Genomic DNA, 144,179 nt, shown 5'->3' with positions numbered 1-144,179 from the left:
TTGAAAACAACATGTTTACTTGTGCACTTTTCATTGATGTCGCCAAAGCTTTTGACACCGTAAATCACGACGTTCTTTTAAGCAAGTTACAAAGAATCGGCTTCCAAGGGCCATTTTATTCTTTGATTAAGAGCTTCTTATCAAATCGTACCCAGGTTGTTTGTGTTGACAACATTCGTAGTGCTCTGGCATGCTTAACATCTGGTGTTCCACAGGGGTCTATCCTGTCGCCTTTATTGTTCAACTTATACGTAAATGACACCTCATCTGTTGTTACCACTTGCTTCATACATCAGTATGCAGACGACACCGTCTTATTCTCTCGGCACCTAGATTACTAGCGGGCAATGGAAATGCTTCAGGGCCCGTTTGCTCGAAGCGCTAACCGCGGCTAAAGTTAGCCGCAGTACCTAAAAGGGGGATTTTAAGATCACATGACTGGCTTGGTAGGGATGCGGGGAAACATGGCGGTGCCCCAGTGAGTGAGCGCCGCTCGCTTTGGAACTAATATGCCGTTGTAACTGCGATATCGGGCGCGTTAGTCAGCAATGAATTGGTGCAGGAGGCTTTCGCTTTGCCTTACCCCACTTAAACCGCAAAGCATGAGCAATGGCATCGCCGCATTTTTTAGATAGTCTTTGGATCCTGGCCATTCCTAAGCCTAAATGAACGCGATAATTGTCGGCATGGCAACGTCTTTGGAAAGCGGATTGTTGATAGCACACAAAAGCAGACAGCGTCCCGACAGACTTTTTTCTAAATTATCCAAGCATCGCGAGGAGAACGCTGGAAGTGTTATTCTACGGTCCACGCGCGCTGGCCTTCCTCTTATAAAAGATTTGAAGTAAAAAATCATAATAAGGCTTTAACGAACGCGCGTGCGAGGCAAAATTTGTTTTATACTTTTTGCTTTAGAACGGTTACTACTGCAGACGCCAGCACGTGCGACGCGTGCAACTACAGTCGTAGCATGCACCTCGGTGCTTGGATAATTTAGAAAAAAAGGTCTGTTGGGACGCCGTCTGCTTTTGTGTGCTATCAACAATCCGCTTTCCAAAGACTTTGATTTGATTTGATTTGATTTATTTTGCACAGATCAGGCACGTACACGGCAGCGTGCAAGGCGAAGCAGAGAGGTTAAAACCCTTACGCCTGTGCGCCTGCTTGCCTGCCGCCGTGTACATAAGAGTCACAAAATGACGTCCACAAAACTAAGATAAGATGCGACAAGGAAATAAAATAATGACAATGAAGCTAAATACAGGGTGAGAAAGCTGAAAGTTTGCGCCAGTTTAGATTAGAGCACAGTTCACACCCGCAACCGAGTAGGACGGAGAGAGGCAAGACCGGCCCCCAAGCCCCCCGCGACGCCCTAAGACCAGCTCCGCAGCAGTGCGTCCGGTCCCAAGACGTCGCAAGAGGCCCAAAAGGCCCAGTCCCACCCCTCCTCCGTCCCACTCCACCGCAAGTGCGCGAGCGGCGCCTAACCCTGACTCGAAGACATTTGTCCTGCGAAGACTCTACAGAGAGCCTGGGACTCCTCAGGCTCCCTGGGCAAAGGACTACGGGCAGCCAATGGCATGGACAAAAAGTCCCTGATAGCCGCAGGCAACAGTGATTCACTGTGTCGCAGAGTCCTGCCACGGAGTGGTTGAGGCTGCCCGGTCCTTTTGCTGACACGTACGAGGGCGGACAGTCTGTTGCCAGGAAGTGACCCGTCGAGCAGATGGCACAACACTCGGACCCGCGAAATTCTTCGCCTCTGGTCGAGAGGACGCCAGCCAAGGACCTTCAACCTCGCGGGGTACGATATATCAGCATGGCCTGAGATCCGAGCACAGATGATGCGTGATGCACGACGCTGTACACTTTCTAGGCGGTCGAGGAGGTGTTGTTGAGGAGGCGACCACACTGCGCAGCAGTATTCTAACGAGGGTAGGACCAGGGCAGTATAAAGTGTGCGCAGTGCCACCGGTCCACTCGGCCTTGTCACTCGAGAAACAAAACCCAAAGTCCTCCGGGCAGTTGCAACAACAGTTGCAATGTGTGCGGAAAAGTCCAAGTTCCGCGAGAAGGTGACACCCAATATAGTCAGGTGGTCCGAAATATTAAGAGGAGCACCTCCGGCAGTGTAAGAGGGTTTGTCGCGTTTTTTACTGTTCGTGAAACGCATCACACCACTCTTGGAGGTACTGAGACGAAGGTGTTGCGCTGTGGTCCAGTCCTCAACCTCAACCAAGACGTTGCTATGCCGACAATAATCGCGTTAATTTAGGCCTAGGAGTGCCCAGAATCGAAACACTATCTAAAAATTGCGGCGATGTCATTGCCCATGCTTTGTGGTTTAAGCGAGGTAAGGCAAAGCGAAAGCCTCCTGCACCATTCGTTGCTGACTAACGCGCCCGATATTGCAACCACAACGACATATTAGTTCCAAAGCGAGCGGCGCTCACTCACTGGGGCACCGCCATGTTTCCCCGCATCCCTCCCGAGCCAGTCACGTGATCTTAAAATCCCTCTCCTAGGTACTGCGGCTAACTTTAGCCGCGGTTAGTGCTTCGAGCAAACGGGCCCAGGTGGACGCTGTTAACCTTATGGACTGGTTCTCTACAAACAAGCTTCGAGTTAATACTGCAAAAACGAAACTGATATGTTTTCGTAATCCATTAAAAAATGTGAATTTGACTTTCCCCTTATATCTTCATACATCTAACTGCACATGTACCGATTGTACTCCAATACAATATGTTGACTCTATGAAATACTTAGGTGTTCACTTTGATTGTGATTTAGCGTGGGGTACTCATATGTCTCATTTATGTCAACGTCTTCGAACAGTCTGTTGTTTCATGTACAACATTAAAGGGATTTTACCGTTATCCATTAAAAAAAAACATAATACACGCCTTAGCGTACAGCGTACTGAGGTACGGCATCACCGTATTTTTTAATTGCTCCCTCCAATGGCATTCAAGAATCGATCGGATTTTAAAGGGTATTCTCAAAAGCGTTGCCTATCACACGCAATACTCTAGTACTGATAATCTTTTTGAGTCTCTTCAGTTGCCATCCTTTTACTCGCTCTCTGTTCAAACAGTTATCAGGCGGCACTTTTGGGAAAGCGAGTTCGAAATTCCATCCAATCCATGTCGTGAACTCCGATGTTTTGTTCCTTATCAAATTCCTTCGGTACGGACTCGATATGGTGAGAGTCTGCGCAAACATTACGTACCTAGCCTTTTTAATGACTTCTCGCACTCGCTCAGTTCCATCACCTCTAACAAGCGATTGAAAAGGAAGCTGCAAAATGTATTTTCTGACATTACGAGACAGTAACCTGGGCAATGGTTTTTTTAGGTATGTGATTGTGCCTTTGAGCGAATGCTCCTGCTTTCTACATTAGCGACCTGCATCTTCTGCTTATGCTACCCGCCCTACCTTTCGGTGTCCTCCCTGCAGTATCAAGTGTTCAATTATGCTTAAATTTGTCTTTTTTTTTTTTTTTTTTTTACATATACGATCATACCGAATTCAGTCGCCCAAGATGCCGCATGTGTGCTCGTCTGCGTTTGCTTTGTTTCCTTTTTCTCTTCCACCTCATTCTACGACTTATCGTGCCACGTGACCTCGCACTGCTCTCCAAGGCCCTCCGTGGTTCTACCAACTGAGTGATTGTTGGCGTGTGCTCGTCGTTGTTGTGCCTGTGCGACTCGAAGGATCTACAATGTTGATCCAACTGAGTGTATGTTGTGTTCTCGTCCTCGTCGTGCCTGTGTGACTCCTGGGCCCTGTGAGGCTTAGCCTATTGTCTGTGTGTTGGTTGTGTGTTCGTCGTCGCCGTGCCTGTGATACTTTTGTCAATTAAACTGCTGGGTCTGATCCTACAAGCCCCTGATGGCTTTGATCGGGCCTGAAACTGAACTTGGTACTGGGCAATTTGAGAATAAAGATTTATTATTATTATTATTATTATTATTATTATTATTATTATTATTATTATTTATACATTATATTATTATTATATTATATATTATATATTTATATTATTTATACAAACTTGTCCACGCCATCACTGATTGCACGGTATTGACGTCAAGAGTACTCTTAAAAATTCCTCTAAAAACAACAAGGCAAAATGCGTCCTTCTGCAACAGGCGTCTACTCAACCTCCACGATCCTGTGTCCAGACTTGGGCATACTTATAATTCTTCTTTTTCTGAAACACTCGACATATTTAACAATAACACGCTGCAGTTTGTAAAAACGTTAAAGGCCATCACTTAAATTAGAACTGTATGCACTAACTTGCGGCGTTCACGCCGAAATTCCCCACTTTGAATGCATTTTTTTTTCTTTCTTTCTAGCAATTGGTGTTGGCGGTAGTACCCTTAAGCTTATCGTATGTTGTGACTTTGTGTTTACTTTTTATAATTTTTAAGTGTATTTTTCTAGGGCTTGTCCGTTGTTTGTGTTGTCCGTACTATTGCTTTATACCCTGTTCTGCCTTACATGTTAACACAGTGCACCTGTACCAAGACCGCAAGGTTGTTCCCGGGCACGAATAAAAACATTGATTGATTGATTGATTGATTGATTATTATTATTAGTTATAATAATAATAATAATACATTTATTGCAGGTGCTTAAACGCTTAAACTTAAAAATTAAACTAATAATAATAATAATAATATTAATAATAATAATAATAATAATAATAATTTCACACAAATTGAAATTCAATTGTACTAGATACGGGCATATCAAAGCCTGCAGAGGGCTTGTATGATGACGCCCATAAAAAAATTCAAAAGACAGTTATCATGATTCCACAATGCAAAAGATAGAACTATAAAACACAACAAAAAATAATAATAATATCGCGTGTACCCACAAGTGTGTGCACACAAAAGTACGTACGCACGAAAAGTGTGTACACACTTTTGCGTTAAAAAAGTTGGTATGTCTGTAGGTTTATACAGCCTAGAACTGCCTCAACGGGCGGCTTGTCTCCAGCTGTAGACGAGAAATTTAGCCAGTGCATCACAAGCCGCTAGCTTGGGGTCTTTAACGTGCACCACGCAGTAGTGATACATAACCACACACCGGTACGATGATCATCCAGATCGAAACGGGCAAGGGTGGGGATTGAACCAATAGACCCTTTCCGAAATTCAGTCTGGCCACTTTGATCACTATCATCATCTGTGGAACGGCATCTGTGCCATACGAATGGCGGCCTTCTAGTGACTGATAAAGGAAGACGTTGAAGATGCTCCTAAGCGGATCTTGCGAGGCCTGTACGTTCGGGGGTCAGTACGAAGCGAAGTAGGGCTGGAACACAAGAGCTACGTAAGCGTTTATTTCTAATTGCTCAGATTCAGTCAATCCGTCGTGGCACACAATCGGCTTTAAAGCACTTTGGTGTATAGAATTTTCTCGAGGCATCTCAGTGGGTTGGAGCTTTGTTCTGAGTGCACGTTCTTGGTCACCATCGACCTGAAAGTGATCGAGAAAGAACTCACACTGAACAATTCCTCGCGTGCCGTCGACTTGCGAAAGTGACGGTGCCGATACAAGTTCATTTCCGCCATTGATAGGGCAAAACCTAAACTGCTTTACGAACCACCAGATGGCACTGAATTTCTGAAAGGGTCTAATAGACCCTTTCAGAAATTCAGTGCCATCTGGTGGTTCGTGATCCCTGGGTTTCTGCACCCATGAACCCATGATCCCTGGGTTTCTGCAGAGCGAGCTTTCGCTCCACGTGCTCCGAGCTGGTGTGCGCTAAAGCCCCTTGATGTGTTTGCGCTTGTCTTGCAAGTAGCGTCAAATGCGCGAGTGCACGAGGCCCATGTCTCGAGCGGCCCTTGGAAGCAAATGGCGGCGCAGCACTGAAATGAGCGGGCCTTGGAAGCGAATGGCGGCGGAGCACCCGCTCATGGCACGTGTCTCGCGCGCTTCCACAACAATGGTTGGCGGTACTTGTAAAAAAACGCTTTTATCAAGGGGCTTTAGTGTGCGCTAGCCCCTTTTTTTTCTTTATTGTGTGCGCTAGCCCACTCGGCTACCGATCTCCCTCACTTTTGCATAATATAACATGCGCTACGGTAGCTTTGTCTGCAGAATTCCAGGGATAGTTTTCGGTCGCCGTAAGATATATACCGGGATGGCTGGTGTGCTCGCATCTTTCGCTGCCTTGTCAGCTTACAGGTGAACCGAGTGCAACTACATTTTTTCTCTCAAATACAATATTTTATTTTTACAAGGACTTCCATAATGCGGGCGTATGAGAAATGGAAAGTAGTGTTGCAGAACATTTTTGAAAACATCAAAATGTTTTCTTGATAACCGTACGAGAAAAGTAATGTAAAAGTAATTTGTAACGGAACGAGTAAAGTCATCCGTTACTCGTCAACGAAAGTAATTTGTAACGGTAATCGTTAAAAATTACTTGTAACGATTACCGTTAATTTGGTAATCGTTGAGGCTCGGTAATTTGTAATTGTAATCCATTACATTTTTTAAGTTACGGGCACAAGTCTGCGTTCAGCTACGTGTCGTCGTCTATCTTGACGACGAACCGAGCGTGGCGGCAGAATGTAGACGCCCGCCGCAACATGATGGACTTGAGAGTCACGTTACTGTAGGCATCGATGAAGGACCCCTAGATGATGTCCGAGTCTACTGAGGACTCGCTCCGGATGATGGACCGAAGTCTTGAGCCGTTGGTGGCACCCAGGAGAAACACTACCCTGGTGGCCGGATGTCCTTGCCCGTGCAGGAACTCTTGACGTCACTGGCGCGATATGCATGGCTCTTCTCACCGGCCGACTTTGAAGCGAGAGCTGGAGGGTTCGGGGTCACGTCATTTCGTTTCTGTATCCCTTTAAAAGACTGAGCTCAAGAATGAACCAAATTGGCTTTCTCACAATTCACCTTTTTAGAAAATCGCCGGTTTAAGATGTGTGGGCAGAAAACGCCTGTGCTCATCACGGACGGTGGCACGAACCTCTCGCTTGAACGCCTCTCACTGTAGCTTGTGAATCTATAGAACGTGAACATGCGTTTTTACATCAAAAACGCTGGTACTATGATTTCAGAAAAGATGGATTATTTTGTGCCAGTTACGTAGCGCTGTTCAAGAAGCTTAGTAGGGGAATGGAGAAGATAATTAGAGGTTGAACGAGCAAGCTGAAAACAGATGTACCCAAAATATTATCGAGGGCGTGCGAATACCGGCTCGAATTGAATAAAGGCTCGTTCACACACTCGCAACCGAGTAGGACCGACTGAGACGAGACAGGTTTTTAAGCCTCTTGCGACGGATTAGGACCTGCCCCGCAGCAGCGCATCTGGTCCTGCGCCGTCGTAAGAGGCTTAAAGACCGATCTTGTCTCACCCGGTCGTACTCGGTTGCAAGTGCGTCCTTCACAACCTTCTCAGTAGAAAGGAAAGCCACGACAAGTGCTTTTCTTAGCAGTGTTAAAGCTAGGGATGACACTGCGCTATTCAAATCGAGCTATTATTCGCACACACCTAACTATCGATCACCAAAACTACAATTTATAGAAGCGCGCTCACATGCCCCTGTTTCCAGAAGACCGCATTGACCGCACAGCCCCTGACAGACTTCTTCAAGCATGCCTAAGTGAGTGAGAAGATGTTTACTAACCCTTCAAATTAAGAAAAAAAAAACTGGAGTCAATTTAAATAATACCCCTGTCAGACGGGAAAGTAAATGTCATTTTGATCGAATGTCATTCACCGCTCGGCGAATCAGCTCGTGATCCTGGTTCTGCACGTGGCGCATGCACGCGCAGCGTAGCGTATGAAACACGCGGATTTGCCGAGCTGTAATGTCATTTTGCCTAAATGTCATTTAACGTGCCCGTATGACAGGGGTATAAAAATACTTCGTCAACGTCCATGGCTTTATCTAAAAGAAAAAGACGACGCAGTTTACACTTTTTCACGCCGGCACAGATACAGCACACGGCCAGAGCCATATAGTAGGGTTCGCCGTGACGGCACCACATTGTAAATCAATGAGATCAACAACAAAAAAACAAAAACAAAAAAACAAACAACAAGAGATAACTATTAAGAAAGTCTGGGTCATAGTCTTAGACAAGGGTATTTCATTTTCAATCCAGGTTTCACGTGACTTGGCTCTCTTTCGCGCGCATTCTGGCAACGTCCAATCATCTGCAACTTCTGATGAATTTTTGTTCGAACTGCGATAGTGCTGCCAAGCTGACTACTCTTTCGTTTTGTGACTTCGCAACGCTTCACCGGCTTGGCCATATCACGTGCTTTCGAACACGATCGCTATAACCCAGCAGGCACTCTTGGCCTGCAGTGTTCGCCCATTCTCTTTCAGCAGGTCGCCACGTCAGTGGAGCATTCAAAGATGCCACTACAAAAGGTAACTTTTGTTGGTATAAAAACACGGAGTTCCTTCAATAGCGACCTGCATTTTTGTTTCTCATTTACGGAATTTCTAGGTGACCCAAAGGAAAGGTCGGGCGGTTTTGAACACGAAAAAGGCAGTGTTCAACAAGAGTCACGGCAGTTCTTATCTCTCGCAGTCATTTATTCTGAGTAAGTACCTATTTTGTCGAATTCTTAAAGAATGGCGTGTTAATTAACGTTACATGGGAAGCGTCTCGCCAAATGCGCGTTTCTTGAGCGGTAACATCAGCTCAGGATGCTTTTTTTGCTTAGTATCTGTCGAAATAGGACCCCCTTTCCAGATAGAACATGAACACTTTATTTTATATTATGGGTCGAGACGTCTGTAGAGGGTATTCCCTGGACGCCATATTCGAGGGCGAAATGTAGACCACATGCTCAGAACGAGGCTGCTAAGACCGGCAGTCTTGATGGTGCGGGATGCACGTAGCAAAAGAACTGTGGGAGCCCGCCGTCAGCACGCGCTCAGCAGCCGAGCTCACAGCTATGGTCGCAAGCTAATACTCGCCATATTGTTGGGCGTTGTTCACAGTGCATGCTCAGAACTAGCTCCTATTTATCGTCTTTCAAAAACAACGATCATGATTGTGTGGAATAGACGTTCAACATGCATCCAGGGGTGCTATGTTGCGCTTTTTGGACTCCCAGGAGACTAGGGAGAGGGAAGTGACGTCAACGACACAGCAAGCGCAGATTGGGTGTTGATTTCGTTTTCTTCTGTCAACATCCAATATGCGTTTGCCCTAGTCGTTGACGTCACTTCCCTTTTCCAAGTCTCCTGGGAGTTCAAAAAGCGCAACATAGCACCCCTGGTGCTTTCCTTGCAGGCAGCGAAGTCAAAGCTGTGGGTATACCCGTGCGCACGTAGACCTTGAGCACCGATCAACGCTGTGATCGCGCGGTGTTCGCTTTTTTTTGTTATGCCAGAAAAAGTTGTTCTCGAGCATCGTTCTGAGCATGCGCTGCGAACAACTCCCAACAAAATGACGTCGCGCGAATACCCCCTATAGGCCGTTCCACCTACCGATGGACAGCAGCGGTTCAGCGTTAGGTTTGAGGCAGTGTGCGCGTGTGACCTTGCGCTTTAGTATCTGTGCCCTTGTTTGTATGTCTTCTATTCGCGCTATTATTTATGCTGAAACGAAGTACTAGAAAGTGCTTTTCGCGCATCCTAAGATTCGTAACTGCAATGCCACTTTTTTTTTTCTTTCTTCTGTGACGACTGGCTTGACAGTGGATGTTTGCAAATTAAAATTTTGCGTAGCAGCAGTATAAACTGGAAGAGAGCGTGCTCTTTACACAAAATGTGCTCCCCTAGCTTAAATGTTGGTTGCCGTTATCTATGAAAGCGTGGACACACCGTCGCGACTAAAGGCCCATACGCACATTCGCGTTTGAGCGCGGTGCGTTCCGTAGCGGCAAGCGGACGCGTTGCGTTGCGAAGACCGCTTGCGCTAAACTTGTACGCACAGGTGCATTGACACGCAGTCAACCGCAGTCAAGGGCCAGTAAGAACGCGCTATCGTCGCTAGTGGCTCATCAATAGTAAGCGAAATCCAAGGCAACATGGCGGCGCACGGCGACAGCGTCGAAGTGTTCGATCTTGGGACAATCTGGCCGGCTTCCCCGACGTTTTGTCAAGCTTGAACCATCGCAGCCTTGGAAAATTCAGTCCCCACCGCTCCCCAAAACAAAAAAAGCAAGCACTGCGACCGGCGAACTGGATACGTCTCGTCGGGTCGGCAGGGTGGGGCGAGCGAACACGTCACCCCCTCTCCTCTTTCGGCTCCTGATTGGTCGAACGCACCCGAACGCACCACAACGCTTCGGAAAGTTGAGCGAGTCTCTACTCGCTTGCGTCGCGATACCGAGCGTTGCGGGAAGGCGCGCGTCGCTCCGCAAGCGACCGCGCCTGGCCGCAAGGACTCCGCAACGCACTCAAACGCGTTCAAACGCGAATGTGCGTATGGACCTTTACGCAAGGCTGCGAACTCATCACTCCATGTGGCAGTTTCTTTACTCAAGCAACTTTTTTTTTTTTTACTAACTCGCATTTCGTCGGCTGTACTACATGCAGGGGCCACCTTCACTTCGTAAAAAGTGTTGAAACTTCTTTAAAGGGGTCATAAAGAGATATCGGGTTAGAATGTTCATGACTTTGCAGAGGCGTACTGTTTCTAGTCTGGCCCGACTAGACTTATACAGACCACCACTGATTCAGAAGCTTCTTTGTCGCGGTGAAATTGTGATGATGAAAAGGGACTATTTCCCTCAGTAATTGTTAGATCGACATTACCCGCCTGACGACAGTCGAGCGCCAGCTCATAGATTGAACACGAGAACGGCGTGAGCACTCGACTTCAGCTCGTAACAATCAATGCCCCGGCGGGCACTCGGGCAGGGGCTCGTGTTCAACCACTGCGGTGATGGAAATAGCCGAACTCCAATAACAATGCCTGGAGCTCAGCACGCGTTTTTTGCCAACCCCAGCGCGTGGGCATGATTAATGCCCCTCTTCCCGAGAATTCCTTTTGTGTGTCCCAGAAGTCGCTATTGCCGCTCTTTACGATTATAGGAGATTAACCAGTCAGTCAAAATTTGTACAAAAGCAGCCGCTTCGGTGGCTGGAACGACTAGGCCATCCTCTCGACGTCAGCCTCGCCTTAGCTTTGCTCGTCCCGAGACAAACTACGCGTCACTATTGCATTGGATGTCACGTGCTCTCCGCTGGGCCTTCTCCGAGCGCTTGCTAGAGTGGGCCGTTTATAACGAAAAATACAGCCACCAGGCTCAAAATACAGACGTGCGATTGTAATTTACGGATTTGTGGATCATATTCAACCTATTTTTGAACACGACGGGTATATTTCAAATTTCGTTGAGGTATCCCTTTAAGAGGGCCAAGTCAGCGAAGCCCAAGTCGTCCAAGCCCAAAAAATCCAAAGGCAGAGAAGGCCGCCGCACTCAAGAGCCCCCAAAAGGCCCAAGACGGCGAAAAGGTTTCTGCTAAGAAGACATGCTGCAAATAAGGCTTCTTCCAAGAAGTAGATGTTCTCTCGAATATCCACTACAGAAAAAAAGTGCTTGTTTGTGTTTTTGTTTGTTGTGTGTTTGTTCTTGTTGTTGCTGACGTTACCAATGCGCTCGTTAAGTATTTATGCTTGTTCTGGTTTTTTTATCCTGCAACAGACTATAGACCGACACGCTGTTTACAAACAAGCCCGCGTTTGCCCACACCAGGTGTGGGCACTGCGCATGCACAGAAACCGAATTCGAGTGAACTGAAGCGTCTGCGCATGCGCAGTGCCGTCGACAGCGCCACCGCTGCTGCGTGACGTCAGGGACGCGTGTTAATCTATAAATGCATACATCCTTCGTTTTTTTTTTCTTGCTTGTCAAAAAAAATTTTTTTTGTGTGTGTGTGGTTTTTATGTTTTTTTTTGTCTTTTTTTTTACGTCTCCCCAGCCAAGCTGAAGAAGCGGTTGCGAACTGTGATCGAGCAGAACAAGGTGCTGGCCTTTGTCCTCGCTGAAGCCAAAAACCAGAATAGCAGGCTCAAGACTGCAGCAGTACGCCAAGGAAAGATCGAGCGTCTCTTACTTCCACAGGTATACTCAGTTTATTTTCACTCTGCGTTCTTTGAAAACGCACCATTCTGATGTCCACAAAGTGTAATGAAACCCTGCATACTATATTATTTTTTCTCGAGCCCCTAGTTATGTTGTGCCTTTCACGGCGTCAGTCAGAAATGAGAGCGAATCTTCGACACACTTGTTTCATGGCGATGTGATAAAGCGAGGGATGTTTTAACCTAAGCAGTGTGATCGTTAACATTGAGCTTTAACTTTAATTAAATGCACACCGTTACGATGCCAGTGTGTTGCATCCATTAGGATGACGTATAATCGTAGCATTTACGATGGGGTACAAATGTTAGCGTCAGGGACAGAAGATACAAACTTGGGACAATGTATCTGGCATATGCGTTGTTTGCCGAGAAATGTTATATCGGGCGTACGTTCGGTATTTCACCCGAGAATAATTTTGCTTTTAATCTGGCTTAAAAAAATAAAAGACGTGTACAAATCTCTGTAATGCGAAATAAAAGCGCAGCTCTAGCGGAGGAAGAGGGAGGAGGTACACGGAGGGGAGGATATGCCGCTGCGTACCCTCCCCTCTTGCTTCTTAATCCGCTAAACTTAGCGGGTAATATTTCTCTGCAAAATATAAAGCGGGAAAATTTTCCCGCTATGTTTAGAGGGAAAATTTCTTCGCTAAATTTAGCGGGAAAATTACCCCTGCTAAATTTAGCAACAAATTTCCCGGCTAAATTTAGCGGGTTAAGTTTCTCCGCTAACTTTAGCGGGGAAATTGACGTCACGTGTCCTCAACATCAATTCAGATTCTCCGCTAAATTTAGCGGGGAAAATGACGTCACATGACTTTGTGTCACGTTACCCATAAACACATTCAGTTTCTCCGTTAGATTTACCGGGAAAATTGACGTCACGTGACCTCAACAATTCAATTTCCCGCTAAATTTAGCGGGGCGGTTACGCCGACGGCGACGCCGCGAAATGCGGAAACGGGCGCCTAAGAGCCGCGCTCTAAAAAAGGAGACGTTTTCAAATCTCCCTAATGCGAAATTAGAGCGCAGCTCTTGAGGAGGGGAGGGTACGGAGGGGAGAGTATGCCCCTCCTACTTCTCCGTACCCTCCTGTCCTCCATTCTCTCCTCTCCCTCTTCCTCCAATTCAGTCTCCCTGCTAAATTTAGCGGGGAAAATGACGTCGTGTAACCTCAATACCAGTTCGATTCCCCGCTAACTTTAGCGGGGAATTAAATTGGTGTGGACGTCACGTGACGTCAATATTCCCGCTAAATCTAGCGGAGAAACAAATTTTTCCGTTAAATTTAGCGGGGAATTGAAGTAGTGTGAGGTCACGTGACGTCAATTTTGCCGCTAAATTTAGCGCAGTTACGACGACGCCGCAAAACACGGAAACGGGTGCCTAAAAGCTGCGCTCCTAAAAAAAAACTATGGTGTGTGCGTGTGCGTGTGTGTGTGTGTTCCCCGCTGTTGCTTTTTTGCCGTCATGTGGGTGAGCGCAGTGTCTGTGGGGCCGTGTAACATCTCTGCTCCTTAGAGAATGGGAAATCGTAAAATCGTAAAAAATTAAATAAATTCGTTTCGAGCTTTTCTATGTTAGATGAACTGGCCCTTCATATTTCAATTCACATTAAGGTTGACGACTTATTGACTTCCACTCCAAATATTCACTGGGCGATGGGGCGTTTTCCGATTTTAACCGATTCTTTGGTTTATGGGTGCCTTTGGGTTGTAACCATCAATCCTACAGCCACCAGTTGTCGAGCGTCGTTGTGCGTGTGCCTGTTTCAGCTGAAAGTATGGCTGGAGGACAGCTTGAGTCACATGCAAGAGATCACCCGAGTCCACGGGCGAGCGATTCTGTCTATCCATAACATCCTCATGTACGGCCATGACGTCAGCCTGGCCCCTGATTGCGGAGATGTCTTCCAGGAGGCGCCGCCACCGAGGTAAGTTCAGGGTAAGATGCGAAATAAGCGGCCTGAGAAACGGTGCTTGAATCTGTATAGGAAACATATGGCAGCGGGTGCTTTACTTTCTAAAAAGAAATGATGCAGAAGGCAGAGTTCCGGGCCCCTTTCTGCTGATCTAGTTTTGCGAACGGTAGATACTCTTAGGCGCAAACGAAAAGAATACAAACTGTCAAGTAGATGAATGGATAGATCAACAGTAGAGATATATCCATTCATTGCACCGCATTGGCTCAATTTTGCCATTGCAGGACAAGGAAAAGATTCAAGATGATCGTTTGAAAAATGACGAACGATGCCATTTTGTTATCTTCCTTCGCAATAATAAAATCTACACAAAGATCGTAGCCGCTAGTATGAAGCAATAAAAAGTTTCTTAAAGGTCGTGGCGGCAACGTTTCGCTAAGAGATTTGCGAAACGTCGGCCGCCACTCTCAGGTCATCAGCAGACTTTCGTACCGGGCGGCATATTGCACAACCTAGTTTCGACCTCTGTCTCGGTTGCACCAGATGAGCCCCTTCTGGCTTTTCTGAACATTCTAAACAGTCATTGGCTTTGTGGCCTTTTTGAGCCTTTGGCCCCTTTGAAGAACTGCGCAACTCTCACGGTATAAACGGTGCACAACACCGAATCCGAGGTGCTTTATTGTAAGCTGTATTGCGATTATCTCGACATCAAGAACATCTTACTCTCAGTACTGATTTAGACAGCATGCGCTGCATCACAGGGAATGAAATGTCGTTCAACAAACAGAACATATACCCCCAGGCAAAGAGTTAATACTCCACATCGAATGTGACCTTTTCTTGTTTCAGGGCTTTACCTCAACTCGTGAAAGTTGCAGAGCCTGAGCCATTGTTTTCAACGAGAGGCACATGAACGAGACATTGAATAGACCTAGTGCTTAAAGGTGCCCTCAGGAGGTTTTTGAGATCGCCTAAATATCGCGATAGTTCACTCTGCGGGCTCTAAGCTAAGCATCCTTGAAATCCACAAATCATAACGATGCTTGGCCGATTTCCATTTTAAACAAACAATCAAAGATCGAAATCATCTCCTGCGTTGGGAGGAACGACGTTCCGGCAGCCAGGACGGCATGTGACCGATGAAAACGCAACATTTCGTTGAGATTGCAAACACTCTTATTACAAAATGTGTATACTTTTGTAGATTATAAAAGCAAAGAGTGGTCGAAAAATGTTAATTTTTCGCGGAGAGGGAACATAATACAGCAATAATAGTCATAAAAATGGGAAACTATTTTTTTTTTTGTCTTTCGCGGGAGCGCAGTCCGGTCGTCAGCGCGCGAGAGCGCGACCGCTGGGTTCATTCCATTTAGCGCTCTCTGGGCGGCACCATTTTGTTCGACAGCAGCGCCCTCTCCATACATCCGGGAAATTCAGCGGGTTCGGCGGGGTAAAACGAGAGAGAGGGCACGCGCCCGACTCCGCTAGCAGACGACAAACCGGGAGGTTGCCATTCTCCATCTTTGGGCTGTATCGGCGGGCTGTACGGAACATCGAACTCTCGCTCGTGGCTGCCGTTGTAAAGTGGTTCGCGTTCTTAGAATAGTTATGGCTACTCCAAAATCAGCCTATAGCTCTCTGTTGTTCTATTTCGGTAAATGATCAACTAACATATCTTCTTTCCCTTACTTAAATAGCAGTTGAGTCGGCCGGCAGTACCCCCAACTACTGCGTGTATTGCGGCAGGAGAGCACGTTTTTAGTTATTATTTCAGATTTCCACTCATGGTCGCTAAAGGCCTACACCAGTACGAACTTTGTATAGTAAAAAATATAGAGCAACCGGATTTATTTTTCGCCGGAGAGATCGGCCAATCTGACAGTTTTTCCTTTTTTTTTTTTTATTTGCACGCAGGTAACAGCGCAATTGGACCCTGTTAGTCTTTTTATCTAGCATAGTATTACACGATAACTGGCATACCAAAATATGCGCATCTGCGCTTGAAATTTCCAAAATGACGCGATTTTAAACAGAGTTTGTACGCCAGCCGAATGCTAGCTACAGCCCACTCGGCGGAGCAGACGAGATGCGGGTGAGAGGGGGAGGGCATTTTTTTTTTCTCTTTTTACCCTCTCTTCTATGACCCTAATGGAACGGTCTATACTTGCCAGTGACAGGGACAGCCACATAATAGGCGTATCCGGTATGGGCGACGAAAAAATAATAAAACGCTTTAACCTGTAACTAGTAAACAAATAGAGAGGATACAAAACGAGAATGAGTGACGGTTACGCTTATCTCCTAAATGTCTTCAATTGGCGTAACTACGGCAAAACAATGTTTTCGCTCATACTGGAAGTGACAATTCAAGATGGCGGCGCGCTTGTGGAAAGTGTCTATACTCAAAGCCTGGCAGTTCGACGGCGGAGCCATGTGCCCGGTCGCAGATTTGGAACGCGAGAGTCTGGTAGCACAGAACACTTCTCGGGGAACCTGGACGTGAGCGCACAGCTTTTTGCAGCGGCGAGGACCTGAAACATGGTTTTGAAACCCGACGAGAAAAGGAACGGGAGCGCGAGGAGCACGAGCGGACATTCCATCGCTCGGGAGAAGTGTGTTTCAGCGTCTCGCCGCAGCGGGGCGCCCGTCACGTGGCTTTCCTCTCATCCGTTGTCTGCCGCTCTACCTTTTAAATTTCGGTGGCCGCTTCTCATGGCGATCTGCCAGGCTTTGGAAGTATAGAGGAGGCTATGGTTGAGTCGTAGTCCGGGCTGTATGGGCAACGAGATATCACTCCTCGGTTCCACCGGTCAGAGGCGCGAAGATCCTTCCGTTGCTATTTACTGACAGTGGTCCTGGTTTCGGAACATGTTCCACCCATCGCCGGAGATGAAGTCGGTGTTTGGCGATCTTTTATTTCTTTTTAATGTTAAAATCGGCCGCGTATCGTCACGATATAGGCATTTCTAGGATGCTAAGAACCAGCAAGGTGAGTTATCACCTTTTTAGGTGATCTCAGAAACCTGCTCAAGGCACCTTTAAGGGCCAGCATAGTTTTAAAATGAGTCAAAAAAGGAGATGAGACACTCTAAGGGCGCCGCCTCGGTGGCTCCGAGGCGAGAGCGCCAGCCTACGGATCCCCATGTGGCGGGTTCGAATCCCGGCCGAGGTGCCCGCAATCTGACGGAGGCTTATTGCGGAGAAGGCGCCGTGTAACCAACCGAGCCAACATGTCTTTTTCTAGGTCTCCTTATCCGGAAAGCTAAAAATAAACAACGTCCCCGTAAAAAAAAAAAAAAAAGGCAACTTGTGGAGACAAATTACACGCGCGATGCGTGCTTGTCCTGCAGACGGAAGTCCTTGCACCCCCCTGGCAGTCGCCTCACTGCAGATCTGACTGTGATTGAGGAAGACCACACCGGAGAGCAGGAGTCCTTCTCTCCCGGCCAACAGAACCTACCGGCACAGAACGAGGACAAGCTGCTGCTGCCCGAGATCCTGGGTGTGTAGAGACCGAGGTCATTCCACATTCCCGAACTAATCCCGAACTACTTCACTCTCGGTTGCTCAGGGCGGTGCTTGGGCAGGGTTGCGCTGGTTGCACTGCGCGTGCTCCCTCGCTTGAGTTCAGTCGCCCCCACGAGCGTCGCAAGGAATGTGAATTCCAAGGTCTAGAAGGCTGAAAGCTGAATCTAAACAGTATTTTTCTTTATTTGACTTGATGCTTAAAGGCCGACGACCAGACTCGAGATTCTGCAAGGCAGAAGATCCTCTTCACCATGGGGGAGGAGGAAACAGGCAGCGGTGGACAGGGTAGAAGGGGAAGAGGAGGAAGCGAGGGAAAAGTGGAAAGCGCGAACTGGTCGTCGGTCTTTAAGGTATACCGGGTGTTCCATTTTAATTCGAAAAGATCGTAGATAGCATCGGCTGCGTCTGAATTTCAGCTGAAACGAAGTATAGAAAAGTGACGAATTCCAGGCTACCGCTTAGAAATTTGACTACCTTCAACATTGTTGCACCAAAAAAACAAAAAAAAAACAAAAAAAAAACACGCAAATTGTTTCAAGTATGAACTGTGAAAACGGAAACTCCTAGAACTTTAAGCAATTTGCATTCAACACCACGTCGGAACTCATCGTGGTTCGATTAGTACTTTGATTTAGGCCCAGAAAACCCGCCGGACTTAAATCCAAAGTGCGTAAGAACTTTGGCGCATTCAGACGGGGCGGAAGAATAATGAGAACGGTAGACCTGATGATGACAATGATACAAGACTCGAAGCACGATATACAAGATTGCGCAAATAAATTTGAACAAAGTTACACAGCCGTGAAACGGGACTATGAATAGTAAAGTTGGTTTACGATGAACAATAAATACTATCACGAGAGAACCCGCCTTTCAACGCACTTTTCACTAGTTTTTTATGGTGTCTTCGTTCGCGTCAGTGTTGTACGGGACGGCGTTTCAAAGAACCACGTTCCAGGAAGGCGCTCTTTTTAAGGGGAGGAACGCAGTCGTTTCATTCTGCCTAAGTGGAACGGGAACTCGTTACATTTTTACTAAAACAAAAAAAGAAAAACTGCGTTCCTTCTTTTTCTTTGTCCAGTGGGTAATTGTTTTTTATTCCTAAGGAGGAATCTTTAGAAAATAGAAAAATATCTTCACGAAGAGCAGGATCTCGATAACTTTTTTGTTACTTATTCTAGTATTTATTTTGTGGGGTCCTCACTCTGTAACATTGGGGTGCAGGCGAGCTGGTGGATATTGATCCTGTTTTTAATGCCCAAAACAGCGGTACAAATAAAAAACTTAGTCGAAGGAAAATACACAGAAAGAGGGACGTCTCGAACTCGGTACTTTCTTTACTGCCGCGAATCCTCATACGCACAGAAATCTAAAGTCGAAGATGGTTCCATATGTGACCAGGCGTCTAACTACCTCAAGACGGAGCTAGCTTCGGCGACCTCCACAGCCAGGGCAGATATTGCCGTCTCCTCAACACCAGACAACTTCTCAATCGGACAACGAACCCTTCAGTCCGAAGCACAGGACGAACTGTCTCGGAACCTGCTGGTGCCAGTCGACCACCCGCTGTCGCAGATGAACAGCTTCGAGGGATTGCACAGCCTTTTCCTGGAGTACAACACGGCAGTGACTTCGAGTGCTTTGGTGGAAAGTTTGTTTTTTACCCTTACCAACGAAGTGCTGACGAAAAGAAACGGGCTCGTCTTGCGGAGAGCAACATCGAGAAGCGACTGTTGTTCGAACAAGGAACTGTGTTAGATTGAAACATGTGAGGTTGTTGTAAAGCTCCCGTAGAATGTGCCGCGCTTTTCCTTCCCGGCTCATAGTACATTTGGCTCGTCTGAATCGCCCTCCACAAACATCGATGTGGTCAAACGCTGGGAAGGAAAAGCCGATTTTTAAGTTCTGCAGGCCGTTTTAGAGTTATCAACATTAACATTGTTGGGTCGTACGCATTACAGAAACTCCGAGCAACGACGACTGCCAGTCGTTCCTACACGTTCCGAGTCCAGGGCGGTCCGACGAGCAGGCTTCGCTGGCTCCAGGCCAGGGGGACATGCGCCTGAGCACGTCGCCGTGCACCGAGGGATCGAGCTTTCTGCTTTACGAACGTCTGGGTGAGAACAGCGCTGTACAGTTGCCCCTCCCCGTTCTGCCTACCTTAGGAGTTGCACGTAAATCAAACAAATGCTGAGCGCAAGTTCGACTGCTTTTTGCACAGAGGTTGCGATGGTGTCAGAACGTCGAGCTCCTATTGGCTGATTGAAAAACATAGTGGGTAAACCTAAAGGCATCGAGCATTGAGGTCGACCCACTATTTTTTCAACCAAAGCCAATCGGTGCTCGGCATCATTCTGGCATCAGTGCAACATCTGCGCAAAAGGCAGACGACTTGGTCTCTGCATACCACGTGGAAGACCAGGCCTTTTCTCCCAAATGTCATGACTAGTGGATACAAGTAGCGCCGCCTAACCCCCGTCAACGTCGCCGCCAGCGTGTCTTGCAACGTCTTACGAGCGCGACGCTAGCACGCGACGCCGCCAATATAGACGCGTCTGCCGCTTTGCGTGGCGTGCTCTCGCCCAGCTTAAGCGTGTTCGCCGCTTGAGGCGGGTTGGAGAACTGCTAACGATGGGACGTAATGCCTTGTCTTCTCGGTGCTATTGCACCAACAGATGGACCCACTCGAATAAGCACTACTCATCACGAACCTTTCAGAGCGAATTCCCAGGCTGAAGAAAACCTCCTCATACTAATCCTTCTTATCGCTATCGTCCTCGTGTATCGCTGAAGTTTACAGAGCCTTGAAAAGACTGAATTCTTTCTCGCCTAAGACGAGTTCGGGGGAAATGTTGAGAGCGTGTCGACTTTCAGGCGCACCTGATCAAGTGTTCAGGCTTTGCACAGCCTAACGACTATATTTTAAATGTACACTGACTGCTTTCAACAAGTTAAAGATGAATGTCGGTGGGGGGTAAGGGTGTGATTCAACATTCAGTTTGAACAAACAAATAGCTTTATTATTTCTTTTAATCTCATTTGTTTTCCAAGAATGATGGGACAAAATGCAGGATATGTGATAGAGGGGGCAATTATGGCGGACTTGTCTTGGCAGTGCAGCGTTATGGTGGACATGGGAGCCAAAATCATCTGGCCAGAAGCACTTCTCTAAAGCGGAAAAAAAAACACACATTAAGAATCAGATTATTATCAACTCTATGAACGGCTGTTAAAAACTGTAGGGGTAGTCAGGCCCTGAAAAGGCATGTACCATACCGTAAAGGTCTGTCCAAACGGGACATTTCAGGGGTGCCTGAAAGGCTGTTCAAACAGGACACGTCAAGAACGCGTGAAGCGACACCCTCCGTCACATAAAGCGAAACACACCGCTTCCGTCCGCTTTTTTTTTTTTTTGGAGGGGGGGGGGGGGGGGGGGGGGGGGCTGGGAGCAGCTTCCTTCCGCCAAGGTTAAGAGTGTAGTGGAAGCTCCTGCCACCTCCCTCCCTTTAGGCAGAGCGAACGCAGGAGAGGAGGTCGCCTCCTCTCCAGTGAAGTGAAGAGAGGTGGTAGGAGTTTCCACTTCACTCTTAACCTGTCACCGACTACAGGGAATACTCATCACGTGGGTGGACATTACACGCCCTGCTGACTGTCAGTCAATCGTCCAAGACCCCCCGCTGCTCTTCAGGTCCCGAAAACAGGAAAGGGAAGGATACGAAAGTATGTGTGAGTTGGCGATGTAGTCGGAAAAGGAAGCAAAGCAATCGTCGTTGTGGGCTTTGTCACTGCCCCTAAAATACAAGGTCGTGGCAGAACACATGGACACGAAACAGGCACGCCATTGGCAGGTAGCGTGTGATGTCCGGTCTGACGAGCACCGACGTCAAGAAAAGCAAAGGAGGCGAGGAGGAAAGCAAAAGCCGTGATGTTTGGCTGGCGCATGTCCACACAGAAGATGGACAGCCGAACTTCCACTTTCACTTCATATGGCGGAGAAGTATCGCCCCAAGGGGTGCCTAAACAGGACACTTCGGAACGCGTGAAGCGACACTTCTCCACCAAATGAAGTTAAAAGTTGAGGTCCGGCCGTCCGTCTTCTGTTTGGACGTTCACCCGGCAAACATAATCGCTCTCTTCTTCATCTCCTCTGCTTTTCTGTGATGTCGGTGCCTGTTCATCTGTTTCTACCGCGCCCTCGTATTCTTCCCTTTCCCGTTTTAGGGATTAGACTTGAATAACAGCGGAGGCCTTCAGCGTTTGACTGACAGCCAGCAGAGCGTGTGAGTGGCTGTCCGGATCCACGTGATAAGCATGCTCTAGGCCTTCGTGAGCAATACAAGCGAACTTTAACGAACCCCCCCCCCCCCCCTTCCCCCCCCCCCCCCCCCCCCCACCCAAAAAAAAAAAAAAACGGACGGAAGCGGAAAGTTGCACTTTATATGGCGAAGTGTGATTTCACGCGTTCTTGAAGTGTTTTGTTTCGACAGCCCTTCCCGCGTTCTGAAGTGTCCTGTTTGGACACCCCTCACGCGTTCTGAAGTATCCTGTTTGGACACCGATTAAGAGTGGATGTTGTAGAGAAGACTCCTTCACTGCCACGGCAACCTGCGTCGTCAGTGGGACTCAAAAGTGTCCGTCCCTATCGCGCGTTTCAGAGAGACATCGGAGGTTATCCGAAACTCTTAGTGCGAGCCTTCCGGCGTCTCCATCCTCTGCTGCCGGTTCTGATGTCCACTTCGCCTTCAGCCCTCAGACATCGCAGCTGCCAGGTAAGGACCATCAAGCAGCATGTAACAAAACCATCTGCCGAAGAACTGCAAACATCACAGGGCCTCTTATAATCTAAAATTATATGCTGAGTCATGAATCAACCTCCCGCAACTCGGCGCAAAAAACTGTGATCCGGACTCGGCGAAAAGGGGCAGGATAAGCGTGTTTGCGATGTGAAACACAAGCGTAAGCACGTTTCAGCCGTAATGGGTATTGGCTACCAAACCGTGTTGACCATTGGCAAAGTGCAAATTGACCAAACTGGGCGGTAATCAATAAAATAACATCAGATTATGTTTTTTTAGATCAACACGCCCGGGAGGGGGGGGGGGGGGCCTTTGAATTCTGGGATTGTTATAGTCGTCGTGACGACGAAAACATAATATAGCTGGGTCATTATAAGAATAAAGGTAAAACTTTTAAGATAATTTCCATACTTAATTCAGTGATGGAAGCGGCATTTGACCTTTTGTAGCAGGTTCAGTAGCAGGCAGAATATTGGTTTTGAGCAGCCACTAACATCTGTTAGCACATCATTTGGGAATAAAAAAGTGATTGCATCTGTAAACGAGTTCATTTATAATAGTGATCACGGGTTAGTATTTGATACTTGAGCATATTACTTATTACCGTTTCTGATAAGAATATATCGGGCTTAGACGAACCGTCTTCTTAAATAGAGATCTAATCAGAACATGTTTTATTTACAATGGGTATTTAAAAAAATGGTTGGAAAGTGAATCATAGCGCAACATTCATTGGGATGAATTATTTTTCTCCACCCCATTTTACACTCGGTAGTTCGTTTAACCTGTAAACATAATTTCTGCTAAATTCCAGCAAGAACCAGCATATCCGCTAACGCGTCTGTCAATAAAAATGCGCCCCGTAAGTTTAATTAATGCACCTACCAAACTTATGATTCTAATATCATAAACTAACAAAAACACCGAAAAATATTATAAAAGCCTACACTTGCGCTTTAAAGGTGACGCGGCTCTTTAAGGGCGTAGGAACCAGAATTACGTCAAAGTTCGCTACTCTTTCGATCGACAATTGCACGGGAACTACCGTGACTATATCGCGGTAAGCCAGGCGCTCTCCCAGGTAAGCCGCTGCTCCTAACACTCCGGTGCCAAGCGGTTGGATGGATGGATGGATGAATACGGCTGAGCCCTTTGGATCGGGCGGTAGCTTACGCCACCTAGCCATTTTGTTTTACCATTTAAGCTTAGAATATTTAAATGTGAAGCGCGACGCGCGCGCGCTGGTGAGAGGCGGCGAAGGTTGGCGGGAGCGGCGCAAGTGCCACGGTACGCCGCAGTCCCGGAACAAAGCCATGTGGCAGACATGGTAATCGAGTGATCTGATCAGGAGTTCAAACCCCTGGTTCTGTTTTATCATAATAGCCGCTATCGGCAATCCTACTATTTTGCAAAGCTTTCTTTAGACATCGTCTTTAGACAATGTCTGCGATAAACCAGCCAGCGCATGAACCGGCCAGAGCGGTTGATGCCCAGCATCAAAGCGTGACATCATGGCCTTCATCTCTTTGTACGTGTTCTTCCATCCGCTAAACCAATCAAGTGCAGCGAATGTCCCGTGGCTTGCGCTATTAGTATGTGTGTTTGTGGTTCTATGTGTTCGTGTCTTCGACTGTGCTTTGACCTAAAACGAAATAAACTATACGGTGAGTAGAGATGCTGTGAAATTCAAATTTATACCATTTTTCTTTCCATCTATTTCTCTGAATATTAGGGTTGACCAATATTTTCTTTTTCTTGGCGCAGGTGTAGCGCAAGCCTTAGCAAAAATTGTAATTTTACGCCAGATGTAGCAGTGTTTCGTTCATGGCACAATGGCTCAGCAGTTCCACCGCTGTTAACTTGAACTTAAGCAAGAGCTTCGTGGTACTATACAAGCCGTTGAGTTCAAGCAAGCAGCACTAACAACGCAACGTCACGGCGCTCGTCGGTTTTCAGAGTGCACTTTTCATGTGCACCGGCTAAATCAATCAAGCGCAGGGCATGCACCTTGACCTTGTGAGTTTTAGCCTGCGGTTCCGTTTGTGTCTTCTGTCCTTCGACTCTGCAGTGACTTACGGTGGAACGCAGTATAGAATGTTATGAAATTAGCGGGCAGAAATAACTCTTTCAATCATACCTGTACTGATATGCATGAGGCAGTTCATTGATAAGTAGGGAATCATGAGGTATGCGTGGAATCGGGGTGATTGGTGGCCGAGTGGGCTGAGGCGTCTCAGCTCGGGGCGTGGAACGAAAACTTGCGCTGTTGAACCTCCCGGGTTCTATCCCCACCCCCTGCCCTTTTCAATCTGGATGAGTTTCGCACCGGTACGCGTTCGGGTAATCACTGCTGAGTGGTGCAAGTTAGACTCCAAATTAGCGGTTGTACTGCACTGGCTAATTGCTCATTTACAGCCGAGAGACACTCACCCGTTAAGGCGCATTAGCAGCAAGGCTCTATAAACATACAGCAGAATTTGTACTAGGAGTCTTGATGTTTTCTATTTTTCTATTTTATTTGGTTCGTGATATTCTCTTTGGCTTTTTCTTTGTCTTCAAGAAAAGCTCAGTTGCAACTCAGCACTTGTCCAATCAATTTCTGCCGCCTTGTACGTTTTTCGCGCGCTGTTTCGACGGTTATTCTTAATGTTGTCTAGGGTTGCCAACCGAGTTTTTTTTTTTTTAAATTTTCATTTATAAGTTGATTGGGTAGACTCACTGTCGGGTTCGCGTTAATTTTTTTTTTATATGATACCACATGTACGAGCTATTTTCTAAACTTTATGACGGTGTCAAAATCTACGACACAAAGGTAGTTGTGCACACTGGCCAACGAGCTTCACGAGGATTTGCTGACATGACTCGACTTCATCTTTCAGAACCGGCTGTCTGGAAATCGCCTGCAAGCTCCAACACTACCCCCCTGGCTGACATTGCCTTTGTCTGCTATGAGGACCAGAGCAGTCCAGAGGAAGTGACGAGTCCTGGAGTGGTGGCCGTAGCCAAGGGTTCTCCATCCGGACAAGCATCACCGAAAGTCCCCAAGCATACACTCGTGGTATGACGTTTCCGTGTAGACACCTAAGGTCCGCAGCACGGGTTTTCAAACTGGGTTTTTGGGAACCTATATATCTTCCTTATTGTGACTACAAGGCTTGACAGGGCACCCAAAAGCTTCTGTACTGTTAATATGAAGTTTTTTTTTTAGTTCTGCCAGTGCTTATACCTAGCTGAGTCATGCTTCTGTTCATCACAATTAACACTCCCGCCTTTCTTCCTAATGTATGTATGTATGTGTGTGTATGTATGTATATATGTGTGTGTGTGTGTGTGTGTGTGTGTGTGTATATGTGTGTGTATGTATATATAGTATCATTACGTTTGTCAGCCTGTGAATTGTTAAATTATTTATTAGTTCAACACCACTCATTTTCCCAAGCTTCGAATAGAGATTCGATTACGATTTTCTTATCTCAGTGCTGTGAGAAAATGAATGGGACATATATGATGTTATAGTGCTGTTTTATATACTGCAAAAACTGTCAGAATAAAATGCTACAACAATAATAATAGTAATAGTAATAACAGTAAGAGTATTTAATGCTTTATTTTTCGTTAGTGCCAACAAGCAGCTATGAAGCATTTTGTGTGGTGCACTGCCAGTTCGTGTTTAGAGCAACACTATTAAAAAAATCCTTGCCATTTAAAATAAATGGCAAGGTGGAAAAGAAACAAGTGGGAAACTGAGACACCGCAGGACGTGCTGAACGTGCTTTTGTTTACAGCCGCGCCTGTCTTGAATAAGCATGTCTTCTGAAAAGACTAGCTCACACACCCGCCGATGACGTGAGCACAACCTATATGTGATCCAGTCCTAATACCAAGTCTCATGTTATTGTAAATATGTAAAAAAAAAAAAAAAAAAAAAAAACTTCATAGATCTTGGGTTATGCTACTTTGAAGAGATTAAATCAAGATGATTTGCCACATGTAATGTCAAGAAGGTATTCCAATTCCCATGCAGTATTTTGACGAAAAAGGATGTTGTTATTTATATTTTATATTGCTGCCTGCTTACATCTAGAACATGATGTTGAGTGTTATCATAACTGACGTTCTAATTCTCCCGTCGCTTTCATTGTATTAACTTTTGGTTTCCCTCCTCGAAATGAAAGTTTCATCTGGTATGCGCGTCAAAACGTAGATGTACAATGCATTCCAATCTGAGACTGAAAGTGCTGACTACCGTTGAGGTTCTTGCTCCAATTTATTCTTGAACACTTCCTTTTAGACTCCAACCAAGAACCCCCGATATAAATTCTTCACGTCGAAGAACGCGCGTGCCGATGAAACCCCAGGGGCGTCGAAACAAACAACGGTTTTACCGGGACAGCCCTTCACTGACAAAGCTGAGCCTGCCCCCGAAGCTTCGCGGAGTGGACGAGTCTCAACTTCCCGGACGAGCGAGCGCAGTAAAACGCCCTTCTGGGTGCAGAGTCGTGCAGCCACCTCCGACCAGGAGAAATCGGCAGAAAAGCCTGATGAAGGTATGGTGCACACTGCTCTTAGTTTCCTCAGGTAATCACTCTTGGAAACCTGGAGTGACTGATTTCCAGCAAAGCACTTAAAAAGCAAACCTGTTTAAGCATAAAAAAAAAAAAAAATCAGGAGTTATTTTATTTAGTGAAGGTGGATGACCAGCGAAGCTGTTTAGCACACGACACAGACCCGCCCCGAGGGGCCGGAGGAAAGTAGACACGCGCGACGGGACCGCCACCCCGGGAGAGCGGAAGGAAAGGAAACTAGACACGCAAGCGCTTGGAACGACGACAAAGAGAGGGCGGTGCGGGCATAGACAAGAGCGACGCGGGTCGCGCAGTGGTAAATCTTTGAGAAACCTTTATTATCTACCCGAGTTTATACTGATCTTGAGAATGGTGCCTATTGATAACTCATGTACTGGAAATGCATATCCAAGTGATGAGACGTGTAAGTTTTTGCATAGAATGAAGGAATTTTGCATCGAATTCGGGACTGAGTTTTTGTTGACGCACACGAAACATCCACGGAACCCTAGCCATAAACAGCTTCGCTGTAAAAAATGAAAAACAGCATCCTGCGCTGCGACAGTGCAGCATGACGTTTCGCCATGCACACATCGCAAGCTGTCATTCGCATAGCTACTTCCGCAGATAGCAGCGATTGACTTTCCCAAGTGCTTTGCGGAAAAGTATACACGCTGCAGATTTCTTAGAGTGTGGTACGGTTTCTAATCGGTGGTCAGGATTATCTCTAAATGATTAGTATACTATTTTGCGTTTCTGGAGCCCCTTGGGAGGAGGTTGCCAATCTGGCACATGACATTCCTGAAGCTTCTTCGTGTTAGATCTTGCATTAACTTCAGGACACTAATAGAAGATGCATTGCATTAGAGATGATTTTATCCTCCGGTCAAGAAACCCGGTGCGTACCGTAGGGTGTTTATGTTGTACTATGTCACAAATAGAGCGGACGCAAGCGTTAAGTATCAACTGCGTCTGCTAGTGACACGAACAACTCTTTCCGGCTCGAAATCTCGTCGGGTACCATATTAATACACTTAAGCCGCATGTCTTTCTACGCGCGGAAAGGCAGTGTTTTCCAAATCGGTCGAGGTTATCTTTTTTTTTTTTGGCGTTATGAGCGATTGCGTTCCGGAGTAGTCAATGATGAAAGGAGCATCATCTGGTACTCGATTTTTATACGTACCAGTCTTTATTCAAGTTTAAGACAAGATGGGGAATGAGAAGTCGACCCGTCGGCGGCCTAAAAGGCCGCGGTAGATGTCGCCCGGGCGGCTCGGAAAGCAAACAAATCTGCGTAAACTAAAATCCAGAGCCGCTCGACACGCTTCAGCGTCTCACCAACACCAAGAACGACGCCAATAACTTAGCGTCTCCGTGTAAACTAATGGCGAAAGTGGCGGACACCGGAAAGAAAAAAGGCGTTTCGTGGAACCGTCTTATTGACACAGCTAATAAGCACGTCACGTTTGTCCACGAAACGTGCATGGTAAAACCAACACTCAATGGGTTTTTTGGTGAAAAGGTTTTTCGACGAAACAACCACTCTTATCGGGCTTACGCAGGTTCACACATCTGTCGGCATAACCGCTTGGTACCGCTTACAGCGAGAGGATGCGCTTCCTAAGCACGCTGGCGCATTAAATCTGGTAGCAATCGGATTTAAAAATGGTCAGATGTACGCAAATTAAAAGTGTTCCAGTGTTACCTAATAGATGGCACCAGTGTCTCCTCTCGTCACTCTCGTCATAAGCGGTCACAAGTGCTTACAGCTCAGCAGATCACACTCAAATGAGAGCGCCTAAATGAGCCCTTAGAAACCGTTGTGTGCGAGACGTTGCCATCCTGTCTTGCAGCAACGGCCGACGAGCCCCCACCACCACCTACGAGAAGAAGTGAGCGACCTCGCAAACTCTCGGTACCCTCTTACAAAGAGCCCAATGTTAACAGGTGAGCCCGTTCATTTAATCTTTGTTCTGGTGGAAATGAGGGATTGCCGCAATATATGATTGCCGCAATATATAATTGCCAAAAACCAGCTGGAGTTAAAAAAACAAATAATGTGTTCCAAATGTTAAATATTGTACCGACCCGCGCAAGCATCTATGCATGTTTTCCTACATTTCGAGTTAATTTGAGGAACAAAATCGCGTCGAAATTATTTAGGTTCCATACCTGGAACGTTTTCGTCTTTGATCTGTTTCGTTGTTGAGGTCTCTCGCAGACCAGGTTTGGGCTGTCAAAAGGGTCTCGGGCTAGGAAACTGTAGTGTTAACATGCTAAGATTTGTGAAATACGGTGATCTATCTTTGCGCTATTCGGATCGCTACTATTTTATTATAAAACCTAGTGCGGTCAGTGTTTGCTAACACTTAGCTTCTTTAGGGCCCTGGAAAAGCTAGGTTTCTTAGCGACACGTCAGCTCGCACTTCAAAGGGTTCCTTTTTAATTTCTTTGTATACCAGCTTCGTTTTTTTATTGTCCGTACCGCAAAAATAGAAAAATTTGCGTTAGCATATTAACTGCCGATTACTTTAATTACTTTTATTGAAAAAAAAAGGAATTCTTTAACCGTTATGATGAACCAACGTTGAAGCCCGCTGAATAATTCAATGCACGATATTCACTTGAATAGGCATGTAAATAGAGAACCGCACCAACCACAGAACTCCTTATTTCTGGGCTTTTAAGCATGCCCGATGCCGCGAACACGGCCCTCTCCTCCAAAAAGTTGTTCAGGTGGTGTTTTTTTTTTTTGGCATGCATAGTTATATTAATAGGCACTGTTTACATCTGAGCAAGTGGAGAAAGCCATTGCAACGCATATTGTCACACAAATAAGTAAAAGCGAATACTTCTTCGACTTTTCAGGAAAATGCGACGCCAGTGATTGGCAGGACAGCACCTTCCAGAGTCCAGACGATCAGCTTGTGTGACAACACACAATCTGTAGATCAATTTTAGTTTAAAATATTTTATAGTTACTCCAACAGAGCGACTCCATTATAGTCTGTTGCAGGTTAAAAAAAGCAGCACCTGCTCCTCCCCCGAAGCTCTCCACTTTTTCCACTTCAGCAGCGCACACGCTGGAGAGGAGTCCATTCTCGCCTCCTCTCTGCAGCGTTCGCTTTGTTAAAATGAAGTGGAGGGCATTGCGGGTGGAGCTTGTTCGGCCTTCCTAACCTGCGACAGGCTATAGTGCAGTAGCTCTATTGGAGTTAGTTTTAACTGTTTTATCTGACTGCATTCAATAAAATCGTACAGGGAAAACCTCCACAGGGGCTCTAACCTCTAACAGAGTGCTTCGTAAAAGAGTGCACATACTCTTGCCTCATGCGCAAGGCAGCCTGGGAATTTCGAGGGCTCTGCCAATAGACCGCTTGTTAAAACCAAGCGATCCTAGCGGCATAGTGCCGTGTAAAGCACCTTGGGAACCCAAGGGTCCCGGTTTAGGTTTGGATTTGCCAACCTTCATTCACGACATCCCCTCACAACCAACTACAGTGCATGCATTTTCGAACGCGACTTGCTTCAAATTTATAATACTGTAGGTGTTGCCTATCAATAAGAATATAATGCTGGGACACGTTGCTCCGCATGTTGTGATGAAGCTGCTTTAGAATCGCCGGTGTTAAAAAATCTGGCCACAGAAAACCCAGCACAGACTTTAGCTTACAGACCGATGAAGTTCAGCAGGACTACAGCCCATCGCCTAATGTGGCATCGTTTTGTAAGACAAAAGCATTCCATGGCTATCTGCGAAGGAAAGTCACCAAATTATGGAAAGTTACCTTCAACTTCTGCTTTATCATCTGTGCCGCATACTTGGCTGCCCCACTGAAAGCGGAAGAGGGGGGGGGGGGGGGGGGGGGGTACGGGAGGAACAAGCACCCGTAGGATGCCATTTTTCCGCAGAATGTCTGCAATTGCTAACTCACAAAAGTTGACCCGTTCTCTTATAACCATGTCAAAAGCAACCGTTGTCGAAGCAGTGGTCATTTGAAATACCTCGATTCTCCGAGGCTAAGCGCTTTATCGTTAGTTTTGTCTGTCGAAACACCCAAGCAGTAAGAAATTGAAGTCGCTTTGGGTTAGTCGCTATGGGTTAGGGTGCGTCACAGAAACCACCAAAGTTCCCATCGTTGTTATATTTTATCATTTAACATCACGAAATACCAGCCGTTCACTGCTTGTGATGAAGTGGGGCTCATGTGCACTTTGATATGAAAGAGCTCGATGTAAAGGTAGCGATGTGAACATGCAAAAGCAAGAAACTAATCCTTGATCAATGAGGTCTCATACTGGTTACGGTTGCTACTCAGAACTCAATCCAGTGGCTGTGTCAATTACCCGCAGGCTCACGATATAGATAAAACTTTATAGCACTGAGCTGAACTGAGCCGATGGCTCAGTTCCACAGCGAATAGTAAGCGTGAGGAAAAACGACGCTGCTTAGACACTGACTTTGGACAGGGTCTAGTAGCTATGTTATTGAGACCGGCTTTTCGCTCCATGTCCCAGATAAAAAATTGAAAACATAGAACATAGACGTTTAAACTTCAACTGTAATGCGAAATTAGAGCGCAGTTCGGGAGAAATTTCGGCGTCAATTTTCGCGTAAATTTTTGTGCTAAATTTAGTGGGGAAATTGAGTTTGTGTATAGATCACGTAACATAAAATCATGACATCGTTTTCTCTGCTAAATTTAGCGTGAAAACTGAATTGGTGGCAGGGTCGCGTGACGTCAATTTTCCCGCAAAATGTAGAGGGCAAACTAAATTTGCGTAAAGGTCACGTGGCACGGTCATGTGACGTCATTTTTCCCGCTAAATTTACCAAGGAACCTAAATTGGTGAAGGCCATGCGAAGTCAATTTTATCGCTAACTCTAGCGGGGAAATTGAATTCGTTTATAGGTCACGTGGCACGAAGTCATATGACGTGATTTTCTCGCTAAATTTACCAAGGAACCTAATTTAGTGTTGAGACCACGCGACGCAGATTTTACCGCTAAATCAGCGGGGGGAAACCAGATTTGTGTGTAGGTGCCGTAACAAGAAGTCATGTGATGTTATTTTTCCCACTAAATTTAGCCAGAAACTGAATTGGTGGCGAGGTAAGGTGACGTCAATGTTCCCACTAAATCTTGCGGGGAAACCGAATTTGTGTGTAGATTTTCACCCTCCGTTGCATGGGCGCTGCCATCTTGGAATCACGTAACGCGGCCGCCATAAGGTGGCTTTAACTTGTCGCTTCCTCTCCCCTCCGCGCCTTAGCGACGGCGTTGTATTCGTGTTTTTTTGTCGCGTTTTTGCGATTTTTCGCCTTACTTTGTGAGGTGCATGGTACTTATTTTTACTGCCTAACTGCATGCCATTATTGATTTTGGCACAATAAGAAGCGCAAGGTACATTTGTGATAACGCAGTTATGATCTTAAAGAAGGCAAATTCAACGGAAGCAGTCACTGTGTTCTTTTAAAGCATCGTGCTCTGCCATCATAACGAATCCAAAACAGCTGTGTCATTATATGGAAGAATAATTTTCGCGGTATAAACTTTCTTTTGATATCTGTTTATTTATGAATTTAGGGAACTATATATATTGTGATCGGTCTAATGTCTGCAGTCATTCAATTTTCCTAAGATGTCCAATTAAATTAAGTCATTTAGACATAAACGGTGGCCCACCGGGTGAAAAACGTGTCAAAGGCATCTTGTGAGCGCCTGACAAAAGCGCCTGAGGCACGCAATATGTGACGCCGAAAAAAAGCCGTCTGGGTGGAAATCACTCGAGTGAAGCGTTGTCGATGCCCCGGATTCACTTTCGAAACCGCTCAAAGTAAAAAGCGTATCGGTTCAAACAAAAAAGTATCTGTCAACCAAAATCCATGAAGCGGTGCCTGGGATTTGCTTGCGAGAGGTCAAATTGGTTGCGCCTTTAATTTTATTTCGCAAATTATACAGGCGTCAGACATCAAATGACGGGTTTTTCCCTAATCTCATATTCTCAAGACGTTGTAAGGAAATGTCCGTAGAAAAATAGTTTCCTAAGACCGACCTTGTGAAATGCTGCTAATTAATACTTTAGCAGGGCGCCGATAGTTGAAAATAGAATTGCTACTCGGCCTAGGGTGGACCGTCGAAACATCTGTCGAGTACTTAATTTCTTTAAAGAAACCGATGGAGACATTATCGCTTCCTTTTTGCATTCCATGAGGTTGTATCTGGCACCACTTCATAGAATGCTGATGAACAGATGAGCTTGCGAGTTCATCGGTTCTATGCGATCCAGCACATTGTTAGTCAAGTCGTCTACCTGGTTTTTCACTGTGCCTCCATGCATTAGTCTTTTCATTCGTTTATTTTTATGTAAACTAGTTTTAGCGAGTACCTCCTGTACGGCAGATCACATTCGTAATCCTCCCCCGGCATTATTTCAATCGTTTCGCCGCCGAACCTGACCGAACAAAGAACATGATCAGATGAAGGTGTTGGGAAAACGTCCACAATTTAGGCTCGTAATTACGTCACACTTTTCAAGCTGTCCCATTACCACTGTATCGTTTCTTCTTTCACCAGAAGAGATATATTTATATCGCATAACTAAGCGAAAACGACATAACGCATCAACACAGCCGCGAGCCCGTCGAGACCAAAACCAACCAGAGGCCACCTTACGGTGCTAGAGTTCCTCGATATGCTCCCCCGAAGGGAGGCAGAGTTGCGCATTTGCCTTCCCCGCGCCGCCACGCCGCTATTCGCCAAGATCGATCACGTGAGGAGAAAAGCATCCAGCGCCGTGCAAGAAAGCCACCTTTACGGTCGCTCCGCCGACGTTGCACGCGCCCCGGCGTATGTTCCGCTGTTTTCGCCTCCTTCTCCTCTTTCTACTACCACTACTAAGCGTTGTGAATGAAGATGGGGAGAGGGGGAGAGGAGAGGGCTAATAGTGAATGCGCAGCGGGCGCGTTGGTCACTGGCTCTCAGGGGGAAGGGGTGTGGTGAGAAAAGTTGGGGGTAAAGGGGGGAGATAGGAATAGTTTTATAGAAGGGGAGGGGGTGGGCCATGTCGGAAAAAGCGCAAGGGGGATTAATTTAGTTGTATCGAATACCGGATGGCCGGGGTTTCCATGCGCGGCGGCGCAGCTATTCGCCAAATTTAGTCACGTGATGAGCAAAGCATCCAGCGCGTGCAGGAAAGCCGACGCTACGGCCCCCCGCCAAGGCTGAATGCGCAACTCTGCTACCGTAGGTATAGAAATATATAGGAACTCCACATGGGGGGGGGGGGAGCATATCGCCTCAAACGCTCAGTCATCGCGCCCACACGCCTGGCAGAAAGCCGCCGCCACGTGCCGACAGGATAACGTACCGAGCCGCCGCACAAACAACAACGCAGCATCAAATCGCGTGTATCACTGTTAACGTTTACGGAGCTTGGCGGCGACAGTCTGCGGCGGCTCATTACAAAAATGTTAGCCCACCTGGTCCACCCGTACACGCCGCTTCACGGCGGCCGAATTCGCTAAAAGGAGGCTCATCACCCTTTTCTCTAAACCGAGATTTTCTTTGAGGCGATTCGATAAACTGGGGTCGGTAAAACGGCGTTCGTTAAACCCGGCGCGCGCACGCCGGTGGGAAAGACCTGGTAAATTCTACGAGACTCCCGATTGGAGGCATTCAGTTTAGAGAATCTCGTTTTAGCGAACACCGTTTTACCGACCCCAGTTTATCGAATCCCGACGAGTACGAGGCCGGCCACCATCTGACGGCGAAAACGACAGCGAAGACGGGGCGAGCTCTCTGCAGCCAGTCGCAGCCACCAGACGGCGATCGTGGGACACGGAAAATCGACGTCTTGGAGCATTGCGGAGGCTAGGCGGAAAGGTGCTGAAGACACATCTTCTGCTCGTTCGTCGTCATCCGCCGAAGAAGTGTTTTTTTAAGACATTGCATAAACGGTGAAAATTGTTGTTGAGAACATGTGAAAATATTTACGAAAGCGCAGCACCGCAGGAAAAAGACACAACTCGTCGAACGCAAGTCCTTCCTTGGCCTGCCGAAGCGCCGCGTCTCTGTACCTTGGCACGCTTGGATACTGATCAAGGATAAATACCGTGGCAAAGTTTTGAAGGTGTGTGCCGCGTAGATGCCTTCTGGATCGCCCAGCTGTTCCGGCGTTCTGGATCGCCCAGAAGTTGCTATCAATAAAGAGGGGGGGGGGGGGGGGGGAATCAGTGGTTGCTATGATGCACGATTAACCGGCTATGTTCCCAATCTACTCGAAGGGATCACATAACAGCACAAATAGAGTAACGCTGTGGAGGAATTGGTAGGTCTTCGAACGGAAAGTATATGAAGCAACGAGGTCAATCTTTCCTTTAAACGCGGCCCACATGGTCGTGTGCAATCTGTCTTCTTTCCTGTTTTCCCCTACCCCTCTTCCGTCGCCACTGGATCAAGCTCGTTCCTAGACCGCGAGTGCCGCAATTGTTACAAATACAGTCGCAAGAGTGAAGTAAAAGGCTCCTCCAGAAGTACATACTTCTTCACGCACGTTGCACTCGCGAAAAACAATTCCACACGGCGTCAGTTCATGAACGTCATCCAAGCGTCTTAAAAATTTGAATCTACAACAAAGGCGAGCTCGATATCCCCGTCTTGCCTGCACGTAACAAATGTAAGTGCATACAATAGGTAACACTGAGAAACTTGGCACGTTTTTTGTGCCTTCATATTGAGCCAGCGCGTTTTTGTGTGATTGCAGTCTCGCTTTGGGCATCTGGCGCCTGCCCTGTTTTTGACCGGGGTTCGTGAGTTCCTTGTTCAGATTCTGTGTTTGGTTCGTATATAACGAGGTTCGTATACAACTACTGAACGATCGGAAAGTTAAATAGAAAGTTGTCAATGCAAATAGTTTCTTGACCGGTGCGAACGAACAAAGGTGCGAACAATCAACTGCAAGTTTCATGACACGACATTCAGGTCCTTAGTCTATAAAAAAAAAAACACGTGGAATAAATCCTAAAAACTAACGGTGCTGCATTCTGTAATGTAGGGCACAACCAAGGAAACGTTATGTGCGGTCTGATACCTGATGTACTTTGGGAAGTTTTGTTTTGCATTCCGCGTAACTCTAAAGGCCATAAAAACTGGGACGCCGCCTGCAAGCAAGATATGTTATATTTAATTTGTTATATTTAACTTTAATATTATAAACCGCCAAAACAACCACCCCCAAATATGATAAAAACTTACACTCGTGCAAGTGACACTGATCCTCAGCGGCGTTAAAACCAGAGTGAAGTCAAAGTTCGCCGTTTTTTCGATCGACAGCTGCATAGGAACAGCCTTTACTACCTTTTATTCAAATATAAAACCGCATTTTTGTTTCTCTCGGCGTAAATTTAGTAATTTAGGCGCTCACCAATGTCGCCCGCTGCACCTACACACACAGCGAAAAAGTACACCCCTGGACGTGTAAACCGTTGTCCCAGGGCGGACTCCCCAAATGGTGTTCGTTTTACACGCGAGGCTCGGTGTATTTCGTTTGCACCCGAGGTCTCGTGTAAAATGAACATCTTTGAACGTGTACTTCGTTCTGCGATCACACGTCTAGGGGTGTTTTTTTACAATGGCGGCCGTTTGACGCAAGACGGGTTCTACGAGCGAGGCCCAGCGCTTTACACGGCTTTTCGCCGCAGCGAAAGCGTAGTTTGCACGTGTTCGTTCGTAATCGTCCATACGTGCTGAACTACCGCAAGCATTCACACCCAAGCGCCGACGCCGTATCCATTACGGCGATTACGCGACAGTGGGAGCGACCATCGACTGCATCCAGCAGCGTGCTTCCCCATCGAGCAGGTCTCGTTCGCGTGGCGGTTCAGCCGATCGCCGAGGCCTCAAGCCGGTTGCATTGTCACTGACGCCGGGTAATTTCCACAGCAGTTATCTTTTCGCGACCACAGACATGAACTTTATTGAAGAAGCCCGTTTGCCGCGAGCGACGACGAATAGCTCCGACACCGACCCGACCCGACCCGACCCTACCCTACCCTACCCTACCCTACCCGACCGGCGTTACCGACGTCCCGCTCACCTCTTTACCGGGAGCAAAGTTGTACGCGACGTTTCGACGCATCCACTCATATCTCGTGTGTACGCAAATTTTGCGGCTTTCCGGGTACGAATCGGCTACCGAAACGGCCAGCGAACGAAGACGAACTGAACGCCGGCGCTATGCGCCATTTAAACACGCGGTTACTTTTCTACTAGACAGTAGCTATGTGGTGTGGTTCCTTACACATAAATGGACTACGTATAAACAAAGCTAAAATAAAATTGGGCGGCTGCTTGCGCCACCTAGTGAGTATGCGAAAAACTACAAAAATGAAGGACATCTCGGCATTTGTGGAAGTGACACGTTCGAACACGGACGGCAGCATACCAACACATACATCACAGCACATACCACAAGATCAACATACAAGCATCCACATACACAAACAACGAACAGAGGCACTAACAACCCGACACTCCTACTCAATTGTAATAGAAACCCGCTCGGTATATATAGCAGACTTTTTGTTTCAGACGAAGGTCCGGTGACACCCCCCGTATTTTATATGAACGTAACGATATTACACAATTATTACTTATATAGTACGGCGACATAAATATAATTTGGGAAGGTACACATTTCTCTTAGTCTAGATTATAGCTAAAAGACACCCTATATTTAAAAAAAAATGTTTCGAGCTAGCCAAAATGTAGCAAAATTTGGTTTCGTTTTCGGAAGTTCGAGCGCTCAAGGCTGGAATGCGCTAGCGAAGTGTGTGCTTGCTTCTGTCAAACTATAATCCATTGTATGACGCTCTCAAAGCTGCTGGCTGCAGCCCCCGTCTTGGTTTAGGGTTTGATTTACACGCGCTCCCGTGGAAATGAAATTATGCGCGCTCGAGTCGATATTATTAACAGCGTGAAGTATAAACCGAATGTAAACGATTTTGCGAGCGACGAGAACAGCGACGGCGACCCGCTTCGCTGACGCTCGGTCACTCGCGCGACGACGCAAGCCGCATGAAAGCGGAACGATGTTTTCTAGAAATCCAAAAACCGAGTGACGCGACGAGCGATAGTAAGAAATCTTCGTACGTCGCTGACTCGTCGCTGTCGCCGTCGCTCGCTAAATCGCTTTATGCAGTTCAGCCTTTATACTCATGCTAGTGCCGACCTGCATTACCCGCTGAGCCCAAGCAAGCGATAAGGATATTCAAATATGTCACAACAGTGGCGTGCATTCGCTAAGAAAACATATATCTCAAATTCCTGCAGTTTGACGTCGGGATCCGTTACTTGTTCTGCTGTCACCTTGGCGAAACGGTCACTAAAGAGAAACTAGTCAGTTTGTTTTATCAGAAATTATAAAAACCTTATCTAGCCACTGTTATGCACAAAAGCACTCTGGAATTTCATATAAATAGTTTAGAATAAACTGAACACAATCGGTGACTTAATTTTCCAAGCATAATAATAAAAAAAAATCTTAGAAAACAATGTATTTTTAAGGTGTTTCAAATAAAAAAAAACTGAAAAAGGAGCCTTATTTCAGCTGCACTATCACGTAAATACTTTGGGGAAAAAATATCTATTGAGAAGTAGGTTTTGCAATCTTTAATTTGCTTCTTTCAACTTTCCAGTTACTTTATGCGTACTTGCAGATTGTATCCTGACAAATCTAGACAAAATTGTATAAAAAGTAACAGTCTATATAAAATTTATAGCTTAATTAAATTCACATTTGTTTGATAATGTTCAATCTTAAATATGAGTTTTAAATTTCACATCTATTATTACAAATGATTGAATTACATGCTGCTTGATGCATGCTGTGCCGCCCCCCCCCCCCCCCCCTTTTAAATATATATATCCTGTATATTTGCTGGTTAGTTGTTGTAAACCTCTTAATGTCGTGTTATTTGTTTGTTGTTATAGGTGTGTGAATGCATATGTTGTACCCCACTCCTACTTGGGCCTTCAATGGCCAGTAGTATCCTCTAAATAAAATTAAAAAAACAAGTGAGCAGTAAAACTCTGGAAGACAAAAGTAAACACAGAGCCATGCAAAAAGGCACTCAGTATATGAAACAGATACAGATATGGGCCTCTGGCGGTCCGTCGGTTCAGCCTCCACACCGCCTAAAGACGGCAGTGTTGCAATATTACGAACCAGCGCACAGGTAGACAGTTACAAAAAATCCAAACACAAAAAACTCACATCAGCGATGTGCGAGTGTATATTTTTGTGTCTTTGGATTTTGAGTAACTGGTCTACCTGTGCACTGGTTCGTAATTATGCCGTACCAACTCGCCCAATCTGCCGTACTAATAGTGTTGCAAAATACTTAGATCAACTATAATGCTAATGACTGCAGTGTATAAAAGCAAGCTACTCGTCGGAACGAGCTTGACGGTACGTACGAGAATAAAGAGAATGTTTTCACAGTTAAACTCAGAGTCTGTTGCACCGTCTCTTCCGTCCTCAAGATCGAAAGTGCTACAGATTGGTGACCTGGACATGATGATTGACTCCGAGCACCTCCTATCCAGGGGAATGTTCTTCGTGGCCAAGGGCACGGCAATGGCTCTGCCTTTTCGGACGAAAATGCAGTAGGCACATATTCAACTTTCTCAGCCTCCACATCTGCAGCGCCTCCGCAACCACCTCTGCTCTGTCGCATCTAGCACCGGCATCTCCCAGCAATGGGCTGCGACAACCTTGCTTGCCCCACCGGCTTGGCAAGTGAATATTCATCGACATCTTCACACTGTTCACAAGGCATGTTGCTAGCCGACCAGGGTCTCCTCATCGTTGCCATGTCAGGCATTCGCTCTCAGTTCGGTTCCTCATCTTAGGGGATGTTGCATCGGCCCCGCAGTCGGCCGGCATCCCCCTTTCAGTCCGAGGCTGTACACTCCAAACTGATCGAGCCGGACTGAAAGCACGACGGGGTCGATTTCCCCCGTCTGCTGCCTCATTTCCTGACCTCGGCGTCAACTACCATGCACGGCTTCCAAACGCTCTCTTTCCTGCTCTCTAGTATGTCATCCTGCTTGCGGTACATGTCAACAGCAACGACACCTCTCTGAAGCCGCAATCACTTCAACAAAATCGTGCCATTCCTCACAGTGCAGAGCTGAGGGCGATAGCTCTGCGGCAGTCTATCGGTTCAGCCTTGGCATCGCCAAAGATGACAGTGCTACTCATACTCGTCACCACGAGCTCAACAACATGAGAATAAACAGAATGTTTTTATTGCTCGGAGTCGGTCGCAGCATCTTTTCCGTCCACAACATCGTATACTCTATAGGTAGTAAGCAAGAGACACACTTCAGATGAAAAGAACAAATGCTCAGATCACACATGCCGCGGGTGTCCAAAATTATCCATCATGTTGAATATTGTTTTGGTTTTTTTAATTCTAACAGAAGACAAACATCATTATCGCGCAATCAAAATTAATACTTACGAAACACCTAAGTCGCAGTGTAAGTGCTCATCGCTGAGCTGCGGCTGTGGCATATATGTATTTATTTAAAAGTGCACCGATGATAAAACCTTCAGGTTTGGCAACAATACCGAGATTACAACGGTTGTTTTCCATTATAAAATACAAAAGAAATAAAAAATACCGGAAACAATGCAAGGTACAAATCTGCACAACAGGCTTCCGAATTCAACTACTTCGTCGTACTGGAGTTTGTTACAGTAATAACAGCTTTGGATGGGCTGTGAGGACAGCATTCACACTGAACTGGGTGCCTTGGTGACTATCACCAGTGTTGAGGAGTTGCCACTTCAGAGTTGGAACGATTCCGGACTTCCACAACCCTGGAATCGAATGCAAATAAAATGGTGGCAGCACTGGAATGGAATGGGAATGAAATTAGTAGTTACATTTTGCCCAGAATAGAGTAGGAATGGAATAGGCTTTGTTCTAATGCGAGCTGCTTAGATGCCGTCCAAGGGGCTTTCGAAACGGCATTATTGCACTTAGGTAACTGACGGTTTGGTTATCTGACTGCTTATGTTCCTTCGAGGATGAAAGTGGCAACCCCAGTGAAGCAACCCAAACTGTAGAGTTGTAGGCTGACAAGGGCAATTTACTCGATCTTAATCCAGGGTAAGGGTTTTGCACCTCAGCGTTCCAAAAACTACCCGTGCCCAGCACTTTTCAATCTGTGTTGTCACGTGACACGACCCACCAGAGTAACTCGGATCTATTTGGGTAAGATTTGGAACACAGTCAAAGTGTCGTTCCTGGTGCTGCGAGATGCAACCATAAGGCTGTTGGGACCATGTGTGATTACAGCACCAGTTGCAGGCCACCAGGCAGGGACAATGTCACACCGCCCGCACTTCGTTAATACACGTGACTCCTCACTTATTATGTATCTCGTAAAAGTGGAGGACATATACGGTTCTTTTGTGGAAAAGATGGGCGACTTAGTTTTCCTCTCTGTTACGAGGCTTTTACACCTGGTGGTGCGATCAATATCTGCAGTGCCCCCATACCAATTGCCACTATAGTCGGTTACAAGTCAAGAAGGTAGGAGAAGCTCCTCCCACAAGTGTGATGCGCCCGTTTCAAATCTCTCCGCAGTCGAAAGAAGAGTTCACTGGAAACGCTCCTTGTTCCGCTTCAATGGATTCCAACTTGTCTCCGATCCCACTTTTTAAGAAAGCGACCTTTGTATTTATCAGAGAGGGAACCGAGCCCCTGAAAGCAGCCTTTGTATCCATCGGGGGGGAAGCTAATCCCCGAAAGTCGTATTTGTTTCCGTCGGTGGGGGAGAACTCTAATCTCCCTCTCGTGCCTTCCACAATGCTAAGTAAAAGTCGAAAGATAAAGCAAATATGTACAGAAAGGCAAGCTCTTCCTCGCGCGTTGTCCGCGACGTCACGGAAACGGTGGGACGCTATTGGATGCGGAGGTGGCGGAGGGATATCCGATTCCCTTTGAGGGGCATTTGCCGCTACCTTCTTAACCTGTAACTGACTATAGTGCTATGTGCGACCAAAGCTCAACTTAGTAAAATCAATGATTGCGGGTAGGGTTTTGAATTTTGCAGTTGTCTACGCATTTCACAACGCCAGCTTTACGCCGACGTTATTTTCCGGTAACTTAGTACTAGCTGTCAAGTGCCGTTTTCACAATTGGGAGGGATTGAGAGGAATGGAATGCAGCAGTTCAGCCATTCCAGGAGTGGGAATGGGCCCAGTTTTTCCTTTCCAGGAGTTCAAAGGAATGGAATTAGTATTAGAAAATTCCAATTCTCTGCAATGGAGTTGGGTGGAATGGGGAATCTTTTGTTTGTTTGCACGCCTAGAATGTTTAAGATGACTCGAGAATCTTGTTTGTTCGAGCTCGGAACCTTCTAGATACCTACGGGCTTACAAAAAGAGCTTCGCATGGCTGCTCGAGTCAGTCGTCCTTTTGTCCCTGTCAAAGTATGTGCGGTCTTTGTTACTTTATGTTTCTCGGCACAAGTTCGCTGCATTTAACATTGATCTGAAGTTTTATTAATCAAGTTTGTTTTTGTTCATGACATATTGGTGGATGTGCAGGGTAACGCAGTCTATGCCCATAAAGCGTACCATCTGTGAACATGATAACTCTGAAGACGACGATCGTGAAGGCGACGTCCTTGAAATCATCCGAGGACGACTTCAACTCTGACAACAACGACGACCTCAACTATGGCCTCGGAAGCGACCCGGACAATGAACTTGACAAGGCCCCTGGCTACCACACTTAGACGAAAACATCATGACGACTTCTACGCTGATGATGAAACGGACGACAACTCCAAAGACCAAACCCGGCTACAATGTCAACAACCAACCTGACAACGGCCTCGATGACAAACAGTCTTCAACCGTGGTGACGAGACTGATGACGACACTGATGATGACCCAGGCGAAGACTCAAACAATTTCATGGAAGACGATCCCGACTACGGCTTTGACAGTTATCCAAGGACAATTCGGACGATGACTTTAAAGGGCAACTCCGGCCAAAACTCGAAATTAAAGAAATTACTGGTATCGCTGTAGTGACACAAAATACGACCCCAGCCAAAATATTACGTCCGTGGGATGCCGCATTCTCAACTAATGCCGATAATAAAAATGTGACCCGCCGCGAGCCGCTGCACCTTAGCGGTCGGATAGCGGGTTGCCGATCACTAAAGCAACATTGGGCCGTGACGTCAGTATCGTTCTTTTTTTCCTCCAAGCGTTACGCGGAGTGCGCTTCTTTGAGCCGCTACCACCGCTACTTGGACTTGTGATTGTCATGTTTAGCCATTGCTTTTATCTGTAGCCCGTGTAGCTTCGGTATAGCCTATTATTTGTGTGCTTGTGAGGACTCAAAGACTGGCTTGAGCCAGCAACTCGTAGCGCCCAAGACTGCCCAGCTGTTCCTCGAAGGATGCCGAGTAGAACTTGTAGTGCTGTGGGCTGCTCAAACAACCCGCTGCACAACCCGGAGGTGCTTTTTCACAAGTTTCCGACATACCAGAAATTGAAAAAGGTGTGGGTAAACGCTGTTCGACGAGTGGACTTCGGCTTTTACGTGCCCAAGGAAAAAAGAATGCAAAAACAGACATGTACAGCCCTAACGCAGCAGCCCGTGCCGGAAAGCCTCAAAGCTTCGTGTCTGTTACTGACCCGCAGCGCGAAAGCGAGAGGGCCCCCAGTACTGTACTTCACTGGCAGCGCGTCGTAGAGGAACGCCGCTCCATCCACGGAGCCCCGACGACAATTTAGGCCTAGCGACAGAGTACGGAAGACCGCACACACGGCGACAGCCGCTGAGTACGGTACTGAACGAGTCGCTACCTTTTGGGTATACTAGCGACAAGTACGGCATGGCACACGCACGGCGACAGCGGCCGCCGAGTACGGCACTGTGCGAGTTTACGGGTTTTCCAGTCGCTAGCTTTTGGGTATGCGCACTAACTCTTCCTACATGTGCTGGATAACTACCACGTGTACAGAATTAAAATAAAATCAGCTTACCTCCTACCTTTAGACGGCTAGCGCAACAGAAGTAGCTGCTGCTCAACCTGCGTACTCGTTGAACGAGAACGATCCTGGCGTCACGTTCACATAGCGGCTGATTTCTAGTGCTGCCAGGGCCTCGAGCGGCTAGTTTCGGTTTTGTTGGCCGTGCCCCAAACAAAACTTTGAGGCGTCCATATCTTTAAAACTATGCACAATAACGAGGAAAAAATTACACCTTGCAATTCAGGGATGCTGACTGCACTAAAAACAGTCATAATCCCAAAATTGAAAGTATGGTCCGGAGTTGCCCTTTAACGACAACCACGACTACAAACTTGACGGCGACCTTGATGATGAACCCGATGACGATACCTACGGCAAGTGTGGTATCTGTCACGAAGACGAGCAGGACGACGACGCCTGGTATGTCACTCAACGAACGGAGGAAGTTTGCCAGCTTGGTTGCATTTTGATGCAAGCCACAACTTCCTGACGATGACTGCAACAATCTTTGTCGCCACGACGCCCAGTTTCAGCCTGGCTACCCACTGTGAATCTAAACACCAATTCATCGTCGCAGCAGGGAACTGTTAAAGTGGTGCTTCGACCTCAAGGTTATTCGCTACATGAGACCCAAGTTGTAAGTCGTTGGCCAATGGCACATCGACATTGTCACGCTGCCCTCTGCGACCCGTAGGCGATTCACGTCTTCCGACTCAACTGAACTAGGTATGCTCGGTAGGACTGTGAAAATCTGCTATTTACGTGACTCTGTATTTTGACCTAGTCTTATTTAAGCTGTTAATTTAATTTTGTGTTGCATAAAGACGATGAGTCTTTCACAAGAGGGGAGTAATGCCACGTGCAAATAGCCGAGTCAGCAGCGTGATCGACTCACATGCCGCTGACCCCGCCAGCGCATGTCCTTCTTTCTTTTGTTTGCGTGACTGGAATGATGAGATGACTCTAAATTTTGTTTGTTCGAGCTCAGAAACTTCTAGACACCCACGCACTTACAAAAGTACCTTCGCAAGGGCTGCTTGAGGCAGTTGTCCTTTCGACACCATCAAAGGTCTTTGTTAATTTATGTTTCTCAGCACAAGTTCGGCGCATTACACACTGATTTTAAGTTTAATAAAGAAGTATGTTTTTGTTCGTGACAATATTTAGATGAATTTTGATAATTCAATCTTCTGATATTTCGAACTAAAGTGTGTGGCTTCCAGGGCCCGTTTGCTCAAGCGCTAACCGCGGCTAAAGTTAACCGCAGTACCTAGGAGAGGGATTTTGAAATCACGTGACTGGCTTGGCAGGAATGCAGGGAAACATGGCGGTGCCCCGGTGAGTGAGCGCCGCTCGCTTTGAAACTAATATGTCGTTGTAGCTGCAATATTGGGTGCGTTAGTCAGCAATGAATGGTGCCAGAGGCTTTCGCTTTGCCTTACCTCATTTAAATCGCAAAGCATGAGCATATGACCTCGCCGCATTTTTTAGATAGCCTTTCGATTCTGGCCATTCCTAAGCCTAAATGAACGCGATAAATGTTAGCATGGCAATGTCTTTGGAAAGTGGATTGCCTTGACTCAATCGGCCGGGTATTAATAGCACACAAAAGCAGACAGCGTCCCAATAGACCATATTAGACCTTTCTCTAAATTTCCCAAGCACCGAGGTGCATGCTACAAGTGTAGTTACACGCGTTGCACGTGCTGGTGTCTGAAGTAGTAACTGTTCTAAAGCAAAAAGTCTAAAACAAATTTTGTCTTGCACGTGTGTTGGTCAAATATTTATTATGATTATTTACTTCGAATCTTTTATAAGAAGAAGGCCAGTGCGCGCAGACCGCAGAATTATACTTCCAGCGTTCTTCTTGATGCTTGGGTAATTTAGAAAAAGGTCTATAGGGATGCTGTTTGCTTTTGTGTGCAATCAATACCCGACCGATAGAGTCAAGACAATCCGCTTTCCAAAGATGTTGCTAAGCCGACAATTACCACATTCATTTAGGCTTAGGAATGGTCAGAGTCGATAGACTATCTAAAAAATGCGGCAAGAGCCTTGCTCATGCTTTGTGATGAAGTGAGGTAAGGCAAAGCGAAAGCCTCCTGCACCATTCGTTGCTGACTAACGCGCCCGGTATTGAAGCTACGACGACATATTAGTTCCAAAGCGTGCGGCGCTCACTCACCCGGGGCACCGCCACGCTTCCCCGCATCCCTACCGAGCCAGTCACGTGATTTGAAAATCCCTCTCCTAGGTACTGCGGCTAACTTCAGCCGCGGTTAGCGCTTCGAGCAAACGGGCCCTGGAGTTTGAAATAATGAGAGTCGACTGTAAAACACCATTTTTGCTACGTACCCCAAGTAGCAATTTATTTTAGTGTAATTTCTGGAATCTTTTATTCAGACCGAACACTTCTTTTTCAATAAGCTTGTCGGCATAAAATTTAGACTATTCTTAATAGCCTAAACGTAGCAAGCGTTCAAAACAAATACAACCTAGTGCATCAGATACACAGAAAACACAATATTAGCAAATGCTACTTTTATTGAACACATCTGGAGTTTCTGTTGGATACATACAGCGCTGTGAAGAAGTACACCATTCTTATATGAAAATAAGGTTCCCACCAGTGAAATTTCTCAAGTTGGACAGCCTTGTTGTAAGTCAGGCACGTTAAAGAGAACCCTGCCAATGTTTTCATAGACACTCTTACAAAGTTGTTTCATCCGTACAATAGCGACTTCAAGGTATATGTGTAGAAACTTCCCAAAGTGCAAACATTATGTGAAGAAACTGCATTTCAAAGTTGACGTCCTCGCAACCCCCCCTATCGGTAGCTGCTCTACCGGCAACAATGAAAAGAACTATAGAAAGACCGCTGAGGCCACATAACGTAAGACATGGTGTCCAAGATTCGCCATGGACAGCATTGTTGGTAGTTGGACTTGTTTGTGCTCACTCTTTTACCCAGTCTGTCGATTGACAGCTATTTAGAGTGCATGATAGGAACTATTTGTGCTGTAGACATAAAAACATGTACATGTGCCCCCCCCCTTTGAATCTGGCAGGCGAGACCACTCGAAAATGTTTGAGAGTAGCTGTGTAGAACTGACATGTTCTAACATTCTGATGACACAATTATTCATATTAAAAGGTATGCTTAACCGAAATTCGAAGCTTGCAAAACAACACTGGGGCGGTAGGCGAAACGCTGCAAAACCCCCAAAACATCACACATAGAGCATTATTTCTAACGGATGGCCGTATTTTTGGAAACATGTGGGATTCAACAAGGCCGACGAGACATGTGATGTCGCGATTCTCATTCCCTCTCCTCTAGGCTTCATCCCCTTAAGCAGGTGAACCGAAGCGGGAATGAGAGAAGCGAGGCCGCTTCCCCTCATTCTAAAGTGTACCAGGAGAAGTATGATGTCACATTTCTTGTTTGATTGCGCCCTTTCCTTTCCAAGAATACGGCCATCCGTTTACGGCCATCCGTTTGAGATATTAATGTATGAGTGATGTTTCGGTGTTTGTAGAGCTCCCATTCAAAGCTTCCGCGGCCTTATTTTATGAAATCCAAATTTTGGTCCAGCATCCTTTTAAACAAGCTTTTTCAAATATTAGCATAATGAACATACAATTGGACAACTTGCTAACTTACAACAGTATCCTCCCGATGATGCCGTACAAAGGTTCTGTCACACGCACCAACCGAGGGGATTGCTGCAAGTCCATCCACCCTCAACTTTTAGTCACCTTTGAGCCTGAAGAACTGCTGTATGAGGCCCGTCCAGCCACTGAGCACACAAAGAGAAACACGGGAAATAACACTCAGTGACGAGCAAAGTCTCTGGGCGGAAAGCCCTCCATGACAAATGAGCACTGTTGGGTTACGGCAACGGCGTAATACACAGGTTCTGCTTCTTCGATGCCTTCACCGCTGCGGTGGGTGGTCGTAGCTAGTCGTAGCAGATAGTGTCACGTTTGTTGCTCGTACCAAAACACCAAAGCCGTGTAGTATTCTTGTTGCCGAAGTTCATAAGCCTACGTTCCCGGTCTACACACACTACACGAAGCCAGCCACGAGCAAAGCTAGCTAACCTTGTTTCTGCTTCGGCGACAAGCCGCCAGGGCGGTGACACCGCCGCTGAAACTTCTGCCTCGGCTCTTCAAACCAGGGCCCCTCAATGCACAAGCATGACACTTGCTAGGCTGCTCTGCCTGTACCAAGTGACACGCGCCCGCATGTTCCCTCTCATAATTCTTCTGACTGTGCGTGCCCCGTATTGTACACGGCCATACTGTGCACATGGCGAAAGTTCCCTTTTGAAAGTGCTCCACGGTCGGCTTACAATGCTGTGAACACATAGCACATAACCACTATAGGTGACGACACTTGGGACACTTGCCATCCGTCGTTGTGGCACAAAGTCGCTTTCTCAGTCGTCCTCACAAGGGGCAAGGAAAGGCAGGCACTGCATAAAAAATCAATACACATTATAACACTGGCTGTGGCAAACTGGTTTCAAAGATGATACAGTCATGTCTTCTTAATATGGACACCTCCGTACTATAAAAATATTTTTTTTCTATAATGTAAGGTGTTTATATGAGAAAATTAAATTTAAAACAAAGATTGGATAACAAGCATAACCAAACAAACAGTTTATTCAGCTAAAAGATAATGAGATGTGAGTTTGCTCTATCGCTTTAGAGCCGTTTAACATGTAGCACTACTGTCGTTTACAAGAACAGATACCCAGGCTGTAAAGTGATGATCGGCTGAATAGCAAAAGATGTTGCACTGTATGCACAAGCCGGATGTAATTGACACTTAGCTGCCGGCAGTTAGGATCCTATAATCTTATGATCGCAGACGGGAATTACATCTGGTGCCTACGGCTGGAATAATGTCTCGCTTCGTAATAGAAAAAGCACAAAAAAAAACACAGGATGGAGAAACCGGGTGTCACAAATTCAGGCTTCTCTTCATTTTTTTAAATACTTTTATGATCTTTTTTTTGGACCACTTTAAGTGTTGGTACGGTCAAAAAGGGGAAGTGTGGTGCCACTTTTAATCTCAGTTAGTCCCGTCGTAGTTCCTTTCTTAAGTCCCCAACGAATTTGCTCGTTTGCGGAATGGGTTTTTGTTAACGGGCGACGTAGATCATCCCAGGTCACAGTTTGTGGCTTTGACCTCGCGGACGGAGGGGTGCATATGCTGGCTCGCGTATGGTGCCGATTTGACACGCAGGGGCGCCGCCGGGATACAAAGATGTTTACGCTGGCTAGCGCGCTTTTTGAAGGCGGCGGCTTTGCTCAGTCTGCCGCCTGTCGTGTTCTATGTATCGGCGATAATTGATGTTTTTGGACTCGTACGGGGGAATGGATGGGCACATATGTTTGGTTGTCTGAAAAATGTAATAGGTTTTGCCATTTGGGTCGTTGCTGTGTAGCTTTGTTTTTCTTGAAAGTTGACTGACCCGAAAGGCGGGGAAACGGGAGGTTGGTCGGTAGACGAGCCTATAAAAGGGGGTTCGGGAACAAAGAAGGTAGTCCAACCCCAGAGCTGGCCGGGTCGCTACTCAACGTGGTTACTCCCTGCAGATGAGTCTTGGAATGTGTAATTTTTGGCTTCTGCCCTGCCTGTCGGACAAGTGTTTGAGTTTGTTGTGCTGAAGCGTGTGTGGCTGTGTGGTGCGCGGTGTCGACCTCATCAAGCCTCTAATTGGACCGCTGGACTTCGAGACGCCGTTCTTCGGCCGACAACTCCAGACTACGGACTGCTCTGGACTCGGCACCTACCGGAAAGCTAAGCCTGGTTTTCTAGGACTTGTCTACTGCATTCTCTGGCTCTGAAGTACGAATTGTTGAATGTTGGGAAGATTTTTACACAGTGCTACTTTCTGTCGCGACTGTTTTGGGGGATTATCCCATGTGTGTAGCGGTAACGTTCGAGCTCCATCTCGGTTTGCTCTCGTAGTTAGTGTCGGGTTTTCGTCCCTGTTTTGTTGGCTTATTCCGGTTTTATGAGCGTTGAGTCTTTTTAGTATTAGTTTCTGGCTCGCAGGGCTCCATAGCTTTGAGCTGGAGTGTGGTTTGTGTTGAGTGCTCTATTGCCGTGTACAGCTTAGTTTTTCACTTTATTAAATCTAATCTTTTGTTTGCTTATCCTCCCTGTGTCATCATCTTTCTCTACTGATTATACACCAGGCGTGGACCTAGCGCTAGTCAATGGTCGAACTTAGCTCTCTTGTTCTTTTCCCATAATTTCTCGTTTATTCTCAGAGTGGATCATTGAATTATTTTTATTAATTTGAACCCCACTGCGTGACACCGAAACAGATGAGAAAGCACCACAACGTATTAAACTCGTCGAACATTAAATGTTCTTGAATTATACCTCACCCATGCTTGCTACGTGATGAAGCCCAAAGGTTAGTTCAATGCCAATCAATATTAAATGCCTTTAGATGGGCACCTGCTGCCCGATCATGGCCTTTATTGCAAAGCACTGTTCACACATTTGCGAGTCCTGCAGTGCCTTGTGGAATGGTGGGCGATACTTGCCGTTCCGCAAGGCACTGCAAGACAGATCAGGCTCAACTTTTGAATGTCGACGTGCTTACGGAATGCTGCAGCAAACCAATCACTCGCCGAAGGAAAAAGAAAGGAAGCTGCATGCCTCCGTGTGCTCATTGCCAGTGTTTTCTGCTCTGCTATGTACCCTGCTTGTGTGCTGTGATTTGCAAGCCAGCACGGGATATATTTCCTTGATTTGTTTGTCTGTTCAGCTGTGCGAGGTTGTGATTGAAACAACCAAGAAGTATAGACCGCCATTCTTTTCATCAAGCTAAGGCTTCGCTCATCCGAACCGGGGACGATGACTGCTGTTGTTTACACGATTTTCGACAGCTATGTGGAGTGGCTTTGAGTTTAAAATTGCAATCCTAAGTGCAAAAAGAAGTTACCGCAGACTATATTGTTAAAGGTTGATTTCAACTGGCAGGCTCTGGCTACAACCACCTTAATATTCATTCAACATTGTTTGCATTTCTACTTACCCGTGATTGCTTCATTTGCCAAACACGTTAGTGGCCGGTCACCTTACCAATGAAACTAATGTGCTGGTGTCTCCGGCGAAGAATTCCCTCAGGGCTACATGCAATGCACAACCCAGTTTGTAGCCCGTTGTGACTGAAAGCTTTCACACTGGGGAAACGTTGTCACAAACGCAGTCAAAGAATGCGATAGGATTGAGGGAACAGGCGGATTGTCCAAGTTGACTGACTGCATGAGCATATGTTTCTATCGCCACCGTGTTTCCTCCACGCAGGCGATGGAGAAAACGATATAGAGACTCCTCGCGCTTGCCAATGACAAGTTTCTCTAAAACGTCGAAATACGAGACACCCAGTAGCGAAGTGTCGATATTGCCGGAGAGAGCGGCGGGACAACGATCAGCGCAGGATCGCGGCTTCGCCACTCTTATGCGACGGTGTCTTCGGTTTCCGCTCTCTGCAGCTTTCACCGGGACGCTAGCCGTGCCTAATTGTGCTAGCTTTGAGCACCACAGTTCATAGGGTTCACAGCGCCCGAGCGAAAGCTCGCGCAAAAGAACCGGCGAGCAGTCGAGTCGTTTCCAATCGACGGGGTGGCTAAACCACGACCAAGTTTACTAAACGCCGGTTGTGTGAATCGGGCTTAACGCCTGAGCCGGCTTGCTCAAAGCAAATCTAACGTTCTTGAATGTCATGTAATAAAAATCTGAGACGTGCTACATTCTATACAAACTTGATAAAAAAAATCAAACACTCACCTTCGGCTGCTACGTCCGCCGTACCGCTTCAAGGCAGAAGCAACATGGCGCTCGACGTTTTGGGGTGTTGGGCTGGGGTGTTTTCAGTGTTGCTTACACGCCTAGTCGTGTAAACCGAAACCGAAACACCAATTTTTACTACCCCAAGTAATTTTTTGACGATTTATCACTAGCAGAGCGTGTAAAAATATGCTAACGAGTGAAAATGGGGTGTAAACAGGCGAAATATTACATTTTCGCTAACAGTGTAGCACTTGGGTGACAAGCGCTCGGCGCACGCGCTCGTGAGAGCCGGTGAGACGGCACGGAGGCATGCGGAAGACATGATAGTCAAGTGATGTCATTAAGAGTACAAAACCCTGGTTCCGTCTTATCACAGGAGCCGCCATCCTACAATTTGACAATGTTTTCTCGCAACTTTTAGCTCCACACATCGCCGACATCGTCTGGAATTTAGACGATGTCGGCGATCAATTTACCAGCCCATCAATCAACCATGGTTGGTTCATGTGCTAAAGATTGCTCGTCAACCGCGCTGCAGCTCGGTTGATTAGCAATCTTATGTGCTTCGTTTCACCTAATTTAAAGCGCAGCCGCTGCTGCGAGCCAATGGGACCTACCAGCGTCACAGCGCGACATCATGGCATTAGCTCATCTTCCTGCGTGAGGTCTTTCATCGACGAAACGAATCAAGTGCAGCGACTGTCTCGTGACTTGCGCTTTTAGCATATGTGTTTGTGGTTGTATGCGTTCGAGGCTTCGTCTGTACTGTGACCTGAAATAAAAGAATCTATGCACTGAAAAGAGACGCTCTGAAATAAATGTGTACCATTTTTCTTTCCTCTATACTTCTCTAAATATTAAAGTCAGTCAATAATATTTCTTGGTTCGTTTATCTTGGCGCAGGTGTGGCGCAATTCTTAGCACAAATGGCAATTCGGCGCAAGCTGTAGCAGACTTTCGTTTATGCCGCAATTTCGCGCAAATGGCGCAGCACTTCCATTACTGCAACATCTGCACTGATTAATGGAGTAGTGAATGAAGTAAGAAGGGAGAAAAAAGGTGCACTTGTGCACAATGACAAGAATGCGATTCAAAGCGGAAGGGAGACTAGTCACGAAATCACAGAATCCCAAAACTTTTGTATTATATCCCCATTTTCAAAACCCTCGACTGAAAGTGTTAAAGAAACGAACCCTTTCTTATTAATTTCTCAGGCGTTTAACCTCGAGTATCGTTAACGCGTGAGCGTGTCCGGTAAAGCATCTGACACCTGCATCGTTTCACTCATTGTTTGAATTTCTAGGTCACAGTGTTCAACATATCCCTTGCCTAACTCATGCGTTGCCGAGGTTACACTGCTGGAAAAAGACAAGGAGTCGGTAAAATAGACCACCAAAACAGCCGAGCAGAGTCAAACACCTTGAAGGAGACCTGGTACGGGCACACGCGTAAAATCAAATTATTCATCAGCCCATGGTTGTGATCTTTCCGATTTGAACCGTTACCACAAACGCGTAACAATTGTTCGAAATTGGAAAGCATCAAACTAACTCAGAATCACAATGAGGAGAATGGTGCGCCCGAGTACAAAACAAAACCTCAAGAGATGGAATTGGGCAAGGTGTGGCCTTTGGGACGGGGGAAATGCCAGCCAAGAAAGCAAGAGGACAAAACGCAGGAGGCATACCACACTGGCGAGTCGGTTCGCATGAAATTGAGAACATGGAAAGAAGCATCCCAATATTAGCACAAAAATAGGGAATAGGCTCTTCGGAAATCCAAAATACGGCTTCGTGAAAAGCATATTTGCGATTCAAATCTCCACGCGTAATTGTTTTTCTTCTTTTTTTATTTGAAGTTTTTAATTTCGTGCAGTTTTTAGTGTTTTTGGCACGTTTGTTCTTAAAAGAAGTGTAGAACCCAAAATAGCAGGTTTTGTGTTTCGATCAATACTCGGCATACTTCAGTAGGGATTGCTTTTGAACGAAACGCGCGATCGCTTACACATTACGGGCTTACGTCGTGTTCTACAATTATTCTCCTTTGTCGCGTGAATAGCTCGCACATTAAAGCAGCGCCTTTTCTCGTTCTCACTTTATAAGGAATATGCAATGGGGCTCCGCAAAAAGATCAGAATAAAAAAAAAAAAAAAAAAAGACAGGTACGTAAAGGTACTTACCACATGGTATACGGCAGAGGAGCATGAACTGTGTTCACCCCTGATCTCCATCGGCCTGCAATATCTGCGCTTTCGATGTGTAGATTTCAATCAACTGTCACTGTACCGGGCCGACGGTGCGACTTATTTTAGACAGAACCAAAGAGAGAACAACACCTGAAATGTCGTTTGACGTCGAAAAGAAACAAAACTGACGCCGCTACGCGACCACTCGAACTCTGGCGTGCCCAGGAACGGGAAGCGCGGGAAGGCCCGGGCACCGATACAAGAAATGCAATTCGGCCAGCGGTCACCTATAATAATAAATTCTAATAAATCAGAAATACTTATGATGTTCAGTTAAGATTAACATGCTGTTACATAACAGATCAGTGGATTTCTTTTGTGCGGATGACGCAGAAGACCAGTGGCGGCGCTGTCTCTGAGCTGTCCGAGGCACAACGCACGACCAGGGGCCCTAATCTGGACACTTGGCGAAAAAGTCGGCGAGAAGTCCGGCGGCTATGATTGGACGGCGCCAAGGTTAAGCGCGGCGTTGGCCAATCACGCCCGCCAGATTTCTCGCCGACTTTTCCGCCAAGTGTCTAGATAAGGGCCCAGGCACGACATCCTTTTTTTCTTTTTTTTTTTGTGGTGCATTAGTTATGATGTTCGCCTTCTCTTTTTGGTCGCGGCGGCCGAATACCTCGATGTCTCGATCCGCAATAGGGTCGTGCCCTGGCCCCCTCATCGGGCTCACTTTCTGGGCGTTCGAAGTGCAGAAAAGTTCGGCGATGCTTTTCATCGAAACTTATGTTTTCAATTATCGTGATTCGTGAAACCCCGCACGTTAACGATACCTGAAAACTTTGTAAGTGGTGTCCTTATGAAACTACAAAAGCATAATGCACGTTTGTTTATTTATTGTCTAAATAAAGTTGCGTCGATTTTTCTAGATTCAAATAAAACACGGCACGTCCGAGTAATTCCAATTTTTAAGCGAGTTTCATTTTGGGTGCGTTTGGCACAGACAAAACACAAAACCAAATCATCAACTTGAAATGACGAAGGGTTGGAAGTTCACTGGACCTCCGATCCTTGGACGTCCAGCGGACTTTCGAGCATTGGCCAACCATTGGACATTGGTCGCTGTCTGCTTGGGCGGCGGAGAAAAGCTCACCGGAGAAAAGCTCGCCGCAAAACTGTCCGATGCTGAGAAAAGCTCCCCTACGAATCTAAAAATCGAGCGGTCACTCAAGTGAAATACGGTCACTCAACTAAAGTATGCTGGGATTCCTTGTGCACATGCGGTCATTCTGCACGTTACGGGCAGAATTTATTTTTAAAATATAGAAACGTCCTGGTAACACCACCAGACGTTGCCCGACGAAACTAATAATTTTACTAAAACGCAAATTAAGCAAATAACGGGGGAAATATAAAAAGTGAAGAGAGCTGCGGCTTGAGTATTTTCTGGATATTTATTTATGAAGTGACATTTTATGTAGTATACCTAGACCGTAGCGCCAAATCGCCACACTTCACCATTTGTTTAAGAAGCAGTGGTTTGAACTCTTACCTCATTCGAACGAGAAAAAAAAAGTATTTCCTCTATCCTGGTTACGTCAGAATTAATAATGGTAACGCTCACGCGAAATAGGTTGACATAAAGGCGGCACGAGGGCTACAGCCAGGGTGGAGAATAAAAATCAAGATGATTTAAATTGTCATTTAAATCATACCAGTTTTACTAGGATGACTTAAATCAAACCTTTCCCATACTTTTATTTACTGTGTGTTTATCAATTGATGATTTCAGTATGCGCACAGTCGAGAGCGGTTATAACGAAGTCGGTTATAACGAAATAGCGGCTACAGCGAAGCGATCGCGATTTCCCATTTCCTTTTGCACTTCGTTATACCTGAAGTCGGTACTAACGAAATAGCGGGTATAGCGAAGTGATTTCCGATTCTCGTTGGCTTCGTTATAAGTTATAACCAGTCTCGACAGTATATGTTATGTATTTAAATCAACGGATCATCACACAATAAATACTTATATCGGACTGAACACGCGCAAAAACCGATGATCTCTGGAGCAAATCAAAGCATTGAGCTTTATTTCCACCCCCGACTTCGTTTGTCCCTTACGTCACATCTTTTCGAAATCGAATCAGAACGCAAAATACTGAACCGAAAATTGGGAAAGTAATGTCGTATTGCAAGAAAATCAGACCGAGATAATAAAAAGCCAATACAACTTTTCCGCAAAAAAAAAAAAAAGAAAATCCAGGTTGTTTTTGTTTTAGTATGAGTTTTCATGAACAAAAATTTGTTAAACTTGCCGTATATTATTTTTTTTTGCATTGTTTTCATTGATCGGTCCATCTGCCGTGTTGAAAAATGCATATAGTGATAAATAATCAGTATTTTCTAGGTGCAGTGATATTAGCCGGATTTTAATAAAATTAATTTTACTTAAAATATTTTTTTTTCATTATTTTGCTTACAGCAGAGCGACCTGATACGAAGTGCGCACACTGCATGACACTAACAAATAAACGATGGGCTTTTTTTTTTAAAATAATATTTTAGTGGTCGCCATTAAAACTACTAGTCCGTTGCAACTCAAGAAGGTAGGGCGAGGTAAAGGAAGCCCGGGGAGGAGGAAGCAGACGGAACGCTGGAGAGGAGAGGGGAAACCTCCTCTTTAGCGTCTGCTTCCTCCTCCCCAGCCTTCCTTTCCCTCGCCCTCCCTTCTTGAGTTGCAACGGACTATAGTGCGGTGGAAATTGCTCATTTGGGGCACAAACTTATGCGATAAAAGTTTGACGCCGATCAACCCATTCTCTAATGGCGAATTCCACTGGTCGTTTTGGAGCGCGCCGGGATCGACTTTTCTGGAGCGAGCCTATTTCACTGGGCGATCGGGATCAAGACCGACGTGTTTCACTGGTCGTTTTGGATTGGCTCCCGCTCCAGATCTCGATCTGGATCCGAGAAAAGTCACTCCCACGATTTCGGCGGATTCAACCGGAAGCCAGCCGGGCCAGCCCTCGGCGCACACACGCGACTTCCTTTCTCGTGGGGCATCTCGCCTGATCTCGGCCATTTCGCCTCAGAAGAAGAAGCGCGTCGCGGGCTGGGCTCCTAGATTGTCTCGACATCAGAAGAATTCGTAATGGCCGCTTGCTTACCCCTTGGCTCGGCAGCCGGTTCGTTTTCCAGAAAGGAGAAGAGAAGGTATTTGCCGCGCTACGGGCATTCCGGCAATCTTTGCTAGAAGCGCCTGAGCCATTCCTGCCGCTCGTGCGTCGAACACGGCCGCGATTGCGAAAACGTCTTCGAAACGACCGCGGCGGCCGCAGAAAGGGGATTCCCGGGCAGTTGAATAACGGGAAGGCATCCGCCGATCCCGGAGCAGTGGTCATGTTCCACTGGGGATCCGTAGGCGGCGCGACCCCGTTCGGATCGTCTGCTCGAGTCCGGATCGGGTAAACTGATCCCGGCGCGCTCCAAAACGGCCAGTGAAATTCAGCATAAGTAAAATGCGAAAAATCGCTTTACACTAAAGTATACCCAGCCTATTTCTTTTTCGCCAGGCCGTTTATTATGGTGTTAGAAGACTACCCAATTAATATTTTGCTACAGCGTCACGTATATTTTTAATAAAGTAAAAAAAAAAAAACAAAAAAAAACGCAACTGCTCGAAACCGAAACTGGACTGGGGAGGAAGGAGAAATATAGAGGAGCAAGTACTAAAAATAACGTAACTGTGCAACTTTTTTTTTTTTCAATCAACGTATTTGCAGTTTTTTTTTAGAGGCCACAAATAATGAGTATCATATTTTTTGTTCATTTCTGGTATAGTGTGTGTGCCATCGATGACCCACCACTTTGATTATCTTTGGTGGTTGTGTCTAATAGAAACGGAGCGTGACCACGGAGAAGAGTGAGAGCGACACAAACCGGCCAGTTTTTGATCGGCGGTTTTCGGGCGGAATGACGACAAATTTCGAGCCGTAAATGGTGTTCTGGGTAGTTGGGCTCTCATATGTTATGTACAAATAAAAAAACTAACCAGTATAAATCCCCTGTCAGCGTCTCTTTCAATCTGTTGTATGGTGCACCGCCTGCGTTAGAGGCGCTTAAAACCTTGGTAGCATTGCTATTGAATGGTAACGACCACTTCACATAATAATTTAATTTAAGGTGAGCTTTGCTCCGGGTTTGTCAAAATACTGGTGAGCTTTCCTCCGCACCCCACAAAAAAGTGGGCGAGCTTTCCTCCGAGATTCGTCTGCTTAGGCAGGTTCAAGAGAGAATGCAACTAAAAGATGACTGATTAACTAAAATTCACGAATAAACTTTCGATTAGATATTTATTCTCTATGTTCCAATTGCAATATTGAAGGCAGCCGGCATGGATGGTTCAAGCAATTTACACAGGCAATAAAAGAAATGGGCTTGGAGACATTCGTCGACAATTTCTGGCTTCTCTTTTACGATTTCAGAAATGGATGATTTCCGCGCTTTTTTGCGGCTAATTTTGAAATCGTGAAAAATCAATGTCGCATATTGCACGGAGATAACCTCTCTGCGATACACGGTTTGCAAATATGAACCTCGACGTGGCTTTGCCACACGACGCCATTGGTCGTAATGAGCAATGTGAACTCGCTGCACATTGATACTAATGATATCACGGCGCACATTGGTGCTAATTAACCCCCTTAATTTTTTTTTTTGACAGGCAATTTATTATGGAGTTAGAATACTATCCAATAGTCTTGTGCGAATAGTGGATTTTGAGTTCGAAGCGAATTCGAAGCGAATAGTCATTTTGGCCGAATATTTTCAATTCGAATACCGAATAGTATTTTTTTTCTCACTTTTTTCACTATCATAGCATAATGTTTAGACGAAAACCCAGCTAAACTTGTGAAGGTTGTTCCACTTGTTCATTTAGAAGTTAATAATAATAATAATAATAATAATACATTTATTGTATGGAGCACAGCACTGTTTGCGTGACGGGCGCATCAAAGCCAAAACAAGGCTTGTAGGATGCTACCCTAAAATTAATACTTTAAACATTGCTACACGGTATACAAAAGGAAATAAGACAGATTGACATACACACGTCCTTAGAATGTCCCGAAGTCAAAATCAGCAGTTGGGTGCATGCAACACACAGAATCACGCCTCCAAATACTGATGCAGGTACATAGGTAAAGTTTAAGAAAACTTAATACAAAAAAAAAAAAAATAACGATAATCACGAAGACCAAAGTGTCGCGCCTGATGAGTAAAAGAAAAAGGAAAAATAGTTAGGCGAAAAACGAAATTGCCGTACACGGCGTCCAACGAGCGATTGTCTAGGACGTCCGGGCTAAACAAGTGCAACCCACACTGGAAAACACTAAACAAAGTAAAACAGAGATCATCAAAAACTCATACTTCTAAGTGATTTCTTAAGTTTACGGAGCGAGGTAAGGCCTAGAAGCTCGGGCGGCAGCTGTGAGAAAAGCTTTGGAACGTAATATGCTCGCGTACTTTCACCGTATCGGGTATGCACAAGAGGTATTTGGAAAGGCTGCACGTGTCGGAGGGCACGAGATGATGAGCTTAAAGTTTTGAATTCAGAGCTCCAGAAATGTCGCAAAATAACTGTGTGAACATAGAGGGTGTGAAAGTCAGGCAGTTGAAGAATGTCGAAAAGAGAGGTGTCCTCGGGTATTTGCATGTTAGAGGAGACACTCTTTAGGATTGCTTTAAGGATGCTGTCAATTCTAGCTCTCCAGCAAGCGGAACAATTACCAAAAACTGTTATGCCATACCGAAGGACACTGTACCCTAGAGTATGAGCAATAACCTTACGAACAGAAAGAGGCATGAGACATTTGGATCTATATAAGATGCAGCTGGCGCTCCTTAATTTTTTGCAAATATATGCTAAATGGGCGTGCCATTTTAGGCCACTATTAAAAAAAAAACAAAAAAAACCAAGGTCCTTAACACTACTAGCGTACTCTAAGGGGACACAGGCGCACTGATTACAAGCAGATGTGTAAAATAAAAGGAATGCTGAGATTGATTGTTTTATGTGGATTGTAGAAACACATTAGTTTTGTTTTCTTTACATTTATAGCGATTAGGTTTTTCTCAAACCAGTCCATGACCGCGGTCGCATGGTGCTGTAACTGGTGAATCGAGTCTGCGTAATTAATATGTTGCGACATGATTACAGTGTCATCTGCATACTAATAGATCTTGCATCCTGGTACATAGCTGGCGATGTCATTGACAAAGATGTTAAACAAATGGGGTGACAAAATTGAACCTTGTGGTACACCTGCTTTTAGTTTGGTTCGTGAGCTTTGAAAACCTCCAGCAGGTTTTCAAAGTTTAAGTTTAATCTATCTATATTTATGAACTGTAACCTTAGAAGGTCTGATATCTTGGGATAGCAAGTAAACGACGGATTTGACATAAAATTCATCCTATATATATGGCCAACTATACCCAATTGAGTGAATTTACAAATCTTGCTATATAAAATATTCTTTCTTTAATCTCGATTTAAAAAGCATGAATCGCGCATGATGAACGCAGGTTGTAAGGGCACCTCTGCCAGTTTAGTTTTGAAACTTTTACTACAATGTAGGTATACACATTCACAAATTTTCAATTTATTTGAAAATACATGCGGCACGCGTGCACCCTCCCGCTTTGAATGTATGCTTTACTTCATAGCACACGATTGCGATACTTGTACTTTTCCGGGAGTTTATCGCGGCGGGTTACCCTGTTGAGTGTGCTTCTTACCTAGCACCGATGCAATGCAGAGAAGCAACACCTGCAGAGCTCGCGTCCGCGGGTATTGCTTCTCCGCAGTGCACCGGTGCTCGGTAAGAAGCGCACTCAACGGAGCTGACCCGCCGCAATGAAGACTTCGAAAAACGCGAATAGTGCAGTTCTTCTCGAAGCGAATACCGAATAGTGTATTATTTGAAACTATTATTCGAATTTCCGAATATTCGCACAACCCTACTACCCAATTAATATTTTGCTACAATGCCGCGTATGCTTTAACAAAAAAAAAAAAAAAAATCCCGGAACGGAACGGTTTGAGACTGAAACTGGGCTGGAGAGAACGAAATAAAGTAAGGGAGAAAGATAACGCAAGTCACCGACTGTGCACTTTTTTTTTTAATCAACGTATTTGCGTTTTTTTAGAAGTCACGAAATATGGGTGTCATATTTTTTTGTCAATTTCGAGTATTGAGTGTGTTGACGACCGACTACTTTATCTTTAATGGCTGTGTCTCAAATTTAGACACAGCCACTGAAGATAAAGTAGTCGGTCGTCGAAGGCACACACTCAATACTAGAAATGGTTTACTCTAAACCATAGAAAACGGCACGTGACCACGGAGAAGAGGATGAGCGCGACTCAAATCGGCCAGTCCTTGATCGGCGGTTTTCGGATGGAAAGAAAATTAATTTCGAGCTGCGAATTGTGTTTTGTGTACTTGGGCTCTCACATGTCATGTACAAATAGAAACATTTGCGAGCATAAATACCCTGTCAATGTCACCTCCCCCACCCTCCTTCCCCTCCCCCCTTAAAGTTGACTTCTCTAGACTTTTGTGTATCTTCCCCCCTAGCGTGACTTCTCTGCAGCATTTCCAATAGCGCGAATGAGTGAGGTGGCAGTTTTGCTCATTGGTGCTACTTACACATTCACGCTCATTGGGTTTGGCTCGGGATTTCCATTGGAAGAGGCCTCCCGTTTCCAACAGGGAAGGCTAGCTATCGTAATTCGGTCTATTGGTGAAACAACAAAGAGAGAAGTCGACCAACCCGGAGATGTTTTCCCATCGTAAGCCGACCGAGACCCCTGCTGCCGCATCTCCCATCGTGTTCTTGCCCGCCGCATGTCGTACGTCGATGTCCTTCCACGGCGAAGTTTACAAAGACGTCGGACGACTCTATACAGCGGAACGAACGTGTGGCACGACACAACCGATGGACATCAGAGCAGAGCACCCAGAACGCCTGCTTCTCACTAAATGGAACGGTTGGGCCCTGGTTGTAAAACCACGAAGCATCAGTCAGGGAAACGTGCAAAGAGCAGCTACGGCACATGTTTGCGAGTCAACAGCGTTGGGAACGCGCCGAAGGGCTGCTCCAGGCAAGAATTCAAGGACCAAATGAGGGCGTCGTCAGCTTCGTCGAAGACGTCTTCCGACCATTCAACCACGCGGATCTTCAAACGCAGGAAGCGAAGCTCAAGATCTATTGTAAGGAGTAAAGCATCTTCGGAGGCCTCGTGCGAAACCCGCCCGTAACCGTCCAGGCATTCGTCACGGAGTCCACGAACATCGAGCGAGCCCTTTAAGCGCGAGCCACCCAGCCTCCAGCAATCGCGGCGTACGCTACCGATGGCGTTGATGGAAGCCTCCAGTTGGTCGGCTCGCTGGACTTCCTCTTGTACTGCTTCGGCGATGGAGAGCAAAGTCGGACGATCGGCAGCAATTTCCTAAAATCCTCCCTCATGACGTCGCGGGTCATTTCTCGAATGCCCGGAAAGAGGCGGTGCCGGCGTCGAGGAGCCAATGCTGGTGGCTCGCGCTTGGAGGCGCTCGCTCACACGCTGTACAAGCGTATGACGCAAAAGCAAAAGCCGGACCAGCGCACGCCTTTTGTATCCAACTTTTATTGTTTTTCCAGCGTCGCTCCAGAAGTTCAACGAGAGCCATGCCCACGGTTCGGCACGTCATTGGCCGCTGCTCAGAGAGCAGATCGGCGTCAGCGCCCAAACAAGAGTGTTCACGTCGACCCAAGTCCGGTCCGGCGATATCCCCTTCAACCGCGGCGCCAATTTCAAAAGTCGCGCACAGTCGCCGAAAAACGAAAACCTCGGAGCGCACGGCGCTGCTACCACCGTCGCCGCCGAGGGCGGGGGGAGCTATTGTCGGGAGAGTTCACGGGAGAACGGACGTAAGTAGAACCGCTAAGATATGCAGAAGCAACATTTGCTACCCACTCTAAGGCACACACTATAGAAGCACTTTCCGGGGTGCGGGAAATATCGGGAAGGTGGAGGAGAGCGCGACACGAAGACGAAAACAACTGATTGAAGAGTGCCAAACCCGCCAGGGGCTCCCTCGGTAGGCCTTAATCACCGACGCACCTTGCGCGTAGTCTCTCCACACGTACACTATTATTGGAGCATGGCCACACCGTTCCCACGACTCGCGACGCTTCTTTGGCTTCCATAGTACAAACACGCTTTCCTCATTGACTTCCAGCAACATTCGTTACAAAAAAAAAAAGAAAAAAGAAATCAAATGAACTGCGTGCTTCCAACGCTACCCCAGAAAAAACAAAAACTCATGGTATTTGAGTCATTGCAATAAACCGTCGCAATAAACACCATTCGCGTCTCTGTGTTCGAACACTGTGTCTTATTCATCGATTCCCAGGCTCCGCATAAGCCCATGAACACATCCAGAAGCAGAGAAAGGTCGTAGTTATAGTATTGGCACGGTAGTTTCCTTCGACACACGTGAGTTGGATGCTTCCTTTCAATAATAAGACATTTCTTCGCTCTGACAATAAATTTTGCAGCACTGTAATTCTTCGACTGACAAGGAACACTTTGAGACTACAGCTTTTCAAGGTTGTCCACGGAACATGGCGATTCTCTCGTTCCTATGAGCCACTCTGGGCACTGCCTGTGTGGGTACACACTTTGGTAAAAACATATTTGCATCGATCCTCATTGGAGTATCGTTTCAAATGGAAATGGTACAACATACAGATCTCGGGGACAGCAAGCACAACTGTAAATGTGCTATTTGAAAAGCAAGCAAGCTTTAAGAAGTGAAAAAAAGAAAATAAATCAGAGTATTAGGACAGCACATTCGACCATGGCTATACCTCTATGCTGAAAACTAAATGAGGATATGTGTTGGTAGTACTATGCACAAGACTTCACATACAGTGCCAAAGTGTCCTAGCAACTTTTCCAAAACACCTTTTCAGTGACAACACTCGAGAGAGCAGAATCAAATGTCTATTACTGGTGAGTGTACCATTCTCTTCTTGGCAGAAAGCTAACACATAGCTAGCAAGTTTCTTCTAGCTTAAGAACAGCACCACATGTGCACTCCCAAAACTAAAAAGCTTGTGACATTCAACTGAGGCTTCCAATGAGTAATTACAGACGATTCTGATGGAACAGACATGAGATTAAATCTCACCGAGACATGTTAGAAAAAAAGAAGGCTTAAATGTAAATAATCTATTTTTATAAGCAGTTTCCATGCAATTTTTCCTCGTGATTCAGACTCCATCAGAGAAAGATAGCACTCAGATACTCGCAAGCCAAATATATATTGCTCCATCACAATGGGTAGGTAAAATCTTTAACTTTAATATTCATATCTGGAGAGAATAGAACACAAGTAATACTTGCATAAGAACTATTGTATGTATCCAATACTTTTCTTGACTAGCACTTAAAAATCATTCAGCAGTATTTACCACAGCAGGACAGTGACAGTGGTACTTCAACAATGTCCACAGCCTGTTTCACTTATGATAATACAATTACAAACACAATCACAATTAAGTGAAGTTAAACCAAATCAATAAAAGCTTGAATAGAAGCATCATTTCATGTGCGACACTGCTCTGTTATTGCATCCTGCTGTAGTAAAACAAGACTGCAACTTACATATGGCACAGTAAATGCTAAAGATGAGTTGCAATTTGTTGAAAACAAGCAAACGGAAAACATGCGAGATATCAAAAGTGACCCATGCCATACAAAGCACACTGGTACAGATGTTATTATTGTTAGTTACCACATTTGTAGACTGCAGCAATAGGTCACAGTCAAAGACATATCGACCTGTGAGAATCGAGATTGTGCACCAAAATGTCCAGCAAAGGTTGTGCATTTTATGAATATCAAATATACCAAGCGAACATGTAAGGTTACAAATTTGGAGAGAAAAGCTGCATGTCTCGATGCTCCGTCTGTGGAGCAGCCAGAATATAGTGCTTACTCACAAGTTGGTCCCAACATTTAGTTTTAAATGCAACTCCACAGCTGTTTCGAGATGAGATTGACTGGTATCTCTGATTCAAGGCAAAAGAGAGAAAAAAAAAAGTTCAAAATTTAAAATTGTAGAAAAACACAGGTTGTTAGACAGAAAGAATCAATTTGCTCCTCTTATATCATTCCGCCCGACACCAGAGAAGTCAAGCCCTAGCAATGCCCCATTTAGCATTTTCAGCCACCACGGCACCAAAGAAAAAGCATGTGTGAGCTCACCTCAATTATAGGTCTGAGAATTGTCGCTGAAAAAACCCGGCAAGTTGTTATTATTTTTTTTTGGCATGGTTCTTAAATATAGCATTCCCTATAAACAGCTCTATGTATAAAATGCTATTTACAGATATCGACATTAGTAGAAGCTCAAAAACATCTCTGAAAATGAATTAAAAGAAGGTCTGTGTCGTGTGCGCATGCATAAAAAAGTAAAAAAAAAAAAAAAAAACATGAAAAAATTTTTATTTAAATAAGACAAAGTAAATGAGAAAGGTCTCAATTCCTCCGAAGGTCTCAAGTGGGGCAACATGAAAACTCTATCATGAACAATTTTGTTCCACACCTTCGCTTGAAGGCTTCAAGCTAGTCAAACAAAGCACACTCGCTGCATTCTTCTCAGTTCAGTTTCGATGGCTAGAGGTTCGCATGAAACAGCATCCAAAATCCCCCTCTCCACTTGGGCACCCTCCCTCCAAAAGAACCATTCTAGCACGTTCCTTCACTTTTGTTCAATTTAACATTTTTCAGCCTTCCGTAGGCTTTGAGTTTGTCGTCGCCACACGATTCTCATCACCACAGATACATCTAGCATAATCGGTGCACTCGCAACGGCAGACGGTCAACCTCGAGGCATCGCCACGAGCTGACTCGGAAACCTAGAAAATTACTGTCTCCGTCGTCCGTTCACACCCTCGATTAAATCTCAACCTAGGAAGATAAATATTGCGGGAATTTCAGCGCTTTCCCGTGGTCTAGCTTCCACAGTCCCAAGTCTCAACATTTCAAGAACTGCGCTTGACAGACACGTCGTGCACAACAAGCTTCGCAAGTCAGATTCTGATTTCCCGGCCTCGGCTCCAGACCGAAGGAACGCCTCGAAGCTCTCTTTCGATACAAACCTCCGCTAGGGGTTGCCGGCCTCGAAGGACGACGTTAGGTAATGCCACGAGAAGGGGCTTCTAGCTCTGTCGCAGTGGGGAAACGACGATGACGACGACGACGACGAGCTATGCAATAAAGTCGTTTCCTTTCTGGACCGCCGTTCGGTAGCTGAGGCGGTCTTGTGTGGGCCTCTTGGTTCGGGTGGGGGAACTGCGAGGGGAGCTCGAAGTGGGTCCCGGCATCCCCGTTAGCACCGTGCCCTTGTGGACACCCGCATGGTGCTTAGTCCGTGGGGGAGAGGAGGAGAGGGAGGAGGGTGGGCCCAGAACGCAAGCACCGCCGCCGTTACCGCTGCTGTGGTTCTGGTCGGGTTCGTCCACCTCGCCGATGCTCGTTTCGACGAGGGCTGGTACCAGCTCGGGGTACTGGGCCATCTTGGAGCGTAGCAGGTAGGCGTAAGTGCCGTATCTCCTCAACTGCAGAAGAGAAAGTAAGGTGTACGTCGTCTAAGTCTGCTGCATACGTAAAGCTTACGAGTGTGGGTTGCATGAGCTTGGAAAATGGGAGTGCTCCGACAAGAACGGTGTGACGTTCAAACAATCCATGGTGATGTAAATTTTATAGTCTCACAAAACTGAAGGGATCAGGGCTAGACAGCTATGAAAGACCTTTCAATATCATTGCATATCATAAAAAAAGACGTACGGCGTGGCCACCGATTCGTTGATAAACAATAAGCTGCATCTAGAACTAAAGCAAGTGTTCAGTCACGGAAGAAAAGTTGCTTGCAGCAAGGATGGGCAAAGCAATATTAAAAAGCAGATAAAAGCTAACTACTAACTGCCTTCTGGTGCCCCACATGTGGGAAGGTGTTTTAAACCAATGGAGACGGTTTGATGAGCATATAACAAATAGTTAATAAAATAGTCTCCGATTCAGTCATGATTTGCGAAATATCAAGTCTGTAAAAAAGAATGAACCTTGTTTGTTAAGCAAAATATAAATTGAACAAAGAAAAAGCTGAATTCATGCTCCAATTATCATAGTATACCCCGAATGCTTCTCGGGAACATTCAGACCTACAGGTGGGGGGGGGGGGGAAGCTTTCCCCTTTCTCAATAGCCACAGACAAGTTGAAAGCCAAATGAGCCTCCCTCAAGTCCCCTTGAAAAGCACTTTTATGTTCCTTGGAGACTGTCTCAAGCCCCCAGTTCGCACAAAACGGATATATCACCCGCTCTAGTTGACACGCATAAAGACAAAGGCAACAGGTTATACCCCGCTGAAAGGCATCTTGCAGATTAGCCTGCAACAAAACAGAAAAATCACCGCCAAGCTTCATCGAAGCCCTACCTCACACTGGAGGAAATTTTCTTTTTCGACGAACTCCGCCACTGCACGAGACTTGGCTCCTTTCTCGGGAGCGTTTGCCACATGCTCCTCCAGTTCCTTCTCCAGCCACACAATACGATTCTCGTGATCTGTCAGCTGTTCTCTCTGTGAGGAACAGAAACATCACTATTATGGGCCTTGGTCATAAAAAGGTCAACTTTCATTCTTGGAAATATTTCTACGCTGCCTCTTGCACTTCTAATCTATAGTGTCGGTTTGAAGAAACAAACAATCGGAAAGACTGACCAGGTTTAGCTTGGTGTGGCTGACAGGAAGCAAGGGCCGCTGGAACCTTTTCTGGCTGCCTACTGCACCGGCAAGGGGTGGCGCTGACAGGCTGGCAGTCACAAAGTTGAGTGTGTCTACCCAGCTCTGCAGTTCCTTGGCATCGCTGCAACAGCATGAAAAAACAGTTCCTCCCTTGAAATCCTTGTTATCCTGTTACACGTTGGGCACTCCTGACACTTCCGCTTAACTCTTCTGCTCCCACGCAAAGAGACTCGTGTGGAGAGTTCCTCGAGTTTTAGAAAGGGCGTTTAGTCACCAAGAATAGCTGTGAAGGTCATAAGGGTTATCCTCAGAAATTAGTTAAAAGTATCGTAAAAAGGAATAAAGAAAATTGGTGATCAATGGTATTTTTGGCAGGTCATAAACCATGTGACACACAAAACTTTTTTGACTACCACTCTCATCACCCAACTCAACACAAAAGCTCCGTTGCAAGATCGTTACTTCATCGTTCAGAAACAGTCCCATCTAACTCATCGCTTAGCAATCAAGAACTTAGAGACGTGCGGGAGGCTTTAAAGGAGCGTAACTACCCCGACCGGTTTATAAACCGCATTAACAAACAAATGTCCCATCAGCGTGCGGATCAAGCCGAACAAACACGTGACATCGTGTGCATCCCATACATTAAAGGAGAACTCCGCCGATTTTTCGAGCTGCCTAATCCAAAGGCATAATCTGAATGCGGATGGCTTCCTGAGTCCGAAATGCTATCTCGTTCTCCCAGATTCACTCTCGTTAATTAAAAAGGTGATATTTTGTTTGCTACCGAAACCGAAACATCGTTCTCCATGGTTTTTCCCCAGTTTTCCCCTCCACTCAAGCGTGACGTCACGGGTGGGCAGCGAGGCGCGCGGCCGACAATCAGGTATGCTCACGCCCGCCTTTCTCGCGTCTAACAGGGAGAAAACTTGGGCATTCTTTCTATTTGAAGTTGACAATAACCTTTGCACAAGGTATGGCCTTGGCCTACGTGCTAAACTATAAGAAAGTAAAAAAAAAGGAAAACGGGAGCAATTGGAATTTTGTAAAACCCGTTATTGCAACTCGGTACGCTCAAGCTGTGGCTCGCTAGTTTCATGATATCGCTAGTAAATCCAATCTCTTTTTATTAGAAGCTCCCTGGCGAAGAAAGGTCAAAGAGTCAAGCAATATATTTTTTGACAAATTGCCAAATCACCACGGAAAATGCTTGGAATGTGGGTGCAGATGCCCCAAACGCTCGTATAACCTGAAGGAGCGTACCATTTGTTCGAGATTTTCTTTAGAAAAATTACTGTTGCAGGTGCCAGCACTTGTCCTCTTGTGGCATGAATATGCTCCCTAGTGCTTAAGTAATTTAGCTACAGATCTATAGACCATTTCTGAAAAGCACTTCTGGTCGATGCCATTTTCAGCGTTCGTGCGTGTGGCACATACATTGCTTGCCTTCCAAAGCGACGAACATGTGCAAGCTGGGCTGGGACCCTACACATGTAGACTGTGATTCCCGTAAACAATGAAATGTATAATATGAAATGAACTTTATTTGTGTAGATCAGATGGCAGGTTACTGGCCATGAAGATTGTGTTAAAACGAGAATTAAAAGAACTCTGCAACCACCAAGCCAAACATCAAGGTGCAATGGAATGCGTATAAAATACAAAATTACACTGTTCATCTTCCAAGAAAAACATATTTGCTTGAAGATACAATAGTGTGTTAGGTACAGAAAGACATCGTAAAACTTTTAATTCAAAATATGTTAAAAAAGTTACTAAAAAAATTCGTACCCATGTTTTTTTTACTTTTGGAGTAGAATACAACGCGTCTAAACACCCATCAATGAGAGCACATGGGAAGGGGTAATTCTATAGAAGATTGTTTTTTAAATTAAATTTTAGTTTAGCACAGTTTTCATCAGCTGTAAATTCGCATGCCTCTTCTCAATGACAATAATATCCTTCATGGTTTAAAAAAAATCTTTTCAGCCCTATATAAAATTTTTTTGCAATAGAATAAATTAAAGACGTTTTCATCACTTCTTTAGCAGAGAATATTGCACGCCAACCATTTGTCAAACCAGGCAAAGGCTCTATCGTATGTATATTAATGGAGCTCTACACCTGCTCCATAAACCTCTGTAATAGCAGACAGGAATAGCAATATGTCATGCCAGGAATAGCAATAAGTCATGTCTAAATTCAGACTTGAACTTTGTTTAGACGTTTCACTTCTCGTCTTCAACATATCGGCCGTGTGAGTGGAACTCTGAGAGTAGCCCAAGCTAGATTTGACGTTCGAAACAAATATAGTGTTTATAAAAAATTTTAAAAAAATATCACTGAACCAGTTGTGAATAACAAATGTGACTGTGCAAAATGTTGACTATAGTGCTATAGTGTGTACTATTTTTGTCGATTTTATTGGCGCTCCTCTTTGGACGGATGTCGTAGTGGTCACAGCCGGCTTGAGTTTGCGCTTGCCGTTCTTGAAGCTGTTCCAGCTGCTGAAGGATACTCAACTCGCAGCACGCAGCTATAAAGTATTCCGAGCAAAAGTGAAAATGTTTCATGTTTTCACTTTTCTGGGCACACAGCACCTTGACGTGGCTGACATCCACTGCTGACAGGGAATACTTTTTTTTTTGTCCCACGAAAACATGGGTAAAAAAGAACTTTTTCCCGGCACTGTTTCTACTCTCTATCGTGGAGCACAGGTTGCTACCCATTGCAAAGGAACTTTCAACCTCGAAGCTGCGAAAAAATAATCTCGATCGCTGGCGCCCAGAAAGCTACTTCGCGGCTGCCCGAGTCGCTCGTCCGCCTGCCCACCCATGACGTACGCGGGTAGGGAAAAATAGAAACCCTTGCGGCCGACGTAACTTGAAAATTCGATAACTTCACGGAAAAATTTTATTTTTATAAAATATTTTGGTTATCAGTTGAAATAAAGTTATTGATGCGGTCTGCAAATTTCCAGTCAAATCGAAGCCTACCAAAAAATCGGCATTGGGACGCGTGCTTAGGCTGTTGGGGGTACGAACTGTATACAAAGCCTACAGAACAATAGCCAACGTTATCTCTAAGCTAAAAGAACCGATCCCCTCAGAGACAGAAAGGGGCGGGATCTACCTGGTGCAGTGCAAGGAATGCGACGCTTCCTACATGGAGAGACGGGACGAAAAAGACAAACAAGTAGGGCTGTGCGAATATTCAAAATTTCGAATAGCAGTTCCGAATAATACACTATTCGATATTCGCTTCGAGAAGAACTTCACTATTCGCGTTTTTCGAAGTGTTGATTGCGGTGGGTTAGCCCCGTTGAGTTCGCTTCTTACCGAGCACCGGTGCACTGCGGAGAAGCAATACCTGCGTAAGCAAGCTCCGCGGGTGTTGCTTCTCCACATTACATCGTGCTCGGTAAGAAGCGCACTCAACGGAGTAACCCGCCCCGATAAACACTTGGAAAAGTATGAATATCGCAGTTGCGTGCTTGGATGAAAACCATACATTCAAAGCGGGATGGTGCACGCGTGCCGGCTGCATATGAAAATAAATGGAAACTTTGTGAATGTGTATACAGTATCTACATTGTAGTAAAAGTTTTAAAACTAAACTGACTGTTTTGCAAGAGTATATGTTGGGGAGAGATGCCCTTACAAACTGCATTCATCATGCGTGAGTCATTCCTTTTTAACTCGAAATTAAAGAAAGAATAATAAAGATTTGTAAATTCACTAAATTGGGTATATTTGGCCATTTCCATTGGATTCATTTTATTACAAAGTTGTTGTTTACTTACCATCCCAAGACATCAGACCTTCTGAGGTCACAGTTCATAAATATAGATAGATTAAACTTGGCTTATAATTGAACAGGTGGAACAACCTTCGCAAGTTTCGCTGGGGTTTTGTCTAAGCATTATGTTTTGGTAGTGAAAGGCGTGGAAAAACTATTCGATATTCGATTCGAAAATATTCGGACAAAACCACTATTCGCTTCGAATTCGCTTCAAACTCAAAATCCACTATTCGCACAAGACTACAAACAAGACTAAAAGAACACGCACGGGACGTCGCCAATTCCACGGATGCCACCCGCTTCACATTCAAACTCGTCGACCACGCATGAACGTCAGGCCTCCAATTTGACTTTGACAAGGCATCGACCTTGTCAAAGAGGGAGAAAAGGTGGGGACCGAGAGGATCGAGAATGCTGCTGGAATCTTGGTTCATCCAGGATGACAAACGCAGAAGTGACCCATTGCTGGTTAACAAGAACCATGGCCCCCTGCCGGATATGTACAGAAACTTCATGCCTAAATAATCAAACTTTTCGTGCAACTCTCATTTGCTCTGTGCGTTACTGAAAATTCCTCCCGTATGGGAGGCAAAACGTTTAATTAAATTGTTATTTTTGTTGTGTCAAGCCGTTTTTGTATTACAGTTATCAAGCGGAACAAAAAGAAATTTCCTTGAACTACAAGCACGCCTCATATTACTGAGGCCAAGAAAACCTGAGGATACGAGGGATGCAGGGAGGACACAAGCGGACTCTTTGGTGCAGGCATAAACAAAAATGGCGTTTCTGCTGCCTGGAGACCTACCCTGTTTGAAAGAGGTATTCTGCCTGGTCTGCTGTCTGTAGTCGGAACACATGCTGCTTCTTGGTGTAGTCTGTTGCCTTGGTGGCCAATGAATGATGGATTCGAATAGAGTTATGCAGGCTTTCATACAGCTGATTCTTGCGAAATCCTTGTTCATCCTGAAACGAAGTTCATGAAGGCATGCACCTTCATCATGAAAGTTACAAGACAAGGTAAAACTGTTCTTCTAGACAAAATCATATATTTCTTGGAGTTGAGTGAAAAATAACAGAGAGGACATTATACACTTAACATAATATGCTTGGGAAGCAAACACCCCACAAACACTGAAAACTGTGTCTATCTAGACATGGGCACTTGTACGATCAAATCAGTAAAAACCAAGATGGTGGCCAATAAAAAAACTCTTCACTAACAAATCAAAATACTTTTCTTTTTTTTATTATTCGATACACTAAAAACAATGCCTGGACATTACCCTCAAAATTCGGAACTTGGGAGCTCAGTATTTGTGAAGTAAAACAATGATTTCCCAAAGCTGAAGCCAGTGCGGTGACGTCAGAGATTGTGTCGTCCCGCAACTCGAGTTTCTCTCACGCCTCCGAACCATCCCGACCCGAAGTGTCGTGTTTGCTCGTGTTCCACGATCAAACGCTATTCTCTGGGCCTGCCGCCTATCACTGTGAGTAGACGACGCTTCACTTTCGAGTTTGAAGTTCTTTTAGGGCCCTTTCAGCGATCTCAAATTTTTTGAAACAGTTTGAGGTCGACGAGAACGCCAAACGTTTGTGAACAATGTGGCACTAATTTTGCATGAAAGGCTGCCCTGGCGGAGTCACAACCGAAACTACGGTACACAGACACCAAACCCAATTGTTTTCACTGTTTGTTGATTTCCTTTTCTAAGTCTGAGAGGTCGTTGGGCACATAAGAAAGAGAACTTCGTCTGATTCCCCGACTCACCGATCATCTTCAGTGCTACATGTGCTGAGCGCCACCAGCACCGCCATGTTTTACAAGGGAGGAATAAAAGCTAGGAGGCGACACCACTCCGGACTTCGATTTTTGGTATATCAAAAAGAAGGGTTGTAGTGCGTTCACAATTGCGTGAAAATCATGTTTTACAAATGCCGTTATTAAATATTATAGAAATGTCGCTTACAAAGCTTTTAAATTTCATAATTTTTGACGTCCCAAATTAAAAGAAGCGAGGATGTAAAAAAAGGAAGAGAAAAACGCCAAAAAGAAAGCCGTGCGCACACATATTTTTTTTGTTTTGTTTTTGTGGTATTTTTGTGTTTATGACAACAACTTGCACCGTTTTAGACAACAAAAGAATACAACCTTTGGGGTGTCAGTGCACCTTTAAGGTAGGGTGAACAGAATCGGAGAAAGCACATTTATTTTCACATGATATTCCCGTCATGACAGCCGACGACAGTCTTGTGGCCAGCGCAACGGGGTGAATATTTTCGGTTGATACCGGCGCTTTAAAGTCTGTGGGTGCTTAACGTATAATTTGCCGAATTCCCAAGTTTGAGAAATGTTAATAGTGGGCGCTTCCGCAGTATTTTCCGGTAGGCATTAGTAAAAAAAAAAAAAAGTAATGCAAAGCAAGTAGGGAAGGTAAAAACCTTTTTTGGACTGAACCTCAAGACATCCCAAAGTTTTGACAAATGCTTTCCTATACAATGTAAAGTGACCATATTCCTAGGGCCCCAAAGGGGGATGCATGTCGGGGGGGGGGGGGGGGGGGTATTCTGTTGAGAGATTAGAATTTAGGTAACAACTAACAGCTTTGATATTATTTCGTATGCCTGTGCATATTTCTTTTCATTGCAGTTTGTATACTGCTTGGCATGCATATATAACATGTTCGGTTGGAATATTTATTTTTGTAAAAACCCTTTACAGACTGTAATACACTGAGATGCCCTACCGCCGAAAGATAAATGCTTCGGCGCTTGAGGGTATGTACAATAAATAAATAAATAAATAAATGTATTTGGCAGGATTTGCTATTTTTCACATAAACACCGAAAGATACCCCACTTCTAGTAATCGCAGGGACCTGGCCGACGGTGACCTCGGTAGAAATGGCGTTACTTAGCCACGGCGGGATATAAGCGAACATTGCTGACTAGGAAGGACAGTCGATTTTGGTTCATCACCCCTCCCTGCAATCGCAAGTTTCGCAGGTCACAGACTCTAAAAGTAGCAGTTTTTCAACTTCTTTTGATTGTACATCGAAAGTTAACCTACCCCATATTTTCACCCCATTTGCTTTCGCTTTTAGGTGGGCTATCTCTCGGGTTATTATGGTAGTTTTATTTACATGTGATACACAAAGTAATTTTCAGTATCAGTATCCCTTTAAAGCATATTTTGTTCATTGATCAGAAGAAGCACCCTCTCTACTGATGCATCCCTTTGTTTAACCAGATCTTTTATCTATTTGGGGTTCGGGGTAGCCAAAACAGGAAAAAAAAGACCGTCCCGCAAGCACGCTGGCGAGACATGCGGTCACTTTCATTCTAATACAAGGAAACATGATTTTATGATCAATTCAGTTTTAATAACACAGTGCACAGCAGATGCCATACATGCATGTGCATAGTTGTGACAACCACATTAATGAAATAATCACTGCCAAAAGAAATTGCTTTTAGAGATTCCATTCTATGTAGCAATGCTTGAGTGGAATATGGCAACTAAAGCTAGCATTGATCTTTTCTGAAATTGCTAAGTCCTCTATAGTAATTGTAATGTGATTTCAACATGAAAGGAATAATTAAGGTAATCAATTAGATTCTGATTTGCATGAGTTACGAAGATGAAGATCAAATAGCCGTGGTGTGCCTAGACGTGCAAGGCATCCACAAAATACATTCTATCTTTCATTATCTTCAGTTATCTGTTCCTCACTGTTGGCAGCACATCATTCTAACATTTAGTGGAGGTGCGGTATTCATCACCCCTGTGCTTTGTGGTTGGTATTGCCTCAAACATTTGCTGCAGCAGTCCCTGCTCGATGACACTGAAACAACAATGAAATTCATGATGGGTACCGGGGGACATATTGTGGGATAGTCTTGGGTGCAACTACTGTCTTTGCCATATTCCTAACCCAGCATTGCAGTTTGTTCAATTAGATTCTCAAACAATAAAAAATAAAAAAGGTCAGACAGGAGACTATATTTCTCAAGGCATACTTGTCCCGTGAAGCACACACCGTGTAGCAAAGCTTCCTGTTTGCTTTTGATGGCAATGATAGTGTAACACCAAACCAAGTAAAGACATTTCAATTAATAATAAGTCTCTTAGAAAAAACGTCGACTGCCACTCTGAAACTTCGAGAAGGTTCCTTTTCAAGCGCAGTAAAAGTGTGAAATTTGGTAACGAAGGAAGAATGTCGGTTTTAGCTGCCACACCCTCCGTTTCCTCCAGATAAGCTTCCTACAAGAAGGGGGCACCACTCACCTTGTGCAGATAGAGTACAAGATCCCGTAGCGTTGCGCAGAACATCTCCCAGCCACGCTTTCCCAGGGGAGCTGTTGCGTACAAATTGCTTCATGAGTTGCAAGTCCCGTAAAAATGATAGTCGTTACACTGAAGTGTCTCAATCTCGAGCCGAGCAGGATCAAAGCCTTTTACGAGTCGGGACGTTAAAAAATATGTCGATATATCCTTCGTCGCCTTCAAGTTTGAGAATCCTGTAAACACACTTCCTTTTTAGGGAAATGACATTGTGTCATCTTGTTCCCCAACCTTAGTCTGTTTGCTTCCTCTCAAATACGCGTGAGCAAGCCTCTCTGCGTGCAGGTCTTAAACATTTGCCGGCGCTTCGCCAAACCTCTCCAAGAAAAGGTTTGTCTCTGTCCTCGGCGAGGCCAAAGCACTTTGACGACGCGCGAAATAGCAAAGGGCTCTTACTTCTTTTGCCTCCCGGATCCAAGCAGCACTTGCGCATCACGTAACCTTTCTTGTACTCCGTAGCACAGTTCGGGTTGGGGACCTGGGTCCGAAAATTACCAACCGAGTCTTACGAAGGAACGAGTGCCACAAATGTGACGACACTATGGTCACCGACAAGGTGAGTACTGCAGGGCGCTGCCTTTTGCCATACGTTGGCCGCGCGTGCACGCTCGAGGCCCACGAGACACACAAGCTTCATTGAAGGTAAGGAGCTCGTGCTGGAGGCTGGAGCTCCTCCCTGCCGTTCTCATTCTGTCGGCACGCCAACCCAAGTCATTGTTGTAATTGCTAGCCAAAACCACATGCAAGTATTTAATATTATTGTAAAAAACATATTACCAAAATTTATTTTATGCAATTTCATACCTGCCAACCCACCAACATAAAAATTTGGGAGACTGCCACAAAAAAAAAAAGGTAAAAAAACTTTTTTTTTTCTTTTTATGTTTGACACAAATGTTTTGTGAAAAGGCACTCTGTGCGGATTACACTGTCTTTGCAGTTGTTTTGGAAAAAACTGGGGATGGTGCCCTGCCCTTCTGTGGCACGAAGATAGTTCTGATGTTTTTGTGAGGCGATGTGCATCTTGGTGTCGGCCTTGCCGCAGTGCGAAACGCTCACATCACAGGTGCACATGGTATAGAATCTATGCTTGTCACCCTCCCACGAACTGACAATCGTGGTCAGCCGTGTACGATCTCAGAAATACTAGCAAGTACTTCCTCTTGGCTTTTGAAAGTGCCATTGATCGTTTCAACTAAACCCGGGGAAACACAAAGAGTAGCTCGGCGTTCCGCACTTCACTCGACGACCTGACAAAGCCAACTAAAGCCCAGCACCTTGCCTAGAGCTGCGCACCCATGATCATAAAAGCCATGTTCCAAAATTAGCTTGAACTTACTCCAGAGTAGATGTTTTGTACATTGGCGTTTGAAAATCTACCCTCGTTTTACGCTGCTGCTCCGAGTTGTCATGTGGTAACCCGCCGGAGTAACCTAAACCTACCCTCGAGTAACTCGTATTGACACGCGCAATGATTATAACAATAAAACGTAAAAAAAACAAAAAAACTTATGGCAATCATTTTTTGCGAGATTTGAGGTCTTGTTTGTACAATTGGGAGATGTGATCAAAATTCGGGAGAATTGGCAGGTATGCAAGTTTGACATACTAAACTACAAAAAATGCCCAGTCACTCCCCCAGCTATACGCTCTAATTCAAGTATCTAAAATGACAAAAAGAACTCAATCCAAATGGTAGTACAACGCGGCCTTGGCGTAAGAACTGCTTTGGAGGGATTGAAAAAGTTAAAGCCCGCATAATAACTGTGCCGGGATTAACTGCGATGGTTGGGTCGCACCTTTCAGTCGAAGTTATGACGGCAATTAAGAGTTGCATGCTTTGGCGGCCACAATTTTTAGGAGGATTTAACAAACTATATGATTACTAGCAATCGAGCAGAAGGGGTAATGATGATTAACAGTTTAATAGCGCAACAGCAACAAAGCCCATCCTGTCCAAAGCTGAACTTATTTGGAAGAGACTAGTAAATGCTGAATATAGCATTGCTCAAACGTTTTCATTCTCTAATCCTAGTGACTACTGGCACTGTAAAAAAATGTCGAAGCTCAAAGATTTCCCACCTAGAGCCACTAAACAAGATATGTTTAAAGTATCGGCATTCCATACCTCGATTATCTTGTGAGTGCCGCCATTCTAGCGCTTAGTGCAGAGCAAGCAACATTGGCAACAGCTACGATTAAAAAATGTCCCGTCCTGAGCTCTAGAAATGGTGTCAGGAGTCCAACCTGATATTGTTTTTCTCTGTTGCAGACTGGATTAACATCTCTAAAAGATGGAAAAACGTTTCCTGCGATTTAAGATGAAGCTCCCTATAACTGGCAACAACAATACAACTGGCAATAATGACTTTGAGCACCGAGATGGCAGAAGTGCCGATACTCTAAAGCGAAGCTTCCATAGCAGTTCCAAAGGCAACCTGACAACAGACAGAGGAAGAGGCAGTGTGCGCACCTCCAAGAATGGGTTGTGGCCAATGAATCCCGCAGGCCTGGCTTCAGACGCATTGGACTGATTATCTTGAGAGGAAGTACCGTCTTGTTCAGAGTCGTCCCTGGACAGTGAGCGGCAGAGCATGAAGCACGTCCTCTGGTTGTCGGTTTCGTTTTACTCTCGCAATGTGGCGTGGGAGCACGTTTACAGTTTGTTCTTGACACTGTTGGCAGAAAACTGATCAAAAGCGGTTAAGCCGAGCTCAGGGAGTCTATTGCAAATATTGTATTTTTGCACGATTCTAATGCAGACTTTTTTCAACAACTAACATGTTTGAAATTACGTGCAAATTACAACTGGACTCTAAAAGCAGCCCTGAAGGAAAGCCTCGGAAAACTCGGGGTAAGGAGGACAGCCCCCTCAACATAGACGTAACATGTTTTGGAGCTGGCACTAGTGATGCAAGCAACTCCACAAAACAATGGGTACCACCTATCCACCCCATGTTTTTCTGTTTGCCATTTTCCATTATCATTTCCACGGCTTTACCTTGTTAGCACAATCTCACGCGACGCTGTAGCATTATCGGAGGTAGGAAGTTCGCGCTGGAGGCAGGGCGATTGAAAGGCCTCCTTGCTGTTCATCATTTGTAAGATGAAAAACAAAGTAATTATATTACAAAACTTCTCTATATAAAAAGTAATCGTTCTGGTAGAAAAAAAAAATTAATCGAGCATCTGCACGTTTTGGTGACGAACCCTTGTCAAACTCCGGCAACTTTTGTGCATATGTGCATTCAATGAGGTGGTCAGCGATCATTATTTTATCCACACAGTGGGAATTGGCACCAAGTTAGTTTTCAGATATCAACAATTTAGATATACCAGTGCATTAGAATCGGGAAAACGTAACTAGAGTAACTTGTAAAATTACCTGGCTATGAGAACGACAGTGCAAAACATGTAAAGGTTTTGCACACTCTTTCAAAACTTCAAGGTTCACTAAGTCTGGAGTCACTTAAGCTGCCTTAAATAACTCATTGTAAAAAGAAAAAAATTAATTCAACAGCAATTTTCTACACTGCTTCCACTCCCTCAGTGACTTAGTGCCACAAGCCTTTTTGTCAAAGGCTGAGCAGTTGAGGTTTAAGAAATAGCCAAGGCAACAATGGGAAACAGTAATGCAGAAATGCTTATTCTCGAATAACAGATAAAGTAAATGTTCACTCTATTTTAACTACACCAAAAAATAATTAAATCAAAATTATGACCAATCGGTGTACAAATGTCATGTTTTCGATGTCATGCAGAGGCAGCCGCACTGGCTCCAGAGCAGAATGTGCACCAACGCTTTGCTCTTCAGAAATTAGGTTCCAGCATATGCACGGGGGTCACACAGTGTCTGTAGCCATGCTTGTCTATAGGTAATGAGTAGTGCATGCATCTGTCAAGTGATGGAGGTACTATCACTGCAATTTCACTCTGTGTAGATCGAGAAGATAAGGAAACCACTAGGGTCATCTTACACAGCCCACTCAAGAGGTGCCGTCTTGATGGACATGTACAAGGCCTTGAGCACGTCTTTGGGGAAGTTCTCGCCTTCGTTGAGCTCCGCCAAGTTCTCTACAAACTCCAGGCAGGTCATCTTGTGGCCAATATTCTGCACATGACCAACCACAGCAGGACCACCACTGTCACTACATTAGAGGCAACAAACTGGGATAAATGGGCCAGGGTGCCCTTAACCCCAATACATTTCATAAAAGTGCTTTCACATGGCACGAAGCACCTGGTCTTCCTGAATGTCAAATGCAAACAACATACATTACGTGGGAACTTAATCGTGAACAGTGTGAAAACTTTATTCTAGAAATATGTAGGCAAAGGCATGGCATCTGTGAAAAGTTAACCCCAGGAAGCAAACTTTTTCCTCAAGATATTTCATACAGTGACGTCTTGAAACATTTGTGAAATATTATTACAGTATAGACCACTTACAACGTAACCGCTTATAGTGCAGAACCGGGTATAACGCGGCTTTTTTAAACCACCGGTTCGCCTCCCATAGAACTCCATGTAATTGCATACCGCAGAGATTTGATTGGCCTAAGCCATTTTGGAGCACCTTGTGGAGCAGCCAAAACAGTGTTTTGGAGCAGCAAATGTCGCTTTTAGAGCAGCCAAGACAGTGTCTTGGAGCAGCCAAACAGTGTTTCGGAGCAAAGTGTTTGCTCCGAAACACTGTTTCGGAGCAAACACGTTTGCTCCGAAACAGTGTTTCGGAGCAAAAACTGACTTTTGGAGCATATATTCTTAGAAAATTAAGTATTCGTTTTAAGTGCTGGACAAACGAAGGGCACTTTCTGTTGTGTCGTAATGTGACGTGTTGGGGCGGAACTCGCTGCTTGTGTTTTTGCTGCTGAGACGTCCCACAAATACACAGTGCTGTAGGCGTTGCCAAGCAATTCCGTAAAAAAAAATTGATATTGTTTTACTAATTCTTGACGTGGCAGATTTTTATAAAAAAAAGTAAGCAAACGTAAAACAACGCATTCCAAGCGTTCCGGCTGGTGCCTCTGTTGCAATCATGTTCACAAGCACGTAAGGGCAACTTCGGCAGGCTTGCAGTTACATGAGCTTCGTCGCGCGCGCGGAGACAACGGCTGTTCGACTGAAACCAAAACCATGCCACTCCGCGCTCCGTCGCCAACTGCATGGTTAACAAAATAGTATGCAAAATGTAACTGTTCAGCATACGACAATAAACAGTCCAGCGACTCGCGCTTGCCAGGCCGGCAGGCGAGGTACACACAGAAAAAAAGAACCTGAGCGTATCGATGCAAGACACTGCGAATCAGGGTCAAAAAAGTTCTTGGAGCGCTTCGTGCAACGACTGAACTCGAGACAAACAAGCACGCTGTGCGGGTTCAGCGTGCAGACATTGCCTTCTTTGCTTTAGCTCACTTCTCTTCACCAACTTTCTTTCACGGCAGATTTTTCACGTACCGGGGTCCCTCTCGAAAGAAAGCCCACCAGGAAAAACCTAAGTAATCAAAACTTCGCCAAGCAGTCATTGAGTTAGAGAGAGATTTTTATAGCAGCATATGATTTAAACAAGAGCAGGAATGTCGTCGCGTTTCAGTTTGGAAAGTGCCATATCTGCAGCGACGTGGGGACGGCGACACACGACGTCGCACGAGCGCTTCAGCTCAAAAAGTAACTCCCGCCGCGCAAAAACGTGGTTTTGTTTCACAGCATGACGGCATGTTTGGTACCCGATACACTAACGTCCGAGAGTCCGCACACGCCTGCGTCTACCGCTAAAAAAAAGAAAAGACGCGAGACGAGATTTCTGAGACGACGAGTACACGAAACGCGAGACGTTGGGAAAAATCATGCAAGACCAAATAGACGATTGATACAGGGTACTTTGTGTCGGGTGGCGTCTTGTGCGACCTAGCTTACGCATGCTCAATTACGGTTCTCAGTTTAGTTTCGTTTTTGAAAGGCGACCAAAATTGCTTCTTTGGCGCAGGCTTGGCGCAGATTAGCCATATTTCGGTGAAATGTAGCAGGATGTAGCAAGGTTAGCCCCTTGGTGCAGTTTGGCACAATTGGCGCAGCAATCACATCACTGATACCGCTTAATATGCAGGCGCACAAAGGGAAATACCGGTTATAGTGCGGTTTCTGGAGCAGCCCGCCGACCGCGCCGACTGACCCGCGTTGCCCATGCAGCGAGCACGCTTCCCTGTGCGACACTAGATAACGGCGCGAGCCGCAAGCGGCACTTGCGGGACAAGCAGGTTGCTCGAAGAAGAAGCGAAGAGAGAGGCTTCAGTTGACATAGCGACGGAGGGACGCACGCACGTGTCGTTCACGTGCGTGCTGTGCGTCCCCCCGCTGCATTGGAAACAACCGCAACGACAGACCAATCGCAGGTCGAGGAGAAGTGTTCGCGCGCGTTGCATGCCGGTCGCAGGCCGGCTGCTTCTACCCGCAAACATGGCGTCGGTTGTGATCGTCGACGCATACGGCGTGGTGGACGCTCATCATTCCCCGTAAAAGCGCTATCCTTGACTGTGAATTTTCGTTGTGTGTCGCTATAATAATCCAGCACGTACTAGAAGGAAAGATCCACCTATTCGTGCGGCGATGTCGGCGGCACATTCAAGACGGCAGAAACGCCCGTGTCGTCGTGTTTGTTTACTTCGACTACAGTGGTGCTTTCTAAGAATTTGTGTTTTCGAACATCGCCTGGATTTCTTATTTGGAGCATTTCATGCCTGCGGTCAAGTTGAAGGTATTACTGGCGCGTACCGTATAAAGGATGCGAATTTTCACGCGTTTTCATCGCCGGAGAAAAGTGATTCGTGTTAGCAATCCTGAACTCTCGCAACGTCCGTCCACAACTTGCGACGCGGTTAAAAGGCTGCACCAGGCAAAAGTCGCTCATTTCTTTCAAAATGTGTGACACACTTGAGAGAGAAGTGTACTAGTCTGGTGAAGTAAAGACTTTCCTCAAACTAAGCTTTATTTTTCATCTAACATAAATTAATTGTTTCACAAAGCTAAGTTGTCTCATGGCATGTATTTTAACCTGAAAAATTGATGTTTTACTTATAGCGCGGTATCGCTTATAGTGCGGATTTTCGCGACTCCCGCGACATACATTATATGCGGTCTACACTGTACTTATTTATTCAATACTGCAACCTCATTGAGATTTTAGCAGGGTGGACATTGTGGTACAGCAAAATACACCAATCATCACACAAAAAGACCTACATGACAATATAAAAACATGCTGCAAACTATGTCCCAATCACAAAGCCGGCTCGCACAAGTGATTGTGATACACTTATACAAAGCATTTTAAAACGCCATTCAGTAATTGAAAAACATATACTTTTATTACACTAACAAAGAAAAGGGAAAATAAATCGGTATAAAAGCAATATTCAGCAGTGCACTTAGTGACATGTTTGCCTATCAATGGCCAAAAAGAGGAAACAAAGGAAGTAAGAATTTGGTCGTCATCAACACATAACACTTCAAAACCTCCTTTGCTTCATTGCCAGCTTGGGGAGATAAATGTAACACTTCTCTTTTATTCTTAGTCTGCTTTATCAAGTTATTATAGGAAGGTCACCGGAGAATCACCGCCTACAACTTCTGGGTAGTGACTCTCTGACGAGCCTAGAAACATACCATATTCTGCAGTAAATGGATGCTGCCTCTATACTATGCTAAGTTACTTTCAGTTTCAGAGCCAAACGAGTTTCATATGCCATCCCACTTGTGCCAATAACGTGGGTACCTAGCGTTGTTAAACAAAACGAAGAAAACAAGCACCTTAAAATCTAAAGGGGGAACCCCCTTTCTCTATCTCTTGCTATTCTCCTGAAATGCCTCATTTGGGTCCCTGACGAAATCCTAGACCATTTTCGATCTACAATGGAGAACAAGCGACAATAGAATGAGAGTCCTTGAGTCTTCGGCTCCTGTTTGGGATATGTTTTCGGGAGTCGAAGGCACAAGCGACTACGAGAGGTTTCGCCGCAAATATCTGCGATATGCATAGCTGAAGGGTCTGCATGCATAATCAAGCATCTTCCGAAGCAGGACGGCAAATTCGTCCTTTCCAGCAAGACCATCCTTCTTGCTGAAAAGCAATTTGTGATGCAAACGGTGTGGAACAACAGGGCACCGGAATGGGAAACCGTGGTGAGAAATGGAGGTGGTCGGACCTTTCTGCATTTAGATGAGCACAGAAAAAAAATATAGCTTCCATAATTAGCCCGCAGAAACTCCCCATTTAAAAAAAACCAACTTTCTCTGCCAAGAACAAAACGGAGAGCACCGTATAAAGTCCAGAAACCCTATCCTCCATGCAAACTGAACCCTAGTATTTTCTCGCATGGACAAATAGAAAAATTGCCATGGCTAGAAGGAATACGTAAAAGGGTTATGCTTGTCACAGTCGAAGCTCGATAATTAAGACCTCATAGGGACAGCAAAACGCTTCAAATTTAACAAAGTTCAAATTAAAAATACGCACTTAGATTGTCAGTTTTTTTTATTTGATAGTCTCCCAGGAAAAGTTGTTAATTTTTCCTTGCCTCTACTAAAAAAAAAGCAGCATTAACTCTGCTTTGCAAATAGCATACCTTTCTTAGGAAGCCTTCAGCAGTTTCTTTGCTACGGAAAAAAAAAAAAAAGTTCATGGTGCCACAAGCAGGTTTTGCGTCAGCGACACTCGGTCACTTGGCACAGATACCAATGTGGTCGTTTCACTTGCACAACTTCACTGTCCGAAAGCGGACCACAGACCACGGCATGTTTGTTGACGTAAATATATTAGATGGGAAAAGATCTCATAAGGCTGGGTGATGCCTCAAACAAAACGTTGAAGACTGCACCTCAAAAGTGAGTGCCACGCAAGACGGAAGCGCTCTTTGTCTGTACAGATATAAACTTGAGCGGCAGCTTAGGAATGACTAGGCTGCCTTTGTGCGAGCCATTATAGGATTACTTGACTCGAGATCCATCAAAGAAAAAATGAAAGAAAGACTGGTGCCTACCTCTCCGTGCAGGTCCGTGTTGAGGAGCATCAGCGCGCAAGTCAGCGTGTGCACCGCATCTGCAACAAGTGGTCGGCAAGCTCAAGGCCTGTTCACACGTACACCGCAGCAGTGTTAGTCAGTGCTGGAAATAGCGCTAACTATGCCGATGCAGTGACGACTTCATACTATCTTGATGATAAAACACTTTTAAGATGCTGCATCGGTGCTAAGTTGCGTTCGAATTGGCACTGCACTGTCCCTAGTGTTGATTTAGTGCTGCGACGTACGCTTCAGCGGTTTTAACAAACGCGAGAACAGTCTTCACGTCGGACAAGAGCCTGCAGTAGTGCTTACCCTGCGACTTGAAGGCTCCCGGGTTGGCGTCGAGGTAGCGCTTGGAGAAGTGCACGAGCACGCGCTCCCGCTTCTGCGTCTCGCCGATCAGGCAGAACCGGTGCAGGAACATGCGCAGGGCGGCATCCAGTGGCCGCTGATTGAAGTCGAAGAATTTGAGGTACTCCTCGGCTACCACCCGGGCGAATTCGTTGCTGACGGCAAAAAGAAACGAAAGGGTGCGGTGTCAGGTCGGGGATCGGTGAAGTTACGCCATACACCGCGAGAACTTTCTAGTGCAATGCGGTCAAAGCTAAAGGCGCCCATGCACTTGTACACCTTGAATGCTGGTCAAAGCTATGAAGGCAAGCTCTTGACTTCTCCTAAATTGCAACAGCAAGTTGTCTTAAGACAAAGACAGATTGAGACACGCATAATGATGGTGAAATCAATCAATGAAAAGCCTTTGAAGTAGCAAAGACAAAAAAAAAAAGAAGATGAAATGGAGCTTGTGCTTTGACAGACCAAGCCAACTAGGCAATAACACAAAAGTGCATTTGCTGTATTGTATCACAGCATTGTGATGAGCCGAAGTGGTGTTTGAGGCACCTTTTAGAGCTGTCGTGTTTATGGTTCTGCTTCCATCATCGGCTGCCTCATTAAGTGGTGTGGAGCAGCAAGCAAGTTGAGTTGGAAGCCCAGATCTGCATCCAAAAGCTGCCAGAAGTGCATTGTGAAGTAGAAAATTTGCGGCACATGAATGTCCTTTGTTATTATCAACTTCCTGCATTCATACTTAAAAAAGAGAGTGCCTTTTCTACTTTGCTAGTCCAGCATGCCCAAGAGCTACCACCATTAAAATGTCAAGCAGTTTAATTAACTGAAATCCAATATATAAAATTGATAGCATTGGTTTCAAGCAGCCACTTAGGATCAGGAGGTGTTCAGAGACAAATGATCACTTAGATTTATGAAACATGTGCATGTATGTGTGGAAAACGCAGTGCCATGTTATTGTTTTCCACAAACGCTTTCTTGTGTATTTTGTAATCATGTTTGTCACGTGTGAAGCACGTGCATATCTTTTCTTTTCTTGTGATCGTGTGCTTTTTCGTTTTGGCACGTGGCGTGTTCGAACCTTGTCTTTTTCAGAGTAGATAAACCTCGGAGTTGTTCAGCCACCACTGGATGCATGTCTTAACTCGCGACAGGTTCGGCCACGTCGTAAGAGTATGGTGCATTTAAAATATTGATAATTGAAGCAAAATCAATGAACATTCAAGAGGAATAATTTTGAAAAAGAATCATTACGAGTATGAAATAAAGAGTCTTTTCACAAATTGTAAAACCTGGAATAAAGCGTAAAAATTTATATTCAAATAAATAAAAAGTTTTGATCATCAAGCAGCGCACGGCAAGAGCAGTTAGCTGTTTAGTTTAAAGGCAATAATATATCAGCATAAAATTGTTAGTGAGTCAATAAACTGTGGATATTCAATGCTAAAGCTAATTACCCATTTAAAAAACTTTGCTTACTCACTGTATAATATAAATAGTCTTAGGTCAACTTAAAAGCAGCAAAGAAAATTGGGAATCTGACCAAAACAAGAACTTGTTAAGCCACATCAAGTTGGTAGCACAGAAAAACAATTTCACAACGCCCACATGCAAAACCTCTCAGTTATGACTAAGTATGTGCACCAGGCCACCGCCAAGAATTCTAGATATTTCTAGAATAACACGGTATCACTATTTTAAATTCAAACAAAAAAAAAAGAAAGAAGAAAAGAAACGATGCACGCGCGCTGTACTTCGTTAAGTCGTTTCCCCTACTTGCCCAGCTCCGCTCCGGGGCAGCTGTAGAACAAAGGGCCGCCAGTCGCAACGAGTCTGCGAGATGGCGCCCGTTTTCCATCAATAATAATAAAAAGTAGTTTTGCTCATCGTACTCATCACTATTCATAAGCCTTTTTCTTCTTCTTCTTCAACATCAAGATCTAACGATTTTACGGCTATCCTAGCTGCTATTAGTTCCTGCGCTCGGTAACGTAAAAGCAGCAGACGAGATCAATCGTCATTTGGCGTTTACAGAGGAGTGGGCGCGACTGAAGGCTGAAGCACACGTGCGAAAAAAACCACGAAATATCAAAAAAAAAAAAAAAAAAAAGAGGTCGGATTATGCGAAAATTGTTTTACGCGATTTTCCACGAAAGAGCGTGTTCAAGGAACGCAAATCGCAAATAAGGTTTCGTTAAAAGCATACACGCGAGTTCGAGTTCTGTACCGCAAATACCCATGTGTTATTAAAAAAAAAAAAAAATATGTGTAAAAGTTTTTTTATAAGTTAAGGTTTTTAGTGCGATTTTCGGTTGGTTTTTGACACACGTGGTACCAACTTACGCAACATTTGTCATACGACACGCAGTGTAACTTACGCTAGGATTTGTGAAGGCAGCGCGGGCTGCGTGTGAGGTTCACGCAATCAGCGCAGCGGCTGCGGAGCGATTGCTCTGCAATTGTCGCTTCCCCGCCTTGCACAGCTGCCACGCGTGAAGCACCGCCAACGCAGACACAGCAAGGTAAGCGTTGTGGCGCAGTTAAGCGTAGAAATTGCATATCCGCTATTGTCACCACACGCCAGAATCGCCTGCGTTTCCTTCAGCGCCGACGACACAAAACGCTGGAAGGGCCGTTTGCGTGCACGTTTGTGACTGCTCAAAACACTCGAGCATGTAGCGCTTTTGGACCGCTCCGAATCCACCGAGGGAATTCCCCATTAGTTAGTAGCGCACAAGAAAGTATTGTGTGTGACGATATCCTTGGAGGGTCTTACCCTATGTAGGAGCTTGCACCATGGAAGTAGCCTCCAACACTCAAGAGCTTAGCATCCAAAATTTTCTGAATAGTAGATGCTGCAAGATTCGACCTCCATATGCACTTTGGTGCAGCGACGCTACACTCTGTCGTAGCTTAGCTTGCAGCACATGAAAGTTACAGGCACGAGGTCATTGCCTTGGGAGGCACTGGTTCCGTAAGTAAAGCTCATCAATAGAGGCAGTTTTCGTGGACTATAAGCTTGCAGTCCTATGGTTCTCTGCATTCTGTTTAAGCGTTGTGGATGCCTGGTCCTTACCTGCTGTGTGGGCACAGGGGACAGTGGATAAACAAAAACAATGTGCCTACACACTATGCTTCGCACACCCCCGAGCTGATGGCAGGGTGAGAGCTAGCTACATGCCCACCGAACCAATCATCACCCAACCTTGCTCCCTGCGCATGGGTATGGGAGTGGGCGTGATCATGTGGCGAAAGATGAGACTGGTGTAATGAGCGAACAGCTTCGACCGTATTGTCAGCTTTAGGGTGAATGGAGTATCGCTACTGTAGTACTTGAGGCCAATATCAGCAGCCTCATAGCTTTCTGGATTCATTTTTTTTAATGCAAAAGCATTAACTGTTTTCTGGAGCGAGCCGATGTTTGACGACGCCAAACGGCAGATAAATTGCCAAAGCCGCAATTTGAGGTATTTCAGCTTTGAAACCACGCAAAAGCCATGCAAAACGGCAGTGCTATGAAGCTGCCGTGCGTCAGTTTCAATTAGAGTACCCCAATGGCGCTGCGTGCCCGCGCCAGAGCAGAAACGGTCGAGGCGCCCACTGATCCTCTCGGTACCTCAGCCGTTCCTGCTCCGGCGCGGGCACACAGCGCCGAAAGGGTCAGAAGCAGCTTCGGTGCCGAGAAAATCAGAAGCAGCCGCGGCATGAAGAACGGCATTCATGCTTTTGCATTCAAAACTCGTAAGTGCTTAGGTGTATTTCAAGCCTTTTTACAAGATAATCAAATATGTAGCATTTATTTCATCAGCACAATGAGAGAGTTGATTGGTGCAACTCCAGCCACCATAAACATAAGAAAAATTGCATAGATCAAAAGAAACTATATTCTGCAGAGCAAAAACAACCACAAACAAGGAGTTTGGATATTATACATCATTTTCGCATTACTGTGACCTTCCACATCCAGATAAACCATATCCTCAGAGATATCACGATAACACATCTGCACTTTATTGTAGCCATCTATCGATAGCATTGTGCATCATATACTATAGACAGTGTCACCCAAAAAATAGCTTACTATAAGACAAGTCTTCATTGAAGGTACTTCCACAAATGTTAAAAAAAGGAAATTTGTCACACTAAAATTTTTTGAAGTACAGTAAAACCTCGTTCTAACAAAGTTGAAGGAGCGGTCGTAATTATTTTGTTATAACCATTAGTTTGTTATAGCCGATGTCCATTTCTTCCCACTATTAGCAAGCAAGGGGAATTATGATTGCTTTGTTATATCCATTAGTTTGTTATATCCCATTTTGTTATAACGAGGTTTTACTGTATCAGAATCCGCCATCTATCAATAACATGTTCATCATTTACTATAACCCTAAAGTAGCTTGCTATAAGACAAGTCTTCATTGAAGATACGGGACTTCCATAAATGTTAAGGAATAAAATATGTCGCACTTAAATTTCGCAAAGTGTCAGAATCCAATCAGCCAAAGAATCCAGAGAAAGAAGCCAACCACACTCGACCAAAATCCCTTGATGCTGTCTATCCTTTGCCTTAATTCGGGGTCAGAGTTCATGAAGTTGTTCACAATATTCCTCTTGAAGTCCTGCTGCCAGAACTTTGGCTTTCCGTCCCCGAGCTGAAGAAGGCACACGTCCATGATCTGAAAAGTCGGACAACGGTTATTGCACTTATTGCGCATTCATCCAGTCAACACCACGCCCATCTGACACTGTATCGGCGAGTCTTGCTACAGGTTTGATAACTGCAATTCTGCAGGGCTGAAAAATCCTGGTGGCTGATGGAGGAATTACTATTGGGTTCCCAAAAGTATCCCAATAGGTTCCTTAAGCTGTTCCTGCTCCTAGGTGCACATTTCTGCAGTTTCAGCACTATTTCAGCAGATCTGAGCCCTCCACTGATGCATAGCTATGATGCAAACAATCCGTGGTACTATGTGGATTATTGTTTGCAAGGTATGTGGGCTTCTCAACTGCCTTCCTGCATCAATGTTGAGACTGGAAGCCTTGGCTATGAATATAAATTGAGATGAGTGTTCATGAAGATAAATAAAAAGGTTTTGAGAACCATTGTCCTAGATATAAGTAGGGCCCTTCGTTGTCAAGTGTTATGTTTTCCAAGAATGGGGGGAAAGGGGGGTAAAAATCTGGTGGTATTTTTTATGCTCGTAAGTGGGGAGGCATAGGGATTCTCTAGAAACTATTACGGAACTCTCTGCGTTATATATAGGGATCAACAACTATAATTTACAAAAAGTATTAATTGCTTTTAGGTCATGGAAGGTTTGATTTACACAAACAAGTCATTAATGTGTAAATAATCGGATTAAAACATGGCACAAGAGCCCATTTGGTCAATTCGATTTTCAGCAAATTTTTGTTGACAAACATAAGTGTCTGTATGAGCAGAATTTGTCCCGATAAAGCTATCCAGTCTTCAGACGTATCCTAACTGAGAGAACGGTTTCTCAGTATCAAAGCTTTCATTGGCAACACTTAGCAAGGTCAGCGTGGCATTCGGTAGTCTGGGATGGCACTCCTGTCAAGCGTGCTTTCAATAAATTCCGTTAATGATCTCCACATTTCTACATCGCCAAAAAACACTAAAATCATAAAATTTTTGTTCCAAATTCAATAAAAAATCGGGGTGTAAATAGAGAAAAATATCAGGTTTTACCCGAAAACAAAGGGCCCATGGTACTGTGACAGTGCAGAGTCGAATGAGAAAGTGAGGAGTAAGTGAGGGAAGAGCAAGAACGCTCACAAAAGAACGTAGAGTAAACTCGGTTCCGAACTTGTAGGCAGAGAGCAGGATTATCTGCTTGGCCCGTCTCAGGGGCTCTCCGACGACACGTGTGAATGCGGCCACATTCTCGGTTCTGCGTTGCTTCTCCACGGACCTCAGTTTTTCCTGAAATTGGCCCGCAACAAATATTTAACACAGACACCAAATGATTTTTCTTGGGCAACATTATAGACCATTTCACTAAAAAGAACAGAGAGGAAAACAGGCTTCTTTCCTCTTATCCGGCGCATTGTCTGCTTCATAGACTGGGCGGTACCAAACATCCAGTTGGTGTGCAAACGCTGTTGAAAATAACGTCATTCGGCAATATTAGGCGCAAATGTGCGGATTTAGATGTGCAAGTTAATGTAAAATGTTACTATATCCAATAAAGTGACCGAACGGGCACAATCCTGATGTCACCTGTTGCGCAAATAAAAAAGAAAAGTGAATGTAACCCTGTAAACAGTGCGATTGGTTTGTCATCTCTCGCAAAAAATTCATGCAGTTGCAGTAGCTTTATGCAAGATTGTTCAAACTGATTTGGACCTTTAGCAACTATGTGTGATAAGTCTATACCCATTTTCACCTCAAAAACCGTAGTAAAAAAAGACGGGATACTCGTGGAGCAGTACTAATTTCCCCCTTTATGTTGATAATCAAGATATATGTGGGTGAATATTAGATTAGATATACTATGTTATCTTATCAAGACATATATGATCCAAATGCCAAAAGCATAGCTTTTTCCTCCAACAGCCGAATCTTGTAAGAACTAATTCGTGCCGCGTATGAACAATGTGCAAAACTTGCTTGTTTCTTGAGATGAAAACAAGTATAGATGAAAAAAAAAAGCAAAACAGGTTTTTTTAATATAAATAGCAGCACATTTTTTTTTCTTTTTTTTGGTACGGGTTTACACAAATTGCCTGATAGCCTTGGATATGAAGACCTTATTGGGCTTACATTATCGCAGATGTTTGTAGTGGTCTCTATGTAACCAAAATACCCAACTTTCTGTGATGTTTACGCATAGGCGGCACTCAGGAAATGGCTAATGAGTGCACAATTGACTTCAATACACAGTACACAGCAATGTTTGTGCAAGGTTGTGTATTGCAATTCATAAAAAAGTAAAAACAGCTACCCTTGACGGGAAGGTGCTTTCTTGGCTAACAAAATTATTTTACATATGGCTGGGAACATGGAAGGAAAACAAATCTGGGTTTTAATGTTTCTGAGCCCAGAGTAGGAAAAATTGTATGTTTGCATGGCTTTTCACAAAAACCAAGCAAGACTCTTTCAAACTCAGAACTGTATAATCAGGATTCTATTGTCTGCTGATGCGAGAGATACAGCGGTTGAGGGTTGTACTGATGGTGAAAGCGATTACTATTGAAGTAACCAAACGAAAGTATGCTAGCCTATTGTTTACTTAAATAAGACAATAGAGCACAACAGATTGCTCCTCGAGTAGGCGTAAGTGCTCTAGAGATGCAAACCACTTCACAATGGCAGCAGTGAGTAAGTGTTAAATGTTCGTACAACCCACGGGTACTGCCCAAACATGGAAAGCGGCCGGTTTGTCGTCCGCTACCGGGATTGGTTGGGTGCACTCTCCCTCTTTTACGCCACTCAATTTGTTCAAATGCCTGGATGTAACAAAATGGTGCCACCCTGAGAGCACTCAGTAAAATGGTCTATATTCTGTAAAGTCGGTTATATTTTGTTAATATGTGCACCTCTGTACCCCCAAGAAAATTGTCCATAATATCAGCCGTCTATAATAATGAGACAAAAATGCATGTATTTATGCAGTTCATCCCCGTAAATTTGATCTATATAGAGGGGCATCCATATTACAGGGCCAATATTAATGGGGCCCATATTAACAAGACATTACTATATAAGCAAAAATCTGATTTCATAGTTATGCAAAAGACTGCATGGCATATACTAATAACATACTTTTATTACGTAGATGACTCTGGCCCGCCACTTCCGCCAGCCACTTGCATTATTGGAGGTTTTAAAATTTGACATTTTAAATTTCATAAAAAGAATATGATGTAGTGGTAATTTCCCAGGAGCTTACTTGGAGAGGTCTAAGAAATCTTTGAATAAAAATAATTAGCCATGAAAAGTTTAGCACAATTAATTTGTTATTTGTTAAGAAAGTCCTGCTCAAAAGTACTCAAGCAGTGTCAACGGTCACTAAATTAATTGTCAGAAGGAAGCTTTGAAGCATCTACTTTCATTTTCTGCATCCTGACAATTTGGAAGCAATTTGGATATGCACCTAAAGTTATTAATCCTCCATGAACTGCACCTGCGTGCTGCACTTGGCACGGCTGGTGAGCAGTTGTGCCTTTCACGGGATTAAGCCTCGTCTCTTATTCAAGCGGCTCTGCTAGCTATACAGGGTATTTTTTATAGCCTTTACAGACTTTATAAAAAATTTGGGGGACGCTTAAGCTTCGCCTTTAAGAATGGAACGCAATAGCGTTATCGGGCCCCGTTTGCAAAGCCTTTTCATATCAACCCGCACTTCTTCTCGAGCCGTGCAAGCGTGTGTGCGTGGTCTAGTCGGTAGCGTTACGTGTCATGTCACGTCACATGACGTCATGTGTGATGTTGTGTCCTGTGACGCACAACGTGACACGTGGTTGTGATGTCATGAACCTATCAACCCACTAGATTTAGCGGAAAATTTCAGCTAAATTTGTAGGGTCTTTCTTAATATTTCCTTCGATCAGCTGTTAACTCCTCCTCCCCACCTAATGATGAACTTCTGGCCTCTGGCTATGACATACACATTAGTATTTCCCCTTTCGCAAGCCTTCTCTCTCTCTCTCTCTTCGGCTAAATATGGCAGGAAAATTTTCGGCTAAATTTGGCGAGAAAACTTTCCGCTAGATTCGACGGGAAATATTTCCGCTAAATTTGGTGGGAAATTTTCCTCTAAATTTATCTGCGAAATTTCCCGCCAAATTTAGCGGGTTGACAGGGTCATGACATCACAGCCACGTGTGACGTCACACGTGGCAGTGCACACTGCATTATGGGATTTTATGGCCCCACCGACGCCAACACCGGATTTTCTGCGGCACAAGCTTCTAACTCTGTGCGCTAAAGGTCGTAGAAGCTACGCTAATAATATGGTCTCTGCAGGCGAGTTATACAACCAAGGGGACATAAACGAAAGTGTCGCAATAGGTTGGACAACTAACTACAATTTCTTCCTCAACTTTTTAATTAGAGATAACAAACATATAAACATACAACTTGCTGAGTGCCGTCGAAAACCACTAACTGGGTAAATTTTAGAAAGATTTGGAGTGCATGGTTGTGCACTAACGTTACAATTCGTGCAACTGGCTCAAGGCTGGCAGTGCAAAAGCACAGATGACAAGAACACATCAGTATTATCCACATTTTTGCTCTGCGAACCGTGTACCTATTGCACGAGTGGTGACTTCAGTGCACCACCATGCCCCACATGCTCCAAATCTTTCTCATTTAATTGCTTAGTGGTTTTTAATGATGCTCAGCAAATTGCTATATTCCATCTACCCATAAAGGGACACTAACACCCCCCAAAATTGTTTTTGCGTTTTTTTTGCCAGGCCATTTATTATGGTGTCAGAAGACTACCCAGTCAATATTTGGCTCCAATGTCACATTAATTTTTAATAAAGTAAAAAATGCAACTGTTCGAAATTGAACTTGTACAGGAAGAAATATAGAGGAGAAAGTCACCAAATGTCACATAGCTGTTGCAACCTTTTTTTTTTTTTTCAATGTATGTGCAGTTTTTTAGAAGCCACAAAAAATTGGCATCATATTTTTTTTAATATTTTAATACTGAATGTGTGCCTTCGATGACCATGACTAATTATTTTTAATGGTTGTGTCCAAATCATAGAAAACGGCATGTGACCACAGAAAAGAGAGTGAGGCTGACTTAAACCGGCAAGTTCTTGATCGGCGGTTTTTGGGCAGAAAAGAAAATGAATTTCGATCCGCAAATTGTGTTCTGGGTAGTTGGGCTCTCAAATGTCATGTAGAAATAAAAACATTGGCGGGCATAAATACCCCGTCAGTGTCCCTTTAAGGCGAGACCAGGGGCTCTGCCTTCAGCACAAGCTTCCTGCCCTTGCTAACACAAGTGTGAACGTGTAGGCACGCGCAACCAAAGCACTGCAGAAGCCAGCGAGCTTGCGCTGAAGGCACAGCTTCTACTCTCGGCTTAAGGGTGAATGGAGTACATCTGGAACCATATATTTATTTTCACTGATTACAACAAATTTTAGTTCATTATCTGACTTATCGTGACAATTAGCCGCTAGATATGTCCTGTGGTGTCACACACCTCCTTGGGTGCAGCGCTCACGGGGCTGCAGCTGGGCAGTGAAAGAGGGGGGTGTTGGGGTCGGCCACGAGAGGGGGGGGGGAGGGTGTTGCGGCGGGCACCCCAGGTGCCGCCAACCCTAGTGACACCACTGAATATGCCCCCCTGGCCGTACAACTCACCTGCACGAACCACATTATTGTAGCTTTCATGGGTGTTTTTTTTTAATTTGTGAAGCTTAAATAAAGCACCACGTAATTCATGCACAGGATGGTTGCACAACAGAGGCAGTAGTGTCTTGCTTCAACATACCATAAAATACCAGGTAAGCGCCCACTCAAAATTTAGAAATAATCGCAAGAAACTGGGGGATGGGTGCTTGTCTGGTCAATTTTATGTATAAATGTCCTGTGCATATTTTCTCAAATCTTACAAATTTGATTTTACAGTTCTTTCAGTTGCACAGGTTCAACTGCTGCATACACATACCAGCAGCTCTTGTGAAGACTTCTTGTACTCGGGCGAAGTCTGGAAGGCGTCCAGGGAGCGTCTGAATTCTGCCTGCGAGGTACGGGCCTCTTGTAGGAGCCTAAGCAAAACATAATAATGCAAAATGTAAACTTGCTGGAATAAAAATTGAAAAAAAACATCTTGAAAAGATTTTTCAAATAGACTTGACCTAGAACCATCAATAGGGAGTTTTAGAATAACATAGGCAATTTTAGTGCACACTAGCTCTAAATTTAGAGCTTGCGTCGGCTGATGCTACGCAAGGAAGTGTTAGAAGTGTTTCCCCATTGTGACCCCAAAACCTAAGCATCTCACACTTGTAGTGCCACGAAGGTACAGTAACATGTTTTATTTCACACACGAAATGCTGTAACTTGAGAAAAAAATAAAGCTTCCTGCTCAAAAAGTAACATTTATTACTGTCTACAAATATGAGAGTGCAATGCGAGCGGTCAACTGCGTCTCGTGTACTCACCTTCGCGCACCTATGCCAAGAACCATTTTTCGGAAGCAGCAAGTTGCAAGTAATCGCTGGCCACCTTGCTGGGTCTTCCAAACCATTTGTGACGTGCGCCTCCCGTATTTTTGACGCCAACGTCAAATTCAGTTGAATTTGGCGTTGCCGTCATTGGCATTACTAATTTGTCCCACGACAAAAGTCGCACACAAGTGTGGCTTCAATAAACGTCGATACCTTAAAATAAAAAAAACTGACGGAGGTAGCCGCAAGGAAGCTCGTAGTCATCCCATCAATCTATCCCGCGGCCGCGCGAGGTGGAGTGGTTAAGGATGCAACAGAGAAGTTTCAACTGCCCCTCTTCCCTAATTTATACAACCTCTACGGTCCATAGCTTTCACTGTTACCCCCAGAAACATACCCTCTCCTTTCTCTAAATCCCAAATCCCATGGCCCAAACTGGAAACCAAAAGAGTGACTTTTGTCATAACACGAATGGTACGATGACCTGTTTCCTTGAACCAACCTTGACGTGACAAGCCGTAAGACCCCCTTTTGACAACGGTCCGAGGCTTGAAAGAAAATTATGGTGTCATTTTCCCAGGACCATTGGAGCTGCGCTACTCAAATTGTAAAAAAAAGAAATATATATATGTACATTAATTTTTTTTTTGCTTTCTGTGTATGTGTGTGCGTGTGGGGGGGGGGGGAGCATGGGCACATAACAATCCGAAGTTTATCGGATAAATCCGAATTGACAAAAATTTTACCAGCGGGTGTTTTTTGGATTTATCCGAAAACCTGGAGCCCTATATATAATCAATATCTTGTTTGACATTTACATTTTTTAAAAGAAAATTCCTTTAGCTACATCTTGGTATGCTTCAGTACACTTAGTAGCCAAATTTGCAGCTAAACAAGTTTTTCTACTGAGGCCTCCTCATAACAGCCTTTTTTCATATGTTAAGGAAAGAGTTGGTTTCTGCTGTTTCTACCATGCACCCATACCAACTAGCCCTACTTCCCATTCTCCTCCCACAGCTTGGCTGCAGATAGATTCTGCCCTGAGCAACATTCTCCCACATTCCACCCGTCGACATGGCAGGGCTAATTCGTTGTAGCATTCGTCTGGCTACATTGAACTTTGCAGAAAACAAACTTAAATTATGTTCAAAGCAATGCAGTCGGCAGCATTACCCGAATAAGATGACATAGAACAGCACACATTTGTGAGGCTTTGCCAATGATCTCGCTTTGGATGAGGAAACTGACTTCATGGATACAGACTCTCCAAGCTTCTCCCAAAAGCCCTGAGCACTGCGTCACAAGTGCATGACCTGTGCCACATGCCAGATGCAAAATTGCTCAGCCTGGTATTACTTTGTGAATATTAATAAAGTAATGAGATGGGAGCCACGTCAAACATTAAATGGTTTTGTTCAATGACATACAAAATGTTAGCTCATACTACTTGTTCCACAACACCGGTTGATTCACATCCCTTTTCGAGATGGGGATTACGAGCATCAATATTGCAAATCTCAAACAACCTCATTTTCTTTTCATATTAAAATGTATGAAGAACGCTATACTTTCTTTGTTCGAACTGATTACACGGAATTTGATAGATACGTTTTGCATTCAATTGATGATTGGTGAAGTTACTGAAACAATTCGCCAGAATGGTAAAATAGAAGAAGAAACGGAAGTTTAATTAGATAATATAAAGATCTTAGTCGAGGAAAACTGCTTGCTACAGATTTTGTGTACTAAAACATGTGTGCAAAGCAGCTATCAGTGTTGACAAAAAATGACTGCTGAAAAGCAAGACAGTCAGCAAAGTCAAGACAATCCATAACTGCCCCTCATTTCTGATACTACAAAGAACTCTTTACCCAAAATACATGATAACGTTGTGCCTGCATGATGGCATCGATGCACTATTGATATTATCGCCCGAAACAAAAAAAGTATTGTTTTAAGACTACCAAACACTCCACAATGACGTATTCGCAACTCCAACGCCCTATAGGTGGCGGGGCGGTAGTTCCAAGATGGCGGAAGAGACGGGGATAGCATCAGAATTAGTTGGGGGGCTAGTTGGTTGAACATCTAGACGGTGGTTTAAAAGCGCAAAGGACTAAGAAGAGAAGAAGGGGACAGGACAGAGCGCTCTGTCCTGTCCCCTTCTTCTCTTCTTAGTCCTTTGCGCTTTTAAACCACCGTCTAGACGGGGATAGATTCTCCAGGATTTCCCGTGGGCTAAAAATGATTTGTCTGCTAATGTGGTTAGGGAGGGATCCTATTACAGGTGACAGAGATGTTGATGCACGTTAGAAAAACGAGCATGCTGATATTTAAAAGTTGCAGAAACTTCAACTTGTGAAGCTTTGTGGTGGGCATGCACATTTTAGGCACTGGTCACGTCCCTGTTTGTGGCAGAATATTTTCGAGGGTGATGGAGATATCATGTATGCGCTTTGCGTGGCCATTAGTGCTCCAAAAAGTGACCCGCGCATGCACGGTGACCATCGAGCTTTGGAAGAACAGCGTTCACAGTATTGCTGTCTTCGTGCCACAGGCTCGCAATTCGCTGCTCACCGTCTCGGTTTTAGTGTATTGCAACACGTGATCAAACTGCTCTATGGTTATTGAAACAAAAGTTTGTTATCGCGGGCTACCATACAGTATAGCATTACAACCGGAAGCTCCCGTTGCGCCTTTGAAGCACAATTTTCAGAGCGCGCCAGGAGCGTTGTTGTGCCGGTAGCCTGCGGTAATGCTATACTAAAACTGCCTCTTAACATAATCAGCGTGTTTATGGGTTTTACTTATGACTGTCAAAAATAAATATTTTAATATACCATACATTTTTTGTGCCTGATATTTGCAACGTCGCGGCCCCCCCCCCCCCCCCCCCTCTCACCAAAAGTGACCGTTCTAAGCTCTCATCCCGAATGGTTGGCTAACACAGACGCGCTTAAAATGCTTCAAGCATTTCTTCATTTTCTTTGATTTACCTAAAAGCAAGTATGGGTATTCTGTCTTTTGAAAGTGCTCGGAATAAATGGGCATGTTCCTTGTAATAACCTTACAACGCAAACCCACTCACGATGTGTATTGCTCGACATACTGTTAAGCGACGAGTTTTCTCCTACTTATGGCAAATAATAGACTTTTCATAGACTGTCCTTTAGAGCTCTACATTATTAGCAGGAGCGTTTGCCGTCACGTTGAGCACAAATTGAGCTGGCGGCCGTGCACAAGACCAGAAATCCGCAGCGTATGCAATATACGAAAAGTCCCTAATGAAATCAGTAGGGGTGTGTGAATATTGAAATTTTCGAATACAAATTGAATACGAATAAGAAAAAAAAACGGGCTTCAAATATTGAATCGAATATGTGTCTAGTATATAAAAATTGCAAAACAAGAGGTAACAGCAGGTTTTTTCGCCTTTTTAAAATAAATCGATGCAACTGCATTTTACTGGACTGCAGCAGGCTAAAGATACTTCTAGTAATGCACACATTACAAATTATCATGTAGGAAAGTTAACTGCTCAACGTGTTCAGAAAGTAAGTGCTCCCTACGCGCCGTGACAACATTTCCGCCAGTGGAATGACCCTTTCACTCGGGAAACCTGCGAAATTTCCCTAAAGTTTGAAAGAGTTCGACTTACGGACAGAGTTGCCCAACTGCTACACAAATATTTCAAATTTTTGAAAACAAATAACTTAAAAAGTAGTCTATTTTATATTTCATAAAATGGTTAATGTTTACACAATATAAAGGCAAAAATATGCGCTCTAAACGCTTTCATTAGTTATTAATGTGAACCAGTGATGCCAATAAACCGAAATAATATTGCACTTTCCCTCCGCCAGGTAGAGTCAACTAGCTTTTTTTTTTCTTTTTTTTTTTTGCGCATGCGCACAAAAGTTGAACTTCACTCGAACCTTTGTCAAACATCACATCGAAAGTTCGAAAAAGTCAAACTTGGTCGGCTCGAACCTGGGCAGGTTCGCGACATTCCTAGTTTTGACTGCACGGGAGTGGCAGGAGTTGCTGTCAATGGCGATGCAATGTTCTGCCCGCACCTAGCTTTTTCTTTTTAATATCCAAACATTTATATTAGATAACACTCTCGAGATTTATTTTATATTTATATTTCACTCTCGAGGCTCATTGTATTGTATCAATTTATAAAACGAGCAATTACATCACATATTGCTATAAAACTGCCACACAACAAAGGGCTTGGCGAAAAAGAAACTGAAACTGATCCTGTCTTGCTGCCATCGGACAGGCAGAAACAGAGCAGACCGAAAACGCACGCATGATACGCCTTTCTCAGTGAATAAACATATTCATAGGGTAATGCATGGCAGGCAGATTATTCGTTACTTGCTCGAAAATTCGCAGTTTGTGCGAATATTCGCCGTTTTTCCCGAATATTCGGGAACTTCTGAATATGCAATTTCCGAATCGAATACGTTTCGAATAAGGAAAATATTCGAAATTTTGAATTTTCGCACACCCCTAGAAATTATACATCCCGGTCCTTCGTGCAACGCTGTTGCAAGGCAGAGCACAAGAATCCCTATTTTTACGCGCTCACTTTTTTCGTTTAAACGGCTTCACGCACCAAGGCTGACCCTCGCCATCGTTTCCGCGCTGCTGCTGCCACTGCCATTCCCGCTCCTCTGGTTCTCCGTTTTTCCGCGAGAGGGCGAGCGGCGCGCTGGAGTTGCGAATATTCTGAGCGGAGCAAACGCTGGGGAGGAGATGACCTCCTCTCCAGTATACGCTCTGCTGAAGCGGAAAGAGGTGGGAGGAGTTTCCCTTGAACTACCATAAGCAATGTACTGGTGGAGGTACCTTGGATCAAGGTCAGTATCATTCACTGGTAAGGATAGATGCTGCGGTCCAGTTCTCTCAGCAAACCTTTCCACGAGTTTCCTTGTCTGAAAGAAATGACAAAAGGCACATTGTAGAGTGGACTTGTGATGCACGACTGAACTAAGTAATGAATTCAATGCCCCATTTCTCTTAAAGATATGCAGGAAACTTCTGGACATGCATAGACTGAAAGTCAAACGCTATACAAAAAACAAGGCTTACAGTATCAGCCATCAGTTTTGAGATGAATTGATCATTCTCTTTTCTAAGATCTTCCATACGACGGTTTATAACATCCTGAGTGCAAAGAAGAAAAGAACAGTTAGGTCTTGGAATACATACTCCAAAGCACCATACCAAAAAAATCCCAAGAAAATGCCCAGCCTCAAGGGATTTCCCACCCGATTGTTTTGGGTAAATATTCACAAAATAAAAGATGCCTGAACAGTGCCCACCAGTTGCCGTGCCTCCATTAAAAAGAGACAAGGCAACAAGAAGGCAAAAAAACTTGGTCTGATGATGTTTGTTTGACCAGAAATTATATATTAGCTACAGAGCTTGGGATGTACAAAGCTGAAAACCACAAACACATAGGCACATGCAAAAAAAGACTGCATTAAAATGCATATTACTATATACATCAAATGAAAGCAAGGAAAAATGACTGGATTTCTAGCATTTTCGTAAGCCTTATTCTGGATGCACACTGCAAGTCCCCCCCCCCTCCCTTCCCCTTCCCTCTCACTGAACTTTCCCAGATTGCTCAAAATACATTACAGCTTGGTAGCTGTTGCCACAAAGCCATAAACCAATGGTAACAGCAGGTTTGTGTTCAAGCACTCGGCTCTGCTGCAAAATGTACCGCTCATAAAAACTCACCTTCAGCAGTGCCTCATGAAGACCATACTTCTTTTCGCTTGAGAACCTCTTGCATTCCGAATCAAAAACCTATAAAGTCATGGTACAACTCAAATCGGCACAATTGTCGAAAAACATTAAATCAGACAGAACACCAAGAAAATGGTAAAGGCTCTCTAAATAAGACACTAACCTTCCCAAGACTAAACTGAAGCTGTGCCTCTTTGTTAGCGTGGCCTAAACTCAAAAGTTGTGACACAAACATGGTATCTATAACAAAAACAAGTATGTACCTGAAAAGCAGCGTCCATCCCTTCCTTTGCTGCTCTCGTCAGTTGCTGATCAGTCAGAGCTTCTGATACGGCAGCTTTAGATGAGAAGGTATCTAAGAAATGAAAGGAGAATATACAATCCATTTTTATTCAAACGTGGGGCATTTCAGTTACATCTCACTCATTAAAAAAAAAAATAAGTGGCACTCTCTCACCAGACGCTGCAGCTACAGCTTTCTCAAAGACAGCTTCCAAGGCACGCTCATTCTGGAGTTGGGTGGCATCGATCAAATGCGCAAGTGATTGCTGTGATTCACCCCAAAAAAGTCAGAAGGGAAATTGGGATGAAAAAGAAATGAATATAAAACAGCACTAGAGCAAAAGCCCACACAAATTACAGCTCATAACACAAAAAGCGTTACAACGGAAAGGGGCATCAGTACATGGTGTAGGGAGTTTTTGTTTTACATTTTGTCCGGTTAACCATTGTTGGGGTATATGAAGCAGTTGTTACTCATGCCAGTGCAGCATAAAAGTAAAATCGGGCAACAAGGAGCCAACAAAGCAAACACTGGCATTACTGGTGCATAAACAACTTCTTTTACACTATGTAAAAGAAAATAAAAACTTGCCACAAATACCAGTGTATGTAACACACCTTTACATGTTAGACATTAACCTTTCTGGAACTAGCAACTTAAGTGTTCCTTGCAACATTTTTTTTAAGATTTAAGATCCACTTTATCAACTTGCTCAAAAACGGCACAGCAGAAGCTATGGTCACCGAAAGGGTGAGAACGGCAGGGCGAGAAAAGCGGTTGTCCCGTTTCCAGCGCGAGCACCCTACATTTGACAGCGGCGTCTCAAGAACCTAGAGCGTGTGCGTGCAGCCAATGCATGGCAAAAGGTAACAAGCGAGTGCTGGACGTTGGGTGTTCCAAACAGATGCCCTGTCGTTCTCACCCCAAATATATAAGGAAGGCATGGGAAGGTAGCAACCACTGCTATCTGGACAGGCTTTGTTATTATGCTGCACAATTTCCACCCAGTTTCTTGCCCCCGCAGGTCGTACATGCGGGTCTATGTTATTAACTCGAAGGTGTGCTACGAGCCATCACTGTAAAGACCCTCCAGCAGATATCTTGTTTTGCATCGAAGCACGATTGAGCTTTCATATGAGAACAGCAGCACCAAAGCAGGAGCAAACCTTGAGTGATCTGGTGTATGTCTTCTTGTCCTCTTCCTCAAGAACACTATTCAGTTCCTTGGCAAAGTCCGTGACTAGACTCTCTGCGTAGGCACCGAGGTCTCGCTCAAGTATGGCATAGTTGATGGGGAGGGCAATGCCCCTGGCATAACCTTCAGCAGTGAGCTACACAATGCGTAAACATGTAAAAAATTTAAAAAAAAAGTAAAGGAAGGAACGAGTGGGAGGTTGACTCAATACACAGGGTCAATTATTCTGGAGAGGCAATACTGACCAGATATTTCTGTTTCTGGTTGGAGCAGAAGAGCCGAACCTTCTTGGAGTTCAAGTCTCGCTGCCTGGCATGCAGGCTTTCCAGGTTCTTTCCTAGCTGAGTGCTTGCCGACTCGAGGGCATCTGACAACCTGGAGATGCAGCAGTTTGATACTACCATGAACCCTGGCATCAGGTTGCCTCTGTACACTACTCTAGGCTAGACAAAAAGGGTTCCCCATTAAAGACTAGAATGCTAAAACTAAACAGAAAGGAGGACTGTTCTGCAAACACCTGTCTGAGCGCGCCTCTAGAACCGCACGTGAAACTCGTAAATAAATTGGCACGGCTGAAAGGGTGTACTACAGCCCCCAACAGAATGAAATTGGCTGGGCATGTCTTTCGAGTGCCTGGCCTCCAGCACGCACGTGCTAGAGCTGCACGAGACGCCGAAGCGTTGTCGAAGGACTGAAGCTCGTGTTGGAGAAGGGATGATCGAAACTCCCCTCTGCTGTCCTCACCCTGCCAGTGACCATAGAAAGAGGAAAACCCTGGACAGCTTCAGAAGAGCTGTATAAGCATCTCACTGAAGATGACACTAAGCAAAATAACAACTGCAGGTCTAAACGTTTTCATCAAAATTCTTCATTCTACAGCCAGTCGTGCTGGAAAAATCTACCTTTCACACAGACCTCCCCACAATCTTGGGGAAAAGCTAAAGTGATTTTTAGGAATCTTTTTAGTGGATGCATTTAGCAAAGGTGCCTCAGAAAACACTGTCCAAGGCCTAATCTATACAGATAGTAATGTTTTGTCCCACAAATTAATCACAAAATGAATAAACCGTACTGACGACACCGCCTCAAAAGTAGGAAGGGATGCTAAAAAATAAACGCTATTAATCTTAAAAATTCTTTAATCAAGCAAAAATACAACACTTTTAGGAAACCGAAAGAAGCTTGTGCAGCATCCCTTTAAATTTGCCTTTTTACAGAGAGCTACACACGACTGTTTACAAAACAAGACCAACCAAGAAAAGTATAAAGTGTTTTACCCATGCAGCAACTGTGTGAGAAGAGTGAATGATTTCTTCTTTGCTTGAGCATGCCACTCCTAAGATCATGAAACAAATCAGGAAAAAGAAAGTAAATGATTACCATGCAGATTAAAATAAACAAAACGAATTCCCACATAAAACTTGGAAAATGCACTTCCACAATAAATGATTAAGAGCTGATTGTTTGGCAAATTGGTATTGTGAATTCGAAAACATGATTGCATTTTAGGACATGGACAGTGGAAGAATAGACAACACAAAACGCTAACTTTCAACAGCTTAATCAAAGAACATCGTGCATTCACACTGCGCAACTGCAAAACCCTCAACCAATCCGACGCCTCGTCACTGATTGCAAGTACGCTATCTCTTTTTCTGCCAAGTCAATTGAGGCCACGCTGATGCCAGAACTTTTGATGATGTCAGCCTCAATTATTTCTCCGTCTTTTCTTTATGTTTGGCGAGAACAGTACATGTGGCATATAAATGTTTGCACCTGCAGTCATGACAATGACACGAAAGATGGCCATTCCGAAATCTCTGATTGTGCTCTCTTAGTCTGTCATTAAAACACCTGCCTGGCTGGCCAACATATTTCTTTCCACATAACAGTGGAGTCTGATACACTACACCTTTCGCGCAAGCGACAAAGGGACTCCTGTGCTTCTTTAAGCTGCCCGCCGGTGCTTTGTGAAACGGGTCTGTCAATTTGCACATCTTGGCGAGCTTTTTAGGTGCAGATAAAACAACTTTTATGTTTACAAGTTTTGCTATCTTTTTTAGGTTGTGCGCTGTTCTGAGCATGTACGGTCCAACTGCCACCTTTTGTCTCTCCTTTTGGAGTGCATCTGAGCGTGTACTAACACTTCTTCGCAGTTTCTTGAGGACACCTTCTGCTACAGATACAAGCACAGCCTTTGGAAAACCGGCACACAGCAAGCGCTCATACTGCTCAGTTAAACTCGAGTGCATGGCATGGTAGCAAGACCTTAAGGTGCTCATGAAACACAAATTGACTATTCCTTTTTAACCAGCTTTGAGTGGGATGAGTCATATGGTAACAAAGGCCTATCGGCCTTAGATGGTGGGCCCAACACACATGCTGCTCAGAGAGGGCGAGTTTAATGTCTAGAAACTGTATACCAGTACTGTATTCGACGGTAGAAAGTCTTCTGACCATTTTATGGCGAGGTCTTTAATCCCCTTCAGCTTATGCATGAAGTTCCCGTAAAAAGTGTTCTACAGTTTCCAGACATTAAACTACCCTCTTTGAGCAGCGTGTGTGACGGGCCTACCACCCTAGGGCCAATAATAAGGGTACTGTGTAGCCACAGGTTTGCAGTTTGCCATGCCAACATTCACTCACCACAAGGACACCTTGTTTGACAGGTCCGTTGTCATTTTTCTTAAAAAGGACTTGCATCTCAGACTCATAGAAGTGAGTGCAGTCTTCGGTAGAAGAATCCATTATTCGTTCGACAAAGGAAGTCCAACGGCTTGGTACCTATTCGTGCAGTTTTATTGAGATGGCCAAGTTAGTGCGCGACAAAAAAGAACTGCACCATGCATCCCAAACAAAATGAAGACTCAGAAACTGGCCCTTATCTGCCACAAATACATAAAGCAGAGGAGCTTCACTCACATCAGCAAGAGAGCCATCATTAGAGGCCTCCACAAGGACCTCAAAAAGTGTGACGAGTTCAGCTCCTGTGATTGGTCTTCCTGAAGAATTACGAAGACATTAGGGTGGTTTCATCTTAACCAAGGCAGGGTTCTGGGGTAAAATTTTTAATTATAATGGAGCAAATATTCAAATACAGGAAAACACAAATAATAAGAATATCATCCATGTTTTCGCATCGTCCACCTTGCACCTGCTGCATGAGTGCAAACTTTAGTGCAACCCCCACTTCCCACATGCTTCAAGTCGTCCTAAAATTGACAGATTTAAGGGTTTTCAATGACACTCAGCAAGTTTCTAATTGGAACCTTATGTTTATTTTCCCTAATTAAAACATAATTTTTAGATAAATATTTTGCAAATTAGTATATTTTTTTTTGCAATCCCCGACACTCGTTGTGGCTGGCAGTTTGTTCCTGGAAAGTTTGTTTTCTTCTAAACCACCCTCATTTTAGAAATTTTCGAGTCTTGACAAAAACACTGGGTATGTGAAAGTTTTTCAGCCCGCAATGCTACATAAGGAACAAGTTGAAGCAATTGAAAAAAATTTGAAATGAAAAGATGGTGTCCCTCACTGGTATAATACTGCACTTATTCAGAGGTTCTATAAGCACCACTCTTTCATTCAAACTTTTCAGAAACTTTCTGTAATAATGTAGAGAGTTAAGCTACCTGGCACTAAGAAGACATATCCAAAACAGCACACAAGCACAGGAGGAAGAAAATAGAACACAGGAAAAAGTGCTGACTCCCAACTTACTCAATGCTCTGGAAAAGAGCCTGTAAGGTATATTGAATAAATAAATTATGTATTCGGACAAAACAATATTAGGACGATTTTGAAATTGGCAAACTAGAGAAATTTTAGAAGGCTACAACATCCGAAAATCAGGCCAGCGGGGCCGGCCTGTACTTTATGCAAATGTTTTTTTTTTTCTTACTGTTTTTTCTTTCTTTTTTTTGTTGTGACCTCATAATGTCTTCGTTTTCTCCTTTTCTACCGCAACTTAGTAATGTATCCGTTTTTTCTTCTTTCTTCTTTTTACCTTGTGGGTACACGTAGGCTTCATGTCTGAAGCTTCTTTCTTTTTCTTTGACAATACATAAGCTGGAAGTAAGCACTCTTAGCTATGTTCTAGTTTCTTCCTCCTGTGCTTGTGCGCTGTTTTAGGTAACCCTCCCTGTAACGTCTCCAGCGTTGGGTAAAGTACATCTAAAAAGTCCTTGACATAAAGTACAAAGTAAATGAAAGGTCATGTACTTTAAGTAGAAAAAGTAATGTAGTAAAATAAAAAAGTATGCCAAGCACAATGTACTTCAAGTAAAGTACTATAAATACCATAACCTTTCAAAGAGTTTGTGCGTGTTCTTTCATTTAACAGTATTTATTGTATTTTTCCATTGCATTTATGTTCGTGAGTATGTGTTTTATTTTGTGTTTCCCTGCTATAATGCTTCGGCGCTGCAGGTTGTTTCTGTAAATAAAATAAATAAGTACTTTTTGACACAGCCTTTCCTAATGAAGAGAGCATGACAACAGCCCAGTAGCTTCCGCAAGCAATGCTCAAGTGAAGGATAACCTCACTGCTTCCGCTGACCAAGCGAGTAGTAGTAAGAGTTTGAAATGCAACGGGAGAGTCGTCCCCCGCAGAAAAAGAGAAAAACGTCTCCTCGCGTTTTGGTGAGAGTAGAATATTCCTCCCAGAATTTCTTCAGAGTTGACAAAGCATAATTTTGTGATATAAATTTAACAAGACCACATTTGGGGAACATACTTTGAAGTCGGGAGATACTTTTCTCAGAAAAGTACCAGAAGAAATACTTTAAGTACTTTTTCGGCAAAAAATACTTTTTCTGCAAAAATGCCGCAAAATACCAAGCAAGCCCCCACTCAAAATTCAAATATAAGTGCAAAAAAAGGGGGATGGGCGCTTGTCCGGTCATCATTTTTACATATAAATGTACTGTGCGTATTTTCCCAGATTTTACAAATTTGGGAATGGGCACTTAGTGTAGAATGGGTGGATGCACTGTACTCTACGGTAGTACTTTTAGTGTAACATACTTAAAGTATTTCCCAACAATTGATCTTTTGTGCATGGCACCATACTTGAATGAAAAGTGATGACTAACATTTTCACACTTTATCATCTCTGGTAGGGTTACACTTTTGGACAGAGTTTCAGAGTTTTGCACTGCAAAAAGTCTTGTACATTCTTTTTAGAAAAAAAATAAATAAATAGCAATAGAAACACAGTGATACCATTCTTTGTCTTTGGCACTAAGGTTGCAAGGAGCTTTTTAGAAAGAGCATCTCTCTCCTCAATATACTCTTCTGTGAGGTCTTCTTCCCTGGCCTGCATATAGAAAAAACTGTTGTGAAAAAGTCCCCTATGTGTAAACTAAATTAAAAAATACTTATGGGCAGCCTGCCAGGTTTTGTAGCGAGATATTTGTGAATACAAAGAGTTACTGCATACTAATGTTATTGTTTTGTCAACTTTTGTGAACAAGATGATGTAAAAGCTTACTTTTTCTTTCCTGCCTTCAATGTAAGCGAAAAAATTACGATGAAATGATTTTTCTATTTCTTCGTTCTTAGCTTTCCTCCTCAACTCACAAATTGCACAGTGTTAACAAAGGTACAGGGCTGAGTTTACTGCACGCAACTATCCTCCATTACCCATAAGCTCACAGTGCTGTGGAAGCTACATGCTCGTTGGGCCAGTCACACTTCTATCTTTTTGCCACATGATCACGCTTCCTCATGTATACCCACGTGCACAAAATGGGGTCAGGTGATGAGAGGGAGGCAGCTGATTGATCCGGCAAGCGTGTAGCTCCCACTGCACTGTCAGCTCAAGGGTGAACGGAGTATAGTCAGAGAGCACAGGGATGCAGTGCTTGTGTCCAATGCGTGAGCTGGGGCCGGCTGACGTGATTTCAGTACTTGGGCACCGCAGATGTATCGCACTGAAAATGCAGAGAGCTTTCAAAGAAAAAATAGTCCGCTTTGTTTTAAAAATTTTGTATCGAAAAGCAGGCTTTTGCCTTTCTACCTTCTTTCTTTTGCCCATTAAACAATATGCTATTAGTAAAATCCCAATCTAAATTAATTTATTCCAGCCAAAAGTTCGTTTCATGGCCCCTTTAACGTCAGCACTATGTTAGACAGGTGAGCTCAGGAAGGCACTTCAAAGTAATTGCTTAACGACGAAGGGCATGAATACACCAATCTTAAATAACCTCCCCTCCCCCTCTCCTCAACTTTGTAAGCAGTTAAGGCTCGTTCACACTCTTGCAAAAGTAGTAAGACCGAGAGAGACAGAACCGGTTTTTAAGCCTCTTGCGACATCTTAGGATCAAGTGCACTGCTGCGGAGCTGGTCCCAAGACGTCGTAAGAGGAAAAAAAACCGGTCTTGTCTCTCTCGGTCGTCCTCGGCTGCAAGTGTGAAAGAGCCTTTATTAAAAAGTACGACAGAAATCAGTGTCATTATGCTCTTACCTCGGATAAATCAGTCAGAAGAAGGCGCTTGACGGCAGGCAAAAAGAGAGTGTGACACTCCAGCGATTTAAAAATATCTGGAGGACAAAGGAAACAAACGTTGCACCACAGACACCTATTAGGCACGACATGAACACACACTAACATAGTTACGTCTTATATCTTTCTTTCAACTGGGTACATTTTGCCATCAACAGCACAGGGGCGGATCCAAGGGGGGGCGACGGGGGCAGCTGCCCCCCCCCCCAAAACTAAGGCGACCCCCCCCCCCTTCCTCCTTCTCGGAGGGCAATTTTAAGTGGGTAGACCCCCGACCCTGACCCCGACCTCGACTCCCGACCCCCCACTCGACCCGACCCGACCCCCCCCCCCCCCAAATAAAACAGATTACCGGCCTGCCAGGTGGTAGAAGGCTCGGTACTTAAGGATGAGGGTTCAAAATAGGGTAGGTCGCAACCTAGCAGGCACACTTGTAGTCTGAACTTGGAGAACCACTCAGTCGGATGGGAGAATAGTATCCTTGCAAATTTTTTCGTCCACCCCAAAACGGAGTTCTGGATCCGCCCCTGCAACAGCATAAAAAAAAGCTCGAGGTACACCTAAGCATTTCTTACGAGTTCTGAATGCGAAAGCATGCAGGCCACTCGTCCGCTCCCTTTGTCTTCTGCTGTGTACTAGCGCGCGCAGGCTTCGGTACCTCGGAGGCCATGACGCAGCGGCCAACGGGAGTCCCGTTGACGCGCGCCAGCTAATGGAACGGAAGGCATGCGGAAACTATCTGCCGTTTCCGCGCTTCCAACTGATGACGTCAGCTCGCTCCATGAAACAGTTAAAGCATTCACATTAATAGCCTGCTGGGAAATCAAGATTAAGAAAATGGCCAACCTACAAGGGCAAGCATGAGAACTTTATGGAGGTGGCATAAGAAGTTTATGACGATGATGAAGAAGGCATCTGCACATAAAAAGTATGCGTCCTTCTCTCACCAAGAAGGCTGATCTTGTAGTCTTCGCTCTCTCTGCTGTGAGTTTCCATGAGCCGGTGCAACCACTGGGTAGGTGTCTCATTGTCAAGAGTTGTCTGCACAAAGTCCTGCACCACCTGCACTTCCAGACGGGAAAGGGAACAGTCTATAACTTAACACCACCGCCTTTAACAATTTGCGAGAGCTCTGAACAGCACCCCGATCTCAAGCAGCGAAATAAGGAAGGTGTCTTAGTTGCACACGTGCCCTTGATTCCTTTGTGCATCGTTGCAAAAGGCACGAGGCATTCATTTTTGACTCACAAGTGCCTCACTTTGGACATTGCTTATTACAAACCGAGCTATGAGATTGTTTTTCATGCTTCACATAGCCCCTAATGAGTTGTTGGGCCCAACTTGAGAAATGAATGCAAAGAGTTAGCAAAATGCCTGTACATGTCACTTTCCTTGTGGAGAGTTTAACAGTAGAACTTGACGCTAAAGAAAACAGATGCAAACCCACGCAATTAACAGGGTGACGACCAGTTCCCTTCGCCTACTACAAGTAGACCAGGGTTTCTTGTCTCCCCGGGTCTCTAGCAAATTTCTAGAACTGAGGCCAGATTCATGAAACGATCTTACGCCAAAAATGTGCGTAAGACAAAACGTAAGAACAAATTCGTATTCATGAAAAAAAATTATCGTAAGTTTTGCGCAGGTTACGACGGAATCCTACGACAGCTCCGGAGCTGTCTTACGCACTTTTTACGATCAAATCTGCATGGCCGACAGCGTCGCTCAGTCACGTGGTCGCGACGACCAATAAATGTTTACTTTTCTACGTGCTCTTCTCGCGCGTCCCAACTTCAAGCAGCAAGAAAAAAGTAAAGAGTACTTGAAACAGACCACGACGAAACGACGAACAAGAATGCTGGACCCCCAAACACCCGCAAAAAGCTCCAACAGCCACGATTCCACAGACCCCGACCAAGCGAGCTCGGCAGTATAGGCCTAGCAGGCACTCCGACTCGGCACAGCATTGCTCCGACGGTCCTTGGCCAAGATCGTATGCCCACGACCGGCTGGCGTGCTGAATGGAATATGCCCGTGCGACCCTTGTGGACCCTTCCCGTATTATAGTTTGATCGCTGACCTCAATTTTAGATTAAGAGGTTAATCTCCTCCCCGGACCCCTTGTTATCTTGTTTTCCGAGGCAGCGGTGGCGAACGCTGTCGTCGAAAAGGGACTCTCATTGATTCTATCTCCTTGTTTCATGTGATATAGAGCTCAAATAAACGCCGTATGGATTACCTTCGCAACACGGTATGTACACTTCGTTATTAGTATGCCGTTTTTATTCTGACACAACTGCACGTCACTGTCGAGCTATAACAGTTTGTGGGAGCAACTGAATGTCGGTCCAACCTCTCTTGGCCGAGTGTCACGGCACTATAGAGTTGCAATCGCAAAAGATCGGTTCCGAAGCGCTTACCGATTCGCGGTCCAGCACCGCGAATCCAGCACCTCAATCAAAAGCGCGCGCCCGCTTCGAGTGTAAACAGGTATTTACGTGGCTCTTGGTGACATTCTCGTAGTTCGAACGTATATATTTTTAACGTCGGATCGTTCCTGCATCTTCGAGGCTGCGAGAAACGTTGCGGCGATTTGTTTCTATCTACGTCGCTTTGCAAACGACTGGCACAGGCCGTCTTTTACCAACGATGACAGTTGTGTTGACCTCGTAGCGATCGAGTTCGTAGGAGTCAACGGAAGCGGTTATGCATCCCGGCCTTGGCATTCGGGCGCATTTAAATTGTGCTAGCGTCGACATATCCCTGCACGGACACGGACCCCAGACAATCAGTGGCGGAAAGGCCGTCTGTGTTTGTTGTTAAAAATCCAAGTGCTCCAAACCATGCCGAGCTCTCCGATTGGTTGTTTGTGCTTTCAAAGACGCCATCGCTATAGCAACAGCACCAGTAAGTTCTAGTTTTTCCGTACAAGAACATCGCTTTTCTCCTCTGACTTAAAAGCACGTTTGTGAACACCGATTTCTCCTTTTCTTACGATGTTCTTAACTTACAAAGGAAACTTCTTAGCTAAGTTGTTGTAAAATAAGAAGCTCTTCGTGAATCTGGCCTCTGGTGATTGTATTTTGGGGGGTTTCTTTTGGGTTTTATTACTTTGTGCATTGCTCCTTCATTACACTTCTTGCCATTATCTTCAAGTAGAAAGTGTTTTCTTAACAGGGTATTCGGGCAGCCTCCGGCCGCCATGACAGGAGGTGAGAAATACTTCCAGGTTGTCTTGTTCTCACTTGTTTCTGGGTGGGTGCGCGATGACTCTTGGATCACTAGCGAGCAACTGGGTGAGAACTACGCTCTAGAAATGCACCAGTGTTGTGCTCTTTAGAGCTCGATGCGCAATGCTACAATCAAAGTGTCCCAAGTGAAGTTCTTTTGATTTCCTTAAGATGGAGGATGCCACCGAGCTTGGATTCATCTCCTGTCAACATTCCCGCAGAAGCTTGCCATGTTCCCACAAGTAAGGGTGCCCGCGAGTTTTATTTAATTATTTACAAAAACCCACGGTGCTGAAGCATTATAGCTGGTACAGCCCAATACATTAATAAAAGATAAATTTCTTTGTGAAATAGGGGGTTTAACACGAAATAGTGAGGCTCGATTAGGAGACTATGGAAGATACCTATGAAAGGTGGGGAAAGGACGAGAAAACACTTCTATTTTTCTTTTGGAAGGCTAATAACTTTTAGCAAAAAATTAATATTTTAGAAGATGTTCACTTTGTTGGATATGTTCTGCTCGTTTTTGTCTGCTTATCCACTTGTGAATGAAACCAAGTACATCCGAGCGCCTCCAGTGCAAAGAACTAAACGTGACTAATGCACAGATTAAACAGGAAGATTGCTTTCACAAACTTACCCAAAGCAGTGGCGGAAAGCTGAGCAGATCATGGACGAAACCGTCGTTCCATTTGGCACGAGACAATTGCGACCGCAAGGCAAAGAGCTGCAACAGAGAAAAACCAATGATGGACCACTAATAACCGACACCTCCCAGGTACAACAACTGACACAGAGCAAATGACATGTCCACATAACACAACAATGACTCATTCTAACTGCCAATTCAAAAGTTTTAAAAAAAGAATGACATCTACATATGGTTATATGGTAAAGTAACCATTACCTAAACTGAAAATAATCCTCTACATTTATTGTGAAGTTTCATTCATTTGGAGGCTACAGTAATATCCCAAGAGATAGCCCACCTGAAATCGAAGGCAAATCATGTTAAAATAAGGAGTAAGCTAACTTTCAATGTGCAAATAAAAAATTAGAAAAAAAATGCTACCGTAATGTTTCGAAAGAACGCCCACACAAATTAAAGAGATAAATAGTTAAAAAACATGGGGTGGGCTATCTTTGGGGATGCCACAGCAAAACTTTATCGAAAATTAATTATAAACACCCCGGCACGGGCTACAACTACCCAACGCAGGAACCGATACCGCAAATTCGTGTTTCTCGATGCAATAAACACGCAGGAATTCGCTACAAAATCCTGCGTCACGGGAAAGGATACCGCAGGTTGTGGACACAGCAGATTCGAGCTTCACGGTGCGAAGGCCCCGCGGAAACCAGTCAAGAACTCGCATCTCACAGGAACAAATACCGCAAATCGTGGACGGAGCAGATTCAAGTTTAATGGTGCAATAAACACGCGGGAACCCGCTACGAACTGGCCCGTCACGGGAACTGATACCGTGCGCGCAGATCGCGGACAAAAATGCGGGAATCCGCTACAAACCCTTATGTTAAGGGAAAAAGTAACACAGATTGCGAACGCAGCAAAATCGTATTTCACGATGCAATATACAGGCGGGAATCCGCTACAAACTTTATGTCACGGGAACGGATACCAGATTGCAGACGCAGCAGATTCGCATTTCACGGTGGAACATACACGTGGGAACAACTCGCGTGTTAAGAGAGCCGATATCGCGTGCGCAGATCGCAGACAAAAACGTGGGAACCTGCTATGAACTCGCTTGTTAGACGTGCCGGTACAGCAAACTGCGCAGTTGATGACATTCTCGTCAAACATCGCGCGACGTCCAACAAGAATCAAGGGGTAGGCGATGTTTGGGCATTCTTATTTTTACAGATATTTAGCCAGAAAAACAGGATGGGCGATCTCCCAGGGCCGGGTGTTCTCTCAGAACTTCACTGTAGTTTTGGATTTTGTGACCTATGGAACTAGTGACTGACCTTCCCAGTCAACAATGCTCGCTTATCTCCCGTCGTGGCTAAGTAACACTATTTCTGCCGAGGTCAGAATTGGCCAGGGCCCTGGAATTACTGAAAGTTGACTATCTTACGGTGTTTTTAAAACAATATCAAATTGTGCCAAACATAGGGGTGGGTTATCTTTCGGGGGTGGAGCATGTTTCTTGATGGCAGATTCGTTTTAGGAAATCTAATCACATAAAAAGGAGGTATCCTGCCTGTGTGCGTCTGGCCAACAGCTCCAGGTAGTCAATGTCAGCTTGGTCGATTATCTTGACTGAGTTGTAGATCAGGTGCGAGCTGATAAGGGTTGCAACAGCAAAAATCTTGGCATCATAGTTTTCAGGGACATTGTTTGCGGCAAAGCCTGCAACAAAATTCATTAGGCTTAACTTTGGCTCTATGAGATGCAAGATATAAAACCACTTGCCTTCAGTGTCCAAGAAGATTAGAGATAAATTCTGCCCTGAGGGTAGCCTGACCTTCAGTGGCTGAAAACGAGGTAAGGTTGTACATAATAAAAAAATACACAGCGCAAAAGGACATAAAGGGAAGAGACACACCGGATAGAACAGAGTGCTGACTCGCAACTAGATATTTTAATAGAAAAGGAGGAAGAAAAATATTTTGGTCACCATAAATCGCACGTGTAGCCTGTGCCATGATATGTGTTCGTTATGGCACATGCTGGGCCTTCATAGTCAGTTTCTTTATATTCTTCCTATTTCTTCTTCATAGGTAAGGTTGGCAATTTTCTAGGTCAATAATTCTAAAGATTTCTCCATTATTCAGAAAATTCAGAGTTAATAGCTTCGTATTATACTACTCGCCACAATCATATAGCAACACAGTGTTTGATGAGTAAGGAAGAAAGAAAAGAGAAATAGCAACTTAAAGGGAAGCTCAAAGAAGTCAGGAATGACTCTCTATGGTTTGGCTCCTGAATTCAGTTCCTGCACAAAAATTGGGCAGGACTGAAACTGAAAAGTTTGTATTAGAAAACACTTGCACCAATTGCCACACGGCTTGCAACGAACCTCTCTCCCCCCGTAAACTGTAAAAAGTGTCGACACATAATCGGTGACATCTGATGTAATTTTTACTCTTACAGCTTTTTAAAATTAAAAAAAAAATGTGGTGCCTAGTGTTACGTCCGACGTAACCCAAAAACAAAAGTTAAAGTTACGTCTGACGTAACCTACAATACAATTTAAGGTTACGTCCCACGTACTAGGAAACTGGGTCTTGTGTCCCGCTTTGTCAGATTATTCAAACAAAACTGAAATGAAGTTACGATGTTGTAATCATAAAATCACGTAGTTCCACGCCCCTCAGCCGGGGCCTTAGTTGACGTCGTGGCAGAGGGGGCTGGACAAAGTCGTTGCATTCAGTTGGTTTCAACACACAAAAGAGGTGACATTATATTTTTTCTTTTTGCAGTTCTTAGAAGGTTACATACTCAAACTTTCTGTAACGATTTGGTAACTGGTTGCTGCATGCGATACCAATACCACGGTCAAAGAGCGGAGAACCCCCAGTGCGTTTGTGTGACGGCTACACGCTAAATCAAGTTGCCACTGAAGAGTGGTGAAGGCATGGACCCTCACGTTAGAGATTTCACGAATTTTTTTCAAAATTTCAGGACAGTCAGAACATGATTTTAAGTACTAAACTAGAATTGCGCCAGGCATAATATAAAATATTTAAGTGGAGTTATTTCGGATGTAGCTTTAATTTTTATTTTACATTATGTCGGATATAACTTTAATTTTGTTTTTTTAGGGTTATGTCGGATGCAATTAAAAAAAATTTATGTACAGCGACGTTGGGTTCTCTCGGACGTAACTCTAGACACTGCGATTAAAAAAACTGTTCAGCTTTCGTTTAGTTGAACCCGAGGGGTACATTGCTGCCAGTAAAAATGTGATTACAACCAGTATTGCTACAAGATATGTCGAGTATATCGCTGAGAAAATTGTTTATTGTTTACAAAAACACAAAGAGCAAGGCAGCGTAAAAAAGGTATGTAAAAAAAAACACCAGGAAGCAAGCGAACCACGAAAGACAAACGTTCGTGGACCCTACCTCTTCAGTGGCGGGCTGGCAGACGTGCTCGCGTACGGGTTCTAACCTTTCTGCACAGCCTTGCACGCCACCCAGAATCACATTGTAGTAAGCACATAAATATTATCACACTCTATTGAGTAAAGCTATACGCACTCCAGAGTGCACTTCGGACGGAAATGGCTATATGCACTCCGCTAAACTCGTATAAAACAAACGGTCACAACGAGTTTTCTGAGCGATAGCATAGCATAGGAAACTATTCAGAGGAAACAAACGATACAGTATGAGACCGCGTGAACAGTTATACAATCTGTACGAAAAAAATATATAAATAAATCGAACAATATAGACGTGCAATTATAAGGGGGAATAGCCACGGTCCACTTTTGCGCACCACGCACCTCAGCCAACGCCAACGCGCCTGCAGTTCACAGGAACTCGCCAGTTTCCCACGCTTGACGTACGTCGTTGCACGCATCGGCAACGCCCTTCCTCGAGTTCTCGCTCGATGCACTCCCAATCACCCGCATTCACCTGCCACGACGTCACCGAGAGCACCCACCCCAACGTGGACACGAAGTAGCTCCAGGTTGGACGCGCGTCGAGGTGGCATTGCACCATTGAGGTACGCGACTGCCAGATGGCGTGCAGGCCTAGCAACATCATCACGTGCACCACCTCCGTCTTATCCCTCTCCTCGAGTTGCAGATACTTGGAAGCGCTCCACTCTACTTCAAAGGAGTCCCGGAGCTTAAACGTCGTCCTCATCTCGTCCCAGGAGAGGTAGGCGTTACTACACTCGACTAGGACGTGCTGGATGGTCTCGGGCGCCCCGCAAAGGTTGCAGTTTAGGGACTATGGCATGAAGAACCCCTGGTGATGGAGCCAGGTTTTAACTGGAAGGACCTCCATGTGCATCCGGACGAAGAAGTCCCTTGTCGCCACAGGGACGGGAGGATTCGCACGAGTTTGTAAAGTTGCGCGTCGTCGTCGGGAGTCAATGGTTGTCTGTAGAGCGGTGGCAAGAAGGATGCGGAAACGGCATCCCAGTACAGCCGCCTCTTTCTGACGGTCACCAGGTACTCCCAGGAAAATTGGGCCTGCAGAAACTCGATGGAGCTGGCAAATTCCTTGTAGAACCGCAGGGCGGCTTTCTTGGTCGTACGGCCACTCGTGCTCACCCTCTAATTCCCGAGATGTGAGAATCCAAGGTGGTGCAGCACGGCGACGAAGGTCGGGTCCCTCGCATTCCGGAAGAGCAGAAAACACTGCACGTGCAACTTGAGCACAATGTTAACGAGGCCCAGACCGCCGCTCTTTTGGTGCAGAAAGAGGTTGCTCCTTCATGTGCTTTCCATGGCAGTCTTCCACACGAACATGGCCCAGCTCCGGTGTACCTTTCCGTCCTGGCTGCCCGGGCAGCAGATGGCCTGAGCCTTGTACAGCACGGCGGGGTAGCTGACTGTGTTGCACATGTGAGCTCGGCTGAAGAAAGACAAGTTTCTGCACCGCCAGGGCGACAGCTTGGCGGCAACGGAGTTGGCGGTCGGTCTCCACACTGCGGCCGTTGATCGCTGCGGGTCCAGAGGCACACCCAGGTAGCCGTCGAGCGAAGTGCTCCATCCTATACCTCCGAAAGTTCTTGGCATAGTCTCCCATGCACCGAGCCACGCCCCCGCCGACTTGCTGATCATGGCCCCTGAGGCAGCGCAGAACCGGTCCACGTGTTGCAGGATGGTCTGCACCTGCACCTTGGACGAGCAGATAGACGAGTCGTCGTCTGCGAAGGCCAGCACGCGGACGTCTTTGTCCCCAAGCCGTAAACCTGAGATGGATGGGTCCGCATTGACTGCCCGGCAGAGTGGCTCCAACTGCAGCGCGAAGAGGATGGGCGAGAGGGGGCAGCCCTGCCGAACCGACCTCCCGGTGGAGATGAGACCTCCCCTCTGACCGTTGATGAGAAGGCGCGTGGAAATGTCTCGGTAGCAGAGCGCGATCCACCCCCGCAGCTCCTCCCCCACGCCGAATCGATCCAGCGCCGCCAGGAGGAACCTGTGGGACACCCGGTCGAAGGCCTGCTGCAGGTCCAGCTGCAGGACCGCCAGGGACTGGTGACCCTCCGCCGTCGCCTCGCCGATCGCCCGCATGATGTGGAGGTTCCTGGATATTTTCCTCCCGCGAAGGCTGTAGGTCTGATGGGGCTCTATGATGGACTTGAGCCCTGTGTCAAGTCGCCTTGCGAGGATCTTGGCCAGGATTTTATAATCAGAGCAAAGAAGACTGATGGGCCGAAAGTCCCCGACCTCGGAAATTGGGCCCTTTTTAGATTTCTTCGGGAAAAGTACCGTGAAGCTTTGCCGCATGGTCGGAGGAAGTAGCTTTCGTCTCCGGAATTTTTCAATTTGGCCTTGTATAATGTTTGCGGAACCTACTGCAAGGATGTCTGCAAATAACATGTAAATAAACTTGTTTCGTTTGCCAAAAAAAAAAAAAAAGAGATGGCATAGCATAGGGGTTAAAGTTTCCGCTTTTTACGCAAGTGGATGCAGGTTCGATCCACCGGTGGGCCTGTTTTTTTTTGTTTGTTTTTTTCTCGAACATTTTGTTTTGTTGAGGCATTTGGCAATATTTACGACATTTCTTTTTTGCGATGAACACTAAAAAAAACCAAACGTTGTCCACGGATTAAGTACGAAACGAGCGTGTTCGTAACAGTAATTCCTCATGTTTCATTATTGTCGACGAAACTTCACAGAACTAAATGGTATGGGACTCCCTTTTCGTAGGTGCGATCGGGAACAGCGGGGCTTGGGTTTCCGGCTGGACGCCGCGAAGCGGCGTGTACTGGTTAAGTTTTGTAATTAGCAGCCGCATACTGCAGCCGCGAAGCGGCGTGAACGCAGGCGAGGGGCTGTGTTAACGAGCTCCCCAGTGATACACGCGTCGTTCGGAAAGGGTGGCCCAAGCGGTATGAGCTCTCCGCGGAGTGCGTATAGCCATTTCCGTCCGAAGTGCACTCCGGAGTGCGTATAGCTTTACTCATCATGAGTACCTGTCCCCACATCCAGATGCCCATCGTTTCAGGTCGGACCGTGGGGCCTATTCCGAATCCCTTGGTCTTCCCCATCAGTTGGTTCATGAGGAAAGACTTGCCGGAGTGGAACTTCCCGACGACGGCTATGGTCGCCACGGGCCCCTCAATTTTAGACACGACCTGCGAGGAAGACCCCACACGAAGCATGAATCGGATTGTGGAAGACCCGCCATAGAGCAATAAAACGCGCCACATCGTGACTTTTTTCTTCTTTTTCTTTGATAGCTTGCCACACTCAGACGTTTTCAACTCTTCACAAAGAGCCTCAATGCGGTGATCTTCCTTCGTGGAAGACACTCTCGGCAGAGACTCTTCAAATTTGCGCAGAGATTTGTCATCATCGGCGGTCGAACACGGAATGAATGAAGCCGAAGCCTCGAAATGTAAGTTAAGTTCCTTACCTTTATATTTTCCTTCACCAACACAAGCCTTTTGTGGTTTAGGTCTGGTTTAACTAGTTGCAGAGGCTCTTCCGCAAATTGTCTGAAATCTGAAAATGCAGGAATTTTAAAGCGGGTCGAATGCGACTGCCGACTGCATCCTACGCCAAATGTCTGGTTTGAGTGAATAAACGCAGCACGCGAACTCATCTCAGCAGGCTTACTTGCTTTTCCGAAGGAAACCAAGCAGGAAATAAGTATGAATAAGATAGGTACAGGGATATTCTGAAATATTTTTGAACCAGCCGCGGTCGCCATGCTTCGAAGCGCGGAAGCAGCAAAGAGATGTTAATTTTGAAATATCCGGTGAGACAGTCTCATGTACTCGATGTACTCCAGCTCCACCTCAGAAACGGTCATTTGATTTTTCGCCGCTTGCTACTCTTAAGCGCTGTCATCAGTAGCGATTTTTAGTGATAACTTTTGCATATTTTTAACCTTGTAGGACGGAAATAAAGTTGGCGAAAATCTGGTTTGACACCCTTCTCTTTTCTTTTCTTTTTATTTTACTACAAAACGAACAACAAACGGAGTAGGGCGACGAATATTGCAAGGACGTTTCTAAGCTGTTGTCGGTACTGAAACTTTTCGGATGCTTTTCAATAAGCCCGTCAAATAGCTTGCGTCCAAGCGATACTTCAACGAAATTTGAAATATATCGGTTGTGTTCAAAAATAGGTTGAATATGATCCACAATATCCGTAAATGACAATCGCACGTTTGTATTTTAAGCCTGGTGGCTGTATTTTTTGTTATAAGCGGCCCACTCTAGCGATTGCCCGGAGAAGGCCCAGCTTAGAGCACGTGACATCCGACGCAATCGTGACGTAGGTCGTCTCGGGACGAGCAAAGCTACGGCGAAGATACCGTCGAGGGGATGGCCTAGTCGTTCCAGCCACCGAAGCGGCTGCTTTTGTACGAATTTTGAGTGACGGGTTAATCTTCTATAATCTTGTGGGGCGGCAATAGCTACTTTTGGAACACTCAAAAGGGATTCTCGGGAAGACGGGAGTTTTTCCTTCCCCTCTTCTCTCGTCGTGGCCGGAGGCGAGACACTCACCGTCACTAGCTGTCAAGGTTCCTAGATGGGCATTACAAGCGAGGCGTTAGCGACATCCACCAGGTCTCTAAGCTAATTGTTTAATTCGTTTTAAAATTCCTTTTCGTGACTTTTTGTAACAAGATGTTTGATGTGATACTGCTCTTTTGAACACATATAGGCCATAAAATAAGCGCCGAATTTTAGGGAAACGAAATTCCAGCGCTCATTTTCTAGCTTGAATGTGTTGCATGTTGCACCCTAACCTCAAAAACACCAGTCTTCCGTTGAAAGGCACAAGAAAACTAATTTTGAAGCTAAATAAACGATCTTTCAAAGTGCGCCTGGTGGATGCATGCGGAGCCTATTTGGGAGGTAATCTAGCAACGTTGGGGAACTTGCTACGTAGTCGTGACGTAGCAGTACAGTGTACTATAATATATATTAGGGGTGTCGCGAACTTTTGTCGACCAGACTTTTAGGTCGAACTTTCGGGGTTCGACTGGGTCGAACCAGTTCGACGAACCTTCGAACTTTTCCCCAGATTCGACCGGTTCGACTTTGTGGACACTGTGACCAGACCTTGATACAAGCATGTCTAGGTTTGGAGAATTTTTTTTTATGCAAAGGGTTATTTTATTTTATGAACAGTTGAAAATAAAAGAAACCAATTCTAATCACTGAAGAAGTTAATAACTTAATCTTCTTGTACTGCATTAACTGAAATAACCAATCAGCGCTGCCCTTAATTCTCCCCTTAGCCATCACCATCCAATACAAAGCCAACTGGCCAGCCTGTCGCGCATGCGCACAGGAGTCGAACCTCAATACAAGGTTCGTCGAATTTTCCTCTAAAGGTTCGAAAAAGTCGAACCTGGTCGAACTCGAACCTCGGCCGGTTCGCGACACCCCTAATATATATATATATATATATATATATATATATATATATTTTTTTTTTTATAGTATTACAGTGGCCACTGTACTAGTATCAACTTGGGTAGTGTTGGGACCGGAGGGGCTTGCCTGAAGCGCGTGGTATTGATCGCGACAGGTGTCGACACCGGCGCGTTATCCAGAAGGTGTGCGCATGCGCGGCTGCACGCGCGAAAATATGAATCTGGTGCCGCTTTGGTAAAGTGCACATAGGATTTCTGATACAGCTACATCCTGCCAGCGGTCGTACCGCGGCATCAATTACGCTGCATCACGATCGTTAGCAAAATTATGCTTCAATGTATTGGACGGTACAAGCTACATTACCCTTCCTTTACATAAAAACAATTGCGACTTTAAAGAAGCGGACTGCAAGTTACATGTACGACGAAACCGTCCGATCCGACGTCCGACCGCGCAATACGACGGTCGGAGGCGAGGGTTTTCAACGCTCTCCGATGCTACGAAAACCCTCTCCCCCCAAGGTCATCCGGCAGTCCGCACGTCGGATCGGAAGTTTTCGTCGTACATGTGTTTCGCGCTTTAGAATTAGCTGCGACTTTCTGCTTGTCGAATGGTGAGCATTTTAAATGAAATGCCTATTTCCTTGGGTCGCAAAGGCCGAACATTTGATATTTGAAAGGGATATCTAAAACTCAAAAGCAGTTTTTTTTTTTCCCTATCTTATTTTATAATGGAACGAACGGCACATACTAAAGTCCGAGATTGTTTTAGTATGTTTTTAATACCCCAGGTTAACTTCTCCGTCTTCTTTCCAGCCCGTCTCCTTTTCTTGACCTTAATCATCTCGCTTCACTTGTCACTCATTCTTGTGTTCATTTATGGGACGAACAGCCCAAGCGACGGTCGCAAAGGGTGAGAATATTTTATTTCTTCATGGCTGCCACGACCATCCGAGGACCACCCGACGTTCACTTGTAAGAAATGGCTTATAAGTCGTGACAATTTTTATCACGCGTTTTAACATTGAACTTAAGTCCAAAAACTGAGACAACGTGGGCTGAACAAGTAATGCTTTATAAGAATCAAAGAAAACAAGCAACTATTTCACATCATTTTGAGCAGAAAACATGAACACACGTGGATCAGGCAAGGAAAAAGTTGTAATAGCTTACAGCACGGCATTGAAATACATGATTACAATGTGGGTTGCATACATGGTTACAATGCGCAGCGCATACATGGCCCTGAAGGTATACTTGGCATACCACATCAGGTAAGTTGTCGAAACAAATGAACACCGCCCTTTTGATGCTGCTCTTGTTTGACTTCGGCTCAAGAGCAGTCTCCAAATAAGCCACACCGTCGAAGTTGCTAAACTTAATGTGAACAGCCCAGTAAGGAATTGGCACATTTAGAGAGCCTAGTGCGTCGCGATCGATGCCTTGTGGGATCACGGCAGGAGCTTCGCTGTTTACCACTGGTGACAACGGGTCAGTTTCCCAAACGAGCCCCGAACGCTTTGCAACGATGGGCTCTGGTGAACTTGCCTTCCGCTTCCTTTCCTCTCGTCCTGCGGAAAGGTCATCACTCAGGTCCTGGGGTACACTTGGCAGCAGAGTGGGTATCGCGTCTGGCGTAAGCGCTGGGTGTCCACGAGGGATCGCCACTTCCTTTCCGCCGATGATATGGACGAAGTCTGGAAGGATGAAGCGGGCTCGAAGTGCAGCTCGCATGCAGACAGCGCTTGTTTCTTCAAGACGCTTGTCCGATCGCTGGAGATTCTCCTCACAAAGATCTCTTTTGGCTCCGTCCTTTGGAACGCCGAAAAGGGACGCCGTTTTCACTCCTTTCACTCGGACGAGGCCCGTTTTGAAACCATGGTGCAGAGCAAGAGTTCTGTCGCTGTTTCGGCACTACCCTCAAGCGGGTTTCACATGCAGCGATTTTGGCCCTGGAGCGGCGCGATTTCGGCCGTCGCGGCGCTCGTGCCGCTCAACCTCTGGTGCTGGCCAGAACGTCGCGACGGCAGAAATCGCGCCGCTCTAGGGCCAAAACCGCTGCATGTGAAACACGCTTTACGCGTTCACCATCCGCAAAATCAGAACACAATATTAAGCATATTACTATCGGACACACGGAACTAGGAAATCGTGGTCCCGACACGCGCACCGCTCGAAGTGAAAAACACGCGGAACTATACTGTTTCACCTTGTGTCGTACCGCAGGAAAGCCTACAAGCGCGAGCTCCTTGCTCTAGGGCACATTTCGGCGGCACAAGCTCTCGTGCATCAAGGGCAGCTGCCAACGCTATGAGCTCGTGCTTCTAGCCTTCGCTGCGGTACAACATAAGGGGCACGACACAACCATGCCGAATCTAACGCAGTTCATACCACAGGTGCTGCTGCTCGTCATCGCTGCACCAACAGCTTCACCGATTGCCTTTGGCGCGGACGTCACCCACGTGTTTGGTCTCGCTGGAACTACCCGGGAGGAATCCACGGCTGCGTCATCTGTGACGTGGTACAACATCGATGACTTCCGCACGGGGGCGCACCGGGGAACGCTTCCGTTTCCGTCGACTGGCTGTTGTCTACAAAAGGATCTACCACCCTTGCAAGCATCGGGGCACGACACAACCATGCCGAATCTAACGCAGTTCATACCACAGGTGCTGCTGCTCGTCATCGCTGCACCAACAGCTTCACCGATTGCCTTTGGCGCGGACGTCACCCACGTGTTTGGTCTCGCTGGAACTACCCGGGAGGAATCCACGGCTGCGTCATCTGTGACGTGGTACAACATCGATGACTTCCGCACGGGGGCGCACCGGGGAACGCTTCCGTTTCCGTCGACTGGCTGTTGTCTACAAAAGGATCTACCACCCTTGCAAGCATCGGGGCACGACACAACCATGCCGAATCTAACGCAGTTCATACCACAGGTTTGTTACTTGAAATACGCGAAATGTTATCGTTCCAATAACATACTGCTCTTAGAGGTGTCGTGCCCCATCGACCTAAAGCGTCTACTAACCCTTTGTTGCAGCGCTGTAACCTTTGTGTTCAATTGTTTACTTTCGTTACCCCATGATGGCTGCCTTCTTTTCCTTGACGCGCTATTGCTGCTTTGCGGAGACGTCGAGCTCAACCCTGGCCCTACTGATATGGAAAAATTGAGCAAACTAATTGAAAACCTGGCGTCGACCAATGACAAGTATCAAAACGAAACACGCGAAAGACTGAGCGGCATCAGTTCAGGGATCGACGAACTAAAGCAGAAGGTAGCTACTCTCGAGAAGCAAATGCAGGAAATAAACGGAATTAAGGAAAGGCTTGTCGTGGTCGAATCTTCCTTGCACGAAGTTCAAAGAGAAGTCTGTCACTCGCATGATAAAATAGACGCCCTTGACGCTGGTATCGACGACCTCAACAACAGAATGAGGCGGAACAACTTGTTATTTAGGGGCATCCCAGAGAAACAAAAGGAGACGTGGGAAGAAACGGCTTGCCTCATAAAAGAATTCGTTAATAACCATCTGGGTATAGAGACTGGGGAGATAGAACGTGCACATCGCGTCGGCCAAAAGCGCGGGGTAACTGCTCGACCGATTGTAGTGCGCTTCTTAGACTACAGGAATAGACAAAACGTGCTGAATAACGCCAGTAAACTGAAGCATTTAACTTCATTGAAGGTGTCTATCTCGGAGGACTTTACTGCTAGGGTTTGCCTCCACCGGAGCAAATTGTGGCACTTTAGTAAGCAGTTCAGAGAAAAAAACATTAAAGTGAAACTCGTGAACGACAAACTTTATGCTGATGGCAAGCAATATTCATACTGTTCCGACAGTGACGAGATTATTTTGCTTAACAACTTCCAAACCACAAATTTGGCGACTACTTGACAACCTGATAAAACATCTAGACATGAGTGTGTTGATCTCGGAGTGCTCGTGGCGAATTTTCGTAGTTTTTTACCTAAACAAGATATTTTTTTGTCAACTGTGAATGACACGGACGCAAAAATTGTTATAAGGACAGAAACGTGGCTATATCCGGAGATAAACGATGGCGAATTATTTTTTAATCAATCATTTCATCTATTTCGAAAAGACCGCACACATTCCCGTGGTGGCGGCATTCTTATCGCTATCAGCAAAATGATGGATGCTTCCCTTATATCTTTAGATAGTGAACTAGAAATTTTGTGGGTACGCTTGAGTCACCCTTCGTTGCCCATCATTGTTGGCGCCTGCTATCGCCCTCCAGGCCGAGATAGTACTTTTGTTACGAAGCTGCACGCTTGCATGGAGCAAATTTTTTCTTTATTTCCCAGTAGTACTGTTATTTTTGGCGGCGATTTTAATTACCCCGGGGTCAACTGGAAAGAGGAAGAAATAAACTCTTGGGTGGCCCATTCAGAAGTGTCCAGTTTTGTTGACTTGATGAATAGCTACGGTTTAACTCAAACTGTATTGGAACCCACAAGAAATAATTCTGTTTTGGATCTTGTTTTTACCTCGAGTGCAGAAAATGTAAAATCGGTTCGTATTCTTGAGAAAATCAGCGACCATAACACAGTCCTAGTAGAAATGTCTCTGCCAGTAATAGGTAAAAAAATAACCCCTAAAACCATAAACATCTACAGTAGAGTTAATGAAAACGCTCTAAACGAGTCCTTTGAGCTGTTTGCTTCGGAATACGAGCTGCATTTTAGCGAAAGAACAGTCGAGCGCAACTGGGAAATGCTCAAAAATGAATTTAGGCGTATAAAGTCTGATTTTGTACCTCAGATGGTTTTAAGGACGAGTGCTGATCAACCATGGTTTACAAATATCCTTAGGAAAATAAATAACAAAAAGAAACGTCTTTATGTCAAAGCAAAAATTACAAACCTTGCGTCTGACTTCACTAAGTATAATGACTGCTGTAAAGAGTTTAAAAGTAACATCAAGAAGGCAAAGGATAAATATTACAAGCAAGACCTACTTAACTTATTAATAAACAATCCCCAAAAATTTTGGAAAAGTATATGTCCGAGAAAAGATGATTCGCTTCCTAAATTGTGCAACGAACACAACGAAGTGCTAACGAACCTTGAATCAGCTACCGTCTTTAATAACTACTTTGCATCCGTATTTACCTTAGAACAATTACCTGTACCCAGTGATCAAATATGTAAACCAATTAACGTCTACTGTGAACCTATCACTTTTAACCCCTATGGCATTTTGAGTGCGATAGAAAGGCTCTCCCGAAGTTCAGGTCCTGGTGATGACGAAATCTGTCCTAAACTTCTCAAATTAACAAAGAACATATCCTGTCGCCTTTTGTGTCGCTTGTTCCAACAATCGCTCGACTTAACTTCCCTTCCCGCAGACTGGAGATTCGGGAGAGTTTTACCCATTTTTAAGACCGGCAATAAAAACGACTCATCAAATTATAGACCCATATCACTAACTAGTGTGCCTTGCAAGATTATGGAACATGTCATCTACTCCCACATTATGAACTATATGTCAGAACATTAATTAATATGTAATAGTCAGCATGGCTTCAGGAAGGGATATTCATGCGAATCCCAACTTTTTGAGTTCGTTACTGATCTACATAACAACTTCCACTCGTCTCACCCTACTGACGTCATCTTCATTGATTTCTCAAAAGCATTCGACACGGTTCCTCACCAACGTCTCCTATATAAACTTTCAAAACTAAACATTCACCCTTCTATTATCCACTGGATCGCTCAATTCTTAAGTAACCGTAACCAGGCTGTCCACCTGGGGCAGGACAAATCACCTAGCCTTCCCGTAATATCAGGTGTTCCGCAGGGCAGCGTTTTGGGTCCGCTTTTATTTCTTATCTATATTAATGACCTTCCTCTCCATATAACATCTTCCATAAGGCTTTTCGCAGATGATTCTGTTATTTATCGTCGTATTACTAAACCTGAAGAGTCTTTAATATTGCAGCAGGATTTAAATATGTTTTCACTATGGTGTAACACATGGCAGATGAAAGTTAATGTCACCAAGAGTAAACTATTAACATTCACTGGCCAACAAACGCCTGCAATACGAAATTATACATTACAAACTCTGCCTCTCGAAAAAGTGTCCAGCTACAAATATTTAGGTGTAACATTTTCAGACGACCTAACCTGGAATACCCACATTAACACTGTAGTTTCTAGTGCTTGTAAATCTCTAGGATATATCAAACGTAACCTTCACAGTACCCCGCATTGTGTTAAACTAACAGCCTATAAATCCTTTGTGAGGGCTAAATTGGACTATGCCAACTTTATTTGGTGGCCGCATCAAGCTTACCTTATTAACAAACTTGAATCAGTTCAGAATAAAGCATCTCGCTTCATATCTCATGACTACTCACGGACACCAAGCGTAACCGCACTTAAAACAAATCTAGACCTTTGCCCACTGGCCGAAAGAACTAAACTTGCTCGTCTTGTCATGTTCCACAAAATCTACTATTCCTCTTCGTCATTCCGAAACCATTACTGCCAACCTCCATCTCACATCTCCTTACGTCGTGACCACAGCCAGAAAATAAACCCTCTATTTGCGAGAACTAATAAATTTCAAAATTCCCCGCTCTCTCTAGCCATCAATAACTGGAATTCTCTTCCTGAGGCTATTGCTCTCGAAAATAATCCAGCTAAATTCCGCGATCTTTGCAAGGCACACCTCAAAAGTGTTTTTCGTTAGTCTAAATGTTTATGTCAATAGCTAGTCATTAGTTTTTTTTTTTTTTTTTTTACCATGATTTGCATCCTGATGCGATTTAACCCTAGCCATTTTTCGGCAAATATTACTATTTGTATTTGTTTGTGAATCTACTTTTGCTTTTGTTTGTTTTTATGTGAGTTTGTATTCTTATCCCCCCTCATGTAATGCACTTCGGTAGAAGTGCCTTTGAGGTATAATAAAATGAAAATGAAATGAAATGAAACGGAGTGTATAAAATCGTGGTACCGACACGTGCACTGCTCAAAGTGAAAAAAAGAAAAAAGGCGGGCTGCGCGATTTTTTTTTCGGATAACTCCACTACAGCGCCGCCACGAACTATCGCCGAGCCGCTACGGTCCTAACACTACCTAAGTATTTTAGTACACTGTAGTAAGTAACAGATTCCTTCGGAGCAGCGCCACTCTTTGGCATTTCAACATTTTCCTTCTCAGCTTTCCTCCTCAACTCACAAATCGCGCATTGTACCAAACGGTCCAAGAAGACAGAAAGGAAGGACTCCCCTCTTTCTCGGACTCTCGTTCGTGCAACCGGACACAGCCATTCTCCTCCTAGAAGATTATCTCGTCGCTCCAAATTTGAACAAAAGTTGCTTTCCCCACCCCGTTCAGCCCTAGGCTGACAGTGCTGTGGAAGCTACGTGCTCCTTGGGCTAGGGTGCCTTCATGCGCGAGCACATGAAGGCTCCCTCTTGGGCCAGCCACACGCTCGTCACCCCACGGGTAGCCCGAGCTGCTCGGTTCTAACGCGTTGACCAAAACGCTGCCAACGCCACCAACGGCAAAGCTCATAACCACGCCAGCCTTGCTACGTCACGAATGCGGGGAATCTTTTCTTTCTGTTTTTGTTTGCGCCGGATATCCCATGACGCATCGCGCTCTCCGTTCGCTTCTCTTCGAGCGCTTGCTCGAGTGCACCATATGGAACGAAAAATACAGCCAGTCGTTCAAAAGACAAACGTGCGATTATCATTTACGGTTATTATCCGTCATGCTTGACTCATTTCCGAACGAAATTTGAATATTTCAATTTTCGTTTCCGTACCCCTAAAGACCCCATGCTCATCCAGATCGAAACGGGCAGGGGTGGGGATCGAACCCAGGATCCCTGGATTCCTGGGTTCTACAGCGCGAGCTTTCGGTCCACATGCTCAGAGTGCAATATTTGAGAAGGTGAAAACACTGTGAAGACGAATCACGCACGACGAAGACGATGTGTATCAAGGAGGTCGAAGTGCAAGCCAACAGATGTTTCCAAGATTTCTGACAGCAGAGTGGGTTCAGTCCACATCTGTGTGATAGCCTGGTGTTTCACGAAAGGTGGACAAATTCGATATTGCAAACTACGCATCCCACCAAAAAAAGAAAAAAGAAAACAAAGGCTTGTGTTGTTTTGGTCTTAGGCCAAGGGCTTATTAAGAAAAATTATTAAATAATGGCATAATTAAGTTATTTTCACATAATTAATCTTTTTTTTTTTTAAATATTGAGTTTAAGCACATGGTTTAATTTGGAAACTTGCTCAGCATCAGCGAGAAACACCAAATAAGAAAACTGGAGTGTGACAGAAGGCACGCGCTGTATTTTACAGCTTTCTGAAAAACTGCAATCCGAGCGCTTCTCGGCACCGACGGCACCGCGCCCCGTGGAGAAATATTGGAACCTGCGCCCCTGCTGCGTTGAGCGAGGACAGCGAAGCAGATGTTGGTTTTCCCTTTGCAGGGTGCGAGCTCAAAAAGATTTCCTTCCCTAGCTATAAATGAATAGGTAAAAAAATAACAACATAAAGTAGCTGTCTCGTTTTCTGCCACCACGGGTGCTAAGCAAGACGGCGAGACCAGAGCGGAAAGAATGAACCGGGACATCACCGCCTGCTGCGATTGGTCAGCGGCATGAAGTCGACCAATCGCAAAAGGTCGCGATGTCTCGGTCTTTTTTTCCCGCCGTCTTGCATTCCACCCCAGTGTATTCAAGCCTCACCTTCGTCCTCTGGACAGCCCCTTACATGCTGCGCCATCTCGCGGCGCTTGTCAGAAATGCGAGCGAACCTTCGCAACACTTGCTCCGTGGCGAGGCAATGGCGTTCAGTAACCTCTCTTCTGCCACCGTGGACTGGGATGCAGCGTATACGTGCACGACAGACAGTGGGATCATTCGATTAACCAGCACCAGCCTGCACCGATGCAGAAAAGTGAAGAGCAATGTACTCCCGTTTTTTTTGTGTTTTTTTTCAGATAGGCTGCACTCGTAAATCAAATACGGCGTTCTGCAACGAGTGCAGCAGGCGCAGGTCGTGCAGGTAGATCGAATATAGCAAGTCTTCGCAGCGGTGTCAATGCGCAAAGCTTACGTTCCGCCGCGCAAAGTTTATCGATTGTTCCCCTCGCTCTAAGATATTCGAACAAAATTCCAAGTATAGAACAAACAGACAAATAAGCAAACAAACATACAAACACATTCGCCCCGCTTGTCTTTAAAGATGCACAAAACAAATCAAACAACCACCTTTTTTTGTGTGTGTGTTTTGAGTTCGACAGTGGATTGATGGCACACCACTGACGGTACATGGCACATTGATGATTCAGTGGTGACGACGTGCCCGGAATCACGCACTGTCAGATAGGGTTTATCGCGGATGTGTCCACCTGTGTCGTTGCGCGGGTTACCGACGCCCTCCCTTGGGGCACTTCAGACACCGTCGGATAGACGTATCGGTATATAGCTGAGGCCGTCGGCACCTGCGCTCCTCCTCGTCACATCTGCGACGCGGACACGACGCGAGTCACTGACGTCGTAGCCCCCTGGGGCGTCTGCGTTACTGTGGGGTACTCAGCATACTGGACAGTCGTCGTGGCTGGAATTTGAGTGTTCACTTGACACGGCTGCGACGTGGAACCGACGCGACGGAAGGACACCGTCCTTTGGGACACCGGCGCTGCCGTGGGGTACGCGTACTGGTACTGCGGATAGGCTGGAGCGGTGGCGACGGTGCTGCTGTACAGCTGCGACAGCGACGTGAGGCGGCGTACCGACGTGCTCCCCTGGGTCACGGGTGCCGTCGTCTGGTAGGCGTACTGGTACGCCGGAGCCTGCGCAAGGGCAGCACTGGTCGGAATGGCATACTGGTACGCAGGGGCTTGTGCAATAGCCGCGCTGGTTGGCATGGCGTACACGGGAGAACTGGGCATGGCGAACATGGGCTGTGCCTGAGGCATCAGGCCGTAGCCAGAGGGGGCCGACGACCCGTAGAAGTTAATGGTGGTGTGGGCCGTGGCGGCCTGCTGATTTTCTGCCAGAGTTCCACCCGACGCGACGGACGAGCGCTGTTTAAACGGTAACAATGGAGCTGGTGGGGGTGGCGGGGGTGGAGGATAGACAACCTGCGTATGCGCCGGCGAATTAGACACCGTCCTGTAACCTTTCAAGCGACGAGACATCGTCCATATCACGGAACTACATAAATATGCTTCAAACCCGACGCATATACTACTTCGTGCACATCGAGCACTGCGTGACAAGGAGACCTTAGCTTTCTTTTATATTTCACCGGGGTTCCACTCACTGAAACCTCGCCAGTCCTCATTTTTCTCCTGTACAATCCACACCCACACCCCCTCCGCTCTTGTCTTACCTCGTTTTTTTTTTTTTTTGTGTTCTATACATCACGTACTAAAGGTATATTGTAGCACCTTTAGTCTAAGTATACTAAAAGTATGTACAACCGCTAGTTCACGTTATATATAAAATACACGCACACACACACAATAAAAACGTACCTCAGCGTACCACATAGAACTCGTTATCATAGAAATAAAACACGTGTGCACGCAGGAATCAGAGGTGTAAATTTAGTTCGTACGCACCCACACGCACCTTTAGTCCCGAACATATTTCATATTAGTATAGAACCACGTACAGAATTCAGTTTAGATTAGTTCATTATACGCGGCGACACGTACAGAATACGTACAAAGTGCATTCAATATTTGTGGACTAAAGCCGAAGTGCAGTCAGTAGGTAGCACCACAATCCTGGTGCTTTATGACAAAATGACACTTAACGGACAAGATATCTTTCTATAAAGGGAGAGGTGCGAACACGTGCTTTATAACTGAGAGCGAAACTCGCTGCTCGGGACTTGGACGTTGTGGCAAAGAAAGGAATTCAGAAGCAAATCTCGGATTTTTCGCAAAAACAGAAAGATCACCGGCTTCCCCTTGTCCTCAGTGCCGCTTCAGTTTGCAACGAGATTGTGTTCAAGTAATTATTTAAAAAAAAAGAATAACTTAATTACATCTTCAACGATCCTTCAGACTTTGGCTAAACTGTTTCCTAAATGTCACCTTGATACTATATAAAATGCCCCACCAATGTACACCCAAGGTCTTGACCGGAAATGTGAAGAAAATCAAGACGCGTGAGCAACTCGGCCCCCGAAGAAAAAGATCACATAGTAAGGAGGCGGTTGTTCTAGGCGCCCTCTTATCTCTCGGCGATCCCGTTGTGTTACAAAAGAAAATAAGAAACGAGGGGGCTCTTTTAAAATGACTTGCCAGTACCTTTACTAAACATCGAGAAACGCGCGCTCCAAATTGGCCAATACAGTCACAGCAGGCTTATTTATTTTATTTTTCCGTACGTACATTCTAGAGCGTAAATAAATATTGTCGCTGTCAGTGCACCACAAGATTTGGATACCGTTATGGACTAAGAAGCCAACTAAAAGATGTTTCACACACCACCGTTTTCTAGGTTCTCTTAAGGTACGTATAAAGGGCGATTGATACACTTGCATCGAGTCCGACCGAGTATAACTGCAACGATTTGCAACGTAAGGGTTGCTATAGCAACAGCCGCGTCGGCTCCAACAGAACGTGGTAAAAACAGGCTTTGTTGGAGCCGGCGCAGCTGCACGTCGCAAGCCGTTGCAGTTGTACACGCAAGTGTGTGAATCGCCTCAAATCGCCGAAACGTTCGTGTCTCAAATGTCGCGTGCCAGGCTATCAGATGTCCTGGTGAATTGTGGCTTAGCAGACGTAAGCTTTCGTAACGTAATGTAACGTAAGAAAACGGGGCTGAGTGAGCCAGACCATCACGTGATGCGAACCCACTCAATTTATCAAATAAATAAAACAATTGTAGCGTGCGCTAAATATACGCCATGGCTCTCTGCTTTTGGAGGGTATGCCTTCGGATAAAACAACTTGTATCACGAGTTTTGATTGGGCTAGTTGGTTCATAATAGACATGATTAAAATGGCGCAAACTTGACGGGGACGAAAAGAGGCACGTACGACAGGACTGGCGCTGACTTCCAACTAAGTTTATTGCATCATTCACCAAGCGATATATACTATAGCCTGCGGACATAAAAAACAAAGCGGACATTAAGATTGTACGTCTACCACGCACCTATCATCAAATAAAACCACCAAGAAACCATAATTTTTTTGCCAATAAGAGACACCGACGGCATGCTGACGCACTTGTCTCCCGTATTTTTTTTTTGTTTATTATAAAATAACGCTTTCATAATTTCCCTCTCTGTCTTGTCCTTTGCTCTCTTCGGGAACTTGGTCCATTTCAAAAACGGTTAACACCCACATTGTTTAACGTGCTCACCAAGATGACCATCCAAATTGCTTCGTACCGAAAGATCATGCTGACGCGCTCTCTCATTGAAACAGCGACCCGTTTGTCCAATGTAAATGAGGCCACAGCTAAAGTGAATATATCCTAAACAACCCCACTCGTGCACTTAGTGTACATGACGGCATGTCTTTTTGCGCACCGGCACTTTAATGCCCAGTAAGTATGGGATATATCTTGAAACTTGCAAAGAACCGAGAAATGCAGATTAATGCCATATCTAACAGCTCTTTTTAAATTGTGCGATACCTTGCGAATATAATTCACAACTTGCATTCTTTTTTTTTATGATCTGTTCTATAGTACGTTTTTTTTATTTTTTTTTATTCTGGGATCCTTTAAGTTTTTGTAATATGCTTTCGCAAACACTTGATAGTAGCATGTTAGGGTACCCCGCAGATTTTAACTTCCTAAACTGAAAGGCTGCATTTACATTGGGCGAACGGGTCGGTGTTTCAGTGAGAGAGCGCGCAAGCATAATCTTTCTGTACCAAGCAATTTGGGTAGTCATCTTGCTGAGCACGTTAAACGACGTGGGTGTGAATTGCTTTTGAAATCGACCAAGTTCCGGAAGACAGCAAAGAACAGGCAAAAAAAAATTATAATCATTAAAAAAAATAAAAAATAAAGCGGGAGGCAAGTGCGTCAGCATGCTGTCGGTGTGTCTTATCGACAAAGCATTATCGTTTCTTGATATTTTTTTACGTGGCATTTGGAGATGCTTTTTAACGCTACTTCCGTTCCCATAATTTCGCCCGTCCACCCGGCCGTGCATTTTCCGCAAAATTTAGCGGGGAAAGTGGCGTCACATGATGTCACCTGACTTCATGTGACCTATACACTTTGGGGGAATTGACAGCACCTGAACCATATGTCCACTTAGTTTTCCGCTAAATTTAGCGGGAAAATTCACTTCTTGTTTCCAAAACATCAATCCAGTTTCTTCGCTAAATTTAGTGGGAAGATACATGTCACGTGACACACCAATTTTCTATATTGAATTTCATGCATTATAAAAAGTCAAAGGTCGCTGGAAATTAGGTTCAAGTGACACGTGCTTTTCTAAGTTATTATCGTTATTATTATTAAACGATCAAGTACCGCGTCGGGAATGCGCGCGTCGTGCTCTGTTGTCGGCAAGCTTTTTAGTTTGCTGACAATGAAACTGGCGATTGAAATCAAAACAACACTGAAAGCAGGCATCAAGCAAAAACCGCGATGCCCGTGACACTCATGATGTGAATGTAAGCGGTCTAAGCTGTTATCAACTTTGAACTATGCGGCCTAGAGACCGATATGACAGCTCGTACGCGGCACGGTACGCCGGGCATTTCAGAAAATCTCAGACTTACCTTAGCTATATCTCCGTAAACAGATACTTACATACAGTCCAAATAGAGAACTGTGTCATTCTTAAATGTTTTCCCGACGTACAAGAAAGCTATAGTTGCTAGAAAGCGTGGCTGTGAGATATCGCTAGCAAGCGTGTATTTAGCTATAAGCCGGGGTCAGACTGCTTACCCGTCATACAAATGACAGTTCGCATGCAGGTTCGAAAGCGAGTCACCGCGAATCCTTGCTTCGAATGCCGCATGGAAATGAGTTCAAGGAGGCAACTTGGCACGCGCCATTCGAACCATGGATATTGCGGCGACTCGTGTTTGCAGAAGGTCTTTTTATGATGTGTGAGCAGTGTGACCCCGGCCATAGGATGCTAGCAAACGTGTGTGGTTTTTGCACGCCACAGGATGTAAGCCGCGATCGCGTGTGTGACGGCATTCATTCGGCGTATATACTAAATCGTGAACCGTGCATCGCTAGGAAATGAGCATTCCTGCCCCAAGACATCCACAAAGGCTGCAGTTTCCAAGCCGAGGTTTTGAGGACCTTGTACACCCTAATCCTTCCAAGTTGCTAAGGACCTTGTACACCCTAATTTCTTTTGACAATTTTAAAAGCGGAACGGGAGGAAACGTAAAAAAAAGTAAGTTGATCACTCTGTCTAGACGTTTCTTAATTAGAACATGAGATGTATGACCTTTACTCGCCTGGGGTGGCGGAGGTGGCTGGATGATCATCGGTTGCGGCATCATGATGGGCGCCGGAGGTAACAACGGGGGTGTTGCGATGATAACTCGCTGTTGGGGAGGAGGAAGCAGTGTCTCGATCGTAGTGCACGAATGAGCATGTCGGACCGGCGTGACCAGGTGATCGTGAATGTGCTCTGTTGAGTGAAGTGCCGTCAGCGAGCTGATCCTGCGCAACGGGCCATGAAACGAGGCTCCAGAACATATGGCTTGGTGCATGGAAGTTTGAGAAGTAAGGCTGACGAAGGGATGATAGTGCATGATCGCTGGTACAGAGGCAAAACGATTGATGCATGACCGAACCACTATGGGAGCCAAAGAGGAACTGAACGGCATGGCAGAATGCACGTGAAGCGATGATATCGAGGTATTATAAGCGCTCGGCATGCCAAAGGGAATCGGCGACGTTCTAGAGTCTGTGCGGACGAAGATGGTTCGAACGACCAGAGAGGAGGACGGTCCTGAAGACTCGGTCGTCTCAGTCGATTCGGACTCCTCTAAAGACGAGATCAATCGCCTTTGTCTACGGGAAGTCCTCTTCCGGCGTTCGTGGGTTCGAAAAAAGTATTTTGAAAACAAGAAGCAGATGATAATTATTAAAATGGCGGAAAAGATCGAGAAAAGAAGCGTGGCCCAATAGCCTACGAGCTCAATGACAAAGCCCTTGCAAACGACATCCATGACCGAAGTTATAAGCTGAGAGACAATGAAGCACGGACCAATCACGGCGGGTTTAGATGCAGCCGAATTTTTAACATCTTGTGTCACATGTTTGACAAAACGCCTGAAGTACGAGGGCACCATCGGCACGAGCACTCGTTCAATGGAAGTCCTGGTGAGTCTAGGCATGATTCTTCGAGCCCAAAAGTTATGCCATTTGTCGTACATTCTCCTGGCAGTTCTTTGTACATCTCTGCGAGAGCGATTATCAGTGAACGACACGTTTCTGATCGACAGCAAAAGGCGCTGGAAGGGGTCTTCATGGCTGGATAGCGAATCATTGACGATGGGACTCTGCTCACGAAGAGGCAGCTTTTGCAGCACCTCTTGTAGACTCACTTGTGGGACAGCAAGGCTGTGGTAATGAAAGGTGCGACCATGAGGTGGCACTGGTCCCAAGTCAAAGATTGAGACCGATTCATTTTGACATTTACTTGCGATCTCGCTGGGAATAATTTTTGACAAAAGCTGGCTTCTGTTGCCTACAGGCCACATTCTGTCGACGGCATCGTCCAGAATGGCATAATCTTTTTTCAAGTAAGGCCCGCAAAAGTGGCAATATCCGAGTGTGTTGTATACGGTTAAGTAAATCACGGTAAGGATGGCTAGAATTACAAATGCGGAGAAGACATAAGCTGTGACTATCAACATATGGCCTACGGAATTCGACACCTGACTCCGCTTCTGAGGTTTCACAGATTGGCGATGGACGGCAATGCCCGTCAGCAGACAAATTACGAGCAGTGCCAATGCCACGAAGAACAACGCCACCAAAACCAAAAGCCAAACGACTGCTTTTTCCGTTAAATATTTGTACACGCCATGATATTCCTCAAACCCTTGTAGCTTCATCTGGAGCATGTCAATGCTGGTGTACGAAGGACTCACGTCCACGTCACTGGCGTCGAGCGTCGACATCGAGTCTGCTAAAATCTCCAGGAGTTTAAGCCGATATGGCGCAGTAGTCCGGGCAACAGCCTGGACGACGTTCCTGAAGAGTTCCTCATTGTCTCTGTGAACGCGAGCACATTGGTCGCCGATTTTTCTGAATGTGACGCCCAGGCGACGATGTCCCGCTGCATTTAACACGCGGCCGAGGTAGCTGTGGTCCATCGCACAGTCCCGGGCCATGTGGTGCAAGGGCACCCTGGCGTCCTTCATCACGCTACTGGCGATAAACGTTTCAAAGGTCCGGTCAAAATCGGGGCCAAGTACCGTGCTGACGTTATGAAAAGGTAACTGTGTTTTGCGACTCTCCGAAATTTGACCCAACGTCAAGTTCACAAAGAGTTTGAGGTTTAAGAAAGTCGAGTTGTACAAGTCGGGAGCCCATTCCTTCAGTGCAACGTTCATGGCCTCTCTCGTGATGATGAGCCAGACCAAAAACATGACGCACAGAGTAAAGAGAACCGTCGAACTGATGGCATAAAACACGAAAGCCAGCATGTAGTTCTCGGTGACTCGCTGCTGGCGGCGCGCTGCACAGAGACTGGCGAGACGCATGAGAAAGATAACGACAATGACGACTATGAAAACACCCAATGCTACCCATAGATACGTAATAAAGGAGCTGATAGCACTATGATTGGATTTTATGTAGTCTCTAACGGTGTCATAATCGGGACTGAATGAGGTCAACTCCAGAAGGGTGGCGTCGGTGGGGGTGTCGGCAAGGCTATCTAAGATGCCTACACCTATGCCGGATATTAGAGGGCTGGAGCCGCCATCGGTCACGGGAAACGTTACAGTGTCGAAAATGAAACTGCCCTGGTTGTGAGCCGATGCAGACGTTGTTGTTTCCGAAGCTGCAGACGTGTTTGCCTGAGCCTGGCAGCTGCAGCCCAGCCCCCGGCAGATGAATACCACCAGGAGCAGGTACCCGCCGCTCGTTGCTGACACCATGGCTGTAGCTTCCGGTCCGGGGAGCGAACCGTGGGAGAGGAACATAATTTCAGGACTACTGGCCCACGGGTCCGATCGTGCGCTCGTTCAATGTTTTTTTTTCTTCTTCAAAGCAAGCGGTCTAGCGTCGCGCGGAGGACACGGGCACTTAAAGTAATACAGGCGTAAAAAAGAAAAAGAAAAGTTGTCTTTGCAACGATTTTTTTTGTTCTTACATAGTTAAAAAGAGCCACCTAAAAGTTGTTGGCGAAAACAAATATGGTTTATGGAGAGAAATATTAGTGGTCGACTTTACTTCGAAGTAATAAGGGCAGCGAGCAATTTTCATAAAATCGTGATTCGAAAATTTTTAAAATTTAATTTATTGTCAGAACTGCCTAGTTCGCGTGCGCGGGGGAAAGGATAACAAATATTCTGAAATTCATAAATTTTCATAAAATCATATTCGCACAAACTCCTGAACCGGCTTTCTCTCATTTTGATTCCATAGAGATAAGTGAGATTCCTGTGGTCATCATGGACTTTCCGAGTTGCCCTCTGTTTGTACACTTTCTCTTCTTGTCCTCCATTTTTTTTTTTTGGGAGGGGGGGGCACTTTTTAATTTTTTTTTTAACGCGCTTTTAAACCTTTCAGGGATCGTATGAATGAAGGAATCCAATTTATTTAAAAATCCAAAACCTTAGAACCGAAGGCCGTTAAACTTCAAAAGACACCTTACCATTTTTATTTTTCGTTATTTTGTTTTAAAGGGGCAATGCAGCAATTTTCGTACCTTCAGTAAATATCGTTTACCGTAATATCCCGCAAATAGCCCACCTAAAATCAAGAGCGAATCAGGCGAAAATGAAGATCGGGCTAACGGTTCGTGTAAAATTTAAAAAAAAGTACAAAAACAACAATTTTTAGATCATGTTTTTCTGTCAAACATTTTATCACGGAGCGGGACAATGAAGCAAAGATGAATGTACTTACTATTCAACAATGTTCCCCTTGCTTTCCATTGCCCTCCTCTCACATTTGGTCTTCCTTTCTCTCTTCGCCTGGCGTTGCCTTCGTCTGCACCGCACATAGTAACGTAAGAAATGGCATAGTATGAACGGGCCTTAAAGGGACCCTGCAGGGACCTTTTTACTGGTTTTTAATTTGCACCGAACCTGAGCGCATTCAGCGTAGTAACTTAATGAAACTTTTCTTTTCTTGAATTTCACTTTATTTTAAAATTTATAGGCAAATTAAAATTACAAAACAGGCAAAAAATAACCTCCTTCATGACGTCCTTGGTTGCTTGAGTGGCCGTGAACTATCTATAGACGGGCGGTAGTGAGCTCAGCCAGCGCTCACGGCTGCCGCACTCCGTGTCGACGGCTCGAGAGGGCGCGATACTAAAGCATGTTCTGGTTAGGCTGTATGAAGCGGGCAGCCAGGGCGGCTTGCATTGCATTTTCTGTGCGATTAAACACTAATTCGGCATGAGAATCTATTGATCAGAAACGACAGCAAACACGGGGTAAAGATCAGTTCAGAATGGGAGCCACTTCGCGCTGCCATACCGCCAAAAGACCAAACCGCAAGCCAAAGCTGCTCGCCGAAGGCCTTGGAAACGCTCGGAACCGGTCGGATCCTCCAGTCCATACGACCGCAGCGCCGCCGCGTACATCCGGGACCTTTCTACGCCCGCTGGTCGTTGGTGCCTGATCCCAGTACACCTTTCTAGTAGGCTCCGCCTTTTCAACCGCTTGGTGGCGGGTATGTCGACGGGTCATTTCTTGTTTCCGTACTTTATGAACTGCATTTGTTTATTTTCTGATCTAAAATACTGAACAAAAACTAATTTTATAGATAATTGAAACGGTTCGGGGGCGACACTTATAGGTGACATTCACTTGACGTCACTCGCTAGGTTCGCTGCCATCGCCCACCACGGTCGCCATCTTCGAGCTCTCTTGCTATCGCGAATGCCATCTGGCCGGACCTTTTGAGCGTGGTTTAGCAGGTTCAGCCTTTACACACGGTACTCGGCGGCAACAAAGAAAACGGCAAGCCCCCGAGACCAACTTTTCTTCTCTCTTCTGTTCAACGAAGCTTCAACGATCTGAAATTGGCACACACTAGCAGCGGACGACCGCGTAGCGTACCCAAGCCAGTCAAACCGAGACCTCGAAGATGGCGGATCGACGGTGGCGCTCCCTGGCAAAATCGGACGTGCAGGCTCAGTGAATACCACCTATGTTTTGTATCTCGACTAAAAAAAGCTTTTAGCGGCTCTGACCAGTAGTAAGCCCAGGACCAAAGACGTCACATATCGCGCGCTTTAGGCAACACGGGTCGCCCTCGTAGGTGGAGGTGGTTTCCGCGTCGTCCGGTTAAAATATGATGGACTGATATTTAGTTACTCTCTTCGTGTCAGGTTGTTTCTTTTTGTGTAAACCGAAATCGAAACTAACTCAAGCAACGTTTCCTTCTGTTTGCGTGTGTGTGCGTGCATGCGCGTGCGTGTGTTTGTACGCGCGCGTGTGGATGCGTCCGCGCGCTTGCGTGTGTGCGTTTCTGCTTGTGCGTGCGTGTGCGTCTGAGCGCGGGCGTGTGTTTGCGCGCGTGCATGCGTGTGTACGTGCGTGCGCGCAAGCGTCTTTTTGTGCGTTCTATTGCACTGCGCCAGCAAGAAGAACAATTGGATGTCCCTGGACACTGTTAAAACACTAACTTATTGATTATTATTACTATTATTGTTATTGAAACATAGCCCTCGGCCTTTCTATAGACGGGAAAAGAAAATTAATTGGTTCCCAGTCTTTAGACACAGGGCCCTAAACTTTTCTATAGCTGGCTGTAACTGTATTTATAAATTTCTAAGGCTGACCATGCAAAGCTACAGGGGGTGATAGCCTGCCATTGAATTTTCCATAGACAACCAAAGACCATTTTTGAATGGGCTGTATCGGACTGGTTTATAATGGGTTTTGCCTTTTTATGTGTGTAAGTTTGTGTGCATGTCATCATATTCTCAAATGAATAGTTTTCCCAGGTTGACATGGTCATGTGACGGGTTCTAGCAGCATGTCATAAATATTTGTCAAACATTTTCACTATATTTTGATTTAATGTTGTCAGATATAAACTCAAGACTAACTGATTTTCTTACTGTACACTTCCATCAATAAATATTTGTAAAAAATGCTAGTATTGAGCATTTCACCCTAGTTTCCAATTTATGAGCATAGAGTGATTTGTAAGAACATTATATATGAACTCCTATATAAAATTTTGTTTGCAAACATAAAAATTGTATGCAAAATAGGCACTTTATTATCAGCTATTTGCATGAATTACAACTGACATTATAAAAAACTAGACTGCTAACAACTGTTGCCTTTCAAGCAGAAATCTCACCTGTACATTATGGACAGAGCCATATATAAGCTTTTCAAAACCATTTCATATTAATTATTTAGCACCCTCTTCTTCACCCTTCTCACCAACTTCTCTAAATGTAGGGTGTAACACGAAACAGCACCCCTTTCAGTAAAATTATGAGGGTGTATTCCTACATGTTAGGGTGTTAAAAGGGTGTAGCTGAAGGTGGGGTGTAAGTTGCTAAAACACCCATTTTACACCCTTAAAGGTGTAAAAACTTTTACTGTGGGGGAGGCGGCACCGCTCGCACGGAATAAAACCGGTTTTTCTCCCGGTCCGCTGGCGCCCTTATCTCCCGCTCTTTACCTCCTCGCTTCGGGTCACGGTGGCAAAAGCGGTTTGGAGCACGGAGTCATGAAGGAAAGTAGACTCCCAGGACTCCGCAATATTTGACGTCAACGCACCGGCGCGGATCGCGAGGGAACTTCGAATTCGGCATTTGGAAATTGTTCTTTTTTTTTTGCTTGCTTGACAAATACTGGATTCCCGAGTTTCAAATTTTGAGGGTAATGTCCCGGCATCTTTTTCAATCGTTTTGGAATAATAAAAAAAAATG

The 144,179-nt window shown here is 45.1% G+C and overlaps 5 protein-coding genes and 2 long non-coding RNA genes across 8 annotated transcripts; 3 read left to right on the top strand and 4 right to left on the bottom strand.

Annotated features, from left to right (window-relative positions):
• Positions 1 to 1,579: 1,579 nt before the first annotated feature.
• Positions 1,580 to 6,089, bottom strand: LOC120836011 (the record flags this gene model as incomplete). The annotated part of the gene is made up of 2 exons (XM_040219671.3): positions 6,082 to 6,089; positions 1,580 to 2,246 (listed from the first exon to the last, which is right to left on the bottom strand). Coding segments are annotated over exons 1-2 (675 nt in total), but the record flags the coding sequence as incomplete, so codon positions are not given.
• Positions 6,090 to 8,386: 2,297 nt separating this feature from the next.
• Positions 8,387 to 14,246, top strand: LOC120847819. Its single transcript, XM_040219700.1, has 4 exons — positions 8,387 to 8,425; positions 8,505 to 8,601; positions 11,939 to 12,081; positions 13,874 to 14,246. The coding sequence occupies exons 1-4, from the start codon at positions 8,411 to 8,413 to the stop codon at positions 14,033 to 14,035; spliced, it is 417 nt and encodes a 138-aa protein (XP_040075634.1). The 5' UTR covers positions 8,387 to 8,410; the 3' UTR covers positions 14,036 to 14,246.
• Positions 14,247 to 19,606: 5,360 nt separating this feature from the next.
• Positions 19,607 to 25,300, top strand: LOC120847822. The gene is made up of 3 exons (XR_005717468.1): positions 19,607 to 19,664; positions 22,203 to 22,316; positions 25,223 to 25,300. It is a non-coding gene; the product is annotated as an uncharacterized LOC120847822 (long non-coding RNA).
• A 15-nt stretch (positions 25,301 to 25,315) lies between these two features.
• On the top strand, positions 25,316 to 29,949 carry LOC120847821. 2 transcript variants are annotated; one of them, XR_005717466.3, is made up of 4 exons: positions 25,316 to 25,401; positions 26,635 to 26,890; positions 28,762 to 28,855; positions 29,777 to 29,949. It is a non-coding gene; the product is annotated as an uncharacterized LOC120847821 (long non-coding RNA). The 2 variants fall into 2 exon arrangements; XR_005717467.3 differs by having other exon boundaries at positions 26,635 to 26,921.
• Positions 29,950 to 66,118: 36,169 nt separating this feature from the next.
• LOC115323432 (PH and SEC7 domain-containing protein) lies at positions 66,119 to 89,437 on the bottom strand. Its single transcript, XM_040219672.1, has 11 exons — positions 89,334 to 89,437; positions 85,366 to 85,559; positions 85,030 to 85,088; positions 79,972 to 80,105; positions 78,468 to 78,567; positions 76,391 to 76,472; positions 75,938 to 76,008; positions 72,458 to 72,615; positions 67,828 to 67,972; positions 67,543 to 67,686; positions 66,119 to 66,665 (listed from the first exon to the last, which is right to left on the bottom strand). The coding sequence occupies exons 1-11, from the start codon at positions 89,435 to 89,437 to the stop codon at positions 66,315 to 66,317; spliced, it is 1,542 nt and encodes a 513-aa protein (XP_040075606.1). The 3' UTR covers positions 66,119 to 66,314.
• A 307-nt stretch (positions 89,438 to 89,744) lies between these two features.
• LOC120847820 (guanylate-binding protein 2-like) lies at positions 89,745 to 121,453 on the bottom strand. The gene is made up of 22 exons (XM_040219701.1): positions 121,311 to 121,453; positions 121,108 to 121,196; positions 120,665 to 120,826; positions 115,976 to 116,036; positions 115,764 to 115,912; positions 114,179 to 114,265; positions 111,259 to 111,373; positions 110,273 to 110,349; positions 109,030 to 109,123; positions 106,728 to 106,807; positions 106,452 to 106,589; positions 105,083 to 105,141; positions 104,051 to 104,180; positions 103,777 to 103,941; positions 102,785 to 102,875; positions 102,591 to 102,682; positions 102,319 to 102,387; positions 101,662 to 101,736; positions 101,419 to 101,504; positions 96,060 to 96,159; positions 91,199 to 91,345; positions 89,745 to 90,077 (listed from the first exon to the last, which is right to left on the bottom strand). The coding sequence occupies exons 1-22, from the start codon at positions 121,402 to 121,404 to the stop codon at positions 89,886 to 89,888; spliced, it is 2,352 nt and encodes a 783-aa protein (XP_040075635.1). The 5' UTR covers positions 121,405 to 121,453; the 3' UTR covers positions 89,745 to 89,885.
• Positions 121,454 to 132,603: 11,150 nt separating this feature from the next.
• Positions 132,604 to 133,287, bottom strand: LOC120847796 (translation initiation factor IF-2-like). The gene has a single exon (XM_040219673.1). It carries the CDS (start codon positions 133,285 to 133,287, stop codon positions 132,604 to 132,606), a length of 684 nt encoding a protein of 227 aa, XP_040075607.1.
• Between the last annotated feature and the right edge of the window lie 10,892 nt (positions 133,288 to 144,179).

This window comes from Ixodes scapularis, unplaced genomic scaffold (assembly GCF_016920785.2).
Source record: "Ixodes scapularis isolate PalLabHiFi unplaced genomic scaffold, ASM1692078v2 PGA_scaffold3__209_contigs__length_174095766, whole genome shotgun sequence".
NCBI lineage: Eukaryota > Metazoa > Arthropoda > Arachnida > Ixodida > Ixodidae > Ixodes > Ixodes scapularis.
The sequence above is the reverse complement of the archived record's forward strand: the minus strand, read 5'-3'. Positions and strand labels throughout refer to the sequence as shown.

Excerpts from the sequence above, each read along its gene's own strand:
- LOC120847819 (XM_040219700.1), top strand. Across the intron at positions 8,602-11,938 it reads CTCGCAGTCATTTATTCTGA|CCAAGCTGAAGAAGCGGTTG; the intron begins GTAAGTACCTAT and ends ACGTCTCCCCAG. Across the intron at positions 12,082-13,873 it reads AGCGTCTCTTACTTCCACAG|CTGAAAGTATGGCTGGAGGA; the intron begins GTATACTCAGTT and ends TGCCTGTTTCAG.
- LOC115323432 (XM_040219672.1), bottom strand. The coding sequence starts at position 89,437 with ATGCTATCGATAGATGGCTACAATAAAGTGCAGATGTGTTATCGTGAT. Across the intron at positions 85,089-85,365 it reads GGGAGCCTTCAAGTCGCAGG|ATGCGGTGCACACGCTGACT; the intron begins GTAAGCACTACT and ends CACTTGTTGCAG. Across the intron at positions 80,106-85,029 it reads ACACGGACCTGCACGGAGAG|AATATTGGCCACAAGATGAC; the intron begins GTAGGCACCAGT and ends GGTCATGTGCAG.
- LOC120847820 (XM_040219701.1), bottom strand. The coding sequence starts at position 121,404 with ATGGCGACCGCGGCTGGTTCAAAAATATTTCAGAATATCCCTGTACCT. Across the intron at positions 104,181-105,082 it reads CTCACACAGTTGCTGCATGG|GTTGTCAGATGCCCTCGAGT; the intron begins GTAAAACACTTT and ends CTGCATCTCCAG. Across the intron at positions 96,160-101,418 it reads GATACTGACCTTGATCCAAG|GCTCCTACAAGAGGCCCGTA; the intron begins GTACCTCCACCA and ends TGTTTTGCTTAG.
- LOC120847796 (XM_040219673.1), bottom strand. The coding sequence starts at position 133,287 with ATGTCTCGTCGCTTGAAAGGTTACAGGACGGTGTCTAATTCGCCGGCG.